Source organism: Lemur catta, chromosome 19 (assembly GCF_020740605.2).
Source record: "Lemur catta isolate mLemCat1 chromosome 19, mLemCat1.pri, whole genome shotgun sequence".
Taxonomy (NCBI): Eukaryota; Metazoa; Chordata; class Mammalia; order Primates; family Lemuridae; genus Lemur; species Lemur catta.
In genome coordinates, this window is record NC_059146.1 from 2,463,470 (window position 1) to 2,607,648 (window position 144,179).

Genomic DNA, 144,179 nt, shown 5'->3' on the forward strand with positions numbered 1-144,179 from the left:
GAGATCCCTGAACAGATTCCTAAACACTAAGATTGGCACTTAAAAAATCATGGAAGTTTTAAAGAAGTTCCTAAATGGTTATATTTGTTCCATTTCTATGATCAAACAGAGAGAGAAACATGAATAGCAGAAAAGAGCAAAACAGCCACCAACTTCACATTCTAGTAGTATCAGCTCATTAAACAACTCTCGGTACTAAATTAATTAATGTGTTTCATTTAGTTTTTTAAGTCATTAGAAGAAAAGATGCACTTTAATTTTCAACTAAATTCAGTGGATGTGATGTGAGTGATAATACCAACTTCAGGGCATACAACATAGTAGGAAGTAAAAAATATTCTTTGAATAAATATTAGTTGAATCAGAATAGGAGCTATACAATCATGAGATGATATCTCTCTATATGTACATGTATTTACATTTTTTACATACCATAACTCTTTGTCATTGTACAACTGTGTAAAATAGGTGTCATTTCATGGGCCAAAAGACCAATGTTAGTCTATAAAAATTTGTTTCCTGAAAAGTTAGCCTTATGGTGATAAATTCATCTCCTTTTTATTTGTTTTTAAACTGGTTAAGGGGAGAATAATTGTAAAGACTCTGGCTCTGTAATTTAAAATCCTTTTTCCATGGAGTATCTTCACTCTCTCCACAAGAACAAACGCTTCTTTTGATTTATTTAAACTTTAAAATAAGAAATGTGCAAAAAGTACACCAAAGTTAGAGAAGTAACAGAATTCTGATCCACATTATCAGAAAATCTAAACTGTCAGAATGTCATTAGCCTCAAATAAGAATAGAAATTAAAAATGAGAATAACAATAATGATAATAAGTTTTCTGGTCAATCTGCCATAAATGCTAATAAAACTGGTGCCACCATTTTAATTGCAGCCCTTTGCCCAAAGGACAGATGAGCCTTTTCTGCTGTAGTACAGAAACTATTTACAACTACTTTTACATATGTACATACTTACAAATTTATAATTTATAGTCAGACATTAAGGGGGCAATGCAGACCGTCCAAGGAAAATATTGTGAAAGTGTCTAATAATGCATACCATACAAAGCATTTTTATTGCCTGCCTTCAAAAATTGCATACTTTTTTCATACTATTGCACACTTCCCCAAACAGCACAGAAGAGCTACGCTATATTTAAAGAAAATAGCACACCTTCTGTTTGAATGTATGAATAAAGTGCACATTTTAAAACTATTTAGATTGACAAATAAGGTGTTATTGGAAGGGAATTAAAGAAATACATTTATTGGCTGATGTAACAATTTTATTTTATTTTTAGTAAGGATTAGGGATTACCTTTTGTGAGGGACTTTTTAATGTCAAGCCTGTCTTCATGGCAAATTCTGTTAATAAGATGCATTTGTGACCTTGGTATTATACAATCATGCAAAGCACATAACAGAATCACACTAAAACAAAGAAGATGAAAAATAAATTAGATGAGGCAAAAGAATCGCAATTTTTGCTGAGATTTTGCTTGTTTCCATAAGATACTCCTTTTATTGATTTTTGAACATACCTACTTATGCACTATACTCAAATACTGTACAAAACTGCAAGAAATGTCACTATTTGACTACTTATGTTTCTACAAAAACACCAGCATAAAGGTGCATCTATTAGTAAAAGTCAACTAATAACTGCTAATGTATATGTCAATCAAAAGTACTTTAGGTTTGCCAAAAACTTTGAATCTAGGGATCATACCCAATTGTTAAATTTTATTAGCATATTTTAGGGGCATAAAGAGTACTTTTAAATATTTAAAGAAAAATGAATTGTACCCATTAATAATTAGTGATTGTATAAAATTAAAAATTGTAGTTTTTAATTTAGCTACGTGTGTATCTGTGTGTGTGTATGTGTGTGTGTTGTTTATGTTTGTGTATGTGAAATAATCCACAATCTGTTGGTGATGTTCTAAAGCTGCAGTTTAAAAATGTTCAACCCTTACCAAAACCTCTTCTGGTATACAAAGCTGTTGTAAATTTGAGTCGGCAAAATTTGAAGTTGCAATTTACAAAAGCAGATTTACATTGATTCCTATTTGAAAGAGCTGCTTTCAAGACAGAAAAATGTGCCAGTTAACTGCCCTTTCCTTTATAATTAGTGGCTTCTGAGTCCTGATGAAAAGAAGCCTTAAGGCAGAATTTGCAGTAAACAGGAAAGAAGAGAATCATATAAGTGCTCATCGATAGTCCGGGACGGGACACCTATGAATTCTCGTCAGTGGGAGTTTTGTGGCACAATTTTCTAATCCAATACGAATGTGGTTCCGCAGCAGCCAAACTGGATGCATTTTCCAGTCTCCAGCACCAAGAAAATTTAGCTGATCAATTTCAATACAACACATACCTGGAAAGAGTAAGACACATTTATTGTCTTTTGTTGTTTTTTTTTTCTTTTAGACATAAGGTAGTTTCCAATGATTGAAATAAATTGTAGGATTTCAATTCTTATGTTCAAATAAACTCTGAAGCTAAAAATGTAATGGCCGTGACATTCCAATAGTTATTAAAATGTAGGCATAATTAACATCCTGTCGGGGTGACTCATAATTATTCGAGCTTGTCATGCTGTAATATGTACATGGCTATAGACACTATACAGAGTAATTAAAAGCTGATTTCAAATCTCTAGTTTTTCTTCTTATGGGTGGCAAGCCTCCAATCACACTAGCAGAGATCGTGAGCACTTATGAAGGGAACTGATGGTGCAGATATGAGGTTCTGCTATTTAGAAGAATCATCTATGAATGATGATGTTATCTTTCATCAGGATTAATAGAAAATACTCCTATTTCAGACCTAAACCAAAAGGGTCCATAATGGGCTGTATAGGATCTCCATTTTCATCGCTATTAGAAGAGGAAAAAAATCAGTTGATATTAAATCCACTTTAAACCAGGTCCTAGGGCAAATCTTTTAAAAAGGCAATGGCTCTTTTGGCATGGAGTGCTTTCTGCCTGCAGTTCCATGAGTTAGCAAATGCATGTCTCCATTAGAGGCCTACCGGTAAGCTACATCACTATATACATACTGTACATGTTGGTTCTCAAATTAGCAGTTATTAGTCAGACTGTACATAGCAAAACAAACCAAATTTAATGTTGCTATACATCCCAAAGATAATCTGTATCTAGATTCAAGGACTAACCCCTAATACAGGTTCCCTGTTTAAATATGTAGCCCAGTAAACTAAATTAAATGTGCCAAACAAAACTGGGAAAACTATTCTAGACATTCTGTCAATTTTGCTAACACTGTTGAAGGTCTTCTTGGCTTCCGCTGGCTTGTTTTCTGGTTTCTTGTTCGGTTCCGGCGTGGTTGCGCTCTTGGAGATGGTCGAGAGAACTGGATCTTTTGAAAGATTCGGGGCATAATTTGCAACAGCCACTGCGTAAGCATTGTTCTGTATCGTGACAGAGGCTTTCTCTTTTTTCTATTGAAAAATATACAAGAATTAAGAGTGGGTTGAGCCGACTACTTAACATTTTCCAAACTGCAGTTTAAATTCTGAAGAAAGGTATCCTGATACACATCATTATCTATCAGAAAAAAAGGAATTTAGGAAAATAAATCAAGGCATTTATTAAATCCTAAAACCACTAGGAAACCCCCAAGTGAAACCAATGTTACTGTTTTCTTGGGGAATCCTTTTTTGTTGTTTACATGGAAAATAAACAATAGAAAAAGACAACTTTAATAAACAGTGTAACTTTTTTTCCTCGTATGAGTCACTCAAATATTTGTTGAATGAATGAGTTGAATAAGTAAAATTTAGAACTAGTTTCATAAGAGAAATGATCATCTACAATGAATGATCTCAAATGTCTAACTTGGTAACAGGATTCCTTCCCATCTGATGTTAAAATCATACAGCAGTGCTTTACTCAGATGGTGGGAAATTATAACCGTATGGAGATGGCAGTGTAACAAATATTAAAACAGAAAAAGAATGAACTACAAACTCTCGGATTTTTGCCTAGCTCATCCGCAAACTGTTCCAGGTTACAATGCCCAGGTGAGTTATTGCAAACTCTCCTCTGGGTCACTATTATCTCCTGCCTGACCAAGCACTACTCCTTTGTGCTCTCGCAGCTCCACCTGACCTCTTCCAATCATTAGCCACAGAGATGTTTTAAAGACATAAATTGAATCATGGCGCTCCTATGCTTAAATCTCTTAAACGTTAGTTCATGGAACTTAGACTGCAAAAATGTTTCTTACCATGGCTTCTTTCCCTTGCTCATTACACACTGGCCCACTGAAATAACTTCAGTTTCCAAAATACTTGTTTGCTTTGGTGCCATGCTTTTGGCCACGACAGTTTCCCAGACCAGAATGCCCCAGCCTGGAATGGCTGGAATGCCTTCTTCCCATCCCATTTTTCACATGACCAATTCTCTTTCTTATTTTGACCTTGGTTTAAATGTTACTTCTTCAGAAAGGCTTTCCTTAACTACTCTATCTAATATCTTTCTCCCTATATACACTCTGTCATAGCACCCCCATTTGTTTCCATCAAGGTATTTTTCGAAATGTATAAATCTTATTTTAGTTGTGACTATTTGACTTCTCATTCAATGAAGGTTCATGCTGCTTCTGTCTTGTTCTCCTTTGCAAGCTTAGCATGAAGCCTTCCACAAGGTGGGCATGCAATATGTAGCTGGTTTAACGAAACCTAAAAATATAAATAGTATTTATCTACATTTCTATACTAATACAAAGATATTATTGATGATCTGAATACAAAGAAAATTGAGCCAGCAATGCATTATCCAAAATAGTGAGTAACAGATTTAGAGGACAAACTGGCCAAGAAATAGAATTTGGAGTATCAGTTATTTTAACTAAGAAATCACAAAATATTCAAATAATATAAGAAAGGAGCTCTGAAAGCCCAGGAGGGTCTGAAACAGGCCTGGATTGCCCATCCTTCATTGGCATGGGTTTCTCCTTCTCCTCTTTCCCCTGCTGACAAGATATTCTTAGAGATCTAGCTTGAGTATAAAAGAGAGATGAGAGATTACCGTTTTTTAACTTGCTAAAAGCTATCAAGCAGCTCTCCGTCTGTAATCATGCATGTGGTTCCCACGTTACAGAGGAAGGATAATCTGCAAGTGGATAACTGATAAGGAAAGGGCAGCCAATACCTTTTGAGCACTAGAATGTGTCGGGCTGAGTGTTAAGCCACGGGTATCATCTCTGACAAACCTCCCTCCTGGGTAGGAAATAAGTTTCATCGTTAACACCACTATGTAAGTTTAGAAATGAAAGCTAAAAAAGTTTTGGGACTTGACAAGGGTCTCCAGTCTACTAAATGGCTGAAGAAGCATACAAACAGACGTGTCTGTCTGACTTCTAAGTCTCTTCTTTTAAACGTAGTGCTCTATGCCTTTCTGTCTGAGGAAGCTGTTTAAAAGTTGGGAGGACCATTTCTCTCAGTATTTCTGATGAGGTTTGTATCATGAAGTCAATGTTCAAAAAGGGCTCTTTAACTCATAATGTATATAACATATGCTGTTATATTATTATTTCAACCAAATCTAAATAAACATTTTATAAAATAACAAACTGCCCACGTAGGCTGGGTGCAGTGGCTCATACCTGTAATCTCAGTCTTTTGGAGGCCAAGGTGGGAGGATCCCTTGAGCCCAGGAGTTCAAGACCAACCTAGGCAATATAGTGAAACCCTCTTTCCCCAGTAAAAAAATTTAAAAATATAGCTGGACATGGTGGCACATGCCTGTAGTCCCAGCTACTCAGGAGGCTGAGGGTGGGAGGATTGCTTGAGCCCAGGAGTTCAAGCTTACAGTGAACTGATCATGCCATTGCACTCCAGCCTGGGTACCCTGCCTCTCTTAAAAAAAAAAAAAAAAAACACACACACACACACACAAAAACAATGTACTTAAAGAATCTGGGCCTTAGGAAAGTTCCTTAACATCTCCCTGCTTCAGCTTCTAGTTTGACAAAAGGGCAGCAATGATACCAAAGCCATATTAAACTGCTATGATAAACAAGTGAATTAACGTATATTCTACAGTAGTATGGAAAACATATATTCTCCTAAAGGAGTGGAATGACAATTTTAACTATTACAAGCTAGACACTAATTACTGGTGTACAAGATGTATAGGTAATATTTATTGTGTTTTAGAAGAAGAAGACATAAACATAGTGTGGGAGAACTCAAGGAAGGTTTTGTGGAAGTGGGACATTTAAGGTGGATCCGGAATTCAGTTGTAAGATTTAGACACGTGGAAAAGAAACATGAAATGTAAACGTCTTTGTTGCCATAGGAAACTTTGTACTAATTCTAACCAACACCCTCTTTCCCCCACTTGAATACCCTTTAGTTGGCACATCTATGCATGGGTAATACAGGCACAAAATGTTTAACAAACTATAGAGCCAAGGAACTAACCAATCAGAACAGACAGACCAATCAAAATGGACCAATCAGAATGAACATTGGCTACAAGTAACCAGAAGGGTTGTTGCAGAGTGGAGCAGCCATTATCAGCTCTGCATATTTGTTATGTTGGCGTTTTTTCGTTTCATCCTAAAACTGTGGACTCTATGAAAAGCAGCACTAAAAATCATTCCAATGTATGTTTGTAAGTTCTATTGACTTAGGCATAAAGGATGAAATTCATCTTATTTGCTTTTCATTGTTTAAAGTATGCCCTCAATCTCTGAATATAACTGTAATCTTCAGTTAACAAGGTAATAGTTCTGACTTCCAAGTGCTCCCTTGGACTTTGGAGACTTTACCATTTTGAGGACCATTAGTAAGCAAATTACAATAACCCTTAAGTTCTATTTTTAGTCCAGAACTCAGTGGGTGGCATCTGTAATTTCTTACCAATTCAATGAAGGGGGAGCCTGGCATCCCTACAGTGCTACCTTTTCTCAATTCCCACCCACAGCACAGCAGAGCTTTTCTGGATCAGGCTCTTACAAAGTCTTGTTTTAAAGGAGAAATTAACTCCCCTCGGTCCATTTGAAAATAGTAACCACAAATCTATGGTAAAGTAAACTGTCCCTCTTTGTTTAAAATTAAAATCATGCCTATAGAGAAAAAAGACTGTTGAATTCATAGCAGACTAACAATTCTAAGATCTTTTAGAGTGGAGTCTATAGATTAAGTTCACATAATATCTTTGTTATTAATGTTCTTTATAAGAAATAGATCTGCTAGTGACAGCACCAAAGAATATCTGCACTCTAAACCATCACCAGGGAATGGTACCTTGTCCTATTCACTACCAACCTCAATTAAAAAGAACTATTAATATGTTGAGAGAAATGGTATTACTGAAACCTCTTTGAATATCATGCGGGCCTTGGATCAAGCCAGACCATAAGTAGGCTGAATATTTGGGCCACGTGCATTTGACCCCTCCACACTGATTTTCCCTTATTTAGTGTAACTCTGGGCTTTCAGACCTTTGAAGAGAAACAGTCCAATGCAACCTATTGTGGCAGTAATCGTTCAAAATAGTACTCACTGCACAAGGGATTTTTTTTTAATGCTCTTATCTCTATATAATTTTTGTTTCTTTTGAGAACTAGAAAAGGCCTCATAGTTCTTACTACCTAATTTCCTACAGTGTAACCTAATTTTGTATTTCTACTGTAAGGCAGTTACGTAGGCCACTTCATATCATTCGAGGAATAAGGCCAGATACAGCCAGAAATATACACAAGTACAGACTGGGTTTCTGGAGTAAAAAAATAAAATAGGAATGTTAAAAGTTGACAATGGATTTAATTGGAAAGAGAATAGGGGAAATGAAGGCAAAGTGACACTGATATTTTCTATTAATTTTAAGCAACTCTTATCGCTTTTGATACCTACACATGGATGACTGATACAGTATCTCTCCAGAATTCTTAACCACTGTGTGTCGCTAGACTTCTCAACCTACATGACTCACAGGTCACTGAAACAAAAAATATCCAGAAATGTACTCTGCTGCCATGCATTCTCACTTCCTGCCAAAATCCGAATATCCACTTGTACTCTCTAACCTGTAAATGGTACTACGATGCAGCCAGGAAGCGTTAATTAACCCCACCTTGGTCCCCAGGTGAGACACACTTTACCTCCTTCCCACCCCCAGGCTAACACTGACTCTGCTCTGAGTCACACCTTCCGCTGCCAGCACTTAACAGCTCTCCCCTCCCCTCTGCAACACCCCGCTGCTTGCCCTCTATAAGGACACAGGTATGTATTTTTTTCACTTTCTCTCCCCCTTTTTTTCCCTTTCACTTAGTTGTAAGATCCTCCAAGGCACAGACTGTTGCTTCAGAGCTCCTAGCACAGTTCCTGGCTCAGAGCAGGCTCAAAAGCATTTGCTTAATGGTAAAATGAATGACGTGTACTAGAATGATTACCATGATAAAAAATGTATATGTAACACACATAGTATAAAAGAATGTTTTATAGACTATAATCAATACTCTATTAGATTGATAGAAACAGAGTTTAATAGCTTATTCTACAATTCTATTGTGTAATATCCTGAAAGTCCCCAATTTCACCATCTACAGGAGTGGAAGACTGGGAACTAATGAAATAGGTTCCACTAAAAGACAGTGCCTGGGGAAGCTGTTCTACTTGTGTCTGAGACCCATAAAAGGGGATGTGACATAAACAAAATCAATAAATAATATATTTTATATAACATCTAGGGGAAAGAAGACTAAACTATGCTGTTACGTAGTTTGTTGACAGTTCATCTGTCACCGAAGTGGAATGAACGGAGAATATAACCACATTCACTGATTTTCTACTTTTTAAATGATGTTTTATAAGGCTTCAGAATATCTTGAGTTTATTGCTTTATTAGAGTCTCTGGATAGAGCTTTAAAATGTCAAGTCTGGAAAACTCTTGATGATAGAAATCTAAATGTCTTACACCATAGTGTCAAAACCATCTTGGCTTCCTCTGAGTGGTAGCGAAAATAATTTGCTAGCCACTTGAGCAAATGTTCCAGCTAGCATAGAGACTCCTATTAGTTAGTGAGCTGGCATATGAACGAAAGTAACAATCACGTGGTTTCCGAGTTAGAAGGAATCTCAGGGATTGCTCCTTACCATAAGGAAATGGGGCTGTTGTATTAAACACTAAATATAACAGGCTTCTGAGAAAAACTCTGGTCTGCAAAGTGAAAATTTCTGCATTTTCTAACATAACATGTTGCCTTTTTACAGTTATTGTGGCTACTAGAAAGCCCCATTACTTGTAAAATAACAACATGCTCCCTGGTGAGATAATGCTACTGTTAACTATCTGCTAACCATCCTAAGAAAAATGATACTTACAGAAGATCGTCTGAAGGTTAAACTGTCCATCCACTTCTCTAAGTACTCTAAAGTCTTTTCTTGGATTAAATTGGGCCATGAGAAAGCTATATACTTGGACCATATTAGCTTAGCTCCTTGAAGAATTGCTTTCACTGAGTTGTATGTTAATGTAATGCCTTCAGCTTTTATTGAAGGGGACTACAAGAAACATCAATATGAAATTCATTATTGCTTTTATTGGGGAAAATTTGACGTTACTTGCTATATAGTACCCAGCTTTCCCTGATATAAAACCCACAAGATATTTTGGTTTTGATAAAAGCGATTTCAGGGTAAGGAAAAGCTTTTCTCTGAGAAAATGTTTATTTCCATTTTTTAATTAAAGAAAAATAATCCCCCCCCCCATGTGTTGCTCCGGTCACCAAGATGCTCAGAATTTGAAACTCAACTACTACAGTTACGGACCGCAGCTAATGTGCTGGCCCGGAGGTGGTCATATTTGAGTCTATTTTCCTTCATCCTAATTTCCTACTTTTATTTCTATTTTATTCAATGATAATTTAAGTGCATGCATTCTTTGATAAACTGCCTGAAATTCTTTTGGAACAAGGCAGGATGTTAAAAATGTAAATGAGCAAATAAATACACTGGAAATGTTTTCTATGAATTAAATAGAATGACTCACAAAACGATGGCACATTCTATAACAATTTGGATATTATGTTGTTATATCTGTGTTTTAAGTAATTTATTATCTAGTGTTTTCTATGCTTTCCTTAGAGCCAGTTTAGATTCACTGACTCAGAATTAGAAATAAAAACAATGTCAAGGAATTAAAGTCAATAATTTTTTTTTTACTTAATAAGCTATGTGCCAGATGCTGTGCTAGGTAACAGTAGATAAAATGATGATCCTCTCGGATCTTGTAACCTAGTGTTAGAAACGGATGTATTTACTAAAAACCCCCACTATAATTTAATGAGATGGTGTAAAAGAAATCTATGTCAAGTGGTTTGGAAATGCAACTTGGAGAGGGGCAGTCAATTACATCAGTCTGGGAAGTTTTGAGATTAAGTAAAATTAGATAGATTTTAAGGAGTAAATAGGGGTTTGTCAGTTAGGGCAGGAAGATGAGGTATTATTACAAGAGGGGGCAGCACGGTGCTTGGGGAAATTTCTGGGGCCTGTAATAGTTACAGGAAGAGTATGAGCATGAACTTTAGGTCTATCTTTAATCTTGGGCTCGCCACTTATTAGATGTTCAATCTTGACCAACTAACTTTACTTGAGCAATCCTCATTTCTACAATAAAGATATTCCCAGGCACATAAAAGTAAGTTCATAATAAATGACAAAAAATCTTCCTTATTATTCATCATGTAAACAAGCACGTGAGAAAACTCTATACTTGGACCGTATTAGCTTAGATTTTTCAGGAACTGCCTTTAACAATTCATTAAAGAACTGAAGAGTCAAATGATCTGGTCTATGTTTTAGAAAGATAACCCTGGTAGTAATGCAGAAGATGGGTAAGAGGAAGACACAATTAAGGAGAGAGCAGTAAATATACTACAAATAATGACAGAAGGTGAAGAGATGGTCTGAGGTGTGTAGAAAGGAGTATGGACAGGATTTTATGACTGATTAGATGTTCAGAGATACTTCCAAGTTGTTGTCATGTGAGATTAGGTTGTGTCATTACCTGAAGTATCGATTTCCAGTGAATAACTAGGCCTGGGCAGCAGGACGATATAAAATCAATTTAGAGGCTGTGTTTCATTTGTTGTTTCTTTAATTTTTTAAAAATAAAGGATACATAGAGATTGAGATGTCATATTCAGGTAGAAATATCTAGGGACTAGGCTGTACATGTAACACTGGAAGTTAAAAGAAATATATGAAGTATAGTTACCCATAATGACCCTGGATAGTATGATAAAGGCATGAGTAGTAGATTTTGATTTGGTAATACCTCATTAATTCATACCCTATTTATTGAGCACCTAATATATGCAAGGCACTGTGCAAAGGGCCAGGAGTAAGTGGTTTGTTAAAATAAACATGGTCATTGTCATCATTATCGGTGAAGGAGTTGAGGCAAAACTATGCAATTAGAAACTAGAATAAGGACACTAAAGCAAAAGTGCAGGGTATTATACATACTTAGAATGGGAACTTATTCATTTCTTCAGAGGGGCAAGGGTTCAGAAATTTCCTGGGGTGTTGATATTTGTGCTGAGGATGAATAGGGATTATCGGGTTGTGGATGGTAAATGGGGAGAGAGTGTGCTTAGTGTTGCACATATTTCTGCAAACATTGTCAGTAAAACCCTTAAAGTGAGAATCACATAGTGAATAAATAGTAAAAACAAAAACAGCATAAATGAAAGCCAAATTGACTGTTTTGGGGGATAAACAAGAACAGATGCCAGGGAGGCTGGGTCCACCCTGAACTCTGGCAGAGAATCTCAAGGCACAGAATGAATAGTGGCAACTGCCAGGCTGTGAGGGAAGAAAGCTGATATTCTGAGGCTTGTTCTGAGGAGGAAAAGAGGAGAAAAAGTTGCAGAGTTGGGCCTGAAATAGGATTCTGGAGCATAACAGTAGGAAGGTTCAATGGGGATCCTTTGAGAAAAATGAAAAATTATTATCAAATCCTAAAATATGCAAGTTATTGATGCCCTTCAGTTACAAGACAGTAAATGGAAAGTTAATAGTGAGTTAAGAATTGAATTAAAAGTGATCACATTGTAAGCAATGTTTTAAGAAGCTTGGATGGAGAAAAGAGGGTAGCATTTGAGAATGGGGGAAGGCAGTGGCGTAGGATTTAGAGTTTTGTTTTGCCTTCGTGCCAAATTAAGTATATTAAGCATCTTCATAAGCAGAAAGGAAGCAGGTAGTTGAAAAGAAGAAGATGGCTTTGAAGAAATAAGAGAAGAAAGTAATAACTAACAAAACAAGGTTGAGAAAGCAACAAGAGGTACAAAGATCAAAAACTGGAGTGGAAACATTTGTCTTGGGTAAGAGGAGGAAGATTGGGTATGAAGGAAGGTTCCCAAAGAGCCTCATGGTGCATAAAGAGAAACTTTTTGTATAAGGAAGGGCATAAAAATTTGGAGTTGGATCATTTGATCCAGCACTGCAAACGCTTTGTTGCCCAGTTTCACAAGGCACAGTTGTATAAAGTCCTGCCCATGATCACAGAGCAAGGTAGGCCTTGTCTTCTAACAGAGCTCAAAAGTAGCTTGAATATAAATGAGTGGCTTTATTTACTTATTTGCAAAAACTAACTTTAAATATCATCAGAGCACAATCTACATGTTAATGGTAGATTCTGCAATACACATGTAAATATATTAAATACATATTTCTTTTTTTTCAAACATAATGATATGTATGAGTAATTATTCTTATGGGGCAAAGTAATACTTGCTATTTTATAAATTTTTAAGAACTTTTCGTATGCTCTTTGGAGTGACAGGTAATATATCTTTCAGGTATTATAGACGGGCTACTTTTAGGCACTATACTTGATTTCCTTTAGTTCTAAGAACATTTTAGTTCTTAATTTAAAGGTAGGCTCATGAAACACTTCCAAAATTCATTTGAATCGTGAAATTGGGTGGAGTACACATTGATGATTTCACCATTGTAAAGTTTTAAAAACCTTTCCCTGAAAGCAAAGAGGTCTTCTCATTGGCATGACATTGTTAGATTTAAGATCAGAAACTGATTTATTCTTTTATTCAGCAGATATTTCTGAAGTGCCCAGTAAGGGCGAGGCACTGCAAATTGAAGAACAAGCAACGTGCCTGGTGTAATGTTCTCCTCAACTAAACCACTCGAACTAAGATAACATAAACAATGTCAGTTGTTTCCATGAAAATTAGGTTGAAATAGCACTTTCGAAATAGGTTTATCTTGGCTATGTGTGATTCAACATAGGGGCAGATTTAAATCCAGTATTCATCAGTGGTAGGTTATTGCTTTTAGAATGCATTATCCAGAATTTATGTTTTGCATTTATAGGTATTTCTATTTTCCAAGTTCAAGGATTGAGACAGTCTATCATTCCATATGCCAACTCACGATGTCAATTTTATTGGCACTCACTAACATTAAAAATAGTGTATCAATAAAATACCTATATGGGAATTTATATCACAAGACATTTAACTTTTGTGACATACTTACAAAGGACTAACATTTTATCTTTAAAAATTATTAATATAAAAGTGTGTGGGCAATCAAAATAGCTTTAAAAAAGTAATTGTCTAGATACAATGAAAAAGCATTATACTATGTGGGCACTAAAAACATAAATCAACATTGAAATGTAATGGAAATGCTGAAATAGTGTAGAAGTTAAGCATAGAAAAGTGATCAGATTTTTTCAAAATATTTATTTGTTGGCTTTGTTATTAATAGTAGCCAAAACATAACTTATACAGTGAAATAAAGCTGTAGCCGCCTTAAAACTGCTATGGTTTACAAAATTAAGAAAAAAGAGTAAGTTTTAAACTATAACATTCACCGCTTGTATGTTTAAACTGCAATATGATCATAAAAATCATATTTAAGTAAATGAAAAAAATCAAATCAGCAATTATGTTAATCTAAATTTAATGGAAGAAGGATTTAGGTGGATATAATGTTAAAAGAAATCCTCCAAATACAACTTTTTACTATTACTAAGAATACTTTATATCTCCTTATGGTATATCCAAAGCCTCCTTTTAAGGCAGATAAATAATAATCTATAGAATATGAAAGGAAACAGCTATTATATCAATGCACAAAACTCCCACTAGCTTCAGGACTTGAAGCCTAAAAATGGGCACCAATAATCTCAAAAAAAAAAATCTTTAAAGATAAATAACTTTTTCCTTTTAGACTGTATGAGCAATTTAAAATTTCTAGGCATTTCAGCACCAACATATTTATTCTATACAAAATGAGAGAGAGAAAAACGCTACCTGAGCTTTTATAATAAAGCAACAGAGATGGGGCTATGTTAAGACTACTCAGCCCACTGACAGAGCCTAGAATTCTACAGCAGGTAAAGTTAATGCCCACTTTTTTTTCCCAGTGTCTTTATTATAATGCAGTGTGGTGTCTAAGAACATGAACTTAGATGCACAGATCTGGGTTCCAGTATACTTACTAGCCAGCTGTGTGCATTGGGCAAGTAAATAACTTTACTAAGCTTCAGCCTCTTCATCAGTAAAAAGTGAGACTTAAGAAGAGCCTCTAGCTGTAAGGATGCTATAAAGATTATACGAGAAAGTCTATGCAAAAACCTTAGCACAGTGCCTGACACATAGAGCTCAACAGATGCTAGGGAGTGGTTTTAACAGAAGTATTACTACTACAGTCACTCCTAAAGGATTTCAGGCAAGAACACTTAAAAAGAAATCGATATGATTTGAATTCATATATATATTAAAAATGTATGTATGAATGTTCTTAACATCAATTTTAGAACATAATCTGTTACAAGCTGAATTTGTTAGGGGATTCTCTCAATTAGTATGAGAAGGAAGTGCTCACTTACCTTGTCATTTACTACACTCTTCCCATCCCAAGCCCATCCTCTTTTGGTGAAGTAATTAACAGTTGCAAATTCAATTAGGGCGGAGAACACAAACGCATAGCAAACGGCAATGAACCAGTCCATGGCAGTAGCATAAGCCACTTTAGGGAGAGAATTCCGAGCACTGATGCTTAGAGTTGTCATAGTAAGAACAGTTGTCACTCCTGCAAAAGAAAGATTGGAACCAAAAACATCAATAAAAGTACTAGCAGGACAGCATAGGAAGTAGTTTTTCTTTCTTTTTTTTTCCCCCCTAAAACACAGCTTTCAGTACTGCTTTTATCCACTCAAAAAAAAAAAATATTGGAAGACAGTGCAAAGTTAATTATCTTAAATGGTTATTGTATTTCTTGAAGTAATGAGTCTGAAAATGCTTTCAATTTTCATTTTTGTTCTGTACAAATCACTTCTCCTCTTCTTAAGTGCTGCTGAGGTTAAAAAGACTGGAGATACTGAAGTAGAATTACGTACGAGGAAAAGCTGGCACTGTAAATTGACCCATTGCCAATTAACATTAATTAAAAAAAAACTGTAAAAGCTTCATATTAATTTGTTCAAGATTTATTTGAATCAGGCCAAGCGATGGGCCAATCACTCACACCAGTGAACACAATGCAAATGTGATTAAGAAATTCTTCATTCAAGCAGGGCTACAAGTTACCAAATTAATTCTGGATAGCTTGCCAGTATGAAGACCTCATTTCTTTCATGACATAGCTTAGAATCTATAGAAAAATAAAACAAGGCACTAAAAACAAAACTTTGTAAAATATAAATCACTCTCTATAAAGAATATCTGATAACGTTGTTGGTTTAAAAAATAATCTAGCTCCCTTTAATGCATGGCTTTGCTGTCAATAGTAAGGGAAGTCACAATAGTTAAAAAAAAAAAAGGTGAGTTGAGCCATCAGTCCTGAAAATGGCTAAAGCCATGTGTTTTATCAGAGATCCAAAATAAATTTAATTATTTACATAGATGACACATCAAAAGAAAAAATAAAAACTATGACAGAAATGTTCATTCATATTTTGAAGTATTTTTTACTTTAGGATAAAGCAGCTTTTTTTCTCATTTACAGTAGAGTTAGTAATTCAAACTATCAGTAATTCAATTTAATCGTGAGTGACTCTAAGATTATGATGGTAGTAGTAGGAATCATAGGTAAAACATACATTTAGCTCACCTGCTGCTGAATCATTATTAAAAAAAACACATTTACAGAAATACATTGTATATGCATGCATCAAACTGTGAAAGGTTTTAGATTGATGTTTTCTTTTGAGACTTTTGCACACAAGAGTAAATAGAATATAAAACAGATATACACATGTACATGCATGCACACGTGTGTGTACATAATATAAGAAATTGAAATAAATCAATATATGAAAATATATTGAAATTCACAAGCAGTCAAGGAAATGCCAACAGCAAAAATGAAATGCATTTTAAAAGCAATATTATCATCAAAATGTTAGCAAAACCTTAAAAGGTTGATGCACTCCTGGTGTTGAGGAGGATGTAGGGCAATAGTTTTCTTCCTTATAGAAATTACAAATTGATGTCAAAGCTACAAAACTATTGCCTAACCCAAGGTCATGAATATTTAGGCCTATGTTTTCTTCTGATTTTTATGGTTTTATTTCTTACATTTAGGTCTTTGGTCCATTTCAATTAATTTTGTGTGTGGTGTGAGGCAGATGTCCAAATTCATTCTTTCACATGTGGATAGCCAGTTATCCTAGCACCATTTGTTGAAAACACTTTTGTGATCTTGGAAACTTTGTTGACAAGCAATTGATCACTTTAAAAACAAATTTCTCTGAGGTTAGTGAGAAATTTTATGCATTTATTTATGCTTGATTTTTAGAAATCGAGTCTTCTTTCATTTTTGCTTAGTCATTCCAGCTAAAGACAAATCAATTATGCTGATCTTTGCAAAAACCAATTTATGGTTGTGTGTCAATTTTTTTGTATTGTTATTTCTATCTGTTATTCCTTTTATCCCTCCTATAATGTTTATTGCTTTCTTTTTCTTCTTGCTTTGGGTTCAGTTTGCTCTTATTTTTCTACTTTTTAAGGAGGAAGCTTAGGTTATTGATTTGAGATCTTTTTTCTCTTTTAAACATAGCTTTTTAGAAATCTAAATTTCTCCCTAAGGTACTTAGAGATATAAATTTCTAAGAACTGCTTTTGTTGTATTCCATAAGTTGTGGTATGCTCTTTTTGTTTTGAAGCATCTTAAAGTACTGTCTAACATCCCTTGTGATTTCTTCATTGCATCAATGGCTATTTAGAAGTTTCTTGTTTAATTTCTATATATTTGTAAATTTTCCAGATTTCTCCTGTTACGGCTTTCTAATTTTATTCCATTGTTTCTGAGCACATACTTTGTAATATTTCAATCTTTAAATTTATTGAGACTTGTTTTATGGCCTAGTGTATTGTCTTCTTGAAGAACGTTCCACGTACACTTCAGAAATATGTGCAATCTGCCTTTGCTGGAGGAGTACGTTAGGTCTAGTTGAGTAATACTCTGCTCCAGTCTTCTATTTCCTTGCTGACCTTTTATCTAGTTCTATTATTGAAAGTGGGACATTGAACTCCCCAACTAATATATTTTGACTGTTAATTTCTCTCTTCACAGTTTATGTTTCATATATTTTAAGAATCTTCTGTCAGGGGCACCTAGCCGATCCAGCTCTCTTTGGTTACTGTTTGCACAGAACATGTTTTTCCATCATTTTGCTTTCAACTTATCTGTGATTTTTAATCTACAGTGAGTTTCTTATAGACGGCATGTAGTTGGATCATGTTTTTTTCTTGGGGGAGGGTGTTTTATCCATTCTGCCAATCTCAGCATTTTAACTGATGAGTTTAATTCATTCACATATTATTAATATGTAATTCCTGGTAAGAGAGGACTTACTTCTGCCATTTTGCTAATTCTTTTTTATACGTTGTATATTTTTGTTCTGCAATTCTTCCATTACTTTATTATTTGTTAATTAGGCATTTTAGAATGTACCCTTTTAATTCCCTTTTTTTTACTATATATCCTTGAGTTATTTTCTCAATGTTTGCCTTGGGTATTAAAATGTATAACAATCTACTTTGGATTAATAGCAACTAAATATCAACAGTACACAAAAATGTTGCTGTTTTATACCTCCATTGCTCCTACTTTATGCTATTATATCACAAATTACATCTTCATACAGTGTGTGCCCATCAATACAGATGTATAATTATTGCTTTATGAAGTTGTCTTTCCAATCAAAAAGAACAAAAAATATACATTTACAGTGTCCGTTATATTCAGTTATCTTTACCAGGTTCCTTATTTCTTCTCTGGGCTTATGATCCAGCATCCTTTCATTGCAGATGGAGGATGCTCTGTAGCATTTCTTATAAGGCAGTTCTGCTAATGACAAAACTTATTCCATTTTTCTGTCTCTGAAAATACTTGATTTCTACTTAAATTTTGAAGGATAGTTTTGATGGATGTAGAATTCTTGGGTGAGACTCATTTTCTTTTTGACACTCTGAATATGACATCCCGCGACTTCTGTCCTCCAGGGTTTTTAATGATGTGTTAGGTGCTGATCACACTGAAAATCTTTGTCACCTGAGACGTCACTTAACTTGAAACTTTTGCTTGTTTTAAGATTCTCTGTCTTTGGCTTCCACTGTTTGATTATCATGTGTCTAGCTGTGATTTCTTATTTTATTTCTAGTTCATTGAGCTTTTGGATGTATTTCCCTGATTTTTTTTTTTTTTCATTACATTTGAAAGTTTTGGCTATGTGGCAACTATGGAAATCAAATTCTGGCCTCTCTCCAGGGTCTGTTGTCATTGCTGATGTACTTGTTGTTTGTTTATTAACTTTTCTTAACTAATTTTATAAAGACTGTATTATTTTTAATCAGTTTGGGGCCAGTGAAGTCTCTGTTTTGTTAGTTTAGTGGTCACCTGATGATTAGACAGAGTTTTCCTTAAATACCTAGAAAAACAACAACAACAGAAAGAAACAAAAACAACTCCCAGTCTCAGCAAGTGGCTCTGTGTGCAGGGTGGGCAATGTCTTCAATACTCTGCTGAGCAGTTTGCAACTCTGCCTGGGTGTTCACTTACTGCTTGTGCAGATGCCCAAGGTCAACTAGTGCTAAGAGGTCAGAGGTCTTTCCTGAGCATGCACATAACCCGAGGTATACCTGTGACCTTCTAAAATCTAAGGAATTTGTCAGTGCTTTTCAAAGCACTTACACAAAATTCATTCTCCCATCTTTCCTCCCAATCTTTTTGGCTGGTCCACTCTTTGCCCGCAATGAAGTTATCCATTGCCTTAGGCAGGAGCCACTAAAACATCTGCCTGTAAATGCTGTCGGTGGATGCTGGCTTTGGCAAAACACAGACAAGACTATTGAAATGGTCTTCCAGGGAGCTCTCATACTGATCAAGCAATGATCACGGTCTCTTCTCTGGTACAAGGAATGCAGGCTGCTTTTTCAGGGCTACCACTTACTAGGATTAGCGGACGAGACTGGGATAAATGACACTACCACAAAGCTTATTGTTCTTGACAGGAGTCAGCCTTTTCTCTTGAGTAAGCGCACCCAGGGTTGCTGCAAGCCTTTGTTTATTCCCAAAGTTCTGAAAAAGTTGATTCTGACCATTTTTGCCCGTTTTTAAAATGACTATGAAGGGGGTAGATTAAAGAATTCCCTGTCCTACCATTTTTGCTGATGTCTCCTCTCCTAACATTTTGAATGCGTATACCTGAGAGTCAGTAATTCCACTTCTGGATGAAGCAGGGCAGTATGGAATCCTGATTAACAGTGTGGCTAGGTACTCAGACGGGCTCACAGTCAGACTGCCTGGGTTTGAATCTTGACTCCACTACTTCTTGCCTTCGTGATTTTGACCAAGTTACTTAACTGTTCTCGTCACGTTCTTCATCTATAAATAGAAATATAAACTATACCTACTTTAGAAGGATGCTGTGAAGGTTGGATATACAGTTAGCACAAAGCCTAGCAGATAGTAAGTGTGTAAATGTTAGCTATTTTAACTCTCTTATTTTTGTTATTACTACAGATTGAGCATTCCTAACCTGAATATCCAAAATTCCAAATACTGCAAAATCTGAAACCTTTTTGGTGCTAATATAAACTTCAGATTTCAGATTAAGGATGAACAACCATTATGTATTCTGCAGTATATTCCAAAATCTGAAAGAATCTGAAATCCCAAACACTTCTGCTCTCAAGCATTTTGGCTAAAGGATACTCAACCTGTACTACTATTCTCAGAAATCTATCTTACTGAAATGACAGCAAGAAAACATAGAGACCTAAAACTATAAACCTACTAAAAGTAAACATAGAGGATATATTACATGACATTAGTGTGGGTAATGATTTTTTAGATTGGACCTCAGAAGAGCAGGCAACAAAAGCAAGGACAAATGGGATGACATCAAAATGAAAAGATTTTGCAGAACAAAGAAAACAGTTGACACAGTGAAGAGACAGCCTGTGAACTGGGAGAAAATATTTGCAAGCCATACATCTGATAGGAAATTAATATCCAAAATATATAAGGAACTCAGCAAATGTATAGAAAGAAAACAAATAATCCAACTAAAAATGGGCAAGGGTCCTCAAAAGACGACATAGAAATGGCTAACAGATACATGAAAAAAATACTCAACATCAGTAAGCATTGGGGGATGCAAATTAAATCCACAATAAGATATCGCCTCATACCTGTTAGAATGGCTATTACCAGTAAGCCAAAAGATTACTGTTAGCAAGGATGTAGAGAAAAAGGACCCTTGTACACTGTTGGCTGGAAGTAAATTAGTAGAACCATTATGGAAAACACTATGGATGTTTTTCAAAACACTAAAAATAGAATTTCCATATGATCTAGTTATCCTACTTCCCAGTATTTAACTGAAAGATTTGAAATTAGTTATGTCGAAGAGATGTCTATATGCCCCTGTTCATTTCAGCGATATTCACAATAGCCAAGTTATAGAATCAACCTAAGTGTCTATCAAGGGATGAATGGATAAAGAAAATATGGTACATATACACAGTGGAATACTATTCAGCCTAAAAAAAGGAAGACATTCTGTCATTTGTGACAACATGGATGGAATTGGGAATATTATGCTAAGTGAAATAAGCCAAGTACAGAAAAATAGTATTATACTACATATTCTCACTTATATGTGAAATCTAAAACAATTGAACTAACAGAAGCAGTGAGAATAATAGTTACCAGAGGCTGGAGGGTGGGAGGAAACAGGGAGATGACAGTTAGACAGGAGGAATAAATTTTTTTTTTTTTCTTTTTAGGTCAGTTGCACAGCACGGTGACGACAGCTAAGTGAGTTCTGCACATTTCTGTATCACTAAGAAGGTAAGTTTCTAGTATTTTCATCACAAAATGTTAAATATTAGAGGTGACATATTAATTAGCTTACTTTAATTTTTCTACATTGTATTCAAAATCATAACTCTACTTTGTACTCCGTAAATATATATAACTATAATTTGTCTCACTATATAATTAAAAAAAGAAAATAGATAAATTATATGCAAGTCTCTTCACATGAACACTGCTTGTAAAAGCAAGAGTGACCAATTGGCATATTCATTGATAGGGAAATAGTTTGAAAAATTGCTGAATATCTATACTGTGAATACCATGCCAATATTACAAAGAATAAACTACAGCTATATATTGACTGTAAATGCCTATGATATATTTTGCTTGAAAAAATTTCATGATACAATTTTAATGGAAACATATGCACCTGGATTTATATATTTATATAGGTATACCAGTATAAGCCTAGTAAAAAAAAATAGAAAAAACACACTTGCATTTACTACTGTGGGGGGAGAATGTAGTATCTGACTTGAACAGATAAAACAGAAAATGGACTTGTGGCTGATTTTTTATTGTTTCAATTTTTTTTTGCTATTTTAAAACCAAATAGCAAAGAAAATTAAAGTATAAAACCTGTAAGGATACAATCTAAGATGATAATATTAGCTACTTGTGGGAATTAATATTGAGAGCATTTTATTAATTTTTCTTTTTTTTTTTTTTCTTATGAAAACAAAGCAGCTTCATGTTAGGAAAACAAAATACAATAATTTTGATTTAAAGAAGGGATACTTTCTGGCATTTGTCATTTCTAATTCAAGGGTGAATTCTCAACATATCTGATAGATGCGTTAATACTACAAACATCTACAATACAGTGCAAGTTCAAATGATAGAAAATCATAAATTGAATTCTGTTTTTAACTCTAACCTGCTAGTTTAAAATTAGATTTAGGTCTATCCACTCAAGGCAACAAAACATCAGAGCAATTTCAATATGAATCTACTATGAGGCTATTTTTTACCATATTCAAATCTTCCTCATATCTAAATTTTATTTTCTTTCATCTGATTTTGGAAATTTGACAATAACATTGTTAATTTTATCTGTAGATCTCTTCCCTCACTCCCTTCCCTTTTATCTTTTCATGGGAAGAATATAATTCTCATATGCCAGCTTTTCTGCCTCGTGGTTCATGCCCGCCTGTCTCATTACACTGCCTGAGTTCTCATCTTGTGCCTTTGAGAAAATCTCCTAGCGTTTTTTTTGCAACAGCTTTTAAAGTGGGGATTACAAATAGTGCTTTTAAATAGTATTGTTATGGAGACCAAATGAGTCACCACATGTTAAAGCTGTGCCTCTATCATAAAAAGATACTTCAGTGCATGTGAAGGAAAAAATACCTCCCTGAAAGCAAAGACGAGACAGATTTAAATCAGAAAGAAAATAAAATGAACTTCCTATAGACCTCTAGCCTATCAAATACGCATGTGAAAATGTTTGTGGCTGGAAGGTGGGGTGGAAGTTAGGAAGGAGGAGAAGTCTCAGACACCAAACAAGCAAAAACCCTGCCATAGAACAAATGTAAAATTGTCTGATACCACCTGCTGGTTATTGCTAGAAATCGCAGAAACAAGAGATTCTGATACCAAAATTGTTGAGTGTATTTTCCCGTTAGCCTAATGGACAAAGTAATTCTCTACCCCCAAAATAAAATAAAATAACATTTACAGATATAGTCTAACTACAGTAGGAAAGGTTGCAATCTTAACTCTGAATTGTACTACATCTGAATGATAAAACCATTAAAACTTCTATGTGTTAGAGAGAGAAATTAGAATTTGAATAACATACATTTCTCATAAAACATAATCAACTCAAACCCTACAAATTTAAACTTGGAAGGAGGCAGAAACAATTATGAGCTAGAAGAAAATGTTTAAAAGGCTAATTATGGTGTACACTACATTGCTGAGGGAATTACAAACTGTTTTGCTTACCTGAATAGACCATGGATTTAATATATCCCAAACTCATAACCCTCTCCCCCAACCTTCCTTCCTGCAGTCCTGTTCTCAGTTAAACCCTCCGTAATCTAAATGACAGCATTTTCATATTCCAGGCTGAAGTTGCACAGACGTAAAAAATTTTGTCAGTCTGGGCAATTGTGCATGCTGTTTGCTCTAACGGGAATCTTCCCTTGTCACTTGTTCACCTCTTTTTCATATAGCCAACTCCCATTCCGTGACTTATTATTGAATGCCTGCCAAGTGGCAGGTACTTTTGCAGGCACTGGGAGCTCATAAATTAAAATAGCAGAGATTCCTGCACCCTGGAGGGCATGTTCTACTAACTCTGCAGTATAGATAGCTCAGGTTTTATAGTCTGTAGAACTTCTTCCCTAAAGATACCCATGACCAGGTCTCGTGCATACCTCTGTCATATCCTGTTATTTTCAGATATTTTAGTTAGTTCATACAACTGTATACCCTAATGAACTATAAGAATTAGGGCCTGTTTGTCTTCTCTAAAAAATGTAAAAGGGTGTCTAGGACTTCATTAAATTGTTTTTAATGAATTAGCAAAAATTTCTTGAAACTACTCCCCTAATGATCTGTAATAGATAAGCATTTATTAAGATAATTTTTTTTTAAAAAAGCATTCCTTCATGTATGAAGTAGGCATGAATTTAGTCCCTACTTTGTGCTGGGCGCTGTGGAGGTGTGAACGGAATGTGAGCAAAACCAGGTAAGCTCTCTAAGAGGTATTTAAAAATAAGAGTACAAATTAACCTAACAGCACACCAGGTCAAGGTTTACAATGACCCATAATAGGGCAGTCAACCTAGCCCGTGAGATTGGGTAAGGCTTCCTGAAAGAAATAAGGGGAAAATTAAATCTCACCAGAAAAGGAGAGACAATACTAAACTAGAAAATAGAGTGTGCAGAAGCTCAGGCACATGGCAAAGCCCAGGGCATTCTGGAGGAATCGAAAGAAGGGTGCAAGGTGAGAAGGCAGAAAATAAAGGTTTTATGGAAGAAGAAGAGGCCAGAGGGGAAGGCAGGAGCCAGAGTATTCAAGGCGTGATTGGGGATTGTAAGGTAATATACCTTGCTTTCATGAGCAGTGGGAAACCATTATAGAGTTAATTTTAAAAAAGTATAGTGATACGATCAGTCTTTCTTATTTAAAAGATTATTTTGTCTATTATTTATCTGTAGTATTTTATTTCCTTTTCTGGTTTTTTTTGAGATTCTTCTCGTCTCTGGTTTACGGCAGTTTGAGCGTGATGCAACTAGGTGTGTTTCCTGTTGTTCTTTGTTTTATAAATTTATCTTTCCGATATTCTCTGAGTTTTCTGGATCTGTGATTTGTGTCTCACATTAGTATTTGGAAAGTTCTCGGCCATTATTACCTCAAATATTTTCTCTGCTCTGTTCTCACTTTCTCCTTTTTGCAATATTCCAACTCCAAGTATGTTACAGCTGTTGAAATTTTAGCATAGTCTCTGAATGTCTTGTTCTGTATGGTTGCTGTTGTTTGTTTGGTTTTTTATGCCTGAATTTCAGTTTGGGAATTTTTTAATGACCTGTATAGAAGCTCACTGATTCTTTCCATATAGCTACGTTGAGTTTATTGATGAGCTCATTAAAGACACTCTCCATTTCTGTTACTGTGTTTTTTATTTCTTTTCATTATTTCTTAAGAGTTTCCATCTGTCTACTTACATTATTCATCTCTTCTTGCAAGTTGTGTACTTTTTCCATTAGTCTCATTAACATATTAATGATTACAATTGATCATATTTAATATTGTCAATTCCCTGTCCAATCATTCCAACATCTGTGTCATGGTTCTAAAGTTCTCTTTGTCTTTTCTGACCATGTTTTTGTTTTTGCTTTTGCTTTGGTCATGCCTTGCAACTTTTTGTTGAGAACTGACCACGTTGATTTGCGTAATAGGAATCCTTCATTATAGGATCAATGTGAATCATGCTAGGAGAGTTGGGCACTGTTTAATGTTTGCTATAATTATATTTGCTACAGGATTCAAACTTCTTTCGCATTTTTGCTGCTGTCTTTTCCCTCTTGACTTTGGAAATCACTAAGTTCTCCTTCTCAAAAAGAATATGCGTCTTGCAGCTCTTTCTGCCATAAGCTACTGCTACTCTATTGGAGTCCAGTGGGTGTGGTGGTAAGGTGTAGGAAAGGGGGGGTGTTTTACAGTTTTCCGATTAAATCTCAGTTTTCTAGTGGGCCTGTGTCTCTAGCTATAACCTTCCCAAGTGTTTCTCAGTTCCCCTTATTCCCTTCTCTCTCTGCTGCATTCCTGCCCAGGTCCTTGAAGCCCTGACCCTGTTAACTCTGTTTTGTCTCCTCCCAGCCCTCTTAAGTGAGACAGAAAGGCTGGAGGGACTGGAAGGGGAGGATGCCTTTCCACCAGCTGGAGTAAGGCTCTGCCAGGTCTCTTCCAGGGAACGTAGGCTTTTGTTACGGAGAAGCCTCTGGGTGTATTTCAGAATTATTACTCTTCTCTGCTCCTTCCCCTGCCATAGTCAAGGAACATGTGGGGTCCCCATAAAACTGTGGCCTCCAGGAGTTTCTTATTCCCAGCCCAGTCTATACTCTATCTATCTCCAGTAATTCATTCAAGTGCTCCTACCAGCCTACGGCTTCAGCAGCTTCGCTTCCAGGTAAAAAGGTCTTGTCTGTGTCTCTCTGAATGTGCCTGACTATTCACAATATGGGGTGGCAGTTTGTCACCTCTTATGAATGCAGCAGAAGTCTTTAACTTTCACTTTGTTCAGCTTTATCTTCTGAAGACAGGAGTGACAACTTGCAAGCTCTGTACATGTCACCACTGAACCTGGAGCTCAGTGCATTAATTTTAATACACGATTTTTTATATCTTTCTATGTTATTTGTGGGCTGTCTATTTTTTTTTTCCTCTTCTTCTGAGTTTTTGGTTGTGTTCTGGGCAGTTGAGTTTGACAGATAATAAAAAACCTGGGTAATAATTTATTAAGGTGATAATCAATAAAATATGGGCAATCTTTGGGAATTAAAGAATGAGCTAATATCAGCAGATGACTGATATTCAACAGCACGAATTCACAACTCTGAATTTGGCCAGCATGATTAAATGTGAAACACTGACGCCCTAGCAGTTCACTGTGTTCCTGCTAACTGAATCTTAAGAGGGGAACTTCGAAAACATATAAAAATTAATTCTAATATAATGGCAGAGGGCTGTTATAATAGCGCTGTCTACATCATTTTAAAATAAATTGTTAAAAAAAGGAAAATTCAAGAAGTCAACCAGCATTTAATTACTATGTACCTGATTTATTCAATCGGCTTGCCTAATTCTCCCCACCTCCACTCGCAACTGGGTTGATTATATTTTTGGAAAAAAACATGACCTATAAAATTTGGCCAAATTAATTTCAGCATATTATGGGGGTACAAGAGTTTAGGTTACGTATATTGCCCTTGCTCCTCCCTCCCCCACGGAGTCAGAGCTACATTCATATAACTAGTTAGCATCAGGCAAAATTCATTAAATTAAAAATTCCACCCCCCCACTCAGAGCATCAAGCATGTCCATCCCCTAGATGGTGCGCATCGTACTCATTATGTATGTATACACCCACCCCTTCCTCTGCCATCTTCCCGACACCCGATTAATGTTATTCCTAAATGCGCTCTTAAGTATCGGTCAGTGAAACCAATTTGATGGTGAGTACATATTGGGATACTTCACTTAGTTAGTAGAATGGGTTCCAGCTCTATCCAGGAAAATACAAGAGGTGCTAGATCACCATTGTTTCTTATAGCTGAGTAGTACTCCATGGTATATATATGCCATATTTTCTTAATCCACTTATGTATTGATGGGCACCTGGGTTGTTTCCACATCTTTGCAATTATGAATTGGGCTGCTGTGAACATTTGAGTGCAGATGTCTTTTTTATGGAATGTCTTTTTTTCCTTTGGGTAGATGCCCAGTGATGGGATTGCTGGATCAAATAGTAGGTTTACTTGTGTCTGTTTAAGGTATCTCCATGTTGCTTTCCATAGAGTTCGCAATGGTTTACAGTCCCACCAGCAGTGTACAAGTGTTCCTGTCTCTCTGCATCCACGCCAACATTTATTGTCTTTGGACTTTCTGAGAAAAGCCATTCTCACAGGAGTTAAGTGATATCTCATTGTGGTTTTGATTTGCATTTCCCTGATGATTAGTGATACTGGGCACTTTTTCATATGTTTGTTGGCCATTAGTCTGTCTTCCTTTGCAAAGTTTCTGTTCATGTCCTTTGCCCACTTTTTGAAAGGATTGTTTGATTTTTCTTGATGATTTTCCTGAGTTCTATATAGATTCTAGTTATCAGCCCTTTATCAGATGTGTACCATGTGAAAATTTTCTCCCATGCTGTAGGTTGTCTGTTTGTTCTCATGACAGTTTCTTTGGCTGTGCAGAAGCTTTTTAATTTGATCAGGTCCCATTTATTTATTTTTGTTGTTGCTCTGATTCCCTTTAGAGTCTTCTTCATAAATTCTTTGCCTAGGCCAAAAGTTTTTCCAACATTTTCTTCCAGAATTCTAATAGTTTCACACCTTAGGTTTAAGTCCGTTTTCTACTGTGAGTTGATTTTTGTGAGAGATGAAAGGTGTGGATCCTGTTTCAGTCTTCTACGTGTGTCTCTCCAGTTTTCCCAGCACCATTTACTGAATAAGGATTCTTTTCCCCAGTGTATGTTTCTGTCTGCTTTGTCAAAGATTATATGGCTACATGAGGATGGTTTTATATCTGGGTTCTCAGCTCTGTTCTACAGGTCAATGTCCCTGTTCTTGTGCCAATACCAAGCTGTTTTAATTACTATAGCCTTGTAGTATAGTTTGAAGTCTGGTAAATTGATATGTCCCATTTTGTTCTTATTACCTAGGATTGCTTTTGCTAGACGGGGTCTTCTCTGGTTCCATACAAAGCATAAAATTATTTTTTCTATATCTGTGAAATATGATGTTGGTATTTTAACAGGGATTGCGTTGCATCTGTAGATCACTTTGGATAGTATAGACATTTTAGCAATGTTGATTCTGCCAACCCACGAGCATGCTACGGTTTCCCACCTGTTTACGTGCTCTGCAATTTCCTTCCTCTGTGTTTCACAGTTCTGTCCAGCAGGAGCTCTTGCTCTTTCTGACCCACCCTGAGCAGGCCTATTCGCCCGTGCCAGTTTCCAGGTTAGAGTCCCCTCTTTAGTGTTCAGCTCCATTGATGTGGACCTGCTGAGTGCCAGAGGCAAGTTACCTGTCTCCTAACTGCCTCCAGCGTTGGCCCAGACCAACCCCTCCCCCACCCAGCGCAGTCCTGGCAGAGAGCTCGGAGTTCAAGATGCTTCCTGCTATGGACTCCTCTCCACAGAGCCCCACATCTCCCGTGGTGATTCTGCACCGCCTTCAGGCAGACCCCTGTCTGAGTGGGTGTGGAGGCCAGGGGGGAAGCAGGACGTTCCCCTGTGGGTCTGATCCCACCTCACTCGCTGGACGGGCGGGCGCAGCCCTCCCAGGCTCTACTCTCTATTGTTTGTCTCGCACTCTCCAGATGTCCCACTCTTATCTCCTATTCACCTTTTCTTTTTCCTGCTTTTTGTGTCCCACACTGATTCTCTGTCGATTCACAGCGCTGTTCTTGCGGGAGAGCGATCCACTCAAGTGTAGCAGACTGAGATCTACACCTCCCTCTCTGGGAAAAGGAATCCAGGAGGTCACCTCCACTCCGCCATTTTTGTCTCTCCCATTTTACTCCTTTGTTAAAACACACTTCAGGTAGTTTCCACAGCCTTTGAATGGGAAATGAGGCTGTGCACGAACTGGACTCTATCTAACTGTGCTCACAAACACATGAATCCCACGCCTGAGATGCACCAGTCAATCATTTGTTGTTCTTCATATGCTCCATGTTGCTTTTGATAATTGTGTACCCTCTCCTTAGAATAGGGCCTTTTCCATTATGCTCATTTGCAAAGCTTGACTTGATTTTTTTCCCTGTGTGCTTCTCTGACTTCCTCAGATATACTTGTTCCCTTCTTTTATTTTTTTCTCCTTTACTCTTAGCTTATTTTGGCTTGTTTCTCTCCAGTACCTATGTTCTTTTACTTCCTTCATTTATATGCATGCCTGGCTCATCCCTCCACACTCTGAGCAGCTTGTGGACATGTGCTTGTTTTTAAAATACCGCCACCTGACCCAGATTCTGGCAAACGTAAATACTTATTATCAGCTGGTTCACTGAAGGAAAGAATTTATTTAAAAAATTCTGAACAGGAACACCAGTGGACCACACTTACAGATTCCATAAGAAAAAAAAATATGTGTTAAGAATATAGAAAGCTTTATAATGAAATAGAAGCTTAATCTCAAAATTGTAAAATAAGTATAATTTTAAAGTTGTCCAAATTAATACTGTTTAAATCACATATTTGTACATTTTTCCAGACAGAATAATAAAAACCATCACTTAGGAGCACTTATTACAGGCCAGGTCTTATTCTAAGAACTTTTCCATGTATTAATAGGTGTGATCCACATAACATCCATATGAGTTAGGTATAATTATCCTCACATACAGATGAGGAAATTGAGGCTTAGTGAGGTTTAGTACCTTACTGAAGATCATACTGTTAGCAAGTAGTAGAGAGGAGATACAAACGTCCATTCTCTTTACTACTCAATTATACTGCTGCATCTACAAATAGGATCTTCTTTGAAAGTCAGGCAAGAGTTTTTGATTCTGTCTCTGCCAAAGCAACTATGTAACTTCACTAAGTTTCAGGCCCTTCCACCATCTGCAAAATGGAAATGATATTTTTTGGGTTGTTGGGGGGGAAGTATGAGCATATATGCCTGGAAATAGAGTTGCCCAACAAATGTTAAATTCTCTTCTCTCCTCTGTTTCTTAGTCTCTCTCCAATCCCCCCCTTCTCTCTAAGCCTCAGTGACTTTATCTTTACAATGGGCATTAGAATATGTATCTTATAGACTTCCAAACTGTAAATAATGTACACAAATGCCCTATGTAAAACCTGTCAAATAGAGTACACTACAGCTTCCCTGGTATATCATTATGCCCCCAAGCAAATTGTAGATAGACACTAAAAGTCCAAACCAAGGATGTAAGAGTCCCATCTAGTGGTGGTTTAAGAAAAATCAAATGACGCTTAGGGATTGTACAGTTTAAATGGCTGCCTAGAAAGCCTTGGGCAATTAATTTTATTACAGTTATTTATTTCCCACCTTCAGAAAGAATTTATTGTGGCTCACATGGAAAGAGAAAGGAAAGCCTTGAACTGGATTTTCCTCTGTTCTTCCATTGTTCCAACAAAGCACAGAATCTCTTCAGAGTTGATTCATGTGTTTCTAGTCTCATTCAACCCATCACCTTCATGACTGAACTACTCCGTTCCTAGATTTCTAAAAGGATATGATTCAGCTTCTTAATTAGGAATAATTTGATAGCCTGATTCTATCAATGCATTCAGCAGTGTCGGTATGACTCAAAATCAATCTCTTGCAAGAACAACCAACCCATCAAATCATAATCTATTACATTTGCTAGGTGATTTCCAAGAAATCTAGCATGGTTCACATCTAATCTCAAATGAAAGCAATTGTGAGCCGGAGGTTCTCCATTAAGGTAAGGTTGGATGTAAAATGGGCAAGGCCAGCCGAGCAGGGCCATCTCCAGGACGCCTACACCTTTGCTCCCTTATCTAAGGAGGCCTTAGCTGGTGTGATGAGGATCACAGTTATGTTTTGATTTTATGAGTTTAAAGTAATATATTCAGAATAATGACAAGAAGATGATAACATAACAGGAGACTATGGAGAACCCGATCCTGTATAAACTCCCCATAGTTATCAAATCTTTTTTCTATTTCAACCCTGTAAATTGCATTGCCATAAAATATAGGGGGGCTGTTCAGATGTTAGTAGCTTTGATGATTTCTTGTAACTCCTTGAGGTGATTTAACTGGGGAGATAATGTTATTTGTGATGAATAATGCATTATTAGAGAATTTTTATCACAAAAAAAGTCACCCAACTGGAAATCATTTGAAAATTAATAATATCTTTCTGCTCTTTTTTGAGATTTATAAAACTAAGAATAAATATGCATTCCAAACATTGCTCAAGTGAAAGTAAATATTTCACTATTTAGTGATGACCTAAACCTATATAAATAGTAGAATAATCAGAGTAGAAAAGCCATTATATTCCAAACTTTTTTCAAAGCTTAAATGAAGGAAACAAAATCTATATTGCCAAAAAAATAAAATCAAGAAAAATTAACAAGGACAAAAAAAAAAAAAAAACCTCTCCGCTTGAAACACATGTAATCTTTTTCATATATTCTATAAAGTTAGGAAGCTCTCTCAGATGAATTCTAAGAAAAAGTATATTATGGAGAAATCAGTTTATTGAATACAGTCAAAGGCAGTAATCAAATTCTCTTCATCTCAGATTACATGGCCATTTCTAATGACTAAGTGATCCTATTATAAATAGCATTCCTGGGTTACCTAGGTTGATTTTGGTTAAAATGCAGAATACGATAGCTGGGCAGATCTGAACTTGGAAAAGCCACTTTACTGTATTAGTTGCTGCATCATAATTTAATGGTAACAACTTTCGCTGCAGAGCAAGGAATCTGACATATTTCAATAAGCAGCTGCCAAGAGCTGACAGTTACCTAGAAGAGTTCAAATCTAAACGTGAACCTCAAGTTCTGATCTAGGTTTAGCAAACTTGACTCTCCAACAGAAATTACTCACGTGTGAAGAAATCACCTAGGATATTTCTGACTTCAAGATCAAAAAGAAAAAAAAATGAAAAGGAAAATGTAGTTTGATGACTTAATTGTACAGCACAAAAAGTGACAGCGTTCGAGTCAGAGAGTTCTAAGGTAAATTCCTGCTTTGGCACTGACCTGCTGTTGGATAATGCAGTAGCGTCTCAACAGCTCTGGCTCTCAATTTGCTTGTCTGAAAAGGGGGGGATAATGTCATTTTCCTACCTGGGGATTTTTTTCAGAATTAAATAATGAGTAAAATTTTAAGTATCTAACACAGTGTGCAGTATATAAAAGATAATGTTATTTTTAATTTTTTCTCCTCCTTATGACTATACCAATTTCAGCATGGGGAGGGAGTTACCAGTTCTCATGACTTAAATGGTCATAAGGGTATTAAAGTGATACTTCCATGTCCTAATCAAAATCTAAAAATTTAAAAGAAAATCACCAACAAAACAACAGCATATACTTTTATGTCTCCCCCTATGTCCTTACTATAAGGAGACTGTACTTCACTTATATCTGTCAAGCTTAACTGGGCCGCCTGTTTTCCTGAAACGACTTCTCAGCCTGCCTCGAGACGGGAACAAGCAAAGCTTTCTCATTTTCCTTGCCGCGGCTTATTAATGTGTTTTGCTTCAGCCCCTTCCCTAACTGGCAGTGATCCCACTGGGATGGGACTCACGGCAGGCAGCCCGGAGGAGGGCGGCGGGTGGGCTGGTGGCCTGCGTCTCATTAGCATGTGCTGCCTCGTGTCAAAGTCGATTCTGGGGGGCCAGGTGTGCCTCCTGTTAGCGCCCCGTCATCCGTGCCTGGTGGAGGATGGGGATTTGGGACGAGTTCTTGCCCCGCACCGGGTGTCTGCTCATTGGTTTCAGATCCTGGCACCACCCAGGCATTCTACTCCCGCGGCTGCTCTCTCGCTGGTTTCCAAGGAAAACCACCTCTGTCTCCTTCGAAGGCTGCCCCAGCTCGTTAGCCTGGACAAGCTGAAGCTGTACTCATATGACTTCCTGACTTTCTCCCTCTTTGCCTTGGTTTGTTTGCCCAGCTCTTATGGAATGCCCTTTCCTATCGCTGCATGCCCCGATCCATGGGCTGGCTGCAAATTCAGATGTTCACCCGGACAAGGTAGGGACAATAAATGGGTAAAAGGGGTGAGTAGCAGTGAGTGAAAAGGGCTGTGGCTAGCTAGACATCACATGTCTTAAGGGGATGGCTGCTATTCAGTCCCAGTCAAGGGCTGCCAATGCAAGAATATGAACCCCTGTTTTACCAAATCTTCTTATTTTTCAATCACCTTTTTTTACTCAATGGAAAATAGTGTGTGTGTATGGATGTATATACACACACACATTCGTGTTTGTAATCTGTATCTCTGTCTCACCCATCTAGCTAGACAATTATCATCATCCTTCATGTCCCATGTAACCACCGTATTCAATAGCTAGTCAGATAAAGTAAACCTAAGAAGTTGTCATATATACGATTATGGAAAGTAGCTGAAACTTTGTAGAACTGGAGATTATGAGCCCAGGCTAAAGGAATTTGAATTCAAAAGAGAAACACGCACACACCCTACTTGGATCCATCGTACATTCTACAGTATCCTTGGTTCTCAGGAAACACTCAAACTTTGCTGTTGAATAAATAAAACATTAAAGTTATATATTTACTTTACAGTAAGATTTAAGAAACACTTTACACATTGTTTCATGGATGCTCTTGGCATCCCTACGAGGTCTATAGATAGCATATGTCTTACTTTCATCTACAGTGGAGAAAGTCTAGAGTTTAGAGGTTACACAGCTCGCTCAACACAGAAGTGGAGTAAGAACCTGACACAAGCTCACTTCATTCCTGGTGCAACATTATGTCAACCATGTAGTAAGCGCTCAACACTGTTAGATGTTTCATTATTAAAGGAAAAAATTTATATTCCTTAGTTCAGATCATGACTATCTCTTTATTAAACTACAATAATGTCATTTTACAGGAACTTTCTGCCCCCAAAATGATTGGTTTCTCAAAAGTTGTAATGTAGTATTCTTTTTTCTTCTACTGACTTCCTGACCACATACATAGCTCTGTTTCATCCAACAGGTACCTGCACCCATGCCCTGTATAACTTTCCTGAATTATATGAATAAGCATGTTTTTCACTCACCAATGAGACTGAAAACAAGATATTTCTAACTTTAAGTAATTTGTTGAATATGCTGGTGAGAAGAAGGAATGCTCTAGGGTAGAACTTAAATATTAAGACTTAGCAGGAATTTGACAAGGATGAGGGAGACAGGACAAAGGGAAGGTAAGAACAGGAGAAAGGAGGTAGAAAGTAAAGATGATATCAGTAAAGGTATAGAGGAGGCAGGTATATTGGTAACTTAGAATGATAATCTAATAATTAGACATTTAATATTTGATTTTATAATATGTACTGTATATATGATAAAGTGAATTATCAAAACCGAAGGTGGTTTGGGAACTCCTGGAACTTAACAGTTAGCATCAGAAGCTCTGTGGACTATGCTCCCTCTAAACTTCACAGCTGGCTAATCCATGGCAAGGGAAAACTTTTATGTATTTCTTGCCCAATATCCATTCAACCTTTTTTTGGATATAGCACTGTGATTTCTTACGGCTACCCAGTGTACACTTTTGGTCTATAGAGATTTGGTATTGCTAACTTAACTCCTATTGAATTAATGTATGTGTTTACCTATCTAGGTATGGATAGATGTATGCATCTACCATCTGTCTATCGATCTATGTCTATATTATCTACTGATATACCTGACTATCGAAAATGACTTTCCATATACTCACTCACTGCCACACACCCGTATCAGAGTTTTAAGCACTGAAGCTTTATAGGATAAAATCTGGCAATGGACAATCCTTCATCTCTTTTCCTTTTTAATCACAATTCTGTTTTTCCATATAGAGTCATATTGAACAAAGTCATATCAATATGTTAAAAATCATCCAGAAATATGTCTCTCTCTATATGTACTCAAATCTTCATACATTCAAATACATACTTCACAGTAAAGTTTGATATAGTTGATATTTGGACTATTTTATGACAGTTTCTTTCTCTACTGTTGAAGAAAATTGAATCTTCTCCCCTCTTCACCTTTAAATTATCCGACTCATTATAACTGTTATGCAGGAAACCTGTGAGTCACACGTGCTAAGTGGTTCTAGTCACTCCGATGAAACCATTTATTAATTCTAAGAATTATAGGTCTATGAGTTTGCTTTGCAGTATACTATAATCTACAAGTAATAATCACTTTCTTATACTTATGGTATGGAAGTCATTCTTTTTTCTTATCCAGCATGCATCAATTCATACTATTAACAAATATTTATTGAGACCTACTATGTGCCAGGCATTCTTCCAGATCCATCAGTTTAATGGAAGAGATAAAAATACCTGTACTCCTGAAATTTAAATTCTAGTGGGAGAGACAGAAATTAAACAAAATATATACTTTCTATGGAATGTTGGAAGATGAGATATGTAATGGAGAGACAGAGTAGGGCTAGGGCCAGAAGAGCCAGGACTGAGGAAACAGTTTGAAATTTTAAGTCATATTGTCAGGTCGGCCTCTTTGAGAAGATAATAATTGAGTAAAGCAGTAAGGAGTGACCCGAACAGATATTTGGGGAAAGAGAGGTCTAGGCATGAGAGACAGAGAAAGCTGACAGGTGGACACCTGGCAGGCTCACAGAGTAGATGGAGGTGAGGGATAGGAAAAGTAGCAGAAATCGCACTTGGAGGGGAAGGTTCATACTGCATGCGGATTTCTTGATTTCTGAAGGGTCTTTGGCTTTTACTTCGAGTATACTGGTGAGCCAAGTATGGCATGATATGACTTACATCTTGAAAGGATCCCTCTGACTGACATGTTGGCAACAGGCTTCCACAAAAGTGGAAGCAAGAGTCAGTTAAGAGTCTCATTACTGGGCATCTACCCAAAGGAAAAAAAGACATTCTACAAAACAGACATCTGCACTAGAATGTTTACAGCAGCACAATTCACAATTGCAAAGCTGTGGAAACATTTGTACCCCCGTAATATGCTGGGGGAAAAAAGTCAAACTGAATTCATTTTTCATGCTTTTCCTCTATCTTCCTTTTGCTCTTATTACTGACAATGTTATCCACTTAAAGTGTTCAAGGAATAAAACTAAAATTATCCTAAATTATTTCTTTTTCTGTAGTTGCTATATATGTCCATCACCTCCATTGGCTCTCTCTCCCAAACATCCTATTCTTTTTTCCTTTGTTGCCACTGTCTTCTTTCGAAATAACCTCATTGTATCTCATCTGGACCATTTTAGTAGCTCCTAACTTTCCTCCCTGTCTCTGGTGACTTCTATCTTCCAATTCATGCTTTGCAAAAATGCCACATCTTTCTAAAGTACAAATAGTATTAGATTAATAATAATAACAGCTTTAGTTAGGCAAAATAAATAAGTCTTACAGATCTACCATACAACATAGTATCAGCATAGTATCTGTAACTAACAAAACTGTATTGTATACTTAAAATTTGCTAAAAGGGCAGATTTTATGTAAGTATCCTTATCCACCCCCCCTCACACCCTTATAATAATAAGGGGGGTGAGAGGGAAGTTTGGGAGGGGACTGGCTACGTCTATGGCCTTGACAGTGGTAATGGTGTCACAGGTGGATACCACCTTCCCATACTCATGGAGTTGTATACATTAAATATGGACAGATTCTTACATGTCAATCATAAAGTAGTTGTAAAAAAAGAATAGCTAACAATTGTATAACATTTATTAAATGCCAGGCATTGTTCTGAGAGCTTTGCACATACAGCTCAAAATACAACACTGGCTTGCTATAGACCATAGCAAAAAGGTACATTTTATTACCATGGCCTAAAAGGCCCTTCTCATTGTGAACTAAAATAAAATCTTACGCCCCTGGCTGACTGAATGGATCCCCTCTTGGCCAAGGGGACCCCAGAAAAACCTTAAAGCTGAGTTGCCATGAGAGGAGAGGAGAAGTCAGACACTTCTCATAATGCCCCTCCTCCCGTTTTTGGGGAGATACTTTTTGAAAGAATTAAGGTATCAGATAATTAACAGTCCTGAGGCTATGCAAGGCAAAGTGAAATCACACCTGCAGGCCATCAATTTACTTTCTTGCGTTTAGGTAAATGTCCAGTGGCTTATTATCTCTAATTGACAGACATCTTTACCTTAAACTAAAACACACCAACGTTTAGACAAAGCTCCATTTCTTTAACCAACTACAAATCAAAGAATCTTTAAAGCCATCTATAACCTATTAATCCCCTGCTTCGAGATGTCCTGCCTTTTCAGGCCAAACCATTGTACATGCTCCATGTACTGACTTAGGATCTTACATGTAATTCCCTTTTAAATTATTTTACAGAGTTTGGGTTTTTTCCCATTAACGTCATCTAGGCCTCTGACTATATTTCTGTCTGTATTTCCACTGACACAAACAGCTCCTTATCACTGAACATGCCATGCTCTTCCATCCTTTAGGGTCACTGCACCATCTATCCTAAGATTCTTGTCTCATCGCGTGGGTCTGAGCAACTTTTGCTCATCTTTCAAGTCTTATATCAAATGTTAACTCAGCTATTTGCTCAATTAGTTATAGAGAGGAGGCACGTTGGTATTTTCTGTGATGACTTGTACAGGCCTCTGTCTTGTGTTGCCATTATTCTCTCTGGTTATTCTGCTGCCATCCACTAGACTACGCTAATTTAACGCAGGGAGTGTATTTTATTTGTATTTGCATCTCTGTGGCCTGCTGTAATATCTGATGGAGTAGGCTCTCAATAAAACTTTCCTGATTCAGTGAGTGGTTCAAACACACAAAAGTAACCTACTTTATTATGAAATGTGTTTAGACTAATACATGTTTCCAAAAAGCAGTAATAAAACTCCCCTGCATTATTGTAATCAAGAAAATTATTAAATACAATAATGGAATGAATGACACACCTACCTCTCATTCTCCCCCTCTCCCCATTTAAAGTACTAAGATCATTTTTCTTCATCTCAAAACAAAACCAAAATAAACATACAAAGCCTGGAAATATGGTATTCCATACTTCAAATTTAAAAATTCCCCTGTCTGCTTTTAATCATGAAAATCAAACACACTAATGGAAGTGAATGAGGTCTTCCTCCCTCCCTCGTTCTAAGATCATCTTTCTTCAATCTAAAAACAATAGAAAAATAGACACAGAAGACCTGGAACTAGGGTAGTTATATTATAAATTTAAAACCTTTAAGAAAATTCTCCTTATACTAACACAGAGACAAGTGTGGGTGAGAAATATCATTTAACAGAAAGAAGACAGGATGTATTTCCAGAATAGCTGAGGACCGTTTATATTCCTTATTAACAATCTGACACTAACTATGTTATCTCTCTGGGCCTCGGTTTTCTCACCTGTAAGGTAAAAATGCTCCTCCCTGTCCACATACCACAGAACATCGGTGTGAGGATCAGGAGAGATAATGCCTTTGACAGTACATTACGAAACACAACGTGCTGTACCACGAAGTGTATTCACTCACCAAACACAGTCCTTGCAGGCACTGATTCTCTGTTTAGCCAGAATGACACTTGGGAGAGAATGACAGTCATGATGCAAGGCAGATATGTCTGAATCACAAAATACCCAATTTTTCTTTTCAAGTGGAAATGAGCTGTCATTACGGTATATTCACCTGGAAGAAAAATTTAAAAAGCTTAAGAAACTGTTGCAGTCAATAGTTAGAACATTTTTAGAAATAGAAGACATTAGATATAGAACAGACCTTGATTTTTTAAAAAAGAATTTATCACATATATGGCACGACACTTACATTACCTTTAAATGCTTCATTAGCACTTAGCAAGTGTATTTAAAAAACATTTTTACTAGTATCAAACTTGCAGTGCATGTGCCATGATACAGTACAGGATGAATAACTCTTATCCAAAATTCTTAGGACCAAAAGTGTTTCAGATTTTGGAATATTTGCATCATTATTGATTGAGCATCCCTAATTCTGAAATCTGAAATGCTACAACGAGGATTTCTTTGAGTGTCATGTCAGCACTCAAAAAGTTTCAGATTATGGAGCATTTCAGATTTTGGGATTCGAGATGCTCAACCTCTATTAGTTTTTTTTATTTTCCTAGGCCATCCTGCTGATCAAGGGAATTCAAGTTCATAAATACCATCTGCCTGTGGATTATTTTACTTGCTTAGGCCCCTCATTCCCACTGGTATCAACCTCAAGCCTCTGTTTTGATTGTTCTAACTCTGAGCCCTCTGGGTCTTCAACATGCTGATCCCGGCCTCATCTCCAAGACTGGTCCTTCCCCCCCACCCGGCCTTCCCACTGTCAACCCCATGTTAATACTGAATTTCTCATGGTTGTCTGTTCTAATTTGCTTCAGTCTCTTCTATCTTATCTTCATACCTACCACCTTTCTGCTCCCTGGAATTTAATCATTGCCAGATAGAAGATAATTAGTCCACACAGCTGCTTTTTTTTAAGATGAAGGTGGCCCTTACAGAAGGAATCAGCTTTCTAAACATGCCAGTGGCAATTATCCATAAATCTAAAGTCAAATAATCATAAATTATCCAGAGTAGGGGGAAAAGAATTAGAAAACTAGGGAAATGATCACTGGTTTGAAGGTAAATGTTGAAATTGACTGGTCTGAGAAGACACAGTATATTTCTCAAACTTCAATTCTAATATGAATTTCCTTGGAATCTTGTAAAAATGCAAATCCTTATTTAGGAAGGGGTGGGGTCTAAGATTCTGAATGTTTAAAGCCCCCAAGCACAATCTATGCTGCTGTGTCTTGGACCTGAAGAGCAACAGTTTTGAAGCAATCTGACACATCTCCAATGACTTTAACCCACTAATGCTCTCGGGCACTGTCTTTCCCTCAGACTCGTGTTACCAACCTGTACTGGATTTAATTGTCTCCTTCCCAACTGACTGGCCCAGCAGATCATACTGATTTAACCTGGAGCCATCGGGTGCAACCTCCACTGAATCAGATGCATTGTAAGTCCAAATGTAAGTGACCTCTGAGGTTGTATACGCATCTGCAGGAAATCGGAAAAAAAAATTAAGAATCAATAAACTGCTGCCTCAAAAGTTGTATACTTGACAGAATCACTGTTTACTGAAAAAAATTAATACTTAAAGATCACATTTTTAAGGCAAAAATGTGTACTGTGAATTTACTTGAACATGAGGGGTGTGAAGCAAACTAAGAAAGATGATCATGACCGGGAAACTATTTTCATTGCAACCCCTTTGAGAGGTGCATAATAAACATCTCTTTAGAGTCTGCAAAAATCACTGGGCCTTGAGATTATTATAACATTCCCTTTAGTCTCATGGTAGCATATGAAGATACTGTGATAAACAGGTTATGAATGCCCAAAGTCCAGTTAAACAGTTTGTTTGTTTAGAAATAGAAATCACTCACAAAATAAAAATCATAATCCAAAATTATATTGCTTTCTGGACATAAAAGTATCCTAGTTAAGAGTAAAAGGACTTAGCTATCATGATACATTTCATTAGAAGAAAAAATAATTATTGCAGAACATGTAAAATAAGTTAGTCCCTATAGTTGTATCAAGTTGCAAATCCTTTTAAAAACATGTTTATTTTTAAGTTAATTACTGCACACAGATATCACTAGACCACACTTTCATAGCATGCCAGTTAAATTGTGAATTGGCAGGAAGAGGCCAAACACATACAGACCAGATGTAATTCCCTGATTTATTGGCCAAGGATGCAGAACTGAGCAGGAGTGAGATGACTCTAGAGCTGGTGCACAGGTGACATAACTAGCCTTTCCCTGGCACTGGCATGTCCTGTCGGGGAACAGCGACTTCTCCGTGCAGGCAGGGTCCCTCCACACTTGAACAAACAGGTAATTCTTGCTGAAGAGCTTCCATATACTTTTACTCATGGGAATGTTTAAAGATATTCATCACTCCTCATTTTGCACAAAACTCAACATCATACTCACATTTTCAATTGAGGGAGAGAAAAGGCCTCCAGGACACTGGAAATTTCATTTCCCTGCCATCTCTAAATTTTTCAGTTTTTAATACATCACTGTGCCGTGATGGTCCTGATTCTAAACTTGACGCAAAGTCTATGATCACAAATGAGTTTCCACCCACGCATTAGTAATAATAAGGTGAAGGTTTATGAGTTTGTGTCCTTTAATGACATACTGCATAATGTTATCTGGTTTTCTGAATGTTGCTAAGAAATATTAATATCAGCAAAATGCTGTTTTCTTTATAGATACATTCACTTACATCTACAAGTAAATTATATGAAACAATTTTGGAAATAGGATGCTAAAAATATATTTATACATGTATATATTTTAATAGAGAAATATTCATGTTTGAATATGAATAAATTCTACTGAGGTCTCATTTTGTTATTAATTAACTGCAATTCATTAATCATTAATGATTCTACTGAGAATATTAAATAACATTACTAATGTAGATAACTAGCAACTCATTTAAATAAGTGGCTTATTTTCCTTCCCCTATGAATACATGTCCTGGCCCTCTTCAATAAAATTTCAAATGGCACAGAATTAAATAGGACAAAAAATACATCACACATGCCACTTTGTATCAGACGGGCCTCACAATACCCCATAGCTCTGAATCAAATTATGAAGTTTTTTAAGTATAATTATACCATTTTTGAATTACGATGTTACTTTTAAACATAAATAACAGAAAATAAAACCCCATAAAAGTGATATTTTAAATAAATTAATGAGAGACTGATAGGCAGGGACTCTATCTGATTCATGTCTATACACTTCTAGGACCTGGTACAGTGCCTGAAACACAGAAAAATAAATTCTCAGATTAATACACTAATATTTTAGTTATAGTATTTAATGTTGTGGAAGATGCAAATCCGGAGAAGAGCTCATAATTTACTAAAGAAAATTCCTATGTCTTTTCAAAAGGCAATTACTGCATTTCATTACACAGGAAAGTTACGCAACGCAGATGAGAGCTGTCTCTGATGCACTAACACACACATACACCAAGAGGCCATAACAGAGCTCCCCAATACAGTCCCAAAGGAAAGAAAGTCAGCTTTACAAAATTCATTATAAATTCCACCTCTAAATTAGGCTGTCTTTAAATAATTTAATTCTGTTAAATAATCCATTTTTCCATCCCTACCTACGCTGCATTAAACAGATGCATACTCACTGATTCTTAGTATTTGTTAACCAAGAAAATGCTCCAAAATCATTTTTAACTATTAATTTTTAGCCTGAAAGACAATTTACAATTTCTTTTTGGCTAATGAACAGATTATCCTTAGACTTCCATTCGGGAATTTTTAAACTAAGTTAAAACAATAAAGAAACATATAAAGATTTTTCTTTAAATTGAGGACAATGATAAAGTTCCAGAAATTCAATCTTTTTTGGGGGGAGGGGTGGGGCGGTGCTTTTAAGTAAGAGAGGGATAAATTACAAGAAAAAGTCATGGATGCTTCCGTCAGACTGTTTTGTGCCAACATTTTAAGGTTTGGCTTGGCTTGTTTGTATAAATATTCCACACTGGTGTTCATACTTTCAACATTTACACATCAAGCACCTACCACGGGCAAGAAAAAAATGAAAGAATATACAAATTGCTTATTCAGTGGATCAGAAAATAAATGTGAAGAGAAAACAAAATAGATGATAACTACTTAAACCGAGAATGCCTAACAATAAACTTTGTGTGTTGCTCATATCACCTCCTGATACAGCAAAGTATATTCTCGATCATGTGAGATTCCACTACTCTGTAGATGCACCATAAGGGATTTTTAAATTTTACTCAAAATATTTTCAAGGGCATTTATTTTATTTTTAGAATTGAGACATCACATCATTTATATGTGATGCCTTAATGACAATACACCTTGTCCACTAAAAAAATTGTCTTCCCTTCCTGCATCATTATTACATGTTTGCATAAATCCTTTCTTTAGTATCAAGGCTTTTCAATTGTTTAATATCACTTATGCAATGCAAGTAAGTCTCCCTCCGATGCATCTGCTGTGGTTCTCTCAGCATCGTGTTTACTTTGTATGACATGACTGACTGTATCTTGATTGACTATCTTGAATAATGCTGGAAGAAATGGCAGTATTGAAGTGATGGTTTCTATGACAATAAAATAAGGCTTTGTGGTTAAGCAAAGAGAAGATTCTCGAGGAAAATTGAGAAACTGACACCTTTTGCAAGAACAAATAACACTGAACTTCTCATTCCACAGAACTGTGATCAAGATAATTAGAGAGCTGTGCATTTCTATTAGCCATCATACTTCCCTTTGTTTGAGACAGTGTGAAGACGAGGCATTTCTATTCGAGAGAGAATAAAAAGTCAAAAGTCCCCCAAAATGGACAAAGATGAGGGTGCCAGAAAGAGCACAGTCTCTAAAAAGGTCAGGTGAAGGGACGCACTCACACAAGAGGGAAGCTGCTTGGCTGTGCTCACATGAATTTATTCTGAACCTGTCTGGAAAGCCCCGCGGGCCCAGGGAGATGATGTGACCTTCCCCCTGTTCAATTATTCCGGAAGTGTGAATGCTTCTGCTTGACACACGAGATACAACCCCAGTGACCTGAAGAAGGGCCAGCGGCACACAGCCTTTTCTGAAATGTTCTGTGTACACGGAAAGTGCCTCCATGTAGCACAATCAGCTACATCATCTCCTTCAAGTTTATTTTAGGGAATTAAAAAAAACTCCTTCTACTAACTAGACAGTGGAGAGAGAATCGCACACACTCGGCTTCTGTGCTTGCCATTTGCAACAGGCTGATTGCCACTGTGATAAACAATAGACTCTGTCCTTTATAATTCATTCTTAGTGGATTAAGAAAACCATAGATTTTGCATTTTAATGTTCTAGTGCTTAGAAAAGAAAGTAAGTTAGAGCCTCAACCTTCAAGGAAATCCTGGTCTAATTTTACACATGTACTAAAACACATAATGTTCTTTATTAGTAGTAAAATAAGTGATAATTTAAACACCATGATTAAAATGTAATATTTGAGAGAACCACAGGGCTAGCCAGTTAGTTCCCTGAAGGCAATCAGCATGTCTTTTACTTCCATATCTTAATGGGCAAGTAGTAAGAATTCTATAATATAAGAAACTATGCAATTGAGCCGTGCGCTATCTCTGATATCATCGACATAAAACATGTATCTGCATTCCTGTACTTACAGCTGCCAAATTTCAGAGGGCATGAATGAGCATCCATTGGGAAATCCTCCAAGTGCATTGGACATTCAGCTTGAACTGTAAGCCTAAAAGTCAAAAGTCCACTCTTTGTTTAAGTACATTGGCACGTCAAGAAAAATCGCTTTTCATTATTGTCAACAGAATTAATGAAGAGTTAGAACCTTCATTACAGCATCTTGTTAGGCTAGCTCATATTTAAATACTTTTTTGTTCTTTCACACTTAGGTGATCTTTCAAAAGATATTGACATACATAAAATCTGTGCATAAATAGCAATAATAGTTATTGAAATATAGTTTAGGCATTTTATACTCTGTTGTGTGTTAAGAAGTTATGTATGTATTTTTAAAGGGCTGTTTTCTCATTAACCTTACTGTGAAACTTGAAATCTTAAGGGAAAGAAAAAAACTGTTTCATGAAAAAAAATATTTTCCCCATGATTTCATCTACAACCATATAACAAAATTAATATAAGAATTCAATATTAGCTCAGAAGAACTCCCTCGAAAAATATGAAAATTGTGAATACATGCTGTATATATACACAGATATAAATAAGAAATAGATATAAACACATATATAGATACATTTCCTAGAAATACCTTGTTGAGATTAGATTGTTAGGTAAATTATGAACACAAATTATGAATGTTAAATACATAATTTTTCTTATCTACATGATCACAATAAAGAGTAATCATAGCAAATTTGTTATAAAGAAAGCTTCCAATTATTTAATATTTCATTTCACATAAAGGCAAAGTGGATAAAGGATGGAACTTATAGAAGAATCTCTTGTAATGAGCAAAGCAAAGCAAAGCAAAGCAAATGTGGCCAACAATTTATTATGGTTTATATTCTAAAAGAGTATTTAAATAGAACCTCATGCAGTATTTTCCCAAACTCTGTATGTTCTGTGCCTATATTTTACTTAAATCTCAAATTTCCAATCATTGCCTTAATTCATAGGAATGATCAAAGTATAAAGTCAACAGGGGCACTGCATCTAATTGTATTGCAAGATTCAGAGTGAGAGGCAGAATGAATAGTCTCACTTCCGTTTTAGGCAGTGGCCATTTAGTATTGAGTCCTCAAGATATTTTTCTTTAAAGATCAGAAAAAGCATTATTGCCTAATTCATTAGCTTTATTGCATATTTTAATAGCATTATTGTATGTGAATAGTATTACTGTCCCTTCTTAAATAACTTTCATAACTGAAATCCAGCACTTATGAAATGATAACATATCAAATATCTGGAATACATTTACCTGTCTAATGCTGACGACAGTTATCATGCTTTAAATATTTTATTAAATATTTTAACTTTGAGTTCTACATCACTTTACTAGATTTGTGATATTTTTCCTTACATAGTACAAGTGACTTATTTTGGATGATTAATTCATGAGCATAGTAAAAATGCAATAGTTGTTAGGATCAACAGCTGGTTATTCCTTAAGATAATTTCATTACAGTTGAGTTAAATGAAATTAATGTGATAGGATAATTTTGATTTACAAAATGGGAATTTTATATGACTCAATCTAAAACATGTTTATAGTATCCAATTTACTTGTCTCATTAAATAAAGCCTATATCTCTAACTTTAAAACATTTTTTTCTTTACAGTAACTTCATAAGGAGGATTAGAATATTAAGTAAAATCCTGCTTAAAAATCACTTAAAATTTGTGATGGGACATATATTAAGACATTAAAAACAAAATTTCATGCTGGTATAAACAAAATTCAAGTACTAGTATTAAAACTGTACTTAATTAAAAAGTACTATGAAGAATAAATAACCAAAAACATCAATTCTTAGTAATTAAGACAATTCTGTAGACTAAACACACAAAAATGAGACTCAAACTCTTAAATACTGCTTTATATATTTTTTATATCCAAGTATTTGTAAAACATATTACGGGTAGTTTAATAATCTGTTAGGAAAATGTTCAATTGTGATAATACTTGACAACTAGATTGGCTGTTTAATACATGGATTTCTCAGTATATAAATGCAACACATCAAACCTAAAAACGTACCTCATTGTATACAGCAGAGTGCCATCGTCCTGGATTCGAAGCAGCTTATTTGGCATTGTCATATTATGAGCTACTGATTTTTTCCCATTGTGAAAGAAGGTATCTGGAGTCCATATTTTACTAGCCATTAAATTGTTAAGTCGAAGGATATTCATAGGACCTTTAAATTTTAAACGTTCATCTTTCCATCTTTGTCGAAAGAAAACATCTATTGTATATTCCTAAAATATAAAAATAGCATTCCTTTAAAAATATATTTAGATACAGAACACTGTAAAATTTATTAAAGTGATATTCTAAATACTTTAAAAGTGAGCTATAGCGAGAAAAGTAAATTTTCAATCAGAAAGATCACTCTTTTAGCTTATTGATACATGCGGCCACTTAGAGTGGGATCAAGTCTGTGTATTTATACAATTAGCTACATGTTCTTGTGAAAAGAAAAATAAATTTACTTTATCTGGCCTCTTTCCCTTGGACCAGGTCTCAGTCAAACTGCTTTACAGTTTAGAATTGTCTGGAGAGGGAATATGCTTGGGCAGAGTCTGAGTAGATTGTTTTAAAGTAGATAATTTCAAGAAAAAATGAGCAGGCGGCCCTTCCTAGTAGCAATAAACAAAGCAAAGAAACAAATATTTTCAAGACCCAAAAAGAAAGAAGAAACAACAGTTAAACACACTGTCAGATCTGTATGTCTACATTTCTTGTTGCCAAAGAAACTGCAGAATATGTTTCTTTTTTAATCCTAAAAAAATGGTGAGATATCGTATCATTAGCAAGAATGTGTTAGGGGATGATGATTTCAATAAACTTTAAGTATCTTGATAATTTAAAAAGTACTTCTATTACAACTAATTTTTGCAAATAAACTCCCTCATGTTAGAATGTATTTTTTAAATTATGTGTATAAATTTAAAGGGTACAAGTATAGTTTTGTTAAATGGATACATTGTACAGTGGTGAATAATCCCCATAATCTAACCCCTCATTCTTTGTGGTGCAGATATATTGTTTCAATGCTTAACTTTATCTAAATGGAACTCAAAAAAATAAAAAAACTGGATTAAGAAATGAGTCTTTGCCCTATGATAGGTTTTTATGCAAGTATTTCCAACTGGGGTCGCTCAAATCTCAGCCTAACATGAATACACATGATTTACTTTTTCAGGCAAACTGAACACATTTTAAAACTTTTTATAGAACTTCAAATGCTATTTTCCATGTCTGTAAAATGAGGTTCTGTATTACCTGTTTTCAGAAGCTATGGGTATGGCAATCATTTCCTAGAGACCCACTGCCTAGGACATACTTGAAGTTTCCAAAAAGAAAGTTCCAGGTGATCTCATTTAAAAATTGTTTCCAGGAACACTTTGTCTTGGAGCATTCGGTGTCCCAAGCATTCCCTGATAATCTATCCAACACGGCCTGAGTCTTTTTCTCCCACCCCGACCACGCAAACTCATGTCATGCTCTAAGCAATGTTAACAATTCCCACTCGTTGCCATTAGAGCAAGTTCCCCACTTGCCCCAGTCCCCTGAACACCTGGCAAGAACAGAGCCAGCTCTCTTTGTGTCTCTATAAAGCTCTCCGTTCCTGCAAGGTCACCTATTGTGCTACCACTAGTTGGGAGGCAGAGGAGCAATCATGTTATTGCTACTCTGCCTCCCAACTAGCTTACAAATCTTCAAGAAAGGGATCATGGCTTTCATGTGTGTTTTATTTTACTTTGTCTTAAGACAGATGCAAGAGTATAAAGAATATTCCAAACACCTTGAACCTATCACCTAGCAGGTCACCACTCATATTATTGAAGTCCTCCCTCTTCTGTTCATCCTTCTCAGTCACGGTTCCCTACTCCCTAAGGACATAATTACCTTGAATTTAGTGTTTATCACAGAGGCGAGGGAAACTTGCCCTTTCCCTTGAAAATTTGCTGAAAGATCAACTCACAATTAGGGCAGATTAATAAGAGAAAGGTTGATTTGCCATGTGCATGGGGAGAATCACAGAGTGATTACCCAAATTCCCAATGAAGTTCAGATATTTTTATACCTGTCTTTTTGGAGGGGAGAGGGGGAAATGAGGAGTATAGGTAAATCTGTTTAGGGGGTTAAAAGGTTGCTAAAGGGTTGCTAGGAAGTATAAAGGGATGGGAGAAACAGATCGACTGTTAAATTAACCTTAGGGACAGGTAATATGTTTTAAATGACTTCGGCCAGGTCTGGTTGCATTCTGCAATGTATTGAGATAACAGGGAGAGAAAGGATCAACTACATAATCCATCGGAGAATACACAAACTACTAAAGTGCAAATTTCATAAGAAACAAGCAATAAGAAACCCCACAAGGATGTATCAGCACGTAGTTACCCTGTGGTCTATATACAGCAGAAGTGAGACCGACTACTGGGTGTGACCGAAGGGTTGAAGAATCCATACACTCCAAGATTTCAAAAGTACATTCCAGGAAATTTAATCCAACTTCCCACTTTTATAGGTGGGGTCATAGATAAATTCAGTGAATTTCCTGTTTCCATGCTTATTAGGGGCAAAACCCAGACAAGGATGCAGTTTTCAGTTAAATGTTTTTACCACCACTAAAAATCTCCATTTAAACAGTAAACTTATTAAGTGTTATTTCCATAATTTTTCCTGCAAACAAGGCAATCACTCTCTATAAACCATAACACAGCTTATTATATAAATATGATTTTCAGGACATATTAATTTAGTGAAGACATCATATTCTTTACTGCCTGACAACATTAATTATAAGTCAATACTTGTAGCCAATTTCTAAAGACATTTTATGTACTCACTAAAACACAACTAAATTGCAGGGCTGTCTTAGAGTAATTTCTCATTTACTTTTGTATTTGAAGTTTATTTAAAAGTATCAAAATTTATTTTATTGTACTCTTTTTGCTAATAAAGGCTGGCTTCCCTGAATAAATTCCAATCAGTGGATTTCTTCTATAATGAAGAAAAATATAGTTTCCGAAGCAGATATGCAGCAATTAAAGAAACAACACCTTGGAATACACAAGAATAGTTAAGCTCAAACATTTTCAGTTAGTACTCAAAGGGGGCTAGACAACAAATTTAGCTCAGTATTTGCATTGCAAAAATTGCAAAACAGTGAGAAACTTCAGAACAGATTAGCAAACTGCCAGTAAACATAATTAGTACAAAATCATAATGTCCTATTATACAAAGAACCTCTAACAAACAAATCACAGGACAGCACAGCTACTGCACATTCCAACTACTATGAAGGTAAGATGTTTAGGTTTTCTCTTAGAAATAGGAGCCAGGCAAGTTTCACTAACAAATTAGAAACTGATGCCAAAGATTTATATTCTAATAGTACATTATTAAATTATATCTAATAAAAGTATTCAAAATGATTAATAGTTTTATGTAGATATGTAGACAGTGATGCACTGATATAATTTATGCCATTTAAAATTCACAAAAAGCTTATTATAAATGCAAAATTTATCCCCATTTTACAGGAGGGAAATACTTCAGAAGCAATATTTGTTAAAAAAAAAACAAAAAAGAGAGAGCGCATGCCAAAATTTGACCTCAAATTCTGTGCTTCCAAACACCGTGTTCTTTTGATTATACCATACATAAAACAATCCTTCAGGGCAGGGTGTGAGAGCGAAATTTTCTCCTTTTGTAGACAAATATATGCGACTCATAGATTATAGAAGGTTACAGGAAGAACTAAGTTGCAGGGTAGGCACTGGAGTTTTAAAATTTCTAGAAAGGGTAGTCTCTTCAATATGTGGTGTCGGAAAAGCTGGAGAGCCACATGCAAGATGATTATACTGGATGCTTATCTTACACCAAACACAAAAAGCAACTTGGAATAAAGACCTAAATGCAAGACGTGAAACTATAAAGCACCTAAAAGGAAACATAAAGGGAAAGCTCTTTGACATGATCTTGACAATGATTTTTTTGGAATACCACACCAAAAGCTCAGAAAACAAAAGCGAAAATAACCAAGCGGTACTGTATCAAACTAAAGTGCTTCTGGACAGCAAAGAAAACAGATGAAAAGGCAGTCTATGGATTGGGAGAAAATACTTGCAAACCATAAACCTGATAAGAGATTAATATCCAAAATATATTAGGAACTCACACAACTCAACAGCAAAAAACCAAATAACCTGATTAGAAATGGGCAAAGGACGAGTAGACATGTCTCAGAAAAAAAGATATAAAAATGGTCAAGTATATGAAAATGTGTTCTAATCACTAATCATCAGGAAATAGAAATAAAAACTAAAATAACATCACGTCACACCTGTTACAATGGTTATTATCAAAAAGATAAGAGATAAAATGTGTTGGTCAGGGTATGGAGAAGGGAATCCTTGTAACTGTAGGTGGGTATGTAAGTAGGTGCAGCCATTATAGAAAACAGTACGGATGTTGCTCAAAAAATTACAAACAGAACTACCGTATGACCCAGCAATCCCTAGACTGAGTATATACCCAAGGGGAATGAAATCATCACCTCATAAAAACATATGGCCTCTCATGTTCATTGCAGCATTATTCACAACAGCCGTATCTACAGAAACAACCTAAGTGTCTGTTCCGTTGACGAATAAATGGATAAAGAAATTGTGGTATACACATAAAAAGGAATGTTATTCAGCCTTTAAAAAGAAGGCAATCCTGTATTTGTGACAACACGGATGAACCGGGAGGTCATTATGCTAAGTGGAATAAGCCAGACACAGAAAGAAAAGTACTGTACTATCTCTCTTATATGTGAAATCTGAAAAAAGGAAAGAATATTCAGTACGCAGATACAGAGAATAAAATGGTAGCAATTACCAGGAGTGGGGCGAGAAAAGGGAGGAAACGGGGAGATGTCAACCAAAGGGCTTACAATTGCAGACATGCAGGATGAATAAGTCTAGAGATCTAAGGTACAACATGGGAACTATAATTATAATATCACTGTACACTGGAAATTTAAGTGTCCTTACTGCCCAAAAAAAAAACTATGCAAGATAATGGATATATTTATTTGCTTTACTATGGTAACTATTTCATTATGTATAAGTACACCAAAATATGATGTTGTACACCTTAAATATATACAATAAAAATTCTTTGCATATTTAAAACTGACTCAAAAACAAGATGAAAAGATACCAAGAATAAAAAATTGAGTAATAAGAAGTAGATGTTAAAAGCATGGGCTCGTAAGTCAGGTGGATCAGGGTACCCGACTTTGAGCAGTTTAGTTCATCTTTCTCATCATCAGTCGACTTATCTGTAAAATGATGGTAAGAAGAAAACTTAGGAAATAAGTTTTGCTGTAAGGATGAATTGAGATAATATGTGTAAGGTTCTTAGAAAACGGTTTGCACACCAAGGAAAGGGAGGCGGGCATAAATCATGTTCAAAGGGTACTTCTCCCTCTCCCCCTACTCAGCAAAAGGTGGGCCTGACAGGGGAGGGACACCCAGTAGTAAAGGGTCAGAAAGTAGTGCCAGGGGCAGCGGCCGGGTAGGATGTCACCAGAGAATAAGCCCCCTGTGTTTTTGGTAACTGTAATAAAGAGCTCACCCAGTAGAAAGCATAGCCGTGCCCCATGAAAGAGCAAGCACTTATTACCAACCACACAAACGGCACTGATTGCCAGGAGAGAGCGACCAGTAGAACTAGGTATGTAAGAACATACTCGCTGCTGCTTCTAATCTCCCTTCCCCTTGCCTCAATTTTGAAAGACCCAGAAAGAGGAGAAGAGGAGCTCTGTCCTGTCACCACGGTACGTCCCTTAGCTGGGAACCAGGCTGGGGAAAGGAAAGAACATCTAAATGGCGTAAGAGATTCATGTTTAAATTGAACTGGGTAGGACTCTTTAAGCTATGGGATGCATTGAGGCATGGCCATGATGTGGGGACGGGAATCCCGAAGAATAAAACGTTGCTGAACTTGGTCAGTTGAATTTCTAAAGCCTTTGGGATGAAGTTCAAACACTATCACAGCCTCCAAAGACATGCATGATCTCTTCCTCCCTACCTCTCTAGCCTTGTCTAGAGCAATCCCCACCACACTGGCTCTCACACTCACTCACACACACCCCTCTATGCTGCGGCAGTAATGCCATGTGCAGGGCCTCTGCCGTGTCAGGCTCCATCTGACTGTACCAACTCACAGATCTCTGCTGGAGTCACCCTTGTTTTCCCGCTTTCTACAATGGGACAACTTTTACTCCACACTGAGAACAAGGACTATGATTACCTTCTTCAATGTCGTGACACCAGCATTTAAAAAAACCTGCTTGGAACATAGGAAATAGGTAATAATTAGTCCATGAATGGAGGAGGGGACTCGTTGGAAATTAACTGTAGTCACGAAGATGCTGAGCAGCAACGTCTCTAACAGGACATAAGAAGAAAGGCATCAGCAGGGGAAGACAGAAGAAAAGCTCTCAGATGCCTCGTGGCAAAGGGTTACCTGCACGTATTATCCTAACCCTTCAATTCGCAGATGTGAAGTTATTGTGTGTGTGTGTGTGTGTGTGTGTGTGTGTGTGGGTGGGTGTGTCTGCATATGTGTGTCTACATAACTACATTCAACTAATCACAGCAGGCTTTTGTTCAGTGTAAAAGCTATATTTTGAAGAATGTCAACACATATCAAAAAAAAAGCCATGCAGTAAGTCCCCTGGTAACATAAACAGACTATGTGTTAAGGTTTTGTTGGGGTTCACCCCACAGCTTTTGGGGGGACAATTATCTGTCATGCCCATCATGGTCTGGCTCTAAGTACTTTTCCAGCCTCATCTCCCCCATAATCCCTAAGAGTATTCCAGGCTCCAGTTATATCGAACTTTCACATTTCACTGAACTCTACAAGCCCTTTCAATCTGTGCTAGCACGTTCTTTTTCCATTTTACAGCTGGCCGACCCATAACTGTGCTCCTCAGCTATCTTCCCAAACCCTATACGTACCACCTATATCCCCTCTGAGATCATATTAACCCATAAACACTACAACAAAAGCATGATCACACTGTTTAAAACGAGTAATTTTTCTTAGCTTTCTCCTCCTACCCTGCGAGTAACTTGAGGGCTACACTTATAGATTTCAGCTCCCCACAATTTGACCGGCACAGAGCATGGACTTAGCCAATTGTATTGAAAGGAACGGGCACAGCCATGCCTCCCAGCAGGGCAGCCTGTGGTACAGAGGACAGACATGTGAAGGTTTGCATCATCCTGAGTGCAATGTCATAAAAAAAGTACGAGGACTGGGTGGTAGAACTGCCTCCTCAGAGTAATCTAAAAACAAATCAGAGAAAACAGAATTTAAGCTTGGCCTTGAATAAATAAAAATCTTCAGTTGCCAAAGGAGGAGAGAAGCATAACAAGAACAGGAAAAAACATGTGCAAGGCCAGAGAGTTGTTAAAGATAATGACATGTTCCGAGAACAGTGAGAAGTTCAATGCAATCTTTAAAAATAACAGCCTCCCTGATAGTTATAATGTGGCACAGCTAACTGCCCTCTGTCTCGCCTCCTCTCCGCCACGCTACTAAAAAATGTTGCCTCCACGCTTTCTCCACTTCCTCACCTCCCACACGCCTCCCCCCGCTGCAATCTGGTTGCTTTTCCCACAATCAGCAAATACTTCTGTTCTTAATCTAATGACTTATTTAAACCCCTTCCTTGGCTTTCCCATAATATATGACACAGTTGTTCTCTCCCTACTTTTGCAACACTCTCCTGCACTGGAATTCTTAAAACCACATTCTCCCGGTGTTGCCGGGAAACCCTCGGGAAAATCCCCGTCATGGGATCTAAGACTTTTCCACGCCTGTGGACCATCTACATGCAGCGCTATCTCCTGGAAAATGTATGAGAGCAACACCAACCGATAAGATCTACTGTTCTTAATCTAAGCATGCAAGTTCTGTACGGCTCTCCCAAAAAGACAGGCCACACACCTGAAACCTAGGAAAAGAACATGCAACCTCTGTAATTTTTATTTTAAATATCACTTCATGTTCAGAAATCATGTTTGTTATTCCGTTTATACAAATGAATGGGAAGGATGATAGGAAATTCCATTCTGTGTCCTTAGGAAGCAAGAGAACTATGACCGGACCTACTAAGTTCTCACAACCCTCCTCCTCTAGAAAGGTAATCGATGGAGTCAAACTACTTTTATCTGCTCTCTTTTCTAGAACCGTTTCCCCACTCCCTACATGAGGTTTTGCTGTGGGCAAAACCTATGGTTTCATCTCATTACCAAATGGGCCACACCACCCCAGCCTACAAAATATCGTCTTTGCAGATGACTATGGTGCAGATGTCTGACTGCATGTCACTCCATCTGATAAGGACTAAAAGGCAGTGGTCTCTGACTTTTCTTCTAAAGGATCAAAGCACAGCTTAGCTCAGAGAAGGCAATCAGCCTTCATTTCGGCAGACATTCATGGTTGCTTCTTCTATGTATTTTCTACAATCTTTTTTTATCCTCTTCCTGTCCTTTAAATATTGGTGTTCTAGAGTTTCTATGAAAGTTTGATGACCATTTCACTCTAATCTCTTTCTTTCTACAATTATAATATGCACGTCTGTGATTTCAACTACCATCAGACAGCACCAAAACACTCTCTACTGTAAGCCCCTCCGCTGAGCTTCAGATCTATGTCTGCTACGTAGGTATCTCCAATTAAACAGACTCTAACTCAACATGTGCAAAACAAATATTCATTCCCCACGCAACAAAACAAAATTTTCCTCCTCTGTTCTGCATCCCAGTGAATGGTACCACCATCCAACCAAGACCCTAGGCTTCGTCCTGTACTTCTTCATCAACCCCTGCATCCCACAGATCACAAAGAACTTTTAAATATTTTCAGTTCTCTCCATCTTTAGTACCACTACTGTGGGCCAGTCTCATCTCTTTCCTGGAATATAAGAGCTTTCTAAATAGTTTTTCCTTTCTTCATCCTCTAACATAAATTATTGGATTGCAGAAAATCTGACACTGTCACATGCCCTGTGCCTTCCCCCAACCCTCCACCAATCTAAGAATGGATTTTTGCTGCTCTCCACATAAAGTCAAATACCTTAAGCTATTAAAATGCAGACTGTCATGCTCCACAAACTAGTAATTGTGAGTCCACAGACTTTAGGTGGGGTCCCAGGAAACAACTGGTTTGATAAATACTTCAGGTGATTCCAATGCAGGTGTTTATAAAACACATTTTATGCAATATTACAAATTCTAGTAGGGTGCCAAAAAATATTTGATAAATGAATGAATGTTCCCCAAGTCTAGTTCATAACTTTCCAAAATATCAATAATGTTCTACTAACCAACTTTTTACCTGCCAGCTTCAAAGTAAGTAAACATTATTAGCTTATTTTTCATAAACGGCGTTTGCCATATTCGTCACAGGTCTTCTTAGCTAGCTACATTTACAAATGACAACCTCTGATAAAAGATAACAGATTAAGTGCAGTGCCAATTCTCGACCAGATCTTAAGATCTAATAACTTTCTAAACCTCTCTATGATGTTAACTACTGAACTACGTAATATCTCAATAGCTTTTGAAGATTCTAAGAGATAATGCACTCTGTTTTTATAGAGGGAGGAAAGCATTAAACAAAGGGACCAATATAGTCAATAAACCAAGGTCACACTGATCAGACTGCCTGCTTCTTAACAGCCTACTGGGAAACTCTGGATCAGAAATCTCAGGATTACTTTGAAGTTTCCACTGTTCAAGCTCTAACCCTAACACTTAGCAAGAGACAACCATTTGTACTGAGGTTCTTAGTATGGGCTTTGGTGCAATAATTGGTAGCTATAACATTGATGTCTGAAGAATATACACACACAGGGAAAATGTTTACTAATATAGGAAAAGAAATCCTATATAGAAACCAAAGAAAAAAGAAAAAGAAAACAACCAGAAGAGTTTGAAATTGCTAACATACATACGCCTACTACAAACTGTAAATTGTCAGCTACTAGTACATTCCAAAGTTTAATTACCTTCCTTCTTACTCATGAATTTTTTAAATGTTGAAATAAAAGATTTTTAACTTAATTGCAGACACTGTAATTAGAATCTTTAATTATAATTTATGTCTACAACCTTCTTTGGACAATTACTGGCTAATCATTACAAGATAGCAGTGTGTGTGTGTGTGTGTGTGTGTGTGTGTGTGTGTGTGTGTGTTCTTTCGGTTGTTAATTCTTTTTGCTATGCTGCTTTCTTCTCTCAGGCTAATGTCACAACAAATCTATGTCACGGGCCTGAACAGGAGAACTTAGCGGTTTAAGTTTTGCTGGTGAGTATATACAATACATTCAAATAAGAGTGTATCAACTAAGCTACTAAAAATAAATTTATTCTTTACTTTTTTCCCATTAACAAATTGCTTCCGTAAGACATTAACCAGATATTTCCATATCTGCTTTGACTTATAATTAATAAGATGGGTGTGTTTTCTTTTCCCATAATGATATATGTATTTTTTTTCTATTTAGGGTGCCACAGCCAAGTTTCATTTCTTGACCTGGCCATCCATACTAAACAGAAATTCAACCTTTGCCTCCTTTAATTGTCTTGCTTTCCACTAAAAGCAATATCAAGATTAAAATAATTCCTTTTGATAATCACGAAGACAAAATCGTTTCCTCTTTATAAAATGTATATATGTTTTTATTTATTTTTAAATTTTAATTTTTTTTTTTTTTTTGGGATAGGGTCACAGTCTGTCACCGAGGCTGGAGTGCAGTGGTGCAATCACAGCTCACTACAGCCTCGAACCCCTGGGCTCAAGCCATCCTCCTGCCTCAGCCTCCTCAGTAGCCAGGGCTACAGGCACGTGCCGCCACACACAGCTAACCTTCTTATTTTTTCTAGAAACAGAGTCTTGCTGCATTGTCCAGGCTGGTCTCCAACTCCTCGCCCCCCCCCCCCACACACCCCCCCCCCCAGGTCACACGCGCTTTCCGAGAGGCTCACGGGAGATCCGCATGCGCAGTAAGACCCAGGTCACGCAGCTCCCACCTGTCCAATCAAAGCGGTTCCACGGTGACCTCTGAACCACCAGGGAAGTCCCCATCCGGGCACTATAAACAAGACGCAGCCGTAACCGCGCCTTTTGGGGGGCCCTTCCATTTGCTCGCGCTTTGCTGCGACAATGGGTCTGGCTGTCACCGTGCCGCATGTGACATGCTCTGTAAGCCTAGAACCCTCCCTCTCTCTCCTGCGTAGACCGCGTTCTCCCGCCGGCCTTCCTCTGGTGCGTCTGGTCGCTCTTCGGCCGTGAGCGCCAAGAAGTGACATTGCAGACCGAAGCCGGCCATGCGCGACACCTGCCATGCGCGACACCGGCCGTGCGCGACACCGGCCATGCGCGACTCCTGCCATGCGCGACACCGGCCGTGCGCGGGGCCGCGACCGACGTCCCTCCCCGGCCGAGCCTGCCCCTTCCCACCCGGGTCCCCCCGCTGTCCCCGTGGCCGGGACGGGAGGCGCCGCGTCTAACCCGCTTCCAGACAAGGAAAGAAAGGGCTGTGAGGGCAGAGAAGTGGCTGCGATGGAGGAAGATTGTTGTACGATGACAGTGTCATTGTGACCTCCTAATGGAAAGGTGGACAGGTGCAGATAAATTGCCTGATAACGTTTACGAGAGCCAGCAAAAAGGAAATACTTTTGTTTTGTGTGTTTATCCAGGTGGGGAAATCTCCAAACTTGTGAACTTTCCCTTTAGGTCATCAGAGAGGGAAGAAAGTGAGGAGAAATGACATGTGGGGGACAACTGGGCAAAAAAGAGACAGTGGCATCTCCTCTAATTCTCACTGTTGGACCGTGAGGACGACAGATCGCTGAAGACCTGCGAGGCCCCGGACAGACATGCCGGGGAGCTGAACGAGATGATGAGCCACAACCTTGGCCGAGAGGGAGCCTGGGACTAGGGACACACACGTCAGGGGGACGCCAAGCAAGGCAGGCACCAGCCGAGAGACGGGGCAGATCTGACAAGGTTTTAATGAACAAAATGTTATTTCCACAAAAGGTTCTATTACAGAGCACCATAGTTAACAGTAGAGATGGAGGACTGATTCTTAAAATGTTTATGCTTAATCAAGAAGTATCTTTGGTGATTCTAGCCCATCAGTTTCTAACACACCAGACTGATTTCTCTCTCCTACCCATCTCATTTTAAAGACAAATAAATATTAGTAACACTAGTTCCATGGAATCCGAGAGTATCAGCATTCTCATTTTCTCTAGATTGAGTTATACATGTATACTAAGCATGCAGATTATTGCTTATGTGTAACACAGACTGTGAAATCATTCAGTTGTCTATGAAACCGTACAGACTTTACTTATGGAAGTCCACACTGATGCCTTAATCCTAGAAAACTGTTCTCATAATATGATTATTTATCTTTAAACAATTGTTTACCACATTGTAGCTAGGTAGACAGGTTTTGAAAAGAATATAAAAGGCTAATCTGAACACAAGCTGGAAGTAGGCACCACAAACAGGTTAACATCCGTACCTCTCCATATATTTGGGTAAATGAAGTAGATATGAGACAGATAGGTAATTCTATAACAGTAAAAACACTTGTTTATTCTACCCCCCCCCACTTCCCATTATATGAAGTAAAAATACTGTTTAATGAAAAACTCACCATATCTGTATCTGAGACAGGGCCAAAACTGGTCACGTAGATGTTAGTGAAGACTTCAGTAATACTGTCTGATATGAGAAAAGAGATTGAATATAGATATTATATAGTAAGAGTCACGAGAGAGAGAAGGGGTTGAGTACATGATGGTTCGAAAGCTGTGTCATAAATTCAGCAGTTTTGCATTTTACTTTCTTGTCAACTTTCACAACCAACAAAAATAGTGATACTGCTCAGTTAGCTATTTCATAGGTTCTCACCATCTTACATGCAAAATGCCTGGAAGTATTATGACATTCTTACGTGCAAACCGTACTGAATTATAGCATCCTGTTCTAAGACATACTGCTCAGAATGAATAGTTTCTTAACAAACCATCTTAAGTGAACTTGTTTACAATAAATTTACCACCATTACTAAAAATGAAGTATGGTTATTGTTTGATGTGGTCCCAAACTGATGTTTGAATATTTCAGATGGTATTTCATCACAGTAAAGATTTCAGTTTATAGATTGTAAATCAGTGTATCATATCCAAAAAGCACAAAAACAGATTGTTAATCATTATAAACATAATTCATATTAATATAAAAATTTTATTTAGTGGCATAAAAATAAAATACTTCAATTCATCACAATGTATTACTTCCAAACAAGCTTGATTTTAAATGTACTTAAGAATGTCTGAAAAGCTAAGATTGAATTAAATTGCACTCTAAAATTGTGTAACATATTAACTGTAACTACAATTACCTGGATTGCCCTATTAACCAGGTGATTTAGATCTTTTATTTTAAATAAAGTCAAATGGTGATGAGGGAAAAAAGCTCAAAGGATTTAAAAATAAAAACTCTTTCAATGTTCTTGTAGGGGAAAACATACATTATTAATTATTAAATTCTATCATGAGCTAAATCCCTTGTCCAGTAACTGTCAAACCTGTAACTCTACACAAACAATACCATGAAATATTTTTCATCTTATACTAAACGTTAATTTACATCAATTGAAGAGAGTAAATTGTATCTGGGATATGAATCCACTAATCAGTGGTCCCCAGAGGCTGTAATTGCAGGTGGAGCTTTGCTGGCTCACCCGCCACTCACCTCCTGCCATGCGCCTCCCCCCTTCCTAAATTTTATAAAAGACAATTATGGTGGGGGGGACAGGATGGAGGTGGGGGGACGTGCTGCAGAGCTCTGAGGCCAGGTCCCAAACAGGCAGCAGACCAGGGGTTGGGGACCACAGCCCCAAGGCAAGAATAAAAACTAAAAAGGACTTTGAACAGAGTAGGCTTTGCTTACTTAAAGGTACTCTTTAAAAGACCTGAAATATAATAATCTGCATGACAAACCTATGCCATAGGTTCTCCGTCATCATCCCTACCTCCACGCGGACAATGATGCACAGAAAGGTAAGCAAATCTGGCCAAGACCCAAAGCTAATAGAGTAGATAGAGCCAAGCTTTAGAACCCAAGTAATCTAGTTTCTAAGCTCTCAGGCTAAACCAAAGCATTGCACCAGTCAATGATTAAACTTGAAACTAAAAGTAGTTTCTTATTAACCTGTATTTCTATTCACCAGAATACCCTGCGCCCAAAGCATAGTGTTCCAAATAAATATATTCATTCAACTTTAATTTATGTGCCATTTTATCCCTAAAAGTATATTTATGAAATGCTATTACAGAAGCCATTTTAAACATAACTATATTAGGTCATTAAGTATGAAATATCCGGTTTCCTTAACTACTAAGTTTGACAGTTAATATCTCTGACATTTCACTTTGACACTTCTTTCTTTCCTGTTGTGAAGGTACATCCCTCAGTCTTTCAAACACACATTTTGGCTTATGATTATCTTTCACATTTTTTGTGAAACCATGGATAAGTAAAAAATTCATGTTATTTTTGCACGTGAGTTCCATCATGGAACCAATGCAGTGTAGACAGCTCAAAATATCATTGAAATGTTTGGGAAGGATGTGGCTAATGAACACGAAGTACGTCCATGGTTGGAGAAGTTCTGTCCTGGTGATTTTAATTTTGAAAGTGAGCCATGTGGGTGACCTGAGACCAAGGTGGATAATGATGAGCTGAAAGCTGTAGTGGAAGCAAATCCATCTCAACCTATGCATGAATTAGCAGCAAGGTTTGACGTTACTATTCCAACAACGTTGGACCATTTGAAACAAATGGGCAAGGTGAAGACACTGGGTAGATGGGTACCACATGAAGTAAACTAGCATCACAAATCATCTTGAAGCTTGCCTTTCTTTGCTGTCACGACATAAAGGTGAACCATTTCTACACTGCATTGTTACATGTGATGAAAAATAGATTCTTTTTGACAGTTGCAAGCATTCAGCACAATAGTTAAAGATGAAGTGCTGAAACACAGTTCAGAACAAAATATTCATCAAAAAAAGCTAAAGGTGTTGGTTTGGTGGTCCAATGCTGGTATTATCCACTACAGCTTCATGAAACCTGGTCAGTCAATTACAGCAGATGTTTACTGTAACCCATTGGATGAAATGATGAGGTTGCTCGCGATTAAGCAGCGAGATTGGTCAATAGAGACAGGCCAATCCTCTTGTAAGACAACATGTCCCAAAAAACACCACTGCTCAAACTATAGAGGCTGGACTTGGGAACTCTCTGTCATCCACTGTATTCACCAGACCTTGCACCAACTACCACTTCTTCCAGGCTTTGGACCACTTCTTGCAAGAAAAAATATTTAATGCTCAACAAGCTGTGGAAAACACCTTTCATGATCTCATCGCCACTCACTTTCCACTGCCGGCATAAATAAGCTATCCTTAAGATGGCAAAACTTTATCGAAAGTTTAGGCACATACTTTGATTAATTATACTGCTTCTTGTTTGAAATATAATAAACTGTGGATTCAAAATTGGACATTTCCTATTTAATAATCTAATATTTATAGTTATTTTCAGCTGCCCCTGTCAACAAAGACCTGCATGGGGTCAGCTTTCTGGGCATATAACGTGTATAGTCCCATAGGACTCTGTGTGCAGAAGAGTTTCATGCTTGGCTTAATGTTCTGTTTGTACTCTTTTACAATTCTTAATTATTTTTTGCACAAAGGGCCTTGTAGCGTCATTTTGGATGGAGCTTCACAAATGATGTATCCAAATTCTATATACTCTTAGAAAGAAATCATGAAAATGAAACCTAAGTTTGTTTTTTTTTTCCTCTTATAACAAATTAATCATGCCATCACATTTATTCAATAAAAATTGATAAAACTCTAGTTGTTAGAGATATTAATCTAAAATGTTCCAGAGAAGAGAAATTAAAATGTGAAGGTAGTTTTCATCCTAATACAGGAAAGTTAAATTATTCTCCTTTGTCTAAGTAGTAAATATGACCAAAACGTGTGACTGTATTGATGCTAAGGATCTGAATAACATTCACTATATGCCAACGGCAAGCAAAGGGTAAAGGAGTATTAGTCAGTACCTAGTGCCTATAGAAAGATGTCAACTAAGAATGGAAAAAGAGAAAAATAAAGTTAGCCTCAAAGTTCTAAGTAGTGAAAGAAACACCTAAAGAAGTAGAACACAGATGTGCGAAGTTATCTTCCTTAAGGAAAGGAAATGGTTTCATGGACTATTAACTTCATAAACATGGCTCAAGATCATATGCACTGGAGAAGATATTCTCCTGCTACGGAAGTTCACCAAAAGGAAAATCAGCAAGCTAAACACTGACCATGAATATTCAATAATATCTGAGCCTGGGACAAAGGGATCCCTGATAATGAGATAGTAAGGATTTCAGTATGGATGGATGCACGGAGCTGTGAACATCCAACATGGAGTACTGAACTATTTTAGTGTGATGACTACAAACATTTGCTACATCTACCAAACCTTCCAGGATTCTATAATCAAAATTCAATCTTGGATTATGATTTGGCTTTCAATATGAGAAGGAATGAATGAAGGGAAAGGAACGGCAGAGAAGAAAGAGAAGAGATTACATGCATACAGGCTGTTTCCAGATCTTGTGACACTGATTTGTCAAAGACAGTTCATGGTATTTTCTGGTTATGTTTTGTCTTCCCATGTGGATTCTGAACAGGGTAGGACTGTGCTATTAATTCCTGTTATGATATTCTGATCCATGGGACAGATGTATGTCACAGAGCAAACACATGAACTTTTAGTCTGGTGGCAACCTTGGTGTTTGTGCATTTTAGGAGCCTGAGTCACTCCCTAAAGTCCTGATCACTTTTAGTGGACACATCAAGTTCTGTCCTCACTCAGAGCCTTCACACCGGTTGTCACCTCTCACCTCCCATTTTTGGTTAATTGCCAAGTCTCAGTTTAAATGTTCTTTCTTCAGAGCAGGGGTTCATTATTCCCCTCCTCTAATGTAAGTTCTCTTCTTTCATTATTTCTCTCCAATACTTTGTTTCTTTTTATAGGACTTTTATAGAATTTGCCATCATTTCCATGCCTTGATATTTTTGTCTTGTTTTTATGATTTATGTTTGGTCTGTCTCCCCAACCAGGATTCAAGCTTCTTAAAAGTCAGGGAATCATTTCTTTTCACTATTTTATCATGAGTGCTTAGTCCAATGTCTGTCACATGTTAGTTGATGTATATTTAAATAAATAAATCATTTTTCATTATGCTTTGTGTAGAACATCACTACCTTTTCCCAAAATGTTTTACTAACATTAAAAATGGCTATGCATAGCTGTTGCTACTCATAAGGAAAAGACATTTGTCACTTGTGAAGGCAGAACCCAAACTCGCCATTGACAAAGGCAGGTTGAAAGCCTAGGTCATGGATTCCCAGTAAAGTAGCCAAGTTAAGCAAAGGGAAAGAACATACTGAAGAAAGCGCTGATTCACTGCAAACCGAAACTGAACTGTCAAAAGGAAGCAGCTCTTAGTTGAAATATCCACCATGATACCTAAATAATTGTTTATCAGCTACATATTTGGCTTTAGAAATACCTACCAACAGTGTAATATGCAAAAGTAAAGATTTTCTGTACACATTTCCACAGAGGCAAAATACCATGAGGCTAATAATAGGGACTTTAGGAAAAACAAAGAATGCACGTGGCAAACATAGAAGAATGTATGATCCTTAAGAACAATCATCAAATTCATGATGGTGGTTACCACTTGGGAGAGAGGAAGGGGAATAGCTTATAGATGTATACTGAGGGGCACCTAATGTGTTTCTAATATTTTCCTTCTTTTAAAGTTGATCCTAGGCCAGGCACGGTGCCTTGAACTGTAATTTCTGCACTTTGGGAGGCTGAGGCAGAAGGATCACTTGAGGCCAGGAGTTCAAGACCAGCCTGGGCAACATAGGAGACCTCATCTCTACAAAACATAAAAAAAATTAGTCCTGGGAACTTGGGAAGCTGAGGTAAGAAGAGCATTTGAGCCCAGGAGTTCAAGGTTGCACTGAGCTATGATTGAGACACACTGCACTCCAGCCTAGGCAACAGAGCAAGACCCTTTATCAATCAATCAATAAGTAAATAATGAATAAAAAATAATTAAATAAAATTGATCATCAATTTTTACAAAATTTTAAGATTTGATGCAGGTGGTCTTTGACTAAGTCTTACTATACTGTGTACTTTCTGAATTTTTAAAATACTTCATAGAAAAAAAAAATAAATGGCTCTGAAGGATATCCAAAATGAATATACAAATAATTTCAAGAACAGTTTAAATTAATTAATGAAAAGTTGCTATTCACTGGCTAACGCAGCATACCATAACAATCAAAGCTTCTTTACAAAATCCTTTGCAAAACTATGAAAAAACAAAAATAATGCACAACTAAGCTTTCTTATCCCACAAGATTCACTTAAGATAGGTACTTGAGGATAAACAGTGAATAAAGCAAAATGCCTGCCTGTGAGGATTCACAGTGTAATAGAAAGGAAACATTAAAAATGTAGTGCAGTAAATGTCTGCTGTACCTGAGAAGATAGTATATTGATACTCAGAGAAGCATGTTGGAGAAAGACATCAAGGTGAGCTTCACTCCTTTGTAATTTTCAAAGGTCCTAAGCATCCTCGAAGCCAACAAGGTGCAGGGAGGATATTCCAGGCAGAGGAACTCCTTTGTGTGAAAGTCAAGACCCAAATGATTAAGTTTGTTTCATGAACATGGAAAACAGTGTAGAGCGTGGGATCAGGATGCAGAGAAAGGCAGAGGTTGTATCAAAAAAGACCTGAAGTGTCACATGATGAGAATATTGTCTCCATACACACAGCAGCAGCGGATTCACTGGAGGCCTCTGACTTGGAGAATTTTATGGCCAAGGACACGTTACTAGAAATGCCATGTTCCAGTTAATGGTGTGCAAGCTGAATCAACGGAGACAACGCAATGTATTCAGTTGGAAAATGTTACAGTAGAAGAGTAAAGGTATAAAACAAATAAAAATAAATGGTTGGAAAGTAAATGGATCGTGAGGACATGAAGAGAACAAGTGGAAAATATTCTTTTTAAATGCTTGTCAAAAAAGATTTTGATGAACTCATGAATAGTTCAAGTGTACTGGGTAATGTAACATACAATAGCAATCAAATTTTCTAAACAATTTCTAACATTTGGCAAGAGCAAAATCACGTCTTCTTGTAAATCACTGATGGACACTTGATATGCATATTCTTTGTGCTGAGGAGTCTTCTTTCTCCTTCTGCCTCACCACACCACACACACCACATACACATTTTAAAATGTATTTTCTCCAGAAAGCTATAATAGTGCAAGCAAGGTTAGAAAGGGAATCATAAAAATATTTCAGAGAATTTTTGTGTGCATCACATGAAAGAAAACATGAACGTGTAGGGGGCATCTATTGTTTGATCTAGGCAGTAAGTCTGTTGTTCTAGGAATGGAAAATTCTTCTCTAAGAAAATCCCATCTCCCCCAGTTCAGTGATGTGGAATCCAGGAAGCTAACCAGAATTTGATTCACATTCAATGAACCAGACGAGTCTCTAAGCACACAATAATCTGTGGGGAAAAAAAAACAAAAAACAAAAACTTTATCCCATGCTTGCTTCTATTTTACTTCTATTTTAGATTATTGCATTGGCCAATCTCCAAAATTTATGTTGGAATAGTAGTGAAAATGAAATCTTACATTCATTATTATTTTTTAAAATTTATGTTAATGAGAATATATTCATGGTAGCACTTCCCAAAGTGAGCTAACCACAATAGATGGGAGGAAAATTCTCTGATTCTCCATGGTCCCAAGTGAGCCAATTACCTGACCCCTGTAGACATTTGAGATTGAAAATCTGGTAAAGTTACAATTTGCCACAAGCAGTGTTCTTTCTTCTCAGTTCCTATCCACAGAATTTTCCTTGGACGAATTCTCAGGCTAGAATTTCCTATGGCTAATCTCTCCATCCCTGCTTCTGACCTTTCAGTCTTACTTACTATTTCCTTGGAGTTTGAGGGTTTAAATCGCTAGCTACTGAGAAGTGAAAGCCTGGACCAGTTTTCTGATTTAAAGACACTGCAAAATATATATATATATGCAGTTCTAAAATATATATCAGGCAGTTAGGATGGGATGGAGGATTTTTTTCATGATCTACAAGGCTAATCAGGCTCATTGTTTCCTGTGGTTCATCATGGGTAGGAATATGGTTTTCAACTAACACAACTGAATATAGCAGTGAGTAAGCAGAATTGCCATTCTGTTTTAAACTGAAACCTCTCCAAATCTCTCCCTGGCTCTGTATGTTCACTTATTTATTATCTTCACTGTTTGCTGGCTATACCTACCAATATAGGTAGACACAGGCCACGTGTGGCTATCTATATTATAGTTTAATTAATTAGGATTAAATGAAATTAAAAATTTAGTTTCTTAGTCACACTGGCCACATTTTACTCATAGGTGGCTATGGCCACCATATTGGATAGCACAGTAAAAGATGTCCATTGCCACAGAAAGTTCCATAAGATAGTACTAGTCTATAGCCTCCTATAGACGTTAATCGCCATAAAGACAAGGATTTTTGTTTGCACAGAAAAGTAAAGCCACAGCACAGAGCAACCCGTGACACAGTGTATGTTCTTAATAAACACTCATTGAATAAATGAAAGCTTACTCTTACTTCACAGAGTCATTTAAAGTAGACATAGCCTCTACTATAATAATGGAGCTTATTATAACTTAATGCAGAGGGATGGCATGCACAATCAAATAAGTCAAATAAATGTATAACTGCAGACACAATATATGCTCAGAGATCTTATAACAAGGGAGCACTCCTCCTGAAAACACTTTCTTCACTTGGTCTCCAGGACTCACTTGATTTTATTCCAACCTCACTGATTTTTCTTCTCTGAGTCCTTCCTTCCTATCCCCGTACCCTATTAACAGTGGAATGCCTAAACTTTCAGTTTCAGATCTTCTTTATTTACACTTACTTCTTTGATGATTTATTTCATGCAGTCAAGTTCTCCTGAATTTCTATTTTCAGTCCAGAGCTTTCTTCTGAAATCCAGACTTCTACATCCAACTGCCTAGTTGGCATCTCCACTTGGCTGCCTATAAAATTTTTCAAACTCATCACCTCTCAAACAAAACTGACTTTCCTCTCCAACATCAACTGTACTTACAGCCTTCCCCACTGTTTTCGGTTGTTATTCCAACCACAAATTTGGTTTTACCCACAACTTCTCTCTTTTCAACTGTAAATCCGCTCTCGAATATTTCTACAATCCAAGACTTCTCACCTCTACATTGTTACGACTCCAAAGGTACCTTCATCTTTCTGTGGAAATACTGCTTATGCCCATCCACCCCTACAGTCTCATTTAATATTAGATTTATTGAGATTGTAATTCATACAACATGAAGCACACTTTTTTAAAGTGTACAATTGAATGGTTTTTAGTCTCATCACAAAGTTATGCATCATTACTTTCTAAACTTAAAACAATTTATCACCATAAATAAATCCTGTATCTATTAGCAGTCATTCCCATTCTCCTTTCTCCCAGGATCTGGCACCTACTAATTCAGGTTCTGTTTCTATGGATTTGTCTGTTCTGTGAAATTCATTGTAAGTGGAATCCATTCTATTCCTAGTTTGTAGAGAGTTTTTATTATGAACAGGTGTTGGATTTTGTCACATGATTTACCTGCACCCATTCAGAGGATCATGAAGCATTTACCCTGTTTTCTGTTAATCTGGTGTTTTGTATCAACTTCTTTTTGTGTGTTTAAAAAACTTTGCATTCTTGGAATAAATCTCACTTGGTTTTGATGTATACATTTTTACACATTGCTGAATTTGATGTTTTAGTATTTTTTTGAGCATTTTTTGTCTATAATCATAAGGAATATGCATATATGCAGATTTCCTGAGATGTCTCTGTCTGATTGTGGTATCACAGTAACACCGGTCTAATAAAATGAGTTGGGAAGTGTTCTATCCTCTTCTATTTGTTTCAGAAGAGTTTGTGAAGGATCAGTGTTAATTCTTCTTTAAATGTTTGGTAAAACTTCATCAGTGAAGCCATCTGGGCCTGGACTTTGCTTTGTGGGAAGTGTTTTATTACTTATTCAACCTCTTCATTTATATATATCTATGTAGATTTTCTATTTCTTCTTAGTTTTGGCAGTTTGTGTCTTTCCAGGAATTTGTCCATTTATCTAAGTTATTAGTTTTTCTCATACAAATGTTCACAGTATACATTTATTATATCAGTAAAATTAGTATTAATAGCCCTTCAATTTTAGTAATTTGAATCTTCCTTATTTTTTCTGGTCACGTTAGCTAAAGATCTGTCAATTTTGTTGGTCTTGTCATAGAACCACATTGTGGTTTATTGTTTTGTTTTTCTATTGTCTTTCTATTCTCTATTTCATTATTTTCCTCTTTAAAATTTATCATTTTATTTCTTATTTGAGATTCAGTTTGCTCTTCTCTTTACAGTGTGATAAGGTGGAAATTTAGGTTCTTGATCTGAGATTTTTTTTTTTTTGTAGTATAGGCATTTATACTTATAAATTTCCTTTGAAGCACGGCTGTAACTGCATCCCATAAGTTTTGCTGTGTTATGGCTTCATCTTCATTTTCATTCATCTCAAAGTATTTTAAAATTCCCCTTGTGGTTTCTTTTTGACTTATTATTCTTTATGAGTATCCTGTTAACTTTTAATACATATATTTGTGAATCTCCAAAATTTCTTTTTGTCTTTGATTTCTAATTTTAATCCTTTGTGCCTGAGGAACATACACAGTATAATGTTAATCCTTTTAAATTTATTGAGCTTGATTCCTGGTCTAACATAACCTATCCTGGAGAAAGTTCCATGCACACTTGAGAAGAATGTGTATTCTGCTCCTATTGAATGTAGTAGCCTATTATCTGTTAGGTCTACTTGATTTATAGTATTTTTCAAGTCTTCTGTTTCCTGTTGATATGCCTAGTTATTCTATCCATTATTGAAAGTGGGGCACTAAAGTCTCCAAATGTTATTATTGAAACATCTATTTCTCCCTTCAATTCTTTTTTGCTATTTGTTTTTTATATATCATGTCTTTTTCTTTTATATTACATATATATTTTCTAATATATAATTTTAATTCCCTTGTTTCTCTTACTATATTTTGTATTGCTTTATTAATGGTTGCCCTGAGGATTACAAAATTAACATCTTAACTTAAAATGATCTAGTTTGGATTAATATCAACTTAACAGTAAACAAAATTTGCTCCATTCATACTTCCTTCCACACACCCCTCCATTATACAATTTTTGTCATACAAATTACATCTTTATACATCTTAAATCCATCAATACAGTATAATTCTTGGTTTAGGTAGTTGTTTTTAAATGAGATTGAAAAAAGTTACAGATAAAAATACATTCATACTGTTGTTTATACTCAGCTATATAGTTATCTGTAGGGGAGCTCTTTATTCCTTTGTGTCTACTCACGTTACTGTGTAGTATGTTATTTCAACCTAACAGATTATGTTTAGTATTTCTAAGGCAAGTCTGCTAGTGACAAATAATCTCCGTGTTTGTTTATCTGGGAGTGTCTTAATTTTTCCTTTACTATTGAAGGATAGATTTGCTGGATATAGCATTGTTGGTTGACAGGCATTTGCTTTTAGCAATTTAAATACACCACACCACTGCCTTCTGCCTTACATTGCTCCTGTTCGGAAACTGTTTATCTTATTGAGGATCCCTTGCATACGGGTGGTAATTCCTTTGCTGCTTTCAAGATTCTCTTTTACCTTTCTGTAGTTTGACCATGATATGCCTAGATGTGGTATCTTTCAATTTATCCTTTGGTTTTGTTGAGCCTTCCTGGATGTGTACACATTAATGTTTATCATTAAAATTGGGAACTTCCCAACCATTATTTCTTTAAATATTCTTTCTGCCACTTTATCTCTCCTTTCCTTCTGAAAATTCCATCATGCAAATATTGGTATACTTTACATGTCCTATACATTTTTGAGGCTGTATTCATTTTTTTTTTAATTAATTTTTCTTCTGTTCCTCAGAGTGGATAATCTCAAGCTTTTTCAGGTTTACTGATTCTTCTTGCAGTTCAAATTTGCTATAGGATTTGTCTAGTAAATTTTTTATTTCAGTTATGTTTTATATCTAGAATTTGTATGTATTTTTTGAAAAATACATAATATTTTTCCCTTTGTCAATATTCTATTTTGGTGAGAAATTGTTTTTATACTTTCTTTTTTTTGTTTAGACATCATTTCCTTTAGTTCACTGAACATATTTAGAAAAGCTTATTTAAAGTTGATGACTAGTAAGTCTGATATCTAATTTTCCTAAAGGATAGTTTATATTGATTTATGGTTTTTTTTCTGTATATGGAGCATACTTTGTTTCTTTGCATAAGTCAAACATTTTTGTTGAAAACTTGAAATTTTGAGTACTATAATATAACTCTAAAGATGAGAAATCTCCCTACTTTTCAAAGCCTGTGTGTGTGTGTGTGTGTGTGTGTGTGTGTGTCTACTGCTGTCTGTTGCTGTTGCTATTTTTTGTTTAGTGACTTTACAGGAATGTTCCTGCAAAGCCTGTATTCTTTACTCCGTAATTCAAATTTCACCTTCCCTCCAACCCTAGTATTTGGATCTCCCTTATTTGGCATTTAGTAAGTATTAACTTATTTAAGTCTTTGCTCAAAAGTAACTTTTAAAAAAAGCCCAAACTGGACACTGTAATTCAGATTTCACCTTCCCTCCACCCCTAGTACTTTGGATGCCCCCACCCGTGCACTTTCCCATGGTAATGTTAACTTTCAACATTTCCTGCAGTTTTCTCACCTATCTCGCACATTGTTGAAAATGAAAACTCCAAGAAATCAGGGATAGGTATGTCTGTTTGGTTTACTGATATGTCTCAAGAGCAAAGAATAATTTCTGGAACGTAGTAGGCTCTGAATAAATATTTGTTGGGGGAATCAACCATCTAGTCTGACTCAACCTGGGGTAGGGAGAGTTGGCTCGGAACTGGTTTTCTTAATCAAATAACATTTCAGTGATATCAAAAAGATACATTTTAAGGGTCTTAATAAAGTGTGTAGGTTTGGAGGAGAAACATAAAAGAATATTTAGTCCTAACCAGCATAGAGAAAACTGCACATTCAAAGATCTTGAGATGAAAAATAGTTGGATCCCACAAGGAAGTGAAAAAAGTACAGTCGGAGAACAGAGAGGGAGCAGGAGAGTAGTACGAGGTGGATCTGAAGAAACAGGCATAGCTAGATCATGCACCCTTTGTGACTGTGTGATCTTGGACAAGTAGTTTCATTTGGATAAGATGGATAATATGATACAGATAATAACTGTATCTCATGGGCTTGTTATGAAGACTAAGTTAATTTATAAAATCACTTAGAGCAGACACATAGAAAGTAATATAAAAATGTTTTCTATCTATTTCTGTAGCTAAGGAGGAGTTCTGGGCTGTGAATACATACTTCTGGGTTCTTAGCTCCACTGAATAATAACTGAGAAAATTATTTAACCTTTATGCACCTAAATTTCTTCATCTCTAAAGCAAGAAAAATAACACAAACCACCTCACCTGTGAGGATTAAGGCTTATAAGAAGTGCATAACAATGCCAGACAATAATGTTTCATATGTTAGCTATTATTCCTGGTACTACTAAGATACAATATAATTGGAGACTGAGAAGTAGATGAATTCACCTAATATCAGAATACAAACTAAGAAAAAATGAAGACCCCAGCCCCAACATTTAAAGAACTCATAAAAGAAAATGAACCAGAAAATTATGCCAGGAAGAAGAGTCCAGAGTAGTAGAACTAAAAGCAGAGGAGAATACACTGTTCCAAATTTGAGAGAAGTGGGAGCAGAGGAAATGGCTAGAGTGATATTAAACAACTCTTGAGAAGTTCGACTGCGAAAGGGAAGAGGACTCTCGCAAAAGGGCAAGGCACAGGGAAAGAGACAGTTTTTGTTTTGCATGTTTAAGGCAGAAGACGGCAGAGCATATGGCAAGGCAGATGGGAAGGACTGAGGTTGAAAGGGAGAAGCCGAATATAAAGGAGAGAGAAAAGATCAATGACAGGAAGATTCTTCTGCAAGCAGTCAAGACACTCACGAAAAGGGATTGGCAGCAGACACAGGGAGGGCAGAGGAAGACCAGAATATTCCTGATTATATTAGGAACGCGTAGGGAGAACGTTCAAACAAATGGAAACAGGTTTCTAGGTCTCACGGCAGGAAAGTTGTGAAAGTTCCTGGAGAGAGATTTCTAGATGGGTGCAAAACAGCTGTGCATCATTACATTAAGTAATGATTTCAAGTCAAAAGTTTGACAGTTTAAGCAATTATATTAACAAAATTTAAAATATTATATAACCACAGAAGACCAATCTAACCCCTGCTGTCAGCTCCTTGTCCAGATTCCCTTGACAAGCATGACTCCCCTACATGCTGTGGGGTTCTATTGCAAGCACCTGTGATTCTCTGCTTGAGGGCTTTGTTTGGCCACCCAGGGAAGACTGCAAGTGTAGACAAGTTTACGCTCCTGGGAGCAACCACCAACCAATGACTGATGGCAGATCGAAGAACTATAACTCAGCTTTCTCTGCCCTTAAATAGACACAACTCTAAGGCATACTCCGTATGTTCTCAGACATCCTCAGTGGGACCAAACCCCAGCTGTCCTCGCGGTAACCTGCTCATCAGTACACCTTGCACTGTTTCCTTTCTTTCCCCCAGGTCACTTCGCCATCCCCTCTGCCGATGCCTCCTGATACCACTTTCCAAATAAATCCGTACCTTAGACTCTGCTGCTGATGGGAATCAAAGCCAGATACAAACATCACCCACGTGCACTAAGAAGGAAAAATGGCAATAGTTACAGACACAGGAAAGATATCAATTATATTCACCGGAGCTAACTCTCCAGGCAATAGGCTATACCGTCTTCACCCCTGTAATTTAGATATTAACGGTGATGTCAATAAAGACGTGCATTTACAGCACTGTGAATGACATCCCTTCAAGTAGATCCTGATGCAGATAACGTTGCTCACTGTGTATCACAACTACAAGGCAATGCACATATTTTAAGGCACGTTAGTCATTGCTGTGCTTTGCTTTCCTCTCTCAGCAACAACAAAGACATTTTGCTTCCTGGGATGATTCCCGTAACACCTACAGGTGCCATTTGTCATCCATCAATTTCATTAAAGTCAACGAATACTTATGAAGTTAAGTCTATGCATATGGTACTCAGTGTTCCCTACTGAAAGTTAAAAATATTAAATTTCATCATACAAACTGTCATCATTCTACCAGTAAGGAATTACCGCACTTTACCCCGAATCTTACTGCCAGCCGGCACCCAACACACATTTGACAAAAAGCATGACTCAAGCAATACAGTACTGCATCTGGATGGTCCACAAAGGGTCCGTAAAAGCAGGAAGAGTTGAGAGCAATAATAAAACTAGCATGTATTTTGTTTTGGTTCAATCATTTTCCTTTATAGTTCTTCTAAGTTTTTATCTTTGATGTAATACATTGTGACAATTTGGAACAGTGAAATATCAATGTATGTTTAATGTATAAAATGTCCTCTCGGTGTAAGATTCCTGGTGCTTTTAAAAACCTTTGCGCTTTTATACATTCGGCTTGTGGTTATAGTTTTGCTTGTTTACTTTGATTTTTTCCAATTTACTTAAATGCCTTGATTTTAAAAGTATAGCTCATTTGGGAATCCTGAACAAGAATGCTTTTATGTCCACTCTCAACACCTCTATTCAAAGGTACTAGAAAAGTCCTAGCCAGAGCAAATAGGCAAGAAAAGAAACAAAAGGCATCCAAATAGGAAATAAAGGAGTGAAATGGTCTCTCTTTGCTGAAAATATGACCTTATTTATAGAAAATCCTAAATATCCCACCAAAAACTGTTAGAACTGACAAACAAATTTAATAAAGTGGTAGATTACAAAATCAACATATAAAAACCAGTACCATTTTTATACACTAGCAATGAATTATCTGAAAAAGAAATTAAAAATAATCCTATTTGCAATAGCATAAAAAAATAACACTTAGGAGTAAATTTAGCCAAGAAGCTAAAATATCTATATACTGAAAACTACAACACATTGATGAAAGAAATTGAAGATGCCACAAGTAAATGAAAAGACATCCCGTCTTCATGGATTGGAAGAATTAATATTGTAAAAATGGCCATACTACTCAAAGTGATCTATGGATTCAATGCAATCCCTCTCAAAATTCCAATATCATTCTTCATAGAAATAAAAAAAATCCTAAAACTAGTATAGAACCATAAAAGATCCCAAATAGCCAACATAAACTTCAGCAAAAAGAACAAAGCTGGAAGCATCACACTACTTGATTTCAAAATATATCACAAAACTACTGGAATCAAAACAACATGGTATTAGCATTAGAAACAGACACACAAACCAATGGAATAGGAAAAAGAGCCCAGAAATAAACCCACACATCTAAGGTGAATTGATTTTGAACAATGGTGCCAAGAACACACAATGGGGAAAGGACAGTCTCTTAAATAAATGATGTTGGAAAACTTGGCTACCCACATGCATAAGAATGAAATTGGACCCTCATTTCACCTTTGATACAAGAATCGACTCAAAGGGATTTGTTCTGTGACATTTGGATTTGGTTGAGGGGCCACACTTGGGGATCCGGAGGGTCACATGTGGCCTTGAGGCTGCAGGTTCCCCACCCCCCCTGTAGGGCTATGCAATATTGGTCTGGGTAATGATTTCTTGGATATGATCCCAAAATCAAAGTCAACAAAAACAAAAATAGACAAATGGCATTGCACCAAACTAAAAAATGTCCACACTGCAAAGGAAACAAAGTAATAGATTGAAGAGACAACCCACAGATTGGGAGAAAATATCTGCAAATCATATATCAGATAAGGAGCTCAGATTCACAATATATAAGGAACTCAAACTACTCAATAACAAGAAAACAAACAACTCTATTAAAAAATGGCAAAGGATCTGAATAGACATTTCTCAAAAGAAGATATGCAAACGGTCAACAGATATAAAAACAACACTCAAGGTAACTAATGATCAAGGAAATTCAAATTAAAACCACAACGAGATATCACCTCACACCTGTTAAAATGGCTATTATCAAAAAGATGAAAGAAAACAAGCATTGGTGAGGATGTAGCAACAATGGAACCCTTGTGCACTATGGATAGGAACATAAATTAACATAGCTGTATGGAAAACAGTGAGGATTTTCTTCAAAAAACTAAAAAACATAATTACTGTATGATCTAGCAATTGTGCTTCTAGGTATACCCAAGGAACTGAAATCAGTATCTCAAAGAGATATCTGGACTTCCATGTTTATTGCGACACTATTCACAACAGCCAATATAAGGAAACAGCCTAAGTGCCTATCAACAGATGAATGAATAAAAAATTGCGGTATATGGAATACTACAATGGAATACTACTCATCCTTTAAAGAGATCATACTTCTGGCATCTGCAACAACACGGATGAATCTAGAGGACATTATGTTAAGTGAAATAAGCTAAACACTTAAAGACAAATGTCACATGCTCTCACATGTGGAATCTAAAAAAGTCTATCTCACAGAATTCGGGAGTAGAATGGTGCCTCCCAGAGGGTGGGGGCTGGGTGAGGGGGGGGAGCTGGTTAAAGGGTGCAAAGTTTCAGTTAGGAAGAGTAAGATCCAGTGATCTATTGGAGAGCAAGGTTGTTATAGTTAATAATAAAATGTATGATGTATTTTAAAATTACTAAAAGACTGGATTTTAAAAGCTCTCACTACAATGATAAGAATGTGAGGTAATGAACATGTTAATTAGGCTGATTTGCTCATCCCACAATGTACATACATGCATTGAAACATCACATTATACCCCATAAATATATATACAATTATTATTTGTTAATTCTTTTTTAAAAAGAATGCCTGTATGCTTATGGACAGGGTACAAAAAGTCCTTAAAGGAGAAACTAAAGGCATCTCATTGTGTTAGTCTCTGGTTTCGGGTTACACGTGAATCTGACTTTGAAATCACTGCAAGGTCTGTCCGTCTCCAAAAATTTGGGAACTGTTCTGGCTCTTAGGCTGTCACCCAGGTAGAAGATCTGGAATAGCTTCCTCTCTTTGAAATTCTTTCTTCAATTCTGAATGATTCGGCTACACACCTCCTTCCCCAAAGCACTCGTAAAGGAAATCAGCCAGGCGAGGGGAGAGGGAACTGAACGCACATCGATTTGCATCCGTTCAGTGGGACCATTTGGTTCAATTAACAAATGTCTGCCAAGGGCTTACCAAGCACCACCCTGAGACACCACCAGACTGACAGACAAGGGGGAGAATGTTCCCAAAGGGAAGGTGTATGTGGTACCATAACCCGTTTACATTCCTCGAGGTAATGTTTTATCAAACAATCGCTGCTGCTCAGTCTAGGGCTCCAACAAGGCAAAGAGGAGTGAGGGTGTTCTCAAGGATACCCGTTCTACCACGAGCTAGATTCTCCTGGGAAGCACAGAATCCCACCCCACTCCACGCAGTTAAAGGTGACATTCAGAGTATACAGGGACGCCAGAACTCTGAATCTGGTCTGAGCCCCAGGTATGGTAAAACCAGTATTCCTGGGTTAGTTAGTAATTCGTAGCCTCTTAGTCACCACCCTGAAATCCCATGCTGTTCTCAAAGGGACTGACAGAACCCGGGTTATCAGATGGGTTATAAGGATTTTAAAATAAAAACTATGCTGATAAAAATTTACATCTTGTACCCAATATTCACATAAGTGAGAAAGAACTCTGACAGTCAATATACAAAAGGGGTGAACTTTATCTTTTTAAAATAAATTATTTTATGAATCAACATAAATTGAAGATTCCTAATGCACTAAGAAATAAAATTCATATATATTGCTAATATTAAGGGATTGAAAAATTCTACCCTATTTATTTTCTTTATTATAAAAAGGTCCACAAGATAAAACATGCTAATGGACTTTTGATGACCCTCCCATCTCCCCCACACAATATTGCTGTCGACAATAGTATTTCTGTTTACTTTGGAAAATAATTTTTCTGTTCTCTCTTTACCTTTTTGTACAAGGAAAGTTTTTAAATGTAACAAAAGCATTAACAATGAAAATAAAACCCAAATAATTTCCAGTGCTTATACAGGCCATGGCTTTGAAACATAAAAAATTCTGCCTCCACTATTTCCAGTCTTGGTTAAAGGCACCATCATTGAAGCAGCTGTTGAACTTTTAGACTCAGTCAACTTCTGGCTCATATTCTTCACTTTTTCACCAGGTTCCGTTGGTTATAGTTCCTATGTATTTCTTGAATTTTCCTTTCTTCCCCACCCACATTGGCAATGAGCTTTTTAAAGTTTTCCTGCCTCTGGTCTTGCCAACTCCTACCTCTTACTACCTTCCGTGATACGCTTCTCTGAACAAAATCTTTCTCAATGACTCTCCTTTGCTTACAGGTCAGGTTCAAAGATCTTACATGATACAGAAGATCCTTCATGATGTGTCCTTTTCCGTGTTCAATTCCTGATCAATGCTGTTCTGTACGGTGTGCCTGAGCCATGCCCAACGCCATGTCATTCTCCTTCAGTCCTTTCCTTTTTTGTACTTGATCTTTCTTCTATATAAAATGTCCTCTTGTTTAACCTTTGGTCTTAAAAAAATAATCAGCTCAAATAACACTTCCTCTGTGACGTTACCTTGCCATCCCTGAGATTATTTAATTAGCCTTTCTGTTGGTGCTTGAATTTTTTTACTTCTTTAAATAAAATAATCAACGCACATGGTAACTTGCCATGCCTGAGAAGTTATTAAACGGCATGTGGTCCCCGTTTTATTCGCCACTCCAGGCATTTTCTTCCACACGAGTAACACAGAGCACCAGATAATCAGAATGATGCAACTCAACAACCTAAGAAAAAACCACTTTGTCTTTTGCTGCTTTCTGCCATCTACAGGTGCACCTCATGTTATTGCACCTCACTTTACTGTGCTCTGCGGGGACTGTGTCTTTAACAAATTGAAGGTGTGTGGCAGCCCTGCATCATGCGGCTCCATCAGTGCCACTTTCCAAATAGCATAAATGGCACGTGCTCGTTTGTTTCGTGTCTCTATGTCACATCTTGGTAATTCTGACAATATTTCAAACTTTCTATTATTATTGTATCTGTTATGTTCATCTGTGATCCATGATCTTTGGTGTTACTATCGTAATTATTTTGGGGCAACACAAACCACACCCCTGTAAGACGGTGACCTTAATTGATGACTGTCCAGTGTGCTCTGACTGCTCCACCTACCAGCTGTCCTCCGTCTCTCTCCCTCTCCTTGCGTCTCCCTATTCCCTGAGAAACGACAATATCGAAATCAGGTCATTTAATAACCCTACAATGGCCTGTGTGGTTCAAGTGAAAGGAAGAGTCACATCTCTCTCACTTTAAATCAAAAGCTAGAAATGATTAAGCTTAGTGAGGAAGGCATGTCACAAACAGAGACAGACTGAAAGCTGGGCCTCTTGTGCCAAACAGTTGGCCAGGTTGTGAATGCAACGGAAAATTTCTTGAAGGAAATTAAAAGTGCTACTCCAGTGAACAAACAAATGATAAGAAAGCAAATCAGCCTTGTTGTGGATATGGAGAACATTTTAGTGGTCCGGATAGAAGATCAAACCAACCACAACATTCCTTTAAGCCAAAGCCTAATCCAAAACAAAGGCCTCACTCTTTTTAATGCTATGAAGGCTCAGAGAGGTAAGGAAGGTGAAGAAGAAAAATCTGAAGTTAGCAGAGGTTGGTTTGTGAGGTTTAAGAAAAGAAACAATCTCTAAAACATAAAAGTACAAAGTGTAGCAGCAACTGCTGATGTAGAAGCTGCAGCAAATTATCCAGAAGAATTAGCTGAGATAGTTGATGAAGGAGACTACGCTAAACAACAGATTTTTGATGTAGACAAAACAGCCTTATATTGAAAGAAGGTGTCATCTAAGACTTTCACAGCCAGAGAGGAGTATATGCCTGGCTTCAAAGCCTCAAAGACAAGCTGTCATTCTTGTTAGGGGCTAATGTAGCTGGTGACTTTAGGTTGAATGCAATGCTCATTTACCATTTTGAAAATTTTAGGACCCTTAAGAATCATGCTAAATCTCCTCTTCCTTTGCTCTATAAATGAAACAACAAAGCCAGGATGACAGCACATCTGTTTACAGCATGGTTTACTGAATATTTTAAGCCTGCTATTGAGACCCACACTCAGAAATAAATATTCCTTTCAAGATATCACTGCTCACTGATAATGTGCCACGTCACCCGAGAGCTCTGATGGAGATGCACAAGGAGAAGAATGTCGCCTTAATGCCTGCTAACACAACATCCATGCTGCAGCCCATGGATCAAGGAGTAATTCTGGTTTTAAGTCTCATTATTACATTTAAGAAATACATTTCATAAGGCTGTAGATGCCATAGATTGTGATTCCTCTGATGGATTTGGGGAAAGTACATGGGTAACCTTCTGGAAAGGATTCACCATTCTAGATGCCATTAAGAACATTTGTAATTCATGGGAGGAGATCAAAATATCAACATTAGCAGGAGTTTGGAAGTTGATTCCAATCCACGTAGATGACTGTGGGGAGTTCAAGACTTCAATGGAGGCAGTACCTGCAGATGTGATGGCAACAGGAAGAAAACTAGAATCTGAAGTGGAGCCTGAACATATGACTGAATTGCTGCAATCTCATGATAAAACGTTAATGTAGAGTTTATTCTAATGGATGAGCAAAGAAAGTTGTTTCTTGAGATGCAGTCAATCTATTCCTGTGAACATTGCTGAACTGATGACAAAGGATCTAGAATATTACACAAACTTAGCTGATAAAACAGAGGCAGGATCTTAGAGGATTAACTCCAATTTGGAAAGAAGTTCTGGGAGTACAATGCTATCAAACGGTATTCTGTGCTATAGAGAAATCTTTTGTGAAACTACGAGTCAATCAACGTGGCAAACTTTATTGCTGTCTTATTTCATGAAATTGCTACAGCCACCCTGACCACCACTCTGATCAAGCAGCAGCATCAATGCTGAAGCCAGGCTCTCCGCCTGCAAAAGATTGCAACTTGCTTAAGGCTCAGAGGAGCATTAGCATTTTTGAGCAATAAAATATTTTTATTAATGTACATTGTTGTCTTACACATGATGCTACTGCACACTTAAGAGACCACAATGTAATATAAACGTAACTTTTACACGCACTAGGAAACCAAAGATTCGTGCAACTCAGTTTATTGTGATATTCACTTTATTGCTGTGGTCTGGAACTGAACCTGCAATATCTCCAAGGTATGCTTGTAGTTGTATTTTCTTAAGAAACATGGCTTTTAAATAGGAAATGCATTCTGATCTCCTTCTAGCGGAATAATGTATTAAAATCAAGGATAATGCCATACAAATCCTGTCACACATATGAAATGAGTCAAAGTATTATTTCTATGCCTATGGATAATCTGGAATAAATTACATGTAGGAAAATTATTATGATGGTACACCAATCATACATGGAAGAATTTTGAAGCAAGGTCCTGATTTAGATGCTAAGAAACATAGGTTTTAAGATCAGTGCCTTTGTTTCAAGTAGAGATCGGTTCTCACATTCAACAATCCAGCATTTTTCATCTGCCACATTCCAAAGTTAAATGTATTCAGAGTCTTGTTGGCAATCTTACAAACCTTGCTATCTTTCCCTGAATCTCCTGGATCAGCCTCAAAAAGAAACTCTGTACTTATAACACAGAGCTTATTGATATTCTAATTTGATGATAGTATCACTTTCTTCTTAAAAATAAATCTAGCTTAAAGTAGTATAAAGGGAAAAAAGAAATCTGCTAAAGTAATTAACTTTATCGCATATTGATGCTGTTTCCTGAAGGTATGTATATTGGAAAATGTTGTGACTATTCTATACCTAACATGTAATTAGGAACTTTTAGAAACTTAAGTAACAACCCTTAAGAACTTGTCTTATCTGCTGAATTTCCAATGTGTGATAAAAGAAGGAATTTACCACCTCCTAAGCATTTACTATATGCATGGACTAGATTAAATTTTTATATATGTGATTCAAATTTATCTCTGAGTATCCTATGAACTATGTATAATTATAGTCACTTCATTCCTCACTCAAATTCAACAGCTAATAAGAGACAGAGCTGCATTGAAATATTTTTCTATGACTTCAAATCCCATACTCATAGATACAGCAGCAATAAAATGCCATTCATAAACACAACAAGTACAAGGATTTTTCACTTAGTTAAGACTGGTATCTTGAGTCATGCCAGTATAATTAAACCATGTGTATTAACTACATACCCTTCATGGGCCAGCCTCATGTTATATGTTTTGGGAAATATAATAATACTGAAATAATAATAAAGAAATCTACAGTTAAATAGTGTTAGTTGTGAAAAACATAATGTCATCTAAACTTTTCATCTTATCTCATATATGATATATATGTGTTTATATCATCTAAAATCTATATCATAGATCATACACACAATATACAGATATATACATATATAGATATGATATATGATATGTATATCATATATATCTTAATTTTGGTTTTGAACTGCCTCATGTTTAAATCAAAATAATTATCAGTTTATCTTAAACCTGGAACTTCCAAAGGGGAAGACAGACATGGAGAAATAGATAAATGGATTTTCTTTATTTTTCCCTTTCTTCCTTCACTCCTGTTATTCCTCCTTTAAAAAAAAAAAAATTCCTATCAAGTGCCTATGATATTATGTAATATAGTTAGATAAAAGAGAAATAAAGAACATAATGTGTAACCATCATAGTCTTAAAGGGGAAAGAAGTAAACAGATTAAGTCCGTAAATTGTGCATAAATAGTAAAGACATTCGAAGATGCTAAGGTGCGCTGTGGATGTAAAAGACGGGAGATGGGTAAGGGGAGGCGTCATACTGAACTCAAAGCTGGGGAGTCAGAGAAGATTTCCCAGAACAAGTTTTCCCAGGCCATCCTTCCAGCTAAAAAGCATGCTTTTTTTTTAAATTAACTTTTCCTTCTGTTTTGAGATCCTTTTCCTTCTATAACTTCAACTCATTTTATTATATGGTCTCATAGTTGTAGGATTAAAAAAGAAAGAAAGAAAAAAAGAAAGAGAGAGAGAGAGCATACAACATCAACTGTTAATACTTATGATAAACCCCTTTGATGACACCCTAGGAGATCTAGCTTTTATTTAGGGAGAAAAATCCTAAGAAAATAGATAGATGCAGCATAACATTTGGACCTTGAAGTGAACACAGAAATTGGTAGAAGAAATTTAACCAGAAATGGGAGAGAAATGAAAGGATGAAAAAAGGATAATTATTAAAGTTGTTACAGAACTATTAACTGTTAAAGAAATAAGTAATAGAATTCTCTGGTGGTTTTTAAAAATCTCTTCAGAGGTTATCCCTAGACATGGTCATGAAATACTCATTTTAATTTAATGCAAGTTTTCAAACTGAACATTCTTTGCAATTTACAACATTATTTTACTTTGCTCTAAATCTGTCCCTGAATCCTAATTACATCTATGTATTTTTCATAACGACACAATATATTTAGACATTTGTTACTAAAAAAAAGTAGCGAGAAAAGAAATAACTTTTTACAAACAAAATTTTCAAAATCAGACTATGTGAAAAGATATATAAATGGTTAAATAACATTCAAGACTTACATCCGGAAAATTGACCTTCTAATAAAAAGGATTACAGATCATGTTTGAAATAAAAAATTAAATTGACTATCAGTCTAAAGCATATCTTTAATTTCTCAGCTATGATCATATCCCCTATCTAAAATATTTTCATGTAAATATTCAAGTTGCTTTATTTTTTCTTCATTTGCGTTCAAACTTTATCCTTTTCCTTCTCTGCTCTGATACAGTTATAAACAGCTGATTTTTCTTTCCCCTGTCCTAAATCCAGTTTCCACCATTTTTTCTTTAAAAGTATTTGTTACATAAACTTGTAAGTTGATACATTTGGGGTTTTACTGAAGAAATAATTTGTATCTGTCCACTCTTACTTGTTCCTGCCATTCCTGGTACTCTTTTAACGTGCGGTCTCAGCTCTCCAGTCAGGTTTAAATGGCAGCTGTGGTACAACCGCAGCTAATAGATCAAAGAGATTCACCCCAGGTTTTCCTGCACTGAACTCAAAACGTGGGACTGTCAGACTTTTGCTTTAAGGGCAGAGAATCACTACAAATGAGCCTTTGCACCTCATGTAATAAAAACACATCCAGTTTGCAATCTCAGGGGCAGTTCTAGCAAAATCACATTTCCCAACGCCATTTACAACTGGGGAGCCTCAACATCTTGCTTATGTTTGTGACTCACAGATCATGAAGAAAAAAACAGAAATCGTAAGTAAGCTACATCATTTATTTTTTCGTCTCAGAAATAATAATGTTTGCCTCTCCTCTCAGCGTGCAAGTGTTTATGCATCCCGTCTGTAAATGCTCAAGAAAATATAAATCCAATACAGAAATGATATCCATCATTTCCTGAGAGCTTCCTGGTGGTGACTCCTCAGCTCCCAAGGATCTCTCCTCACCACTTAAAGAGAAGAGCCGAGATTTGCTTTTGCCCTTGTAAGAGAAATTTTAGACAGACCTTTTGGAGCTTTTTCAGTCAGGCAATTTTTACCCATTGTCCGTTTCCATTGACTGCAGGCTACTTGTCTCCGTGTGGCCAGAGAACAATGAGGCCACATCGCCATGGAGGCACTTGAAAGGAGAGGCCATTTTCTGCAATCAAGAAGGCTGTGGGTGTCCATATTGATTTTGCAGAATGTCTATAGCAAAGTGCCTGGATCAGACAATTTAATGGAAGATGAATAGGGAGAACCAGACTTTAAACCGGCTGTAAAGAAAGAGAAGTTTGTCTCTGGAAGGCCTTATTATCTCTTCATGCCTTACTGTTTCCTCTCAGCAACACGCTTGTTCCCACATCCCGGCAAGGTTCAACTATCATTCACTCAGCACAAATGTTGTGCACATCATTTTTAAAAAGTTCTGCAGAGGATAGAAAGAAGCACAAGTGTGTTCCCTGTTCTTTTTTAAGTGTGTAAAACAAGAAGGCACAAATCACAAAACAATAATCATATTTATTATAATCCTTCCCGATGCTCAGGCCAAAACCTTGTAATTATCCTCAACTTTCCTCTTTCACACCCACATCCAATCCATCAGGAAATCTGTTGACTCTATCATCAAAATATATCCAGAATCCTACCACCTCTCAAGAACTCCACTGACACCGCCCTGGGCCAAGCTATTAGTGCCACCATTGCTCACCTGGGTAGCAGTAACGCCCTCCTAACTGGTCTACCAGCCTCCATCTTTGCCCCTGGACAATCTACTCGCATCACTGCACGCAGAGAATAAAAGCACACCATAGCTCTGCTCAGAGCTCTGTAACAGTTCCTCATTTCACTCAGAAGTAAAAGCCGAAGCTCTTACAATGGCCAGCAAGGCCCTAAGTGGTCTGTCCTCTCTACTACACATCTCACTTCCTCTCCTGCTAATCTTGTCCTCCTTTCTTCTGGTCACACTCCCATCTGACATCTGAGATGGCTACACCTCTCCTATCCTATAAGAAAATGCTCTTTTTGCAGCCATCCATACAGCTGGCTCAATCCAACCTTCTCTAAGTCCTCATCAAAATGTCAATGTCTCACTGAGGCTAATATTAATAACCCTATATAAACTGGGGAAAAAAAAAACTCATCTTACTCCTAATTTTCCCATGTCTCATTTCCCTGCTCTACTTGTATTTATTTTTATTTTCTCCATAGCATTCATCACTTCCTGACATAGTATATTTTACCTCTTTACTATGTTCATTAATTATTTCTACTCCATTCACTAAGATGTAAATTCACAGGGGCAGGAATCTGTTCTATTCACCTATGTATTTCAATAGATTAGAACAATTGCTGATATAGACTCAGCACTCAAGAAATACTTAATACATAAACACATTTATGAAAGAATGAATAGAAATGACTTTTACTGAGGGCATACCACAGGCCAGTGCTTTGCTAAGTATTTTGCATACATCATTTTACCTTGTCTCATAAACCCTATGGGGTAGCTATTACTCCTCTTCTTGGCAAATGCAGAAACCAACATTTAGACAAGTATGAGACTTGTCCAAGGTTACACAGCAGGTAAATAGCAGAGCCAATATTAAAACCCATATCCAACTCTAGAGCTTGGATATTAACCACTGTGACATGTTGAAAGTAGCAACTTGTTTTACTGCACATTTCTGCATAATCATGGGTCTCTGGTATGTGTAGGAAAGGATTTAAGCTTTCTGGACTGAGAAGTAATCATCAAGAAATACATTATCTCAGAGTCTAATCCTAATTTAGAAAATTTTTCAAAACAAGACACTGGCTTTATAATACCTATAGAAAAAGGCATGAAAAACACAGGCACATGGGTGAATTTTAATTTGTTATCCTTTTCATTCATTTCATTATAGACTGTCAACTTCTCCCTCAGAGGTTACTCCTAAGAATCGCTCAGGCTTGATCTCTGTTCTTGACCTCCAACCAACACAAAACCCACGCCATTGATACATTCATCATTCCAAAATCAGCCAGGTGATTTTTTTAAAAAAACCACTCAAGCTGCTTGTCTGGAATCCTGGAAGCCAGCCGACCAGCTGACCCCAGCTACTCTCCTCGGCTGCTCTTGAATCCAGCTATGGCCTCAGGAATGACAGCACCTCGTCCCAGCTTGCTGACGCAAGGGAGCCTTTTAACTTCCCTCGCTCCCAGCGCCTCTCTTCTTGTCCGTGGTACCTCACTTCCAGCCCGAATCTGTCATCCAGTTTTGCCCCATCGTGTCCTGGCTGGCTCCACCTGTGTCATAGATTCTAAACCCCCACGAGATCTTTCTGGATGTAATTATACACGCTAACTCCCTTTCTACAAACCTCCCAGGCAGCCATGAACCGAGTAGACTCTTAATATGTGCATTCCGACAAAAATATCCCAGTCTACTCCCTTCCCAGGCTCCCTCCACCCACGCCGACAGTTCACTTTCTTTGTCATTTGCCTGGTGAGTCATATCGGCGCTTATAAATTTATATTAAATGCTTCAATCCCAATTTCTTGCATTTCTTTTTTGCCAGCATTTTCTTAACCCGAATAGTCCTCCTCACTGCCATTGTTCACTTCTTGTGGTATAAACACACAGGAATGGATAAGTAGTCAACAGACTTAGCATTTGAATGCGGTAAATAATACTTTTTGGAATTAAACATCCATCATGCTTTAAAAATGCTCCAACAGATTGTGTGTCTAAACGGTGCCTTAAACAGCAGTCGTCCTTTCCTTTGCACGCTCAACGAAGACATAATGTATCCTTTGGGGTCAGGCTCTGCTCCGTTGTCCCCCAGTAGATCTTTTAACTGCAAATAACTTTTCTTAAATGGATTCACAAATTTCTTTTTAAATCAAAGTTATTATTAAATTAAAGAAAACGTGAGAAGAACTGGCACATATACAAAGCATTCGCTTTAACACATCCTGCAGGGTAGCTCATTTAAATACGTAGCATTTCTGATTTTCCCTTTGCCAAAGAGCCCCAGAATAATCGGGTGTGTGCTAAGTACAGCACTAACCAGCGCACCCATGGAAGAAAATACATTACAGTCTAATCTGCTACATGTTTTCCAACTCGCTTTCATTTATTTATAATTTTCTGCTTTACTTTAAAATATTACTAGGTTAATTAAAATGGCATTTCAGAAGTAAGGCTCTTCGAGGCTCTTTCTAAATGCGTATCTCATCAGATTACATGTTAGGGCACTTGAAACTCTACATAAATGTGGTTAAGACAGTTTTGTTTACATTTCTCAATCATTATTCTCAGGACGGCACCAATTTATCACCTACGAGGCATGTGGACCCATCTCCATCTTCATCAAATTTGCTTAAACGTGGAATTCCTTGCTTCACCTAAGATGCCAACATCGTATGTGGGTTAATCAAGATTAGTGGGATGAAGGCACTCTGTCTCTGCCCATGTTAATCTTCACCCCTCAAACTCCTAAAATTAAGTTCTTCAAACACTGCTCTATGGTGCTCCTCAGAAAACTGTAAAAATCTCAAAATCAGCTTTTTTTTTTTTTTCCACTTTGCTTTTAACCTCTTCCCCCAAGATGTCTCATTTTCTCCTTCTGTTCAGTCCCATTCTATGGATCTGCGAAACCCAATCTACTAGTCGATTTTCTGATTTTCTCTAAACCTCTCGTTCAATAACTTGCTTACTGCAATCTCTGCACACCCTTGCCCAGGAAGAAAAACACTCCTTGCAATTTTCTGGAGCTATGGCAAACTCAGTGAGCAGAAGAAAGCCACTGCTTTTCAGCTTCCCAAATTTATAGTATCTAACAGTCTGTCTCCTTGATGTTTATCAAGCAATTACATGGTACGTGGCAGCTGTATCAGAATAAGCATGTCTTTGGGGAACCTAGAGTCTGCATACCAAAATCCTTTCTGAGATTCGCACGAACCCTGAGTCTGCAGAGACTGTCACGGGACAATAAGGAACTAATCTAATGATGTCAGGATTACCATGTTCCATTTTCTGAGATGGGCAAAAATGGTAAGACACAACCGCCCTTCCGTGGAGTTCTGGTCTAGTGGCAGAGGGAACACTTGGCCCCCGGGTCTCACGTTGCCATGGATTTCCATCCCATGCACGACCCACTCAGACCTCCCCTGAGAAGAGGAGCAGTGACTTCTGTGACAAGATTGGGAAAGGAATTGGACGTAATCAGCTTTGCCACTTTCTCTGATTCAGGATCACCCTGCCCAGGACAGCTGTGTCCTGTTCTCTTCTTGCTTCCTGCGACGAGCACAGAAGGTCAGATGCAGGCCTGTCATCTAGAGGCAGCGAACGAGAGTGACTCTTTCTAGCTGCGTTATTGGGGCTCCACACACCTGAAACAGTGATCAGGGGTATGTCTGTCCATCTGCATATCCCAATATTCCCTGGGGTGAAGTATTAAGGAGCCTGACTGTGACCACAAATCTAATCCACATTCTCCAATCTAGCCTGTCAGTAATAAAACTGATATTCTGGTCCATAAGTCTGCTTTCTATGCTTAGTTTTTATCTGGGTTGGGGTTCGGAAAGAGAATCAAGGGGTCTTATTACCGGGCCCATGAACCAGGGATCCACAACCTACGTACGGTGAGTTGTATAAGTATTTCATTATATATCATAATGTAATAATAATAAAAACAAAGTGTACAATACATGTAATGTGCTTGAATCATCCTGAAACCATCCCCCTCCTCCCTGGTCCAGGGAAAAATTGTCTCCCATGAAAACTGTCCCTGGTGCCAAAAAGGTTGGGGGCTGCTGCCATAGACCCTCAATAGCTAGAGAGGAAACACTGTGCATGTTTTTACCCATTACGTTGCATTTCACTGATTAGCACTGTGTCGAGAGAACTCAATGTGAATCTAAATTCTGTCACTTGCTACCTATAAAACCTTCAGCAAGTCACTTAACCTCTCAGTGTCTCAGTTTCCTCAATCAAGTATTCAAATAACATTTAATGAGCACATATAACATGCCAGGCACTGTTCTAGGATCTGGGGATACAAAGAAACAGACTAAAATGTGTCTGTCTTTGTGGAGTTTTCATTCAGTAAAATTGAAATAGGTCAGTGTGAGGATCAAATGGCTCAGTATATGAGACGCCCTCAGTGTTGCCCGCATACCGTAAGCACTCGGTAGGTGATGATGATGATCTCTGCTTCACTGCGGGAGGTGACGCCAACTCTAACCACACAACCCTTGCTATTCATGCAGCTCTTTCTCTACGACTGTCTCTGAGCCCGGGGATGGCCCATGGTGCAAGGACGATTCTCAGGTGAAAATATTTTACAACTTCTAATTTCTAAACTTCACTCCCAACCCTCGAACTCAGCTCCACAGGGGACACTGTTATTTAATATGCTACGCTGTGTCAGGAGAAATTATTTTCTGACTTTGAAAGCACAGGGCATTCGTTTTTGTTCCATTTGGCAATATTCATGTCCTGAACAGTAGATCATATTTTTAAACTGTGGTAGGCAATATTGAGAAATTATTTGTCCTTGTCTTCTTTGAGATATTAGGACACTGCTAAATAAATAGCTACGAAGTCAACAAGGATACTGCCTAACGGCGGTCCCCAAGCTTTTTGGCACCCGGGACCAGTTTCAGGCGGGGATGTGAGCAATGGGGTGAGGAGGGACTGTAACTACAGATGAAGCTCAGCTTGCCTGCCGTGCACCTCCCGCTCTGCGCCCCCACCCGCCCCCCTTCCTAAGTTTCATGGAAGACAATTTTTCCATGGATGGAGGAGCGGGGGCACACGGCCGAAGTCCCCTAACAGGCCGTGGACCAGTACCAGTCTGTGGCCTGGGGGTTGAGATCACAGGGCCCTAACAGAATTGGCACCTCTTTAAGAACATTCTAATTATTATCTCAATTGCATACATACGATAGTAGGGATTCCAGGCTCACATGTCTGCTGGTTTGATTCTAATATAGAAATGGCTACACTAACATGCTCCCGTCCTTTGGTTGATACATAGCCACTTTCTCCAAGGCAACTAATCTAGATTTAGTCTCAAACTCAACCTCTCTGAGCAGTCTTCTATCAGAGCGTCCTTTCATCCACATGCCATGCCAGTTAGGATAATCTCATGCACTAGCTTGGTTACTTGTTTGATTTTTCCACTTGGATACCGGTCTAACCATCTGTGACCAAGCCATTTATCTCAGCCACATTAATGTTCCATACATGAGGCATGATGAATTATTTTCACAGGTGATAGATAACTTTCAAATACAGCCCATTTCTTCATCCATTCATTTGACAATCATAAACCCAAACCTGTTATTGACCAAATGTTGCAATCTGAAATTTCATCTCCATTTTCAAACAGGACATGAAAATTTGGAGAGCTTAAATATTACAGTGTACACAGGGTCATAAAGATGAGACGTAACAGAAGCATTAACCAAAGTATTTTCTTTCTGACCCAAAGGCTATGTAAGTACAGACACTGGTCTGTGGAATTTTACCAGAAACTACCCAAAGATGTTGTAAAGTCTAATAAAAATCACTCCAAATTTAAGGAGATTTCTTTAAATTTTTATAAGACTTAGCATTCCCTGACACTTTAGAGCCCACCTTCAAATGTGGATACTCATATTCATTATACTTAACTCTAGGATTCAAAAACAGTGCTATCAGCCCTTTCTAAAGCTGCCAAGTATGAGATGATTGACAAATGCCATATCTTGACTCAGCAATGTGTAGCTACAACAAAATATCTACAGTTGCCTGTTTCTAATATAATAAACCAAGTAATAATAGAAATATCTTTAGTGAGCTCTCTATTATTCAGAGTTCTATATTTTTTCAAAAATAATTACCTTCAACATGGAAGGACTTCCTCATATAGTGATTTTTATTTTTACATTACAATGCCAGACAAATCAAAACCTAAAGAATTGTAAGAGCAGTGGGCACTCCACTCAGCCCTAAACAGAGGGGCAGAAGGAAGAAAACCAACTAACTGGGGAAAAATGAAACTAGACAGAAATGCCTCTGGCCCTTTGGGAATATGATTTAACCAAGAAATCCAAACATAATAAACCCAAATTTTTTTAAGGCTCACTTAGCACCTTGCTTGTGGTGATGGTATCATGAGTATATGCATAAGACCAAATTCATAAAAATTTATACATCAAATATGTGCATTTTTTGTATATCAACTACACTTCAATCAAGCTGAAAAAAGAAAACAAAGACTAAAAATAAATTTTAAAACACCGTTTTACAGGAGAGAGGTTAACTTACATTCCATTCAACAAGAAAAGCTGAATGGGAAAAACCTGAAACCATTCCCACTTAGAACAGGAACCAGACAAGGCTGCCCACTGTCTCCACTTCTATTCAACATAGTGCTGGAAGTGCTTGCCAGAGCAATTAGACAAGAGAGGGGAATGAAGGGCATCCAAATGGGGCCATAAGAGGTCAAAATATCACTCTTTGCTGATGATATGACCTTATATCTAGAAAATCCCAAAGATTCTGCCATGAGACTACTGGAATTGATAAACAAATTCAGCAAAGTCTCAGGTTACAAAATCAATGTACAGAAATCAGGAGCATTCCTGTATGCCAACAACAGTCAAACTGAGAAGCAAATCAGAGACTCAGTATCCTTCACAAGAGCAACGAAGAAAATAAAATACCTAGGAATATATTTAACTAAGGAAGTAAAAGACCTCTACAGACCACTGAGGAAGGAAATAGCAGAGGATGTAAACAGGTGGAAAACCATACCATGCTCATGGGTCAGCAGAATCAACCTCGTTAAAATGTCTCTACTACTCAAAGTGATCTACATATTCAATGCTATCCCTATTAAAATAACAACATCATTTTTCACAGATCTAGAAAAAATAATTCCACACTTCGTATGGAACCAGAGAAGACCCTGTATAGCAAAAGCAATCCTAAGCAAAAGGAACAAATTGGGAGGCATCAATTTATCAAACTTTAAGCTAGACAACAAGGCTATAGTAACTATAATAGCGTGGTATTGGCACAAGAACAGAGACATAGACCAATGGAACAGAACTGAGAACCCAGACATAAAAACATCCTCATATAGCCATCTAATCTTTGACAAAGCAGACAAAAACTGGGGAAAAGAATACTTATTCAATGAATGGTGCTGGGAAAATAGGATAACCACATGCAGAAGACTGAAACAGGATCTGTACCTTTCACCTCTCAAAAAAATCAATTCATGGTGTACAACAGACTTAAACCTAAGGCATGCAACTCTAAGAATTCTAGAACAAAATGTTGGAAAAACTCTTACAGATGTTGGTCTAGGCAAAGAATTTATGAAGAAGACCCCAAAGGCAATCACAGCAACAACAAAAATAAATAAATGGGACCTGATCAAATTAAAAAGCTTCTGCACAGCCAAGGAAACAAACTATCATGAGAGCAAACAGACAACCTACAGAATGGGAGAAAATATGCACATGCTACACATCCGATAAAGGGCTGATAACTAGAATCTATACAGAATCCGGAAAATCAGCAAGAAAAAAATCAAACAACCCTAACAAAAAGTGGGCAAAGGACATGAACAGAAACTTTTCAAAAGAAGACAGACTAATGGCCAACAAGCATATGAAAAAATGCTCAACATCTCTAATCATCAGGGAAATCCAAATCAAAACCACAGTGAGAAATCACTTAACTCCAGTGAGAATGGCCTTTTTCAAGAAGTCGCAAAACAATAAATGTTGGCATGGATGTGGAGAGATAGGAACACTCATACACTGCTGGTGGGACTGCAAACTAGTGCAACCTCTGTGGAAAGCAATACGGGGATACCTCAAAGAGCTAAAAGTAGAACTACTGTTTGATCCAGCAATCCCATTACTGGGCATCTACCCAAATGAATAAAAGACATTCTATAAAAAAGACATCTGCACTCAAATGTTTATAGCAGCACAATTCACAATTGCAAAGATGTGGAAACAACCAAGTGCCCATCAATATGAGTGGATTAATAAAATGTAGTATATGTATACCATGGAGTGCTACTCAGCCACAAAAAATAATAGTGATCTACCACCTCTTGTATTATCCTGGATAAAGCTGGAGCCCATTCTACTAAGTGAAATATCACAATAATGGAAAAACAAGCACCACATGTACTCACCATCAAATTGCTATTAACTGATCAACACTTAACGTGTACATATAGTAATAACATTGAATGGGTGTCGGGCAGGTGCAGGGGGGAGGAGGGGATGGGTATATTCACACCTAATGGGTCTGGTGCGCCCCATCTGGGGGGCGGACACACTTGAAACTCTGGCTCCGGTGGGGCAAAGGCAATATATGTAACCTAAACATTTTACCCCTGTAATATGCTGAAATTAAAAAAATAAAAAAGGAAGAAAAAGAAAAGTGCAATTTGGAAATAGAACCAGCTTCAAAAATATGCAGATGAAATCATGATAACAGAACCACAGAAAGTGACTAAGTAAAAGATTTGGAATTATGTCTCTAAACTTTTAATGACTGGCTGTAAGCAGCTGCCACATGGTTGCTGGTCATTACTAAGAAATAAACTTAAGTCTTAGCAGATTTACAGGCAATAAAGCAATGGTTTGCAAAAAGACAAAAGACGATAAAGTTAAACTGGCTTATTCAATTATTAAACATTTACAGAGTGATACTGATATTCTATGCGGGATGCTGTGCTAAGTGCCATGGGGATGGGACAATCAAAAACTAATAATCTACCCAGGAAACTAAGGCATGTACAATATTAACCACAATTCAGATCTTTCCTATTTAAGTAAAAGTAAACAATTTCTACCCACTTGCCTACATCAACATCCTTTGTACCGTCCTCGACTTTTCCTCTTCTCTGAGCTCATCTAGTCTAACAAGTTATATTTCCACCTACCCACAAGATATAGCCCAAATCACGTGTCTGATAAAAATGCACAAAGCAGCCATCAATAAGACAGATGATAAGGGACGAATAAGGAAGGTAGAGAATGAAGTATTTCATTTAGCCAGAAAAAAAGATAAGTGGTCAGAGGCGTGTCAAGAGTTAGTGGAGACAGCTGCTAGGTAAGCATGAAAGTAGGTAGAGCTAGGAGATGCTCATGCCTGCAGAGGCAATCTGCACGCTAACAAAACATCTGGGAGTCATGTACAGAGAAGGGCAGCTAAATCCTTAGGAAATGATGAGACCATTAAGAATGAAAACGAGAGCAAGAGATAGCTACATGGATTGAAAAAGAGAAGAGGTCATCAGAGAGGAAGGAAGCAGAAAAATACTAATACTAACTAAAATACATGACAATATAATGGCCTATTTGAAAATGTATAATGACTTATAACTAGTTCAAAGAATAATTTTGCAATTAAAGGCTTAAAGGAAAAATAGGCTTTATTATATAGAATTTCTAATGTGTAATAGTTTACCCTTTTAGCTATAAAGTTAATATTCTGAGACTATTTCATAACATATTTAATAAAGATACAGGAACATTAACCATCTTAAAAGGGTTTTAAAAGACATTTACTCAATACAGGTTAGGGTGATAAAAAGAAAATTAAACATTATGAATGTATCAGTAAAGCGCTTTAAAAGTTAGTTATTTTGGAATGTATAATTTTATTCAGATTAATGACAACGTTGAGAAATAACCGACATCCAAAAAAAATGGGGGATATAATTCAACTTTTTCATAAAAATTTTAAGAGAAAATGCATTCATATATGATAGTTTGAAACTCTAACACCAACAGATAGTAATCTTGTCCCATAAAAAAATAAAATAAAATTGCTTTATCTTTTACTGAGGGTTCAAAAATAAGACATTCTGTAGGTTGAGTGTCACACATCAATGTCGTATTTTATTCTGTAGCATGTTACCATCTTCACGAAATACCTGTTCCTATGTAACTAAGGAACATGTAAGACCCCAAGCCTTGCAATCAAAGAAATTTAAATTCAATTCTGAGTTATACACTAATAATTTTGTGACCCTATGCACATTACTTAACTTGCATGTGCTTCAATTTTCTCATCTGTTAAATGGGGCTCTCCTAATACCTATTTTACAGTATGTTTAAATAATTAAATGAGGTGATGTTTAAACTATGCTGTACCTAGCAAAATTTAAACATTGAAATAATGGTATTTCTAAAATTAGAATAACTGCATTAGTTTTCTATATTTGTATAAAAAATTATTACAAACTTAGCAATGTAAAACGATATCCATGTCTTAGCATACGGTTTTGTAGGTAGAAGTCCAGCAGGGTAGCCCCTTAAAAAGCTGAAACCAAAGTACTGGCTGGGTATTGTGTTGCTTTCTGGAGTCTTGGGGAAGAGTCAGCTTCCAAGCTCCTTCGGGTTTTTGGCCAATCCAGCCCCTTGCAGCAGCAGAACTAAGGTTCCCACTTTCCTTGCTGGCTGTCAAGTCTCAATGCCCAGAGCCTGTCACATGGCCCCCACCTCCAGTAACGAAGAATCTCCCCCGTGCTTCAACTAGCTGACTTCTCTGTCTCTGACCTCTAGATACAGATTTAAAGGGCTCACGTGATTCGGTCAGGCCCAGCTGGACAATCTCACTTTCTCAGAGTCGACTGTGCCATATAACAAAGCCTAATCATGGGACTGAGATCACAGTTGCCGCCCCCAGAATTATACAGGGCATGTAACACATTATCCTATCACATTTCATTAGATAGCCTCTACAAGATAAGCAAATAATTTAAATGGTCTGTATGATAATAGTATAATAATAGTTTCATACAGACCATCTAAACACAGAGAAACATTTTAGGCTTATACTACTCACTCAGGCTTTGGAAATACATTTTAGGACTTTTGTTTTTCCTTCCATCACGTGCAACTAGTGGCTATTCCAGAGCTTTAATTTTGGTGGTAGAAGGCAGTGCCGCATGCCTTATAGCCAACTGAAATAACGGAACCTTTGCTCGTAATCATTGCTCATATGGTCCAAAATCCAATAACCGTGAGGGCCTCTGCATTAGTCCACTTAACTATATTAAATCCAAGCTTACCCTGGTGGTTCTAATTTTCTGTGCTACTGAATTTAAGGTTCAACTCGGCAACTGAACCCATCTATCATGCAACATTGTTTCTGAGAAGGATGACTCATTGTTAGCAACGCCAGAAGTCTGAAACCACTGAAGTTTAAAGAAAGATAAATGTCAAAAATGTATCTGAGAACCCCAAATAAGAAGCCATCCAAAGCACAGATGTGTCTATGTATTTGCCTGTATAAGGATGTTGGATTCACATACATAATCAATTGACAAATAGTGAATTCTAGATGCTGTGCCAGGAACAAGGAACACAGCAGCAAACAAGAACAACATGACCTCTGCCCCCTGCCCAGCTAATTCCACTCTCCCTGGCTATGTGAGATTTCAGGTTTGAGGTTTCAGGCTTATACCTGAAAGACTACCTGTTTAAATACCTGCGATTGGGCCCTGTCTTCACAGCCCAAATGGCTGTGCTTTTCATTCCTGGGAGCAGAGAAAGATGATTTTGAAAATAAACCAGATAAACTATGTGAAAAAAAGCATAACAACTAACATCACAAACACTCTACGCATGTTACACAGCAAACACAGTTGTGTAATTATATATCTTAAAACGCGATATGACCTGTGTCACCAAGCAGTGACTACTGAAGATGAATCACACCCTGAGAAATAAGTCCTTCCTGCTAAACGTAGAAGTCATTAAGCTACTCCCTAAATATTTCTAATTCTTCTACTTCTGGGTAGGGTCCCATGCCCCTGCCCCCTTGAAGTTAAAACATATCTGTGTGGCTTCCTTTGAACAATGGAATGTGAGCGAAAGTGACATTGTGTAACATCAAGGCAGAAGCTTCAGGTGAAAGCGTGCACCTGGCCACAAGTGTCTCCCCTGTCTCCACAGTGGCCCCCAGTGTTTTAGATGGTGGAAGTCCGTCATCCTGAGACACTACGTGAGGATGACATGCCGGACAGCCCACCCTCACTCCCCCACCCAACCTCAGTGAGCAGCGCTGGGTCACGAGCAAGGAAAACGAGAGTGAACTAAACCGGACAGTGATTACTACAGGATTAGCCAATTGATTCTGACTAATCCACTTACCAGCAAAAGCAGATCTCCAACCTTATAAAACAGTGTCAGCTCAGAACACTGGGGGACAAAAGCCCCTCTCTGAGGTGACTGAGGAAAATGCTAACTGGACTCATCTGGTGACAAACCAATCTTGCTATACACATTTATTTTTTTCATTTAACTTAGAACAGTACAATAAAGAACTATGAGAGAAAGGAATAAACCATCATTTTTAACCAGAATCTTGAAGACAGATGACTCAGTCTAGCGACTGGACCCCTACGCATCAGAACCGAGAACATTGGATGAAATGCAGATTCTGGGACCAATCCGAACCTGAATGGGTACTTGAAGATTTGTTAAGTTTGCATTTAACGAGCTCTCCACTGGATTTCTTCATACCCTTCATGAGAAACCTTGGGTTAGGGCCAGAGGCTGCAAACTAATGTTCAGGTATATTTTGTTCGGGAAGCACAAGATTTTCTTAGTTCTCATTTGAATTAGAATTGGTTGGCCTTTAAAAAGGAAGAAACTTCCCGTAAAAATTGAGATTTCCAACAACTTTTGAAACATAATTGGAATACCTGGCAACTCTGATTTTAAATACGTAGGTGGCAATAATCATATAAAACTTAGCCCCCTTCACGCAAGGAATGCACCCTCCAGTTCTTCAGTCTCCGTAACTCTCAACTCATTCCCTTATTTTTCCTGCCCGTGGGAAGCATTTGAGTTTGGGTGTCCTTGTTCAGGTTCCCGAATGCTATTTACACAGACTGGAGACAACCCTCTGGACACCAGGAGAAAAGAAAGCTAGTGAAAGAATGTTGAGCCAAAGAATTACATAATCAAGTCTAATTAAGAGTTGGAAATCTGGCAATATGGAATAGGATCAGGCTAGGTTGATACATGCCAACGTTTATTTTGGGGAGCATAAGATTTACTGGTCAGGCTGTTAGCTTGACTGAGTGACATGGGCCAAATGAGAACTCTAGCTGAGTGCAGATGCCACACTTCTGTGACAGGGGAAGCCGTTTCCCAATTTAGTGACTTTCTAGCCTTGGGAATTTCCGCCTCGGGTCACCAGATGCACCATTTTTAAAAGAAAAGATGGAAATTCACATTTTTATTGGAAAGGTTTTGATTTCTAAATGTTTAGCATCAGTTATTGATTTAAAAACAAGAACAGGCTGATACATCAGGTAGATACCTGTGGATTAGAGGACAGAGATTAGAATCTGGAGACTAGACAGGAGCAGAGAAAATTTGATATATTATTCTCGGATGGAGTTTTAGTTCTGGCACCTTGACAGAAACTGATGTCATTAACCACGTAAGAGAACCACAGGATGAAACGCAGGTTCTGGTGGCAAAATTATGAGTTTTGTTTCTAGAAGTTGAATTTGAGACATTTGGGTATGGGAGGACAGAGTTCATCACTTGTCTATTCACCTATGCATCAAATATCATGATCACTATCTATCTCTTAAAAATATCATACGTAGTACTGGGGATAGAGCAACTGACGAGGAGTCATAAATCTTCATCTTTAAAGATCTTAGATTCCAATAGGTGGATAATGGAGTTACAAAACTGTATATTAATGTTATACCAAATATGCTAATGGGTGATTTGATCCACAGAGTTTGTGTATGGGAGGGGACAGTTGTCATGTAAGGCTTCCAGAGGCTGTGACATATGAACCAAAACCTGAACAAGGGAAAATGCATCCCCAGTAGAAGCAATGGCCTGTATAAAGGCCCACAGGCTAAGAAAGCCAGACACATTAAAAAATAAAAACTGAAATGAAGTCAGTGAATCTGGACCGTCACGTACAGAATAGTGACAAGCAGTGAGAGAGGAAGCTAGAAAAGTGGACAGAGGCCAGTGGCTGCATGAGCCACTTTAAGGGCTCTGAACTTGATCCTGAAAGTAGTGGGTGCACAGAAGGGAACTGGGCAACAAGAAGCAAATTACAATCGGAAATCAGCATCAGGACTAGAGATTAAAATTTTTCAATTAGCTCTCTATAGGTTAATATTCGAGGTTATGGGGTTGAATGGGATTTTCCATTTTACAGTCATGACAGTAAAGGCAATAACAGGTAAAACTACGGAACGTGGGGTGCACCCACACTTCAGAAGAGAGAAGACAAAGAGAAACCAAAGAATAAAAACTGATGAAGAAGTGTAGAGCAATAATGGGCCAAGAAAAAGAAGTTTCAAGAAGAGGTAGATCCATGATGTCAAACAGAGCAGAGGAGAAAAAGAGCTCTGAAGAGACGTTGCCACTCACGTGTTGTGTATAAAGGATGTGGAACAAGGCTTAGAAACATCAACACTGAGGAATATAATTTGATACATTTACCAATACCTCACTCGTACCAATCACTTTCTAATTCAAACTCACTCAGCTTGAAGAGAAGCTCTTCACTGGGATTTTTATTCAATAGAAGTACCTAATTTTGTACAAACTCCTGATTGCTAGGAGTCAGAAAACCAAAGCAGCCTTTGTATTCTTCCAGCCTGGATGGACTTCAGAGGCTTAGCAGCCTCGTTCTGCTGGCTGGTACTCAGCCCTGGACTCTGTCTATTTCTCTACAATGAAGAAAAAATTGGTTTTAGATTTCTGTTCCAGGAACCTTATTTTCTAACTCTATTTGCTTTGAAACGAGCCACACAAAAAAATAAAATAAAATAAAATAAGAATAATACAGGAGAAATTTTAGATGGAAGTAACATTGCAGGTCATTGGTACAGTTCCTTCGTCTCCATGTTGGGGAAATTGAGGCACAGAGATAATGATTGGCTCGTCCAAAGTTATATAGGGTTTACAAAGAGAAAGGGGTTTTTCATGTATAAACTAATGTTTTTTATACTCTTGTACGCTGCTTTGACATCACAGTCTCCTTTGATCAAATGAAAGACTCTTTCTTCTCTTAGCAAGTCTTTAAAATTAAAACACCATCATTTCTTTACCAATTTAAGATCTTTCAAGTTTATTATTCAGTCTCCATCAGACACTCTAACATAAACCATGGATAACATTGTTTTAAAGGAAATCATCCTTTTTTTGTCTCTCCAAAGAAAAAATTCAGAACTTCTTAAATGGACCACAAAACAATTTAAAGAGAGAGCTCTGGCATTTTTCTACCTTTAAAATTTCATGTGTGGTAAAATTTTATTTATCATAATATCATATTCAGAATTAAATTAGTTTTTATAATCAATTATTTATACAAATTTAGACAGTCTTTATGTCAGGTTTTCTTTTTGCACAACTAGTTAACCGTAATATCCAACACATTCTCATGAACCAAAGTTCAAATCCCACCACAGCATTATTACAGAACAGTTGCAATTTTTCCCATATATAGAGACAGGTATATTTTTACTCAGAGTATCGTATAACTAAAGTGTAATCATGACTGCATAGAGAAACTATATTTAATATTATGTATCATATCCAGTGAAATTAACGGCCAATCTAATATTTACCAATAATTTTGCAAAATCATATCATAAGGAATAAATTTTTCTTAGATTATGTTCTGCTAAAAATAAGGTTTATCCCTACCAACTTTTGGAAACAGAAATTATCAATTCCTAAGTGTCAGAAAAAAAACCTGACATAATAATAATATTTAGTGAGCATTCTTCTCCTAATTCCATTATATTCTTTATGAATGCCTCCTGGGGTTGGACAACATGGTAGCCTTAGCTGATCACTTCCTTGGTACTTAAAGTATGGCCCATGGATCAGCAGCATTGGCATCACCTGGAGGCTTGGTAGAAACGCATCACCTAGAGCTCCACATAGATATATTGAATCAAAATACACATTTTATCAACCACCATACAGGTGCTTCATATGCACATTTTGTAAAGCAGGAAACTGAGGGACAGAGAGATTAAGTAACCTTTCTATTAATATTAGAGAGTTAGTAGATGAGGCAGATATTGCCAGTAGCCGATAGCAATGGATCCTCTTTCTTTTTAATAAATCTCCAATTTTATTTGGGGCAGAAATATGCCCAACTCCACAAAGCACATTCATTTTCCCAGATACCCTCCTAACTGGAAAGAGCTGTCAGATGAAGGTGGCAATCAGCCACAAGTGTGAGAAGGCTTATTTTTCTGATGGAAGGAACGACGATGCCATCCCTTCCTTTATTCTGGCCTTACACATGGATAGGATAGCTGGAGCTACAGCAGCCACTTTGGGGTCACAAGGCAACAAGCATAAAGCTAGAAGTAAGTAATAAGAAAAAGGATGAAAAATAAAAAGATTCTGTGTTCTTAACACCATCATTTAAGGACTTAGCCAGTGCTAGGACCCACCTACCTCTAGACTTCTTGTATGTGAGAAAAACTGACCCCCATTGAAGTCACTGTAGATGAATTTTTCTGTAATTTTCAGGCAAACACATCACTAACTGATGAAGCCTACCATGATATTCTTCCCTTACCTATAATTTGATTATTTGATTCCAGTGCTAGGGAGTAAAGTTTCTTTGGTTTCCAACTGGCATTAAATTTGCATTGTAAAAAGCCACTTGAGATTATTATATCCTCTTCTAATGTCTTCAGACAAAAGTGTGTGAAGTGTCAAACCACCCTCTCCAAGCAGGTGGGGAAAATTACAGAGATGACCGACCACAAAACAGTTCCCTAAAGGGAAGGGCCCTGATGAAAAGACATCTGCTTTCCGCCCCACTAACTTTCACATCCACTCACTTAAGCACGCACCTGCCGACTTCCTCATCTGCTGATAGATTCTGCTTAACATCCCAGCTGTTCCAAGGCAGTGGCAACAGAGGCAGAAACTGCAGCTGCCCCCTGCAACTGGTGGCAGTCAGATGTCTGAGAGTGAGATGCCTCTATTAGAAGCTGTCACCCCAAATGACAAAACCCAGCTTGGGTGTGGTGGCAACCGAAGGAGAACGGCAAAGGCGGGCAACATCAGGGTAACGAGCGCATAAATGTGAATGTCTCCATCCCGAGTCAGCAGTTGGATCCCAGGGGAATCTTCATCATCCCTGAATTTCACAGATAATAATGTAAATCCTAAATGACCCTCCCTGCTAAAGCTATGAATCATACCGTCAGTGTGGCAGCAGCCAAAAATACCTCCGAGAGCCCTTCAGATTACCAGGGAAGCTTGAGGGAATGAAAGTTGAAAAGAATCCTCCTGCCACTGCAATATTCTCCTCGCTACTACATCGCTTCATCCTGTCTTTTAAGAATTCAAACATTGTTACTCTAATCTAATGGATGTGTTTTAAGAATATCAAGTCAATTTTTTTATTTTTAATCTATTTTAAATGGTGACATACTTTTATGTGTTACTAATAATACGCTCCTATGTGTGGTTTTCTTATTGTTTATCTTTGATCCTGTAATTCTTTAATCACTAAGTCAAAAGCTACTCAAATGAAAAAAGAATATTCATTTTTCATGTTCAGTTATCAAGGGACTTCACTGTTCTCTTAGTATTGCTCTAAAGACTGCTCCCTTAAAAGTGCTTTACCTTCACATCCATTTTTCTATATTATCACCACATAAATGCACCCTGTTTAGTCTCTTAAGATTCTGAGGTTTCTCTTACTCTATTATCTCTTGGACAATTCCTCTGCAATTCCACCAAGCACAATCATCAGTTTCCCATTTTTTGCTTCAATGATTACCCTTACATGTCCTAGATAACTAATTAAATCTATCCTCCCATATTCCCCCCTACCTGACCTGAACACCAGCCTTGCAATTCCATTTTCTTTTAATTAAGACTTCCTCTCTTGTGGTATCCAAAGTTTAATCTTCCTTGTAAACCTGACTGGCATTTTTAGCCTATTATTTTTTTTTATTGAAAATTTGAACAGTTTATATAATCATGGTAACAACAAAGAGTTTGTTCCCAATTCTCTGACTATGGCTAACTTGCTTAATTCTATCGTAACAACCTTTAAAAAATTCTGAAACAAATGTGGATTCTCCGACCAAAAACTCTTAGTAACTTAGCATCTATTGCTTCAGATTCCAAAATCTTCTCATAAGTAACTAACAGTGAACAGGAAACCTTTCATTTCTTTCCAGAAGCTTCCCTTGGCAAGCCCTTAATGCACATCATTCTAAAAGCAGCTGATCCTTTTACCTTCTTAATGGAAGCCAAATGCCTTCCCAATACTTACTAAAATACTGTAGGTCTCCCTATGAAATAGAACCTAAATAATGGGTTCTGGAATGCTATTAGGAGAAATTTATAATTTTTATCCCTTCTTCAACCTTCTTTAACCTTGAGATGTAACACTATGCCTCTACTCATCGACAAAATCCAATTGTACCACTCATTCACTCATTGTACCATATTACTGAAATATTCATAAAGTTATTACACTTTGTCAACCATCTCCACAATATAGTTGAAAACAGCATTACCTTATTTTTGACATATTTTTCTATGGATACTAGCAATCTATATATATCAGAAGAAGGAAAACCTTACATGTTTTTATTAACTATTAAATCAAAGTAATAATACCATAACTAAACATATCCTGTGAGAATACTGAAATACTTCTACACAGGAAAAATGGCACCACACGTTCCTGGAACATTTTGCATTCACTCGCCAAATAAGTTGCCAAGAATCTGAATGTTAATAAAGGTATTTATTTAAAAGATGCTCCTATAACAGAGTACTATTTTTTTTTAATCTAATGTGAGCCCATTTTTTTTGTTTTTAACATGTTTTAATATTGAAATAAGAGGAAATATAAAGAAGATGTAATAAATTTAACTAATATATTAAATTAAGATCATCCCTTTAAAATGTGCAATAAAAACACAGAGAGATATCAAAACTACCACCTAATGTTACTTAAAATGTAAGAGCCAATGGAGAATTTGAATCGGTCTGTATCTTATGATAAATTGATATCCCTAATTTGATAAGCTTCTATGTGAAGTTTTTTTCTGTTTAAATATTAGTTTTATTCTTATCATACCTTATTTGTAAATGATAAGATCTGTACCTCACGGGATGAGGGCTTTTCAAGTTAAAAACAAGAAAAACAAGAATTTTCAGAATTCCATGTTGTATTCATCATTGAAAATTCAAAAGAAACTTGATATTCATCATATTACTCTTCATAAAGTTTATTTTTTTGTTTTGCAGTGGATGTCTACTTATTTTTTCATTCATCTTTTGCTCAAAACAAATTAAGGTAAGGTAGAAAATAAGCTTTCCTTAAGAAGATATCTGAGGAGCATACAGAAGTTTCCACTGGAATGAGTCCTATCTTGGTACCTTGGAAAGCCACTCTTACCATAAATGCCCTTGACACTCCTGCTGCAGACACAGAAAGACACGCTCCCTGGTTCTAAACTCTTCTGTAGGTATCATAATTTTCAGCCTGACAGTAAATAAACCAGAAATCACTCTTCTCTTTATGAGAAAAGACTTACAGTTCAATTAAAAAAAAAACCTAGAGTGATTATACAGAATTCTTAATTAAGGAGGGAAAGAAGAAACCAATGTCTAGAACACACAAAAGTCAGAAAGAGCCAAAATACGGTGTGATGTGAATTTATGCAAAGACTGGGTCTTGTTCTTCATAGTGTTTTCAGCATTTAAAATAGCACTTGGCAAATCTTCAGCCCTTGGTTAAGAAATGAATGAACTCTACTTATAGCTACAGAACTTGCCTAATTCCAGTTATATGGTCCAAGTTAAGTGATTTCTTACTTTTCTAAATTTCAGTGGCAGGTTCTTATAATGGAACATGTGTTGTACTGTTTCAAGTTATTTTGAGAATGATAATGGACATGTCTTATCTGTCCCCAAGGAACTTCACCCCTGGAGGAGCAACACCACACCATGTACGTCTTTATATGCTGCCGATCTCTGGCACATCACATGCCTTTGATACACATGCGTTAGGGGACAAAATACTAGAATAATTTCATTTGACTATTTCCGTGTTAACACATTGAAAAGTAATGAACTGCTGGTTGGCCAATCTTTCACCATCTTCACTACCAATATAGATTTCTACACTATGATTGAGCTGTTGCAATAAAAAAAATTACACTGCAACGAATGGATTAGTCATGCCTATGGCCCATTTTATCCACTGTGTGTATTAAGCGGGGAAAAAAAGAAAAACATTGCACCTGAGCTGAAGTGCTAGAGGGGGAATGAATAAAAAAAAGACAGTGAGTGAGGCAATGCTCGTGCCTGAAAGAACCAAAATAACAATCCCTCAAACTAATGACTGCGGACAACACCTTTTTAACAGCAGTTGTTGAAAGAACAAACTATTGTTAACCACAAATGTTTTAAGGTTAAAACAAATCCCTAGTGTGAGTTCATTAAAATATAAGCAGTAGTTTCTGGGTCATGCACTTTGATGACGTTACCTTGAATTTTGACTGACACTTTCATTATGCGGAGAAAGTGCCACTATGCATCCTGGCGCTGTCGTATATTCAGTCTGCCTTCCCTGTAAAATACTCACAAGCTACATGTCTAGTTAAAACGACAAACTCAGAAAAAGTTCTCTGAAACTATCTCACTCTCACCGTTTCTGAAGAAGCCTCAGTACCAGTCTGCAACCAGGAGGGCAGCACACAGCATTACTGTGCACAAACACCAAGATGCGTGTTAGTCATGCCTCGAAATATCAAAAAGAATCTGAAAAACTGCACAGTGCATGACCATGTTGCTACTTGAACCTCGCACACGCTGTGATGAATCCATCAGCACACCACTTCCACGGCAGACAAAGAGGAGGAGGATGGATCCCGGACAAAAATGAAAGAAACTGACTTTGCCAGCTGTGCCCACGGTCTCCAGCCTCCCTGCTGGCATGCCACTTCAGGTAGCCAGTACCCTTCTGCTTTCTCTGTTTCATGCCTCCCACAAAATAATTTTAAATAAATATGAAATGACAAAATGACTTAATATGTCATTTACACGTTTATCAAAAGCTAGTCACACACCTGTGTGAAATCATCCCAATTTATTTCCATTTTCTCACTCATGAAATTATCAAATGCAGTGTTCTGCATGACCTTTAGGCAGACTCAAGTGGGCAGATCTGGGTGCAGAGCATGAAAAAGGCTCTGGAATCTTCTTATGCTGAAGGCTTATTCTGAAGGTTATCCTGTTCATCCTATTCGGAGAACTTCAGGAGACCCCAGGAGTCCAAATCAGAAGGGAAGAGGGACTAGATTCTCAGCTGTCTCATGCCTCTGTGGGACTATCAGCCCCAGCTGCAGCTACTGGAACGAGGAGGAGGCTGGAAAACATCACAGCTCCTCAAGACACAGAGGTTCCAAGATCTGGAGTTGACCCTGCCTCCATCTGAGACTAGAATTACTACGTAACAGCTCAGCTCAATCTCTTCCTTTCTACTCATCTTGTACCCTACCTCTCCTCTATCTTCCCCTTGCCTCCTCATTTCTATAGACCGAGATCTCAAATTTTCTTAGTATGTTCTCTCCCTCTTGGTGTCTCCACCACCCACCTTGCCTTAAAGCTAAGTATGATGCTATCAGGCATATAATCTATAGTTGCGAGACCCAAAAACTCCAAGTTAGATTGATGGACATGGTTTCAATTTTATGTCCCTAAAATCATCACCTATGTCATACGGTGAGCTGATATTCTGTCAGTATAACTTTGCTCCTGTAGGTAAATTCATTATCATGAATTGATGCCAAATTGTTATATGTCACGAGAACAATTATGAAGGGCCATAAATATGCCATTTTTCTTTTGTTATTGATTGTTTTCAGAAATTTCATACATATACAAAAGCGTGCCCACAAAATGAGACTGAATACATAAGAAATACACAAATATCTCCTTCCTATAAAAGTGTATGATGTGCGGTCTAAATTTATCACTTTTTAGAAGTCAAAGCTTTTATAAATTCAGGATAACATTAGGTGATAATCTTCTACTGCATTTGTAATAGAAGTAGCATTAGGACCAACAATAATAATAATAATAGCTACATGTATTAAGTTCTTACTTTTTGCCAGATACTGCCCAAAGGATTTAGATGTAAAAAATAAGATGAAATGAACCCCTACCAAACCAGTAAGTCACATGCTTTTATCACCATTTCACAAACAAGGAAACCAAAGCAAGATGAGGTTGAGTAACACGCTAAAAGTAATGTAGTTAATATACAATGGCAACAGAATTCAACATCCAAAGCAGGCACTGATCCTAACCATTACTTTATGAAGTAATACAATACTCTTTTGAAGTCAGACTCGCTCTGAGATTCTCAGAAAGATCAGATTTTTCTGTATTAATTCCTGCCAACTGAATAGCCTATATTTCATTTTTATAAATTTGAAAGTAATAAAATCCATGGAAACATGTTATCATACATCTCTCTACAGCCTAAAGATAAATATCCAAGAGTGAAGGAAACTGATCCCCAGACCCTAAGTCTATGATCAGACTATATTTTTTTCATGGCTTTAACATAAAGTTTCTTCAAGTTTTCAGAGCATAGAATAAGAGTACCAGGTGGGGAAGGGGCACAGATTCTTTCTAAACAATCTCCTTGAAACAGGTTTTCAAAATGCACTTAAACATGGTACTCAACCTAAGCTTTCCAGACTGAATTATAATTTAGGTTCCAAGACTTGTCATTTCTAATAGTTGTCACTGTTGAGCACTGTGGATGTTAGCTGTCATAAATATATGAGTCCTGTCTACACATTCATTTTTCCAATGACCTTACAAAATTTGCCCAAAAAACAAATGTTGCCCCTTTTATTCGTTTAAAATTTTGAATACCTCTTGTTAAATGTAAAAACCCATGGGTGGCACCCCAAGTTGTTAGCTTCAATGATTAAAATGAAGACAAGAGGAAAACGTCATTCAGTTATTAGTTCTAGATAAACTGAATGCACGGTCCTAAGCAGATAAGATTTTGAGGTAATCCCATCTCTAGTTTCCATGCCCACAGTGGAGTAAGAATACCAAATGCATAAGCCCTGCAATATTTTCTTGACTTGTTTTCAGAGAATATTACTTCCTAAGATAACATTCTTGAAGAACTCTCCTTCGCTATTCCTAACAGTACTAACACCTATCAAACATATATCATACTATGCTTTCTTGAGATTTTAAACACAAAATATCCCAGAGAGATATAAATAAGCAGAATACCTCCTCTTATTTCACAAATGAGTAAATTAGTCACAGCTGGGACAAATGAATCACACCCCTCCCCCCCAAACCACACAGAGTTAGCTCGTGGAAGAATCACAGGTAAGGTTAAGTCAGGAGCTTGAGTAATTGGTGTAATTGCTTCAATTCAAAATATGCTGTAGTCAACCCAAAATATGCTGTTGTCAATAGTGAGAGGCCAGTGTGGTAATTAATTGTTTCACTGATTTTAAAGATAGGGTAAGTTCTATAGCTGATTCTGTTCATGAAAGCACACTAAAAAATTTTTAAGTGGAATTAATATTAATAAAATTGAAATTTACTGAAGAGATATTCAGAGGAGTGCTTACTACACTCGGGGCACTGTTGTAGATGCTAACCATCGATAGCAGCGAACCAAGGAACAAGACAGACAAAGCTGCCTGACCTCACAGAGCCTACATGCTAGCAAAAGAGACAAAAATAAGCAATGGACATGATGGTAACAACTAACTAAAACTAACTAAATAAACAATCTTGTCAACTAACTAACTAACTAAATAAACTTGTATATTAAAAATGAGTGCTGAAGAAAAAAACGAAGTTGAGGAAAGGGCATCAGGATTGCCGGCGGCACAGACAGGTTGGAGTATTTATTAGGTTGGTCAAGGTGGGTCTCATCGAGAAGGTGAGATCAATGGAAATCCTAGGAAAGAGGGAACAGCCAGGAAAAAAGGCCCCGCAGAGCTTCCTGGTGCTCAAAGAACAGCAAAGAAGCCAGTGACTGAAGCAGTGTTAGCAAGGACAGTCATGCGAGGTGAGGCCAAAGAAAGGACAGACAGGCAGCCCCTGCAGGCCTCAGAGGCCACAAGAAATCCAGCTTTTATTATAAATGAAGGCAGCGCCGATGCAGGGCTTTGAACAGTTGAGGGGCATAATCTGACTTAAATTTTTAAAGGGATCTATTATTAATCCATTAAATACCTTAAAATTTTATTACTCAATATATTATATAATCTTTGCCATACACATGACTCATACTAGACTCTCCTTCTCTCAGAATAAAATACTATTACTCCCATTTTCCCAAAGAAAATATCAAGGCTCAGAATGTCTAAGTAACCTGTCTAGAGTAAGACCTAGTGAGTAGTAGAGCCAGGTGGAAAAAAAAACAACATTCTTTCTAACTCACAGCTCAAAACTGGTGCCTCTTTCCTAAATACTCATTTATATAAAAGTTATCTAGAGAAAGAATAATAATTGAGATTAAATAACCAGATTATCTATCAATAGAGACGTTCAGTTTGATACATTAAAATTGAATCAAACGCATTCTCCCTTATTATTAGTTACTGGGACATAATGGTACAGGTCATTTCCCTGAACTTCCTCCTTGAAACGACACATGCACACTCAAGCTGAGAATTCCGAATGCAGAAGTAATCACAGTAATAATGTAAATTCGCAACAGTACATTCAGAAAGTTATTCAAAGTCTTTAGTTATTGTCATTTATTAGCTGTCTATTAAACACCAGTCACTGTGCTAAATTCATTGTATATATTATATTTAATATTCAGCAAAAACTCTAAGAATGGTCTTAGAAATCCCATTCTGTAGATGCCAAGGATGGATCCAGAGAGGCTAAGTATTGAAGGTCATGCACAACTGCCAAGTATCAGAGCTGGGATTTTACCTGCATCTTCACAGTCCAAAGCTCGGTTCTCTTCACTAAGCCACCTTGCCCTCCCGCAGCAGAACATTCAACATGTCACCTCAACATTCCTAACTAAAAGGTCAGCCAGATGTGAGTAGTCCCATTTTCCAGATGATTAACTGCTCACAGAAAAGTTAATCAAGCATCAACATTTATTGATGGCCACAACATGCAAATCAATAGTAGCTGAAAGAACAGAGGATTTATGATACAATATCTTGCGCCTCAGTGAGCTTACAATCTTATTAAGGTAACAAGAGACACATAAAAATGTCACAGATAATACAAGATAGCATATAATACATACCAAAGGAGATACAGAGCCAACAACTTCCAACAACAACAACAACAACAATTCTACATAGAGCAAATTGAATCAATTCAGTTTAGAAAGATCTTTACTAAAGAGGGCTAGTGTTAAGATGATTCTTACAGGAAATGTAGGGTTTAGATCAGCAGAGAGGACAAGGAAAAAACCATTCCAGGCAGAGGATACCATATAGCCAAAGGCCAAGGGAGCAGATGGAAATGAATTCACAAGAGAAAATGAATAGATGCATTTGAAGTGCAGGATGAATGGGAGGTGAGGTAAAGGAGTCAATGAAGCCAGAGAATCAGAGTGTTAGGAATCAAAGGGAGAAGTGAAGAAATTGATATTTGTTGAACTGCTAGTATGTAGCACACGCTTTGTGTACACTTTTTCTTTGTGTAATCCTTGTAACAACACTGTGAGGTGGAAAGGTAGATACACTGTAACCATTTTCAATTATCTTGCCCAGGCACAGCTTTGTGTGTGTGGATGGAGCAGAGCTCTGGTTTAGGTCTGTCTGCCTCCAAAACCCACGTTCCTTCCACTATTCCTCAGCACCACCCACCAAAGGCAGTGGAGAGCCACCGAAGTATTAGAGCAAGAGGAAAGAGTGGTACACGAAAAGGAGTATAAGACTAAAAGACGACTAATCTGACCGGGAGATATTAGCACACGTTCAATATCAGAGGATTGGGGAAGACAATAAGGCAAGAAAGGCCACTTAGTATATCGCATTAGCCCAAATAACAAGGTAAAGAGAATCTCTACTTAAGTGTGGGCAATGGAAAGAAAAACGTAAGAGATACTAAAAAGAAATATGAAGAGGTCAATGGCCATACCTTTAGGACTTAAGTTTTAGGACTTAAGTCCTAAAACAAGTAGTTCCTACTACCCAATCATACACCCAGAGGGTAAATATTCCTCCTATAAACTCAAAGGGAGAAAGTCCACAGTCTAGCTTGAATATTTTAAGATTGTTTTTGACAGCATATGATTTATTTAAAATAATAAAATCTATGGCTTAGAGAAAGGATCTGCCTTGGTGCAATCTACCTCTTAAACCACTGTCATGAATTACGGCAGCCTTATGCTACTTTTACTTTTCTTACACTAGTTTGGTAATAGTTTATCACCACATATACGAACATGGACAATCATTCCTCATATTCATGCTCATTAGACATAATTACTAAGGAGATATCCTTTCCTTTTTCTTTTTGTATATTACTAAGAGTATATTAATTGAATTGTCTCTTAGGAATACAGTGTATCATATTTGTAAACATGTTTCCTCCCTGGGAGTTCTCTCTTACAATGCAAGGTACCACCCAGGGATTCAAGTCAAACTAATAGCAAATAAATGGCATATAATTTAACACGTTGGGTCTCTTCTGACTCTTTCTTACTCCTGGACAATCCAAACCATACAACTGCCAAAGATGTATATGAAAGTGACAACCACCTATATTTTTCAAAGGAATTATTTGCATAAATATTCAGGCATTTAGTCAATACAAATCTTTTCAAGCAACTTACTATTGCAATAACCAGGCTAACTATAGATATATATATATTTCATTATTATCAAATGTTCAAGTAATGTCTTAATATTGCATTATTTGTGAAAATAAACATCTTGACAATTATGAAACATACATGTGATAAATGTGATAATTAAAATGTAACCTATTAGCCCAGCCTAATTTCTTTTACCTTTCTGGATAAAAATAGATTTATTTCTCTGAGCTGAAAATTAATGTTTAAATTTGAAATCGAACTATGGCATAATCTAATAATTTAGGCCTATACCTAAAGTATATCTCAAACATCTTTGAAAGTTTCAAGAAATGTCAAACCTGTGCTTTACTTTAGAAATACCATATACATGTGTAAAGAAATATCATCATAGAATCCTAAAAAGTATATGTTAAATTGAAACCCAGATATTCTTTTATATTTTTATGTTCCTTATTTCTGCATAGACTTGTGTGAAAGCATGATTAAAGAAAGCAAAGATACTAGACAAGCATATCTGCTCAGTAATGTTAGACTTTAACATACTCTAAGTTTGAAAAACTTAGCCAATAGAAATAAAGTAATTTAAAAACTATACATGCAGGAAGTGTGGGCTCCATATAACTTTAGACATTCTATGAAAGATATCTTAAATACATTATGTGTATATAAAAGGAATCACAGATAACGTTTATTTCATATATCTTGCTCTCCATTATCTATGATTTTGAACACATATTGATGCATTCATATATAAAATATATTAAAATAGGAATATTACTCTTAACTTTTAAAGGCATTATTTTGTGAGAGTTTAAAAAAAGGACAACTATTTTTACCTCCCAGTCCTGGTCTAAGCCGATTATCATAACCATCCAGAAGTCTGTCTAGAATTCTCGTAAAGATGGTAATGTTATTTTTAGCTTCATCTTCTTGGATGTTAGCCAGCACCAACCTAAACAGATAATTTTACAAGCTGATATATATATATATATATATATATATATATACACACATATGTGTGTTTTGCAAATGCCAACATGCTCTCCTTCCTTAATTTGAATTTTAAGACTCCATAAGATATTAGTGTCACCCATTTTCCTCCTTTTTTCACTTTTATAAATATCAGTATGTCTACAGAGAAGGTAAATATGTTGTCAAAAACAGACACTAAATAGTAGATTATCAGAAGTTTGACGTTAAAATTATTTGAGAGTTCTACCACTTAGCATTCTATGTGGACTATTCATTTTTTTTTCTAAAATTCATTCCTTATAATATGATTGTAGATTATCACATGCAGACACTATTAGTAATGCTATTCTGCAGTTAGAAAGGTGCAATAATCAAATGGACTCCTGAAATAACTCTTCAGTGGTTTGAATATTAATTGGAAAATAAATTGCCCCCTTGGAGGGACAGAATTTTTCTATCTCCCTCATAAACGTGCTTCTTTTTCTCTTTGTCTTTTTCTCTTTTAAACCAGGATCGTCTCCTTACTTTGGGTATACCTCCACCCAACGGCCAAGTGCAATATAGACATCAGGGAAACACCGCTGGCTGCGGGCCAGGCTCCACTGTAGCCGGGAGGTGGAGGGGGGCTCTCAAAGCGTCAGCCACACAGCTGCAGAGAGCCTCAGCGAGCTAGTTCCTCCTGGCTGCTCTCAGGAACAAGAAGGGGTGAAATCAAGACCACAATGCCCAGTTGCTCTCTTTTGGTGATAAATTTGTAGGAAGAACAAATGGTCTTAAAATATTATCAGAAAAGGTTTAGAAACTGTGATTTTTCTCCATTATTTCTCCATCATAAAGCCAGACACCTGATTTTGTGACATCCAGCAATTTGGTGCAGAAGCAACTGAATGTATAAAACAGAATGTCCCTTTTCACTGCCATTTTTTTTTTCTCAGAATGATTCAGAGATTTAAATTACTGGCCCCAAAAAAGAATCATTTATATAATAGAATAAAATACTGGCACACGCATTACTGGTCAAACATAGAACAGAAAACTAGTAGAGAGAAATACGGTTAAGGACTGAGAATTTTCAATGGTTATTAACTGATCATGGATTGTTGACTCCTTTAAAATCAAAGATTATATATAATTACATTCTGATCAAGATGCATTGTACAAAATATAATTGACAGTGTCCATCTGCACTTAAATGACTACAGAGCTAGTAGCTAAAAATAACAATACATCAAAAATTGGGAACCAACTTCAAATAGTACTTTAACAGCAGAGATAATATTAAAACAGTGGTAAAAGATAAATATTTACAAATTAAATAAGTATACTAGTTTATACGCTGTAGCCTCAAAAGTTTCTATATTGCCTACTCAAGCTAATTTTAAAACCAATCCCTAAGATATTCACAAAGTTCTATATACAAATTTTCACTCAAAAGTGTTTCTTAATCACATTTCATATTTTCCTTCTGAAGTCAATATGTAATTGTTAAATGAGTAGATATTTTCTGATTAAAAATAATCCTTTATAAATAGATTTTTTCTCAATTCTAAAAAATATTTTCATACTTCACCCATTACTTAAATAGAAAAATTAAAAGAGAAATAAAGGCATAATAAAGACTTACTGGTTCTTTTTTAAAGGAATGGTTATAGGAACATTCTTATAAAACATGTATTTTAACTCCTCTCGTATTTTGGAAATCATATCCTAAAGCCATTAAATAAAAGATGCCCACTGAGGATGAAAACCAGAAAAGACTGTACAACTAAAGTTATTGAAAGCAATAAAAATTAATTTCATGTTTGTAGAGTACAGGCAAAGGAAAATTAGTTATACATTTGAAATAAGGATTCTTTATGACAGTAATCATTTGAGGAATAAAAGATCTCTAAATTAATAATACAAAAAGTTGATTAATAAATCAAGCTTTTGTTTTATTGTTTGTGATTCTGAAGTTGTATACTACCTCCACCTAGAGGTTTAAGACTCACACATCATTTGGGTTTTCTACGTTGACTAAAAAAAGCCAAGATCATTAAGAAGAAAAGAAAGAAAAATTAACACCCAAATCATTTAGCTGGTACTTTTCTACTTGACTTGAAGGAAAACTTAGCTTCCTTACTGTACGCTGGTATTATTATAAGTGCATATAACTTAACCATTTCAATTCTTTGTTAGAATATGCCACTCAAAGGATATTCTTTTCTTTAGTGAATTTTTTGTAGAGAACATGTTTCCGTTCACTTTTTTCATTTTATTACCAAAAACAAGAGGCAGTGAACTTTTTATAGTCTCTGCCACTTCACAGTTCACTTGCCTAGTACAAACCTTTCTCCGAAAAATAATTCTTCAAAACACTCTAGACTCTCAAAAGCCAGCCCTGCACTGACAGCATTCAAGAACACACCTTCCCCCTGAATTAAGAGTCACACACAATAAATGAACGTCTCACCTGGCTGGGTCCCACACCAAGAGAACAAGCAGCAGCAACTGCATGTTGTGGACGTTCAATTTTGTCTTCATCGCCACTCTTTGCAAAGCCATAGGAGAAAACCAAAATACACTTAAAATTGCTTTCGGTCCCACTATCCGAAGAGCCCAAAAGAAATGTCCTTACAATTAGGAATGGGATTTAAAGCTATGGAGATTACTCCAGTGGACTGAGTGTAGGGCGTGATGGCTGGAGGAGGGGAATTTCTTTCTTTCTTTCTTTTTTTTTTTTTTTTTTTTGACATCAAGGTGACCAAGTAATCAGACTTTGCTACGCCAGGAACTTCCCCCAGCCTCATTGCCAGCAAACACTGTTCTGTGCACACATATAACGACACCGGGGACTCCAAACTGACATACGAGCTGGAGAGGAGAATGGGTTGGGGGGGAGAAGGAAGGGGGGGAGAGGTACTTCACGCCACAGCCCCCGCGACCAAGACCACCCCCGCAAGCACAGCGGGGAAAGCCAGGGACAGCCAGCCCACTTTTCCAATTATTATTCTTTCCATCACAGTGAACCGTGATCCTCGCGTCTTCACTCCCCCTAACAAATAAAACGATGAAAAATAAAATAAGATAATAAAATAAAGATCTCCTTCCTTGACCACCCACGGCCGCCCAAGACCACGTCTCGGAGGCAGCCAGGTTCAGATCCAGAGCTCGGAAACGACGCGTTTGACAGCCGCTCGGGAGCCTGCGACCACGATGAGAGAAGGAGCCTGAGGCTCCGGATGGAACCCCAGCCAGGCAGGCAGGGGCAGGCTCGGCGAGCAAAGTTGGAGACTAGAAAAGAGCCAGGCTACCGTGCTGCCGGGCAGGCGGCTGGGATTTCATGGTAGTTTGCAAATGGTGATAAGTATCGAAATTATTTTTCAAGCGGGCCGAGGGAGGAGGTGGGAGAGCCGGCCCTCCCGGTCCCCGGGGAGCAGCGGGGTCGCGCGGGGGCGACAGGCGAGGCAGCAGCGAACGGGAAGGGGTCCCCACTGGGACCACCGCGTGCGACCCTACCTGAACCGGCAAGCGGGATTCGGCGTTTTCCTCCCTCTGCCCTGATCTGGAGGAGACAGAAAACTTGGGAGGGGGACGGAGGGGACGGAGGGGACGGAGGGGACGGAGGGGGACGGAGGCAGAGGCAGAGGCTGCAGCGGCCGGGGGAGCGGGAGCCGGGAGCGGAGCCGGAGCGGAGCGCGGCGCAGGCGGCGGCGAAGGCGTTCGTAGTGGCGGCGACGCGCGGGGGGGAGGGGGAGGGGAGGAGGGAGAGGAGGGGGAGGAGGAGGAGGAAGAGGAAGAGCAGGAGGGGAAGCGATGGCAGGAGCCGGCGGGGGCAGCGGCGTGCGGGGCCGCGGTGCGCGCAGGCGGCGGCGGGCACGAGCCCCGCGCCTGGAGGAGGAGGAGGAGGAGGAGGAGGAGGAGGAGGAGGAAGAGGAGGAGGAGCCTGGCCCGGGGGGAGGCGCACGCGGCTCCCGGGAACGCAGGGCCCCCCGCCCCCGCCCCTACCCCGGAACCCACCGCCGCCCTCCGGCGCCCCCGCGCCCACGCGCGCTCGGGGCCGCCCCCCGCGCCGCCGCCCCGGCTCCCCGGAGGCCCCGGCGTGGCTGGGGGCCGCGGGCGGGGGTCGGCGTGGCGTCGGGGGCGCTGTGGCTGCGAGGCCCTCGCCCCCGGGCCCGCGCCCGCCGCCCGTCCCCCCGCGTCCCCGGGCTGCGCGGCGACGCTCCGCTGGAGGGCGAGGGGGCTCATCGCCGCCACTTAGTCACCGGCGCGTCCACGCAGGACCCGGCGCGAAGCCGGCTGCGTGGACTCGGACAGCGGGACGTTTCCGATTCCCGAGCCGGCTGCGCGCACCGCTCCTCCCTGCGCGCCCCGCGGCCAGGGCGCACCCCGTCCACACCCCGCGGCCAGGGCGCACCCCGTCCACACCCCGCGGCCAGGGCGCACCCCGTCCACACCCCGCGGCCAGGGCGCACCCGCTCCGCGCCCCGCAGCCAGGGCGCATCCCGTCCACACCCGCGGGCTGGAGACGCCTCGAGCCGGTCCCCCGTGCAGATGGGGCACACCCGGGAGAACCGCGCGCTTACTATCGCGATCCTCTCCCCCAGCCCCTTCCCCCCCTGCGCCTCCCCCAGCAGGTGCTCAAACTCAGTCAACAGCTCTGGAAAGTTTGCACGACGCAAGCTGAGGACCCGCCGAGCCCCTATCTCTGCAAGCTGCGGGGCGCGAAGGGAGGAAGGGTGGAGGTTCCCCCTTTAGGGCTTTCTGCTGGCAAGGGGACTTGCAGTGCTGTTCCCATCTTACACGCTCAGCCTTGTGTGTTTGATCTGTCTCATTTCTCTTCTATTTTATCTGAGGCGTTAAAATCCAAACGTGCAACTTGAACCAAAAAAAAAGGGACATTTTGCTTTTTGTACTGCACGTAAGACAGAATGTCATGCACATTCTGCTGAAAGCAAAGCGGAGACGTTGTTTGTCTCTTCCAGAAGTTGTTATAAACGTGTTTTAAAGGGAAGAAAAAAGAGATAAGGATGCTGATAGGTTTCTGTCATTTTACATTCGGAGTCAATAAGTGCCAAACACTTCAATTTGGTTAGTTATGCACCAAAAATTCAGATGTTTTTTCCTAGATGGTGCAGTTTGCCTAACAGGCACTGCTAATCTATAGTAAATTTTAGCTTTGCTTTGAAGATTATGTGAGGAGAGTAACACCTTTACATCGTAAATATTTCAAGCTGTCCTTTTTAACCTATTAATCACCACTTTCTAGATGGGCGTTTACTATGCTACAACCTGAACAAACATTTGCTGTCTTAGTTAGCAGGCCCTGTGAAAAATGGAACATCATCCAGCTTTCTCCTCCGTCATTAATATTCTTTTCCTGACTTGCCCATTGCAGAGTCTAATTGAAATGCACAAAGATAAAAAGCATGCCATTTAAAACCTTGTAACCAGGGAATCTAAACGTCTTATAGTTGGCATCAACACTCCACTTCCTTCTGTATTTTCCCGTCTTCCATTTCTGTGAGTCAATCTTCATTAAGATCTCTATCACTTCACCACTTATATTACTACTAAATTGTTTATATTTTGATAATGGAAGTTGAGCAGTGAATGGGTTCTTCACAGCCATAATTGCTCCATTCCAACAAAATTTCTCTCTTATAAATGTCACAAATTTTTGAAAAATACATTCACATATTATTCTCATACTTAACCACTATGATCTTTTCCCCAGATTCCAATACCAAATTGTAGATTTTGGTTTTAATTGTTTTATTTCAAAAACTTTAGCAATTAGAAGGATATGTTCTGAAAAATCGGTTTTTCCCTTTAGCACCCTTATTAAATTTGTAATTTCACTGACATATGACCCACTTATAGAGAACTTCACAAAGTTCCAGCTATTTTGGATGATTGTCACCATTTGCTGTTTTTTTACTGTGTATGTTATTATTAGAAGAGTCCACATTTGGATATGCATTTACTAGAGAAAAAACCCACCATAAAAGCTAGCTTTTTAAAAGTTCCATTACAAAATCCTGAATTTTAGTTCTTCCCCACAAAATGTTTTGTCATTTTATTGATAGTGCATAGCTGGGATTTGAACTTCAAAGTACATTAAGGGAAATGGAAATCAGAAAAGCTGATTGCAGGCAGATGTCTACTTGGTAGCTCTACGTATACTGATATTTCATTGTATTACTAGGCCAGCCAAATGTCTTTGGAAATTTGGAAGATTGTCCAGCTTCCCCAAACATCTGACAAATTCAGCCTGATTTTCTTCTCTGCTCTCTGTGCTAGAGTGCAGGTTAACTGCCTGAGATTTGAGAGCCAGCTTGTGTGGGTCGTGACTAAGCTCTTCCTACCCACTCTTTCTGAAGCATGTCCTAGGCAGCCACTTCTGGGGGGGAATTGGCAACTAATTGGTTGCCAGCAAATCCATTCCCACCCAGGCCTGGGCAGTGCGGAACCTTCTGTTTTGAACTGGTTTAAATCACTATCCCACAAATTAGATTTGGGGGGTGGGTAGTCTACGCTAGGATATTCCCCATCCTCAACATCCAAGTCCCTCAGGGAATTTCCACGTGGAGACCAAAAATAAAAGAAAGCTGGAGAATTGAGGGATCTTGCTTCCGCCTGATTTTTTTTTTCTTTCCTGATATCTCACAATATTGTACAATTTTAAAATTTCTTACAAAAACTGTTCATGTTTTTGAACAGATATTTTGTAGGGCTTCCATTTTTAGGGGACTACAGCTTCAGGTGACTACTACGTTATATACCCCAGGGTCCTTCATGAACCTTGAAGCTTTCTAGAAGATGATATGTGTATGTAAGTATATGTAACATATGTGTATATAACATACATATATACAGACATGTGGATGTATATGTAAATAAATGGATAGAGAAATATATATATCTGAATAAAAATAGACAAGAGGATTTTAATAAGAACAGCATTTAAGTAAAACATTTCTACAAAATGCATTTAGTCTTAATTACTACATAATTTGATCATGGTGATTGGTACGTACTTCGAAGAAAAACATCAGAATTATTTCAACAAGAATAGCATCTCACTACATTAATATTGTTTAAAAATATGAGTATGTATTTCATATAATAAATTTGTGAACATTTTGCATACCTTTTGATGTGATTCATTCATTCCAATGAGGGTATAAATTTATGAAAAATGAGGAACTAAAGCACAGATTACCCTGTTTTCACAGAATTGAATATTATTTGTACTTTTCTTTCTGAATGCCTTACTAACTTCAAAATGTGCTTGGAATGTAAGTCTGTTCTCACATATCCACCACACTACCAAAAAAAAAAAAAAACTGGAACCAATACCCATTTGGCAATTCTCAAGTCAAAACCATGACTTGGTCAAGCTCCATCTTTCCTGTAAGTCGCATTTAGATGGAAGGTTAGGCTCCAAGGTTCTGAAAGAAGAACAGCTGTAAAGTAGGAGTCACCAGTTTGATAAACAAATAATTCCAAAATTACCCTCTTACTTTCATGTATTAGGTCACATTTCATTAGAGCTAAATATATCATGTATCCTAGCTTGGATAAACTATGCACATTACCTTCTTCAAATAGTTTGTTAGCAGTTCTGTTTATAAAATAATTTAACATAACCTTATCTAACTTGCAAATCGAATATATCAAGCATTCAGGATTATCCTGGTGGTTTCTGAGATTTTAAAGAACTATTTATATCATCACACACATACAGAGTAATTTGTAAGGAAATTCTTTTGCCTTCCTTTTGAGAAATTATAGGTAGAACTTATTTTTAGGTTATTCATTTGCTTTCTAGAACAAGATAAAGCTTATGTAATTTAAACCAAAAACTCCCTTATTGAAAAATATGTATGTTAATGAAGGATAAGCTACTACATGATCAGCAGCTTTTACTGGTGAACAATGTTCTTTAAATAATAATCATATTAATGAAAATAATAAAAGTAAACCTATAATGTCTTCATTTGTATAATACTTTAGATTCCATCCTAAGTACTTTGTGTGAATTAACTCATTTAATCTTTAAAAAAGTTATTATTTCCATTTCACTGATGAGAAATTTTAGACACAGGAAGACAAAGCATCTTATGACATAATGTTTAGAGAAAAAAAAAAGAATAAAGACTAAGGTGACTGAAGGTCTCATAGTGGTGGAGTTGGGAGTAGAGCCTTAGTAGTTTAACTCCAGACTTTTCACTCTTAACTACACTATTTGGAATAATACCTTATCACGCAAAACTTTGTCGAAGAAGCCAAAAACAAGACCAACAAAATCAGAAAATATTGAAAGTCCAGGACCTAACTTGAGCCCATTTACCAATATCTAATATGGGATAAGATTGGTCCCAACTGAAGGATTATTTTAATATTGATATTTATAGTATCAAAACTCTTACATCTTGAGAGGAAGAGAGGGTATATATTGTGAAGAAATAAATGAAAAATATAATCAGGCTGCAGGCATTGCATGGTCAGTCAGAGAGACATGAAAGAGAAAATAGAAACCAATTATTTCTAAGAAAAAGTGAATAATGCTTTGCCAAATTAATTATGGATATCAAATGATTTTTAAATATAGATCATTTCTCCTTGGTAGAGACTCTTTGTATTTGCCAAAGTGGCCTGCTCAGAAATTCTCAATAAATAATTGCTGATCTTTTGGGGGTTAAGCACTTTGGAATACAAATTTGGAGCCTGATTCCAGAGTTTAAAATGTCCTAACCTTGGGCAGTCTTAGTTATGACATGTTCTAGTGACTCCCAACACTCTTTCCATCTCTGTCCATCACTGTCTATGACTGCTTAGACACCTTCCCTTCTCAAAAGACATCTTCTCTGTCTCTCTCTCTCCTCTACTCTATCACCTTTCCCCAGTGAAATCCCTAAAACTGGGAGTCATTCTATTTTAGACTCTTCTTTCTCAACGTTCCACCAGTCACACACACACACACACACACAGTTACAATTGCTCCCATCTATCCATTATCCGATTCATTCTCTCCATGATCGTTCCCTAACTTTAGCTCTCCCCTCACTTGGACTATCACAGTACCAATAAACAGTAGCCTACAAACTAGTTTCTCTGCCTCTGATCTCAGCTTTCTCCGGTTTATCTTCCACAGGGCAAACAGAGGAGTCTTTCTAAAACCAATTTTGATAAGAACACTCAATTATTTAAAATCCTTTATTGATAACAACATAAGATGCAAACTTTTTTGCATATCTCGTAGGACTCCAGCTTATATCTGCAGCCTCAGTGCTGCTCTTCCCATGCACCCCTTGTCACACGTGTGCGTGCTAAGACACACACACACACACGCAGGTTCATGACAAGCAGTCGTTTCTCAAGCATCACCCTTCCCTCCCTGCTCCCCACAAATGTAACTCTTTGCATTTCATTCAACAGCCAGTGGGGTCATACCTCTATCCTTTCAGCTCTCCTTGTCCTCTCCAACTGGAACGCCACCTCCATGCTGTCTACCTGGTCAGCACTGCAGGCTTCAGCTCTATGAACTATTTCTTACCCTTCCAGATAAAATTGACCATACTTTCCTTTGTATTCCTGCTGAACTTACCACAGGCATTTAACATTAAAACTAGAATATGCAACTAAACATTTATTAACTTTTCTATCACACTGTGTTAGTCATTTTGGGCTGCTATAACAAAATACCATAAACTGGGCAGCTTTTAAACATTTTTTTTGCACACTACTGGAGGTTAGTATGCCCATGAGAAAGCACCGGCAGATTCCGTGTCTGGGGAGGGACCACTTTCTGGTTCATAGATGTTGCCTTCTTGCTGTGTCCTTCCATGGTAGAAAAGGGGGAGCTGAATCTCTGGAGCCTCGTTTATAAGGACACTAATCACATTCATTAGGGCTCTTCCCTCGTGACCTACCTAAGCACCTTCCCAAGGTCCCCGTCTCCTAATACCATGGGGGTTAGTATTTCAACATACGAATTTTAAGGTGGGACAAAACATTCAGATCACAGGACTCACCCTATTACACTGTGAGCTCCTGAAAGGCAGGAGTCTCATCTTAATCATCTTTACCTTCCCCATGCACAGACAGAACCAGGCATATATAACCTCAGGACGTTTTTGAGGAATAAATGAAAGCACAAATCAATGAACCACCTGACGAATTGATGAGAAAAGACCTGAGCCCCTGTATTTTCATATGTATATTGGAATCGTAATACTTCCACAGGAGGAAATGAGATATAACAGAGTTGTGGTTAGTAGTTTAAACTTTGGCTCTAACCACCTAGGTTCAGATACTAATTCTACTACTTACTTACTATGCAACCTTGAACACATTCCTTAGCCTGACATCTTAGTTTTCTCAGCTGTACGATAAAGGTAACTGTAGGACCTGCTTCATCTGGTCATCATGAGTGCTCCATGAGTCGATATATGTGCACAGGAAAACATCTGGATAATAGACAACACCACAGTGTTCGCCGATATTACTGAAGTATTTGCAAACTGTTAGATCGCTGCCTCCAAATTTAGTAGATGAGACGGAGTTGCTCTCGCAGCCCTTGAATTTATTGTGTCTTTTGGCTCTTTTGCCATGAGTGTGTTCCCACCCACACTCCCACCTTCGTGGAATGATCTGTCAGAGCCCAGCACACATACCCACATTCTCTTATGTTGCCTTATTTTTCCTTTCTCATGCATACACTGTTTCCCTCGTTCTCTCATTTTTTTCTGCTCTTATTTTCTCCTGTCCTCCTTTTAGTATCCCATGCCCTCCTTTTTATTCCAGCTCGCCCTGCTTCCATCTTTGGTTAGTTCTCTAATGTCCCCCTTTCCTCCCTCTTTCTCATTAGTATCCATATATAGCGTGCATCTGCATTGGTAGGCTCTCGTCTTTGGCATATGGAAAAATGCATGTTTCTACGTGTGCATACAGATAAGAAATGTTCTAGGCAGATGGGAACCTGAGTGCCCGTGCTGTGCATGTGAGGTAGCCCTGTCTGTGTGTCTCCGTGTGTCTCCGTGTGTGCAGGGCTTTTAAATCCACACGAGTGTATTGTGTCCATCCATCACAGTAACTGAACTGAAACGTCCAGTGACTTTCTGAGTTGGCTTCTGATTTGCCTGAAATAAAGAACTTGCCATACGTTGGGTCTTTGGGTTAAACAAAGCCTCCATCTGCAACATCCAGAAAGCCACACTCACTTGTCAAGGTAGAGGTTTCCGGCTGCCCCTGTGCTGCACCCTACACAGTGAAATATAGTTAAAAGTTGCTTTTCTTTTTTGTGACTTCTGGATATCCAGTGTCCTTGTGGTACTCGGGTGGAAGACAGCAACGTAAGAACTTTCTGTATTACGAGTTAGAAGTTAACAAACTATCCTTAAGGGATTTTTTGAGGGGAGGGAGACATTTTAAGACAGGCTAATGACAGACATTGTGCTGTCCAGCAGATATTGCCAGTTTTCAGCCTACATTTACGAACAGATTGTATTTCCCCACTTTCTCTGAAATTAGAGGTGCTAGTGGACATTGCTCCTGCCAATGCTAGCTGAGCAAAAGACACATGGGCCATTTCCAAACGGAAACCGGCTGAGTGAGTGTCAGATTCACCAGGCTGTCTCCTTGCCTGTTACCTACTTATGACCAAGGATATTCTAAATGGTGCTGGGTCAGTGGGTCCTGGGGTGAGGCTGACAAAGATCAGAGGTTCCTAGTGACCTAGACCGGGCATAGAGCAGAGACTAGAAATACATATTTGTCACTTTAAAAGCCCCTAAGATTTGGAGTAGTGTTTAACTACGGGATAACTTTATCCTTACTGCTGAATGATGAAGAGGAAAAGAAGGTGTTTTGTTTTGTTTTGTTAATACCCAATATTGAATGGTGGAGTACCACACGAAATATTTTCTGGCAGGGAAGACTTTCCAAAAGATCTAGAAATCACAGCCCATAAACAGCTTCTTGTTTAAGTCTAAATAAATTTATTACACCTTGGTGGTATTTGTGTTTTGTTTCCATCTCTCAACTGTTCTTTCTTCACTTAAACACCCAGAGGGATTGAGAAAAAGTCTGAGGCTGTTTTTGAGAAGTGTTTCTTCTAAACTTCTGCTTCATCCTTCCCCTGTGGGACGCACGGACATTGGGTAAGTGGGTGACATTCACCAAGTTCCAACAGGAGCTCTGATTATTAAAGCATCTGACATGTATTAGAAATGGCACAGAAAATGGTGAAAAGAAGGGATAGGGAAAAGAGGCTTGATGATAACAGCAACCGTTAGATGTTAAAGTGAAAGACAAATGGATGAGGAAACTGGTTCTGAGTAGAAGTTCATGTTAGGAATGTATGTCCCTATTTTCACTGCATGAAGAACAACAGCAGCAATTAGCTCTGACCTAAAGATACAATGTGAGAACTTTAAAGGCATTTTCAGAGATTTTTCAACAAGGTAGAAAAGGCCAGTTTGTCATGGGTTTTAACACTAATTCTATGGTTGTCATTGCACAATTCACTGGAGCAAAAATTTCCAGGTTTAAACCGCTTTTAGCTAGTCAATCAACATCATTCAAGTACAAACCATTATGACAATTTAACATTAAAAGTGTGAGAAGGAAAATTTACTTGTCCTTAATAAGCTCTTGAGGGAGCAGAAACTGACTTATCTCTTCTGTCCCTCACTGTGCTTTTCGTATGGTAGGTGCTCGATAGGCATGAACAGAAAGGACGATGGATGGATGAGTACATACATGAGCAAATTAGTAAATGAATGCAAGGCTGTGTCAAAAAGTTCTTAGTGTTCACAGTAGCTCATTTGTTCTCCCCTCATCCATTTTGACCCTCTCTAGCCTGGCATCCATTGCAGTAGGCTGAGTGATCTTCTTATAGTACAGATCTCATCGTGTTGCTACGAAACTAAAATCCTTTCAATGTCTCCCATTATCGTAAGATCAAGATCAGAATCTTTACCGTGGTCAGTGTCCTGTATGCCTTGAACCATTACTGGTTCTTGGCATCTTGAAGCAGACACCTGTCTAGTCTTGAACCATTGTTTTCCTTGCTCCATGAACTTCAGCCTTCTTTTATTTCCTGGAATGTGCCAGGCTCCCTACTGGCATGTTTTCTCCTGCCACAGGGCATCATAGCACATGTTTTCTCTGCTGGACGGCTCCTACCCACTCCAGCCACCTTATTTGCACCCATTCATCCTTCAGAGCAAAAATTAAGAAGTACTTCTTCAAGAAGCCTTCTACTATTCTTTGATAGAAGGTAAGGGTATCTGAACAAAACATAGATGTGGCAATGGAGAGGTGTGAGAGAGGGGAAGAGAGGGAGGGGAGAGAGAGAGAGAAAGAAACCTCCTTAAAATGTCCAATTGGAACATGAATTTGACTGCAAGAATGAACATATTGGTGTAAATAACAGCCTAACTAATCTTAACCCTAGGTAAGAATAGACAAAACTTTGGGGCAAATAAAGCAAGGCAGTACTGTTTTTCCCTATAATGTTGGTTGTAGGTCATTTAACTGCTCCCAAGGATGGATCCTACCCTGGGCTCTTAAAATAACTAGAGAAGAATAATGGAGAGTCTCCTGGAAACAGAGTTTGATGAAGAAACCTCAAGTCAGCCTTGCTGTGGTTCCTTTCTGGTACGACTTTATAGTTGTGGTAACAGAAAGCTTTGACTAAGTCCCAGAACCACGTGGTTCTGGTTCTTGGGCTTCCACCGTCTTCTTTTACACCTGACTCCTGCTTTGGTTTCCTATTTCCTATCCCCTCTGTTTTTTTTTTTTTTCTTCTTCATTTTCAAATCATAATCTTGAACTCTCTGAGTCTTGAACTTTTGAGGCTCTCTGTGTTCTCATTTCCTTGTTTATTCCCTTCTTTTGCATTTTCTTAGAGTTTTCTCTAACAGTAGAAAAGGTTGTCATTGATTAAATAGCACAATCCTAGAGAAGGCTGATGAGGTCTGACAGATAACGAATGCTGACTTAGAGAATCACAGACTGAAGTGTTTTCAGGGATCTTAAACACCATCTAACCCTGTCCTTCCATCCACTGCTGCCCAGGACAACGTCTGATCTACAAATCTGACTAACCTCACGATACCATTGACTTTATTCATTAAGTCATCTAGGAGTTCACCAAAGAAACTCCTCAAACCTTCCCACCATCACGAGCTGGTTTTTTCATTTTATTTTCTAGGCATAATTAACTTTAAATATTTCAGTATAAATAGAATGACATATGTGTGTGGACAAATTAAATTTAACTGACACTTCAGAATGGGTTAATTAGTTAACCCATTATCTCTATATGGATCAACCTCTTTCGGCTAATTAATTAGCATAGGGCCTATGAAAAATGACCTTTTGTTGGTGATAGTCATGGGATTTGAGGTATGTGAAAAGTTAAGAGACATTTAGAAGGACCCAAATTCCTTGCAGGCATAAGGTACATGAAGAGCATGCTCAGCAATGCTCAGTAATACAGGAAGTCAGCTCTAGGCCTTTCACCTGGAGGCATCTTGCCATTGGATCCAATGATGAGGCCAGTAAGTCTTGCCATTATAACCTCCTGTGTCCCCACTCAGAGGGAATGGTTCATGAAGGTGCTGGTTCATGGACCTAAAGGTGAAAGGATGAACCTCTTTCATGCTAAAACGTTTTGCAATTATGCCTGCTTATTAATAAATATCTTCTGCTTAGTCGATTTTGGCCTAATATTGGCTTTTATTGTGACTCACATCTGGTAGAGAGGTGGTAGGGCGGGGACTAGCTCTAATCCGGGTGGTTACTCATGTTCACCAACAGAACCTCAGGTTCACTGAAAGACCAAATTGACTATGGCATACTTGGGTGATCGGGAACTTTTCACAGGAACCATAGAGTTTGAAAACGAGAGAACAAGGAATGAGCAGCTGGTATTTAAGAAAATGGTGCCAGGGCTTTAGAGTTGTTTTAGGACTGAAGGTAGCAATAGTGACACAAATTGGTTGGCACCAGCACAGAAAGGAAAATCTTACTCACACTGAAGGCTCTTCAATTTGGACAAGGCCTCCCTGGGGGGCGGGGGGAGGGGGGGAGGCTTATTCCAAAAGAGCTCAGAGCAGAAAAAGTGTTTTATTTCTAGAACACTGTACATAATATAGAAAGCAACTCTTGGGCATGGTTGTTGGTATATCCAAGTAAGAGTCAGAAATATTTTAGGATCTAGCATCCTTCCCCAAAGAAAACTCATGATGGTACCTGCTACCATGACTAGGACTGGGACAGAAAGAGCACAGATTTATAGCCATGGGTCAGAGCTCAAGGGGAAGCTAAAGGTTAGCAAGTCTAAGCAACTGGCCAAGGAATTACCAGATTCTATTAGCTTCTCTACTAGGGAGAAGGCAAGATTAAAGAGTTAACAACCAGGGGTGGGAAGGGTAGAACATGGCAAGAACAGACAACCAAGCAGACTGTTACACCCTCTGGCCTTGGGAAGGTCTACAGGGTCCTGTCCCCACTTACAGATTTACATTTATATCAGACTCTAGAATGTTCAGGCCCCTCTTTCTCCTCACTCCCCATCATCTCTCTTTCTAAGAGCAGCGTATAAAATTGGAAATGACTCCAGTTCTCTATTTGGCTGAAACCCTGGCCACCACCACTGGTGCCAGGGAGGGACAGATACTAGGACTTTATTTTCTTCATTCAATTACTTTTCATATGAATTCTCTTGTAATCATATACCAGAGATAAACTGTTTATAAACATACTTCTTTCAAATTGAAACAAATTATCTATAGTCCCTTTTTAAGAATTTGATCAAAAACTTAGTTTTCCACTCATATATTGAATACTCAAATAAAAAAATAAACGTACACAAAGTCCATGTAGTACATGAACTCTTCATAAGCCAAGGAACCTGGTTGTGTAGCCCAAGATATCTCCATTTAATGCTTGAGTAGTTAAAATAAGCAGTTAATGTATAAAGCTATCAATTATATTTATGGAGAACTGTTTCTGCTTGAATTTGCCAAACCCCTCAGTCAGCTTCATCCATTAGCAATGCAGCAAGGAATATCATCTTAAGAGGGAAAAAAAGAACATATTAGACCATTTTGGCTGTGGTAATAGAGCCAAATTTTCCATTTTTTAGCAAAATTTAATAGTAACAATTATTGAGCCCTTACTCCGTGAATGGCACTATAGAGAGAACTTGATATACAGCATCTCATGGATTTATCGTAATAGCCCTCTCAGAAATCTCTGCTTAAAAGATTAGGAGATTAAAGTTCAACCTGGTTAAGTTATTGAAAGTTACTCATTCAAAGTAAATGGGCCACTCAGAGCTGCTTCATGACTTTCAAGAGGCCTAACTACTTTTACCTTAGTGGGCCTCTTTCTTCATCAAAAAAAAAAAAAAAAAAAAACAGTATATGGTATAACTGCCTTGGTATAGACAATTATTAGGTTGGTGCAAAAGTAACTGCGGTTTTGGACTGTGAATTTTAAATCATCATAACTAGGCTCAAACTCATCTTTATTAATCAAAATAGGAATCATTACAATCAACACATTTTTGCCAACGAGAAATAGGTTTGTTTATTCCTGTAGCATAAAAATCCATGCTTCGGGATTCCATGAACCCTTGGAAAGCATTTTCTGCATCCTGCTGGTTATGGAAGTGTTTTTTGTGCAAAAAGTTGTTGAGATGCTTGAAGAAGTGGCAGGGTGTTGGCCAGAGGTCAGGTGAATATGGCGGATGAGGTGACAACCTTGTAGCCCAATGCGTTCAACTTCTGAAGCACTGGTTGTGCGATGCGTGGTGGGGCGTTGTCATGGAGAAGAATTACGCCCTTTCTGTTGACCAAGGCTGGCTGCAGGCATTGTGGTTTTCAGTACATCTCACTGATTTTCTGAGCAGAGTTCTCAGATGTAATGGTGTTTCACCAGGATTCAGAAAGCTGTAGTGGATCAGACCAGCAGCGGAACACCAGTGACCATGACCTTTTTTTGGGTGCAAATCTGGACTTGGGAAGTGCTTTGGAGCTTCTTCTTGGTCCAACCACTGAGCTGGTCATCACCGGTTGTATAAAATCCACTTTTCATCACATGTCACAATCCCATCGAGAAGTGGTTCGTTATCGTTGCAGGCAATAAAAGAAGATAACACTTCAAGACAACAATTTTCTGGATTTTCAGTCACTCCATGAGGCACCCGCTTATCGAGCTTTTTCACCTTTCCAATTTGCTTCAAATGCCGAATGACTGTAGAATGGTTGAGGCTGACTTCTTCGTCAGCTTCTCAATAGTGCATAGATCGTATTTAAAGCCATGAACGAATGGATGTCACCTAAAGCGTGAACACAGAGAGTAAAGAAATACAGTTTGAGGGTGGAGTCCTGGTTACTATGACAGGTACTACAGAAACAGGGAAGATGAGAAAGTTCCAGCAAAGAATACAAAGAAGGGCCAGAGAAGGAGAAGGATAACTAGGCGAAGTGGGATCCAAGAGGTCATGTGAAGATAGTGGCTTTAAATACGACCTATGCACTCAATACAGTTCTAAGAGGATCAGCTTCAGTGATTGCTCTCAACTGGTCGTTGTCAACTTCCAACGTGCAGTCACTGCGTGTCTCATCTTCAAGGATCTCGTCTCCTTTGCAAAACTTCTTGAACCACCACTGCGCTGTACGTTCGTTAGCAGTTCCTGGGCCAAATGCGCTGTTGATGTTGCAAGTTGTCTCTGCTGCTTTATGACCCATTTTGAACTTGAATAAGAAAATCACTTTAATTTGCTTTTTGTCTAACACTATCTTCCATAGTCTAAAATAAATATCAAGTAAACAGCAAGTAATAAAGTCATTAGCAAAAAAGTGAGAAATGTGTATTCAAATGATGTATAACATACCAACATTTATTTCAGAATGTATTCCAGTAGCAAACGGCAAATTTCAATGTGCTAAAATCACGATTACTTTTGCACCAGCCTAAATGTCATGCAGGCTGGACTTACTATTTCTTACACACTCATTATTAGTGTTACACTCAATTGTTTTCCCTTTGATTTAAAGAGAAAGCAAACTTAAAATATTTTTGTGAGACCCTAAAAAATTCATGGATCTTTGGCACCATGCCCACTGTTCCCCAAAAATATGTTGGCTCTGCAGAGACAGGATTCAAACCCAGGCTGATGGAGCGAGTCCAAAAGCTCTCTCCTTCCACACACATTCCTCGTCTTGGTCACCATCTGATCATGAACTTCCCATCTTTTTCCACTTCTATCAAAATGATTTTTAAAATACTAATGTAACCACCTATCCAGCCTAAATTCTACACGTTTACAGACCTCCAACATTTTTGCTTCCATGATATGACACTCCAGAATTAATTCAGGAATTTATAAAGGAAATTATCACAGTATTTGCAGTGCTGCAAAGAAAAGGGAAATGTTGCATTCGTAGTCCAAGATTTGAACTCTTAAAGCCATAAAGAACAAAGATGCCTAACCTATGTTTATCATTCATTTCTGTTTATTGAACCAAAACTGCCTGCAGGTGCCTGTGGCTATTTAAAGGAAATTGTAAATCGCTTTCATATCTCACTAACGTAGAGAGGACATATAAATAGTTGCACATGGCAGATAATTAGTTTATGCCAACACATTATTGTGCTCACGAGCATCTGGATATCAACTACTTGGCAAAGGAGCCAAAGGAAGTTATTGCTAACAAAATACTACAAAGTCATTTGCAAAATGCTGAGTGGTGAGCATTTTAGCGACAAAAGGAACATGTTAAACTTGTGCTGATGAATAAGATGTAAGTTGAAGACATTCAGAGAAAAAGTAGCCATGACAAACAAGTAATGGTAAGCTTAATATTAATGTTTTCTAGGGTCTGTTTTGTTTTCCTTTTATTACTTTCTTATAAAATGATATGAGAACAAATGCATAGATATAGATACATAGATTATGTAATCATATTGTATTATATAGCTACATTATTATACATAGATTACAAAGAAGAAAACATCAGAAAAACATTATTAGAAATATTTATTTCTAGAAAAGAGTGTCTCTCATATATAGAATTTTTAAAGGGTGTGGTATACTGTATACCCAGATCCTAAAAGAAATTCTAGGGTAAATTTGCATTCTTTCTCTTGTCAGGGAGTCTGAGTTTTGTCCATCCATGGAGAAGCCTCAACTGCCTGTGCCCCTAGGCTGCGGCCATCCGTGTCACTCTCGGATGCTGTGGATGCCTGAGCAGTGGTGGGCAGGTCTCCTACTGGGTGGCCTTGCAGTATTCAGACCATCGTCCTTTTGTATCTAAATACCCCATCTTCTTTGAAGTTGATATCTTGAGTACACCACCTCTTTTCCCTTCTTTTTGCTCCTATTTTCTATCTCTTTACCCCTTTTTTCTAGTACTTTAAATTCCCATAATTCCACAAGTATGTGAGACCTATTAACCCCACCACCATTGACCATGCTCTCGTCTTTTCTCACCGGACTCAGATTCATGGTGCAACGTCAAAATCATCTCCTGCATTGACCACTTCTCCCTTACTCCTCTCTTACTTTGTTGAAAGAATTTAGGAAAACTCCAACCGTGGTTGAACCCAACTCTCTATGTAGTTGGTCCCAACACCTGAGCAGCTGCATGTGGCTAGAGAGAGACAGACAGTATCATGCCCATAAACCTCAGGCGGGGCCTTAGCACTCCAGGGCAATCCTACCGTATTTCCATGGTCAGCTCTCTCTCTTACTCTGCTAGATGGTTACCTCATACCATCTTGTCTCTCCTCAACAAGCATCCACAACTTCTCCTTGTCTCATTCTCTGCTGATTATATTGTTTCTCATTCTCCAGGGAAAATAGAAACAAAAAAGATAGGGAAGAGAACTTTCACATGTTCTCACTGCCAAATCTAAAATCCTGTGTGGCCTTCATGTTGCTATATACAAGGATCATTTCATTCCCAGTCATCATTTAATTCCTCAGCAGCATTTGAAACAGCTGTTTATTCTGGGTTTTTTTTGTTTTTTTTTTTTTTTTTTTTGACAGTCTTGCTCTGTAGCCCGGCTAGAGTGCAGTGGCAGCATCATAGCTCAGTGCAACCTCAAACTCCTGAGCTCAAGCCATCCTCCTGTGTCAGCCTTCTGAATAGCTGGGACTACAGGCATGTGCCACCATGCCCCGCTAATTTTTCTATTTTCAGTAGAGGCGGGGTCTCACTCCTGCTCAGGCTGGTCTCGAACTGCTGGCCTCAAGTGATCCTCCCACCCCCGCCTCCCAGAGTGCTGGGATTACAGGCGTGAGCCACCACGCCCAGCGAAACAGTTGTCCCTTCTTGTTTCTTTGAAATACTATCTTCACGTGACCTCTTGGATCCCACTTCACCTAGTTATCCTTCTCCTTCTCTGGCCCTTCTTTGTATTCTTTGCTGGAACTTTCTCATCTTCCCTGTTTCTGTAGTAACTGTCATAGTGACCAGGACTCCACCTGCAAACTGTATTTCTTTACTCTGTGTTCACTCTTCAGGTGACATCCATTCGTTCATGGCTTTAAATATGATCTATGCCCTAATTCTCAGTCTATCGCTCTATCTTAGAACAATTCCTGAATTACAGACTCAGTATTTAAGTGCTTACTTGACATTTCCAGTTGGAGGTTTAATAGACATAGCAAATTTATCACGTCAAATACTGAACACTCCTGGTTTCCATCCCCCAAATCTGTTCCTCACACGGCCTTTTCCATCTCCATAAAATGGCACTTCCAGTCTTCACGTTGTTCAGATCCAAGCTGTAAAGTCCTTGCTGGCTACCCTTCTCTTACATTCAAGATCCAATTCATCTGCAAATCCTTCGTTTCTACCTTCAAACCGTAGCCAGAACCCTCCCCTTTCTCACTGACTTTACTACAACTCCCCTGCTCCAAACCTAAACGCCCACTTGGACTAAGCTAATTGCTCCTCAATGTACTTTCTGGATCTACGTTTGCCTCCTGACTGTGTCTCCCCAGCACCTGCAGCTCTGTGTGGAGGTCCAGCCAACCGCTTCCTCTGCACTCAGGGGACAAAGAGTGGACAGCAGGACTTCACCTGTCACCCTGACTAGCGTCAAGCGTTTCGTATTTGTCACTTAAAGTAAATGTTATTTCTAATCAGAGTAGGACTCTGTGTGATGAAAACCCCAGATATTATAGAGAGCTGCACCAAAGCCTCAACCCTGCCTCTCACCCCGAGATGCTCCACCTCAGAGGCAGAATTTTAACACTTTTAACTGTTTTCTCTAACAGTTCCCTCTTTCTGTAAAAAAAAAAAAAAACGTAGACATTTATATTTCCTGATTAGTTGGTTTCAAATATTATCCACAGATTTCCTGCTATTTTGGATGAGGATTTAGGTCTGGAAAACATTCTCATTGAGGACCCTGTGGGAAACCAGAGGAAACACCATTGTCGACACTGGGAAATCCGGCCCCTCAGGCTGGGCTGGGCATTTGAACATACCCTCTTTCAAAAATTAATTTATCTAATATATATTTCTTATCCCTCCCTTATTTTCCTCTAGCCCGACTGCTCATTGAGGAATCAGGTGAAAAGTAACACATTATATTTAAAAAACTGGTTATATAGATTTACTCTAATCTTAGATTTCCTGAAGAACATGTTTCTGACAATATCTTAAGTGCCCCCCTCGGGATCACTTACAGACCATCACTGTCCACACTTCCTGCCTAAAACTCACCCTTGGGGAACATCACCTTCAATCCTGTTTAGCAAAATGTCAATGAGTAATTACCCTAAGCCACTTTCTATCTGGCCGTCCACTTTAATTTCTAATCCCTGGATATTTTTGCCACTGATATAATCAAGAATTACTTAGTTCAGAGACAACTTTTTTAAACTACTTTCTTAAACTCCACTGAAAAAGAAACTCCATTTGCCATCTCTCTCACTCTGAATTTTTTTCCAACTAAATCCAGGTTGTTTTTTTCTTTTTTAAGGAATTCTATACACATGTCATCGCGGAGTTCACACACTGATAAAAACAGGCGTGTGTTCAAAACGTATTCTCAGAAGAGGGATCCTACCTTTGACCTAATACATGACACAATGACTCTCTGCAATATCATTTTATCATTGCCGTTCATCAGGAATGTCTCCTGAGTTGGGGACATATATGAAACCGCCATGCTTACTGATAACTGGGCATGGGCCGGCAGTCCTCTGGCCCCTGTTAAAATCAGAACTGGAACTCACGCAACCTCTGGTTCTTCCTTTTGGCAAAGGGAAGTTGTTTGGAAAGTTAATCACCTGATCCTCTGACCCTCTCCGAGGGACGTTAGTAACAACAGCTAAGAGAAGTATCACAAGTATGGAGAAACAAGCACCACATGCACTCACCATCAAATTGGTATTAACTGATCAACACTTAAGTAGTAACATTCATCGGGTGTTGAGCAGGTGGGAGGGGGAGGAGGGGACGGGTATATTCACACCTAATGGGTGCGGCGCTCACCATCTAGGGGATGGACATGCTCGAACTCTGACTCAGGTGCGGCAAAGATAATATATGGAACCTAAACATTTTTACCCCATAATATGCTGAAATAAAAAATAAATAAATGAATAAAAATTTAAAAGAATTTAAAAAAAGAGATGTTAGTAACAACAAAACGACATGACATCTGCGTAACATCAGGTCATTTTTCATTTTTCATTTCATCTGACCTACCCTGGGGACGGCAGGTGACTTAACCCCCAATTTGCAGAAGAGGAAATGGACATGAGTGGATACAGGGAGACAGTGAGGGGTGGCTTAGACACACAGCCTTTGTCAACAGGCAGAGAGTCATTCACACCCTGGTTCTGCCATTCGTTGTGTTTACCAGGGTAATCCTTTAACAACAGATCACATTAGTCTGTCTTCTGTTCAAAGTCTTAAGTGGTTTCTCATATTATGTTAAAATAATGTCTAAATATATTAATATGTGGACATGTGTGTTTATGTCACAATACTATCCAAGTCCCTACAATGGAAGCCCTACAATATTGCCTTCGAGTCTCATGATATCAGACATGAACTCCTCCTTCCTACCGCAGTTCCTTCTGCCTGATACGCTACGGCCACAAGGCTCCTGTGGCTACGTGTCAGTCGCTCCACACCTGCTCTCACCTTTGCGGGTCTCTGTTTGGCGCATTCCATCCCCAGATACCCTCGGTCTCTGCAGCTATTTGCACCCGAGAGTGATGACTTGTCCCCTCTATCTAAAAATGACTTCTCTGAAAACCCCTCATCCCTTCCTCTTCTTTGCTTTTCTTCATGACACTTATCACTACCTGGCATTATATTTTATTTCTGTGATTATTTCTCTACTGTCTATATATTGGATAAGCGACATGAGAACAGTATTTTCTCTGTTTCATTCACTGATGGATCCCAGAGTCTGGTACAGTGACTGTCATAGAGTTGACGTCTAATAAATTTATTCCGAATAAATGAATGAGTTCAGAGATAAGGAAGGGCAGAATGTGAGGATTCTGATAGTGCCGAATTCAGACTACAAAGAGGAAGACACATGGGCAAAGTGGCTTTGACTTCTTACTTTTATCCCCTTACATAGGTAGTTCAACATTACTCTAATTCTAACACAACACCCACAGTAGTCAAGAGTAAGGAGCCAAAAATGAGCACCTAGGGTGAGCTTGGCACTTGGTTGAGTACTGGGCACATAGAGATTATTTGGAAATGCTCCCGATATCCAAAGGTTTGTGGTTTAAGAGAATGCACACATAAGTGTAATACACTGTGGTAGGTAAAAGAATTGAAATATGAGCACCATAGATACTTTGTAGGGACCCAAATTAGGAAGGGCTCATAACTGTACAAGACATAGCTGAGTTGGAGAAAGCTTCACAAAAGATTTCTGTGTCAAATTAGTCTTCTGGCAAAAATTCATATGTCTTTTAACCTCTTATAAATTGGCTTGATGAAGAAATAATTTATTCTTAGGAATCATAATTTATTCTATTGAAAGCCTTATTCTAATTAGTAGTCCTTCTCCTTGACATATTAGAGGCAAATAATTTTCTTACAGATCTATCCAAATGAAATGGAGAAAAAGAATAATGTAGTTATTCAGGCAGAATACATGTCAGAAATCTGACATAATCTGAGATTAAATTTTTAAAACTATGCTCACATAAACTCATATGGCAATTCTGAACACTTCAGTGATTTTGAGCATCGTATATGTCGCATTAAGCTCAATTAAGCAGATGATACAGATTGAAACAGATTTTAAGGAAAAAAATGAAGAGTGGAAGTATTTTAGTGACATTGCTTTTTTGTAATCTTTGAGAAAAAGTTTAGAAGCCATTGATCAGAAACCAAATTATTTCCAAGTGGCTTAAAACACCATACTGTACATTTTCCCTATATAGTCGGCTCAGTTATGTGGTCTATGCATTTGATATAAAACTTCTACAAACTGATGGATGGAGACAGTATGTATAATCTGATGAACCTAAGAGGGATTATGATATAAAACATGCATCTCAAAATTGTTTCCTTATCTACCTCCAGAACATATGCACACATACACAGGCATACACACATGTGCATGTACATACAGCTCACATAGTTAATTGAAATATGTTTCAACAGCTTCAAACTTACATAGAATAGCTTGCAGTGTCAGAAAACTCCTAGAATCCTTTGAACTATAGTACAGCTTCTCTTAGCTGATACCTACAATTTTGGCACAGAAAACCAAAATACCTTTCTTTCTACCATGAATTTTTAATCCATGTGTGAGAGGTAAAGGTAACACATGGATGAATTGTGCTCCGGTGTAACTGACTGGAAATAGAACACTTCTAAGAACAGGTTTTGACACACCTCTGGGACCCTGGAAAAAGGTTTAAAGGCATCAGGTAAAAGAAAGGAGCCAACAGGGGGATGGGGAGAATTAATCTCACTACTTTACACATTGGCTCAGGATGGCATCAGGTCTAACATTTATTGTTCTGAAAAGGTGCCCTAGAGAAACGTCTGGGTTTAGTCATACCCAATATTCTAATGCAAATTATATATATAGATAGATAGATAGATAATTTATAGTCATTAAGAGTATTAAAGTGTTTTGGCAGAAGATTCCAACAACTGGCTGGATGGTGTCCCCCAGACTCAGGAAATGCTTTGGCTTATTCAATCTTTTCAGAACAATTAGGAGGGGGAATGGCATTTTCCACCTTTCTGGTCACTGGGTAACAGTGGGTTGGTTATTTCATGGGCAGTTATTTCCCCTTTAATGTGAAGAGTCTCAGTTTTGTTTTGATATCTCTCCTCTTGCCTCATGTGACCAGAATTCTTTTTTATTTAATTATATTGAGGTCTATTTGACTATTAAAAATTGTATATATTTAATATGCACAATCTGATGATTTGATATACATATATATTGTGAAATAATCACCACAGTCAAGTTAATTAACACCTCATCCATTACCTCAGACAGTATTTTTTGTGTGTGAGAACACTTGAAACCTATTTGTCCTCAGCAAATTTCGAGTGTACAATAAAGTACCGTAAACCCCGGATGCAAATCCTTCCACTTACTGGTGTAGGTGCGAGCACATAACTCAGTTTCAGGTAGTAAGACATGTGCTGGGGGTTCTGGAAAAGGCTTCTTCACATCTAAGCAGAGATAGCAAAGGAGAAATATTCTGTTTCTCTGGCTGGAACACTGGTATCTGCAACAGAAGGATGACTCCGTAACAGTCATTTTGTAGATAAAAAGAGACTCAGCCTGAGAACATTATACTGCAGGAGGCACGAGAACAGAAAGATGAAAGATAGGAGAACTCTCACACCAGCGGGTATCACTGAGTTACAAAATTAACTAAATCGGAAATCACACTATCTCTGAACTTTTCCTTTTGTCTTTTTCTTTTGTAAGATTGTTTCCTTATTATTAAAGCCATTTCCACTGCTTGTGGCCAAATGGGTGATACTTGCTTCAGAATCAAAAGGAAGAATCAAGCTCAGCAATAGTTTTAAAAGTGAATAATTAAATTATAAAACATGCAAACCCCAGGTTTATGGACTACACTTCAAACTAAAATTTCTTTATTCCTTGGGCGGGCGCGGTGGCTCACGCCTGTAATCCTAGCCCTCTGGGAGGCCGAGGCAGGTGGATCGCTCGAGGTCAGGGGTTCGAGACCAGCCTGAGCAAGAGCGAGACCCCGTCTCTACTAAAAAAAAAAAAATAGAAAGAACTTATCTGGCCAACTAAAATATATACATAAAAAAAAAAATTAGCCGGGCATGGTAGCGCATGCCTGTAGTCTCAGCTACTCGGGAGGCTGAGGCAGGAGGATCGCTTGAGCCCAGGAGTTTGAGGTTGCTGTGAGCTAGGCTGACGCCACGGCACTCACTCTAGCCAGGGTGACAAAGCGACACTCTGTCTCAAAAAAAAAAAAAATTTCTTTATTCCTAATTCTCACACCCAGATAAGAAAATACATTGCAAACATGTTGCAGCTGCCGAATGACTCAGCCTGGCAAGTTTCCCATCTGGAATTACGTGCTGCTCCGGGAACCTCTCATCAGACACTCGCCCCGGGAGCGTAAGTATATGCATTCAACAGTTACCTGTCAAACACTCATCATTCAAAGCACGGATTGTAGGAAATACAGCAGAAGTCTAAGACATGGTCTCTGCCCTCACAACACGGACCATCAGGTTAAAAGAAGAAGTCATGGCTAAATAAAAAATAAAAAGAGAGGAAAAGAATGCCACCGATAGCATAAAACCAAATGCTAAATAAATGATATCAAAAATGAATTCCTCCACAAGCTGAGAAGGGAAAAAAAATTCAGCATCATTTGGAGTACTCAGTAGACTTGATGGAGTTTATACTGGGACTGTTACACAAGTAGACGAGGGAGAGTCAGAAAGGAAAATCAAAGATTTGTTTGGTATTCTTCTTTAACTCTGCATGATGCTATGTTGGGTTGAGCAAGAGATGTCCAGAGAACACGAAATAGAAGGATATTGCGAGGGAAGCAATTCACATTTAAGTGGGACACACAAGTTTGGACTAACCGTGGAAAGCCCTGAACACTGGGCTGAGAAATCTGACCTTGATCCTGTAGGTGGGACAGTAACTGGAGGTTTTGAGCAGGGAGGTATGATGGTGAAAGTCATCTCCTCGGAAGAGCTTTGTGGTGTTTGTCAGCGGGATTGGAAGGGAAAGGTTAGAAGGAGGATGCTAGTGAACAGGCAACGCTGTTGTCATGACGAGAAAGCTGTGTCTATCATACCCATCATTAAGCAAGGTTGTCACTAAGCAGGGCTAGATCGATGTAAGATTGACAATTCAGTAAAAGAAGAAAACCTATGTGTGGTATTGGTTTTACCCTTGTTAGAAATAATCATTATTGTGATATTGGTTTTAACCTTGTGGAAATAATTATTGTGATCGAGGTTCATGCTCAGTGTGGGAGTTTGCAGTTGGCACAAAGAGAAAAATGGAGACAAAGGCGTGTGGTCCCTCGTTCCATTGTTTTATTTTATTGCATGTGTCTGAGTACAATGTGATGCTTTGATATATTTATACATGTAAAATGGTTATTACAGTCGAGCAGTTAACATATACATCCTCTCACATAGTTATCCTTTTTATTTTTTTTTATGGCAACAACACCTACAATCTGCTCTTTTAGCAAGAATCCCAAGTTCAATACAATGTTATTAATTATAGTCCTCATGTTGCACATTAGATCTCTAGAGTTATTCTTCCTGCGTATCTTCAACTTTGTATTTCTTGAACCACAGCTCCCACGTCCTCCACGTTCCTCCCCCGGCCTCTAGTAACCGCTGTTTTATTCTCTAGCTCTGTATATTGGATTTTATTTTATTTTATTTTTTTAGTTTCTACACATAGGTAAAATCACGTAGTATTTTTCTTTGAGTCTGGCTTATGTCGCTTAAGATAATGTCCTCCAATTTCATGCATGTTGTGGCAAATGGCAGGATCTTCTTCTCTAATGCTGAATAATGTTCCATTACAAATATATAAACATAGATATATATATGGATATGTCACAGTTTCTTTATTCATCCATCAACTCACACCTCAGTTGTTCTATATTTTGGTGATTGTGAATAATGCCACAGTGAGCATGGAAGTGCAGGTATCTTTTTACGAGGTGGTGATTTCACTTCCTTTGTGTATGTACCCAGAAGAGGAACTGCTGAGGCATGTGGAGGTTCTATTTTTAATTTTCTTAGGAACCTACATACTGTTTTCCATAATGGTTGCACCAATTTACACTTCCAGGAAGAGTGTACAAGGGTTCTCTCTTCTTCACGCCCTCACAAGGACTTGCTATTGCTTGCCTTTTTGATAACAGCCATCCTAACAGGTAAGAAGTAATATTTCATAGGGGTTTTGCTTTGCATTTCCCTGATGATTAGTGATGTTGAGCACCTTCTCCTTACCTGCCAGCCATTTTTATGGCTTCTTTGGAGAAATGTCTATTCAGGTATTTGCCCATTTTTAAAATTGGGTTATTTGCTTTTCAGCTATAGAGTTTTGCAAGTTCACATAATTTGGAAATTAATCTTTTATCAGATATATGGTTTTCAAATATTCTATCCCAATTTGTGGCTAGGTTTTCATTGTGTTGATTGTTTCCTTTGCTATACAGGAGCTCTTTGGTTTGATATAGTCCCGTTTGTTTATCTTCGCTTTTTCAGCCTGAGCTTTTGTGTAATATCCAAAAAAATCTCTCCAGACCAATGTCGTGTAGTTTTTCACCCATGTGTTTTTCTAGGAGTTTTATGGTTTCAGGTCTTACATTTAGGTGTTTTATCCATATTAGCTGATTTTTGCTATTAATTCACGGTCATAAGATCTGCCTTAAGACGTCAAGCTAAATGCAGCTTTCTTGTTCCATACATCACAGAAATAACCCTCATTAACCAACTTGAAAAAGAAAGATGTCACTTCTTCCTAACAGGATTGTTATTACCACTTACAATACTTAATTACGAGATTCATTTATTTAGCCTTTGATTATATAATCTTTAACTATGAAATTCATTTGTTCATCCAAGCACTTGTTTATTCATTTATACTTGTATTCAACAAATATTTAAATGCCTCTTTTTTGCTAGCTGTTGGTTGTTTATTTCTAACAATACTTAAAAATATGAGCTTTTATAACATTAAGTGCCTCTCTTCCTTCTTAGAGTCTATAGTTTAGTTGGAGAAGGACCCCGTAAGTAACTATAACCTAAATACAGGCTGCGTTGGGATCACGCAGGAGAGGGAATTAACCTATCCTGGAAGTCTTCTCAACAAAGAAGACATCTCTGTTTTACTTCTACCACTTAAAAGCTGTGTTACATGGAGCAATTTAAATTAACCTCCACGTGCATCACTTTTTTCATCTGTAAAATGGTACCCATATGGGGCTGTTGTAAGGAGCAAATTGTGTGTGTGTGTGTGTGTGTGTGTGTGTGTGTGTGTGTGTGTGTAGTGACTGCTAACTAATAAACAAAACCCCTGATAAATGTGAACAATTATTGTTATCACTTTTATCATCATCATTATGCTGAGTCATATAAAATAATTAAAGTCACCTAAGGAAGGGACATTATTACCTACAGATGACAAAGAGTCTAACTGATGGGTGGGATGGGAGAAATTAAGAGTAGAGCCTCTGGGAAGAGGAACATTTTTCCAAGATACCTGCTGATAACTTTTGCTGAGCAGCGTTTCCCCTCAGTTTGCAAGGGCTTGTGGCTTTCTTCTCCCTTGTCTGTGTATTTCCTGTTCCCTACGCAGCAAGCTCCGTGTCTAATGAAGCTGTGGCAACGCAGAGCACATTTCGTCATGTTCACTGTACGGTGAGAAAGTGATTCAGCCGGTTCAAGGTTGAAACAAACTCGCATTGGGTAGGAACCTCTATGCCCAAAGTCCTCATGTGCATTACTTTAACCACACTATCCCCAACTCCAACAGCAAACATCCCCAGATTATATGCAGATATTTACCTCTATGCACCCTTTAACTTTTTTTTTCCTAAGGAAGACTCAATATGTCTCATCAGTTTCTCAAAGGAGTCTAAGACGCTCCCCACTCTCAAAATTTGCCGTAAAAGTAGATGAGAATCCTGGGCCCCCCTTCAGCACAACCTTGCTTAAAGCATAATGATTCATCAACGTTAACACGGTTTATGTATCTTTTATCCCTGTTTAAGTTGCCACCTCGTGGTATCTTCTGGGGAATCGAATTCCACAAGGATGCTCTCCATTATCGAAAGTAATTATTCCCATTTTCTTGCTCTAAAAATCCTTTAGGCATCAAGTTCTATCCGTAATTTCTAGCATTACAGGAGCTTGGAAACAAGTGAGAAGTACTGTAGGGTGGAGCTTCTCAAATTATCTGTATGGAAAGACCACTTTTTTTTCTCATTTTTGCTCTAATCTATGGCAGAGTGACACTGTTATAAAATTTTAAAATATGGCAATGTCAAATTTTTGTAAAATTCTCTAAGTTGACACTCTCAATTTTTGTACTTATCACAGATCAGTAACTAGTAGTTCACAGTCAAGCACCATTCTTTGGACCACAATTTGAGCAGTACTAGTGTAGGATATTGGAGATAGAATACGCTACCTTTCAGGGGCATTTGTATTTTATAAGTAGATTGTGAAGACTGAAAGGCCTACATGTTCCAAAAATTATTTTTATTGTAG

At 37.9% G+C, this 144,179-nt stretch overlaps 1 protein-coding gene across 2 annotated transcripts; it reads right to left on the reverse strand.

Annotated features, from left to right (window-relative positions):
- Window positions 1-2,436: 2,436 nt before the first annotated feature.
- On the reverse strand, window positions 2,437-115,985 carry GABRA2 (gamma-aminobutyric acid type A receptor subunit alpha2). Of its 2 annotated transcripts, XM_045533072.1 has the most exons (10): window positions 115,865-115,985; window positions 113,277-113,392; window positions 59,311-59,378; window positions 46,599-46,819; window positions 44,530-44,612; window positions 40,193-40,336; window positions 38,802-38,954; window positions 14,898-15,100; window positions 9,362-9,541; window positions 2,437-3,466 (listed from the first exon to the last, which is right to left on the reverse strand). In XM_045533072.1, exons 1-10 carry the CDS (start codon window positions 115,954-115,956, stop codon window positions 3,170-3,172), a joined length of 1,557 nt encoding a protein of 518 aa, XP_045389028.1. In that variant the 5' UTR covers window positions 115,957-115,985; the 3' UTR covers window positions 2,437-3,169. The 2 variants fall into 2 exon arrangements, with proteins under 2 accessions (XP_045389028.1, XP_045389027.1); XM_045533071.1 differs by lacking the exon at window positions 9,362-9,541.
- Between the last annotated feature and the right edge of the window lie 28,194 nt (window positions 115,986-144,179).

Coding starts and splice junctions, on each gene's coding strand:
- GABRA2 (XM_045533072.1), bottom strand. CDS start 115,956: ATGGCTTTGCAAAGAGTGGCGATGAAGACAAAATTGAACGTCCACAAC. Junction 44,613..46,598: donor ACTCTGCTGTATACAATGAG/GTACGTTTTTAG, acceptor TTTGACTTTTAG/GCTTACAGTTCAAGCTGAAT. Junction 15,101..38,801: donor GCCTGCAAGGACTGTGTTTG/GTGAGTGAATAC, acceptor TTTCTTTTGCAG/GAGTGACAACTGTTCTTACT.